Source organism: Rhinolophus ferrumequinum, chromosome 14 (genome assembly GCF_004115265.2).
Source record: "Rhinolophus ferrumequinum isolate MPI-CBG mRhiFer1 chromosome 14, mRhiFer1_v1.p, whole genome shotgun sequence".
Taxonomy (NCBI): Eukaryota; Metazoa; Chordata; class Mammalia; order Chiroptera; family Rhinolophidae; genus Rhinolophus; species Rhinolophus ferrumequinum.
The window spans coordinates 50,379,567-50,523,745 of record NC_046297.1 but is presented as its reverse complement, the minus strand read 5'-3'; the positions used below and the strand labels follow the sequence as shown (position 1 = coordinate 50,523,745).

At 35.0% G+C, this 144,179-nt stretch overlaps 1 pseudogene; it reads right to left on the bottom strand.

Moving 5' to 3' along the window:
- Positions 1–35,163: 35,163 nt before the first annotated feature.
- Positions 35,164–99,883, bottom strand: LOC117033727 (histone-lysine N-methyltransferase SETMAR-like; annotated as a pseudogene).
- Positions 99,884–144,179: the final 44,296 nt, after the last annotated feature.

The following is a 144,179-nucleotide window of genomic DNA, read 5'->3' as shown; positions in this document are numbered from 1 at the left end:
TTGAGATGTTTTTTAAAGTGTGGCTGCAGACCATTCACTTGGAGTTTGGATTAAGATTCTAGGTCCGTCTTAGAAAAGGCAGACTATGAACATGCATTAAAATTAACAAAATCCCAGAGATTCTTATATTCACCAAAGTTTAGGAAACACTGTTCTGAATTAATACAGAACTCTTCGTCTTCCTTTCTTGTGGTACTCATCAATTTCTGCCTTGTATTGTAGCTCTTGTGTGTTCATCATTACATACTAGGTGCTTCACAGTCATGGACCGTGCTTTCATGTTTGTATCCTTAGTAATATATGGCACCTTACTCTGTATTAGATAGGCACTCAATAAATATCTATTTTATTTTCATGATTTCTGGGAAGAAATGAATTGTTTTATTTCAGAAATAGTTGCATTGTTCTTAATCAACAATTTATAATGACTTTTTTATTAATAGATTTATAGATATGCGGTTACAGAATTAGACAGATCATAGATATGTAAATATGCTATATTTTGTGTATTTGGGAATTCTTACTTGCTTACTAGCATTAAGAACATTGGTCTTGAAAGTTACTATTAAGATATTTCTACAATGGGATTCAACAAACTCAAGAGAGTAGTAAAATGTAAAGATAAAAGATTTAAGGAGAGTTCAAGATATCCCTTGAGCTAAACAGAGAGCCTGCCTCAGTGACAAAAAAAGCTCCAAGGAATATGCCTCCAATCTTTACCCCAGATCAGTTAGAACCCACTGATTGTCTGCCTCCTTTTGAAATGATATCTGCTTTAGGCAAAGCTAGCCTCAAAGGGACCAATTACAGCGAAAATCGGGTGGTTATTTCCTTTTAAATTCCCCTGGCTCAGTCAAGTTAGTTCTCCTTTCTCAGGCCTTGCAGAGGTCCTTCTAAGACTATCAACCTCGTTGGGCAGAACTGCTGTCTCCATTAATTTCCCATATTACCTCACTCTGGGCTCCCTGTATCACACTTAGACCCTTTAATAAATTGTGCTAATGAAGTTGATGATAAAATAACCATCTCTTTGTATTCCACAGTGTTTATTTGGTGGAAGTTCAGCTTTATAAGAGCAACATATATCAAGAATAGAGGATTTAACTGAATTTTTAGAAAGGTTAATATTGATCTAGTTATCTTGAAAGTTTCACCTGAAGATCAATTAACCTTTTTATTTTTTTTTCTTTCAAACTAGGCTTTCTTGTCTTTGGGGAGGTTGAGTATCTTAAAAGTCAGGCAGAAAGGTTTTTATTAAATAGCTCTACAGTCCAGCAACTTTCATTCTTTGAAAACCTTAGCCAGAGGTATTAATACAAAGAACTTAGGCAATTAAATCAAAGAAACACAGGGCACATGCCCATTATCCAGGTTTCAACAGTTCTCTTTCTGACAGGTACAACTCAGGTAAATCCTTCTTTTGTAATTCTTCTCAAATTTGACGTGGTTCTCTAAAGTGTGTCACAGAGCATTAAAGGGAGAATCCAATCACAAAAATTCACCTGTATCATAACTTTGCAGCTTATTCAGCTAAGACAGGTGAGACTCTTAAATAAGGAAGGAAACAGGGTTTATATAATGCCTTTGCTATCTAATTTTTTTATTAAGTATGAATTTGTGTACATTGTAGAATGACATTTAGACACCTGCAATATCATATTACAGTTTTTGCTATATAATAGTATTGCTATAAGTTCAGTATGTCCAATACTTTACTATAAGTAAAAGAAAATTTCGATTAAATTTAGATACATATATTTTCAAATTATAGCTATTCTCAGGTAACATAAAATTTGATTGGTTCTCATTTCAATTAGTCTAAGTACCTAAGACAATCTGGGACAAGTTCTGTATTAATGAATTACAGCACTTGACCTTTGATTTCTTTGGGGGCTAGAAATACTGACATCTGACAATTAAGTTTGGGAACTTGTTGCAACAATGTTGCTAACCTTTTTTGTTGTTGTTATCATAGGGATTGTTCATTATGAATTAGTACCAACTGGACAAACAATTAACCAAGTTTACTATTTGGAAGTGCTGAAGAGACTGCGTGAAAAAGTTAGACAACCTGCACTTTTCGCCAACAATTCATGGCTCTTGCATCACGACAATACACCAGCTCTCACGGCACTGTCTGTGAGGGAGTTTTTAGCCAGTAAACAAATAACTGTATTGGAACACCCTCCCTACTCACCTGATCTGACCCCCAATGACTTCTTTGTTTACCCGAAGGTAAAGGAAATATTGAAAGGAAGACATTTTGATCACTTTCAGGACATCAAGGGTAATATGACAACAGCTCTGATGGCCGTTCAAGAAAAAGAGTTCCAAAATTGCTTTGAAGTGTGGACTAGGTGCTGGCATCAGTGCACAGCATCTCAAGGGGAGTACTTCGAAGGTGACCACAGTGATATTCAGCAATGAGGTATGTTGCACTTTTTCTAGGATGAGTTCACAAACTTAATTGTCAAACCTCATATACTAAGAAAAAAAGAAAACCTATCCTTTGTTATGTTATCAGTCTTACAAAGTGAATGGAACTAGGGTTGTGCTCCTGAATTCTCCTCTTGGTTCACTGCTGCTGCTCACAAACATAAAACTTTTGGTGATAGGAGAGATGGCAATAAATGGAACGGGGACTATTTTTAGTATGCATTATCTCCCAGAAACTTTATGAATGTTGTCAATTAATATTACTAGTAACCTCTCAATTATTTATCAATCATACAGACATCTGTATATGAGTCAAGTGAGCAAAACCCAGCTGTTCTTTTCCTCATTTTCATCAGCTAAAAATGAGGTGTTTGGACAACTGAGCATTAAAGCATTTATTTTGATCTTCCTTATTTGAATCTTAGACAGTGTCTATGAATCCCCAAATCAGAGGAAAGTAAAAAACTGAAGGGTAAGTAGTCCTGAAATTTCAGTTATTCAGGGGTTATGTGTTAGTCTTGAAAACCAAAGGCTTTGGTTTTAGTTGAGGCTGGTGCAGAGAGGGAAGCTGGGCTACATGGAGAAGTAGAACCAGGATTTCTGTGCAAGCATACAGCTGCACTCTTAGCAAAAGAAAAAATGAGGAGAGGGGAGAGAAAAAGAAAGCCTATTTGAATGACTTAGGCTCTAAGTAGGAAAAAGAGCGACACTCTGGAAACACAAGTCTATCCTCGTGTATGTTTTGTATTGAATTGTCACTATCTGTGTTACCCAGAAACTCCAATGCTGAGAAGTTACCAGAAAATGTCATCCCAAGCTGGAAACAACTTGGCCAAGATACTAACTAAAATATCCTTTGGAAGTACACATCCCCACCCCAAGTATCACAGAGTTCCCACACATAATGCCCTCGTGAACTTGAGCTCATAAGCCCCAATTTAAAAATACACCAGGAAGCTAATCAATATTAGGCTGAGTTTTCAGGAAAAATGAACTGCAGAACTCAACCTACAACCTCAGATATTAAGGCAAGAGGTTAGTGACAGTTTCAACCTTACATAGAACTTCATATTGAACAGGGAGGGAGGAGAAAAATAAAAAAGATTAATGAACATTAATCATTATTAAATAAAGTGTGGTTGTTAATCCTGGGGGACAAAAATGAAAAAAGTCAATTTTTGAACACATTAAAAAAGAAGAAAATAAATACATTAACTAGATATATTAGAATGTATTAAAGAAGTCATATGTCTACAAAGCATAATTTAGGGTGATATAAGTAAAAATCTATCAGTAATAGTAATTAATATAAATTGATTAAAAACTACAGTTAAAGATTAAAATATGATTTAATTGGACTAAATACAACCTATTTGCAATTTAAAATAGCATATATAAGACATAGAACACAGAAAGTCTGAATATGAAGTAACAAAAAAAAAGCTGTATCATAGCTGAAATATGTGTTAAGCAAAAGTATACCCGATTGTAAAAAGTAATGGGCAAATCTACAATCAATAAAATATAATTAATGTAGCTCTTATAGTTGATAGATCAATAAGAAAAAATTAGAAGAAAAAAGATTTGAACAACCTGATTACAATTTAATAATGGACACATTTAACCTCATTGTCAAGAATTAAAATATACACATTGTATTCAAGTATTTGTGAAAAATACAGCAATATTTTCTATTTATTAGACTCAAAAGCAAAACTGAGAATATGATCCAGGATGATTAGGGAAAGATTGTCTGATGGAAATATTTTATCTCTTAAGCTGGATTATGGGTATTTTGCCATTTAGTATACATTTCTCTCTTCTTTCTCTCTTTCTCTCTCTCTCTCTCTCTCTCTGTCTCTCTCTCTCTCTCTCTCGCTCTCGCTCTCGCTCTCTCTTTCTCTCTCTCCCTGTTTGCTTTTTGAAATCATGACAAAAATAAATATGTTAAGATAATTTTTTAATGTATGTGGCTACTCCTGAGTATAACAGGAGAGAAATGTTAAGAAATGGACACAAAATTTGATTTTAGAAGAGAATCAGTTTAAAACAAAAATTACTGAAGCAACAGCATTTTACCTGAATTGACAATATTGGATACACCAAATTTGAGAGTTGAATCTAACCGCAGTGAGTAATTCCTTTGAAGGATCTAATCTGATTCTTACTCAGATACATTTTCTCCTACTCAGGAACATGTAAATAATAACACTATAAAGGTACTTGAAGGCACAAAGAGCATACGCATCAGGCTGGGAATTCATCTGCCTTTCTGATTAATATTAGATGTGAGCAATTTCAGACACTGATTAGATTCATCAATAATTAATGCAATGTTATTATGGATGATTAAGGTTATTTCTTTCAATGGGAATTTCAAATCAGATTTAACACCCGAATATAAATTCTTCATGACATATAGGCCTGCATATCCTTTAGCAAGTGTATCAGACAAGCTTTGTAATAATGATTCAACCAATCTCAAGGCACCACTGAGGGACTCGTTTTTTCAGACTTACCTAATAAATGCTTATAGTAAAACCTTTAGTGGTAGCAAGACTGCTCTCTATACTTATTTTAACAAACTACTTTGACCTCTCTGTGATTTATTTTATTTCATATTCAGGTATGTTTATTCTGTACTTTTACTCACATGGGGAAAAAAAAAAACCCTGAAAATAACAGCTTCAAAGTCAATTTGCTATGTCAATATTACAATACGTCAACTTGGGAGTGAGGTTCTTTTTATATTTCGAGAGCTTGAACACCAATTTCTATAAAAACACAATGTTTATCTTATAAGAAAAACAGACCGTGCCATTGTATCAAGATGTAATTTTTTTTCTTTCAGTATTGTTCCCCAGTGCCTCAGAATAGTTACTTTAAAATAGGAAAATTAATATATTTATATGTAAGGTCTATCCTGGGAATATAAAACCTGAGGAGATAGTGAGACAACTTATTGATAACTCTTGAGCCAAATAAAACTGCTATTGAAGAAAAAGAGTGATACATACAGTTTTAGACAATCTACAAAACATTTGCTCAGGAGCTCTGCGCATAGCACCTATGAGTTATTTTTTTGTTCTTGTTGTTATTGTTTTTATAGAGGTATAATTGACAGATAACATTCTGTAGGTTTAAGGTGTACTGCCTATGATTTCATGCATTTATGTATTGTGATATGGTTATTATTGTAGTTTTAGCTAACACCTCTGTCATGTTATATAATTATTATTTCCTTTTTTGTGGTGAGAACAATTAAAACAGTTTCCAAATATGATTCTGAATAAGTGTAACTCCATCCCCCAAAAAGGTTTAAACTTTTTAAAGCACTTAAAATATATCATATCTTGTTAAAGCTATATGTTCAAATTATTTGGGAAGAAAAATAAAGTATCTATGTACTGATTGAATTAGAAATGTGCAAAACTAATACTAAAAGCTGACACAATTTTCCTTGGGCTACAAAATTTTTCAATAATACAGAAACACAACTTATTGCTGGATAAAAAATTTTAAAATTCATTTAAAAATATTTATTGCCCTTAAATTATTTTCTATACTTTGTGTAAATACCAATGGGATTTTTTTTTTTTAATTCTGAAAACTTTTTGGACACAACAGTAATATTTCTTGCTCAAGATAACCCTATGAGGTAAGTATTTTATAGTTGAGGACATTAAATGTAAGAAAATATAAGTTGTTAGTTTTTGTTTTTCATTTTTCCAATATTACCCAGTAATATTTAGTGCTGGTTTTTAAATTCTGGTTTCTCTGCCTCCAAAATCTTATCTGCCAACAATATACTATACTGCCTTGTAAAGAAAAATTTTTAAAAAAATGATAAAAGAGAAAAAAACAAATGATGCCTGTATTCTGCTAATGAATCGGAAACAGATTGATAAATCAATGGAATACAATAAGAAGCTGAGAAGAAGAGTCATATATATATATATATTAAAATTATGACATAATATTTTAAATAAAATATATTATTATATATAATATAATTATATTTGATTATATACAATAAAGAAAAAAAAAGAAAACACCAAGACCACATCAAGTTAAGAGAATAAATTGTATGACAATTTTGTTTTCTGCTTTGCAGTATATATGTGCCATTTATTATACGTGGCAAAATTTGGTCCCTGAGTCTTTTCATTACAACCTCGTTGTGGGGTATCTAATTCTTTCCTCTATTAACCTGAAATTTAAAAATTTGAAATGAAAGGTGTTGTCACACAGCAGCCTACCCATCTGTCTCCTTGTACCTGCCCCTAAAGAAAGGAGAGTCTGTAAGACTAATGTTTTCAGGGACTTTGCTTCACCTTTGTGCTTACACCTTATGTCTCCCTGTTTGGCCCCAGGGGATGGCTGGTCAGCCAATGACAGGTAAGTTTCCCCACAGGGGGAACAACCTAAGCCAGGCACAGCCACGTGGGAACCAACAGGAGAACCCACGGGGTTGGTAGAGGTGGGCATAGACCCCCACCTTCCCCCAGTTAAGGAGAGCTTCTGCCTTTGTAGCTGCATTCCTTCCCACAACCTGCTTGGGAAGTGATTCAATGATGTGTTAACATCAGTTCTCCATCTATTCATTTCAGTAAGTTACAGCATAAAGGTTTTGTCCCTGGGGAGGTACATCCTGATACTTACGGTTCCGCTGTTTGCAGGCAAGGGTGATTAGTTCAAATCAGTTTCCTGTTATAATGTATGAAATTCACAGACCGTGGAGAAAACAATGCTACTTCCTTGTATGTGCATCAATAAAAGCCACAAGGTGGTCCGATTTGGGGCTCTCAATCCTTTGAGACTGTGAGACCCTAGGCCCCCTGTTTCATAACTTTCTTGATTTTGGTTTCTTTCTTAACCCTTCGCCACCTCTTCTTGTTTGCTCACTGCCTCTGTTGCGCTGGATGCGACAAAAGCCAACAACCATTTATTTGGGATCAAAGAATTGCAATTCAGGGACACAGAATCAGGCAGAAACCCAAACAGTGTACTGATTACAAGGTGACGGCAAGGCGGTTTTATAAGAAAAGGTAAAGAATAATTACATTAAAGAGGAAAGTATTCCTATACATGCTGATAAGCTGAGCATTGTAGGTGACTCCTTCTATCTTCAGAGAGGGAGAGTCCATAATTATCAATCCTTGTGATCAGCATGTCAACTGAGCTGATGTTACAGACAATTCTAAGGCAATATTGGTCGGGAGTCCAAAGGGTCCAAATATTCCAGGAGCAAGATGTGCAAAGCAGTTCCTCTAGAGTAGCTGCCCATACTCTAGTTTAAAATGTCTCCCCTTATGTGAACTTTCATACTTCAAACTACCACTGCTGAACAAGACAAAATCAACACACTAAACAAAATAGCTGTGTATTATCAAATTGGCATAGATCAATTCATATCTTCAATTTCATATCAATGATAAGAAAGTATTGCTGCTCACAGTAAACAATCACAGGTATTCATTTATGTTTAAATGTCATGTCACATCATTCAATTATGTATGCTACATCACCATTTTATTATTGCACACAATTAATTTAGGTAATGGGACACATGGAAATTGGACTGGCAGAATTTCTTGAATCTCAGAAAAAAAAAGTAGCTGGGAAGGAACCATCAGGCAGTTAGCTCATGAAAAGTCTGAGATTCTGCTTAGGTGAATGGGTTCTAATGCTACTTTTAGGTAGTTGAAAAGTTGATGCTACTATTAATTGTCAATTGATTTATTTGACACTTATCAGAGAACACTGTGGGACAGCACAGCAAGCAATACACTTTTACAAGAGTCTTAAATTTGCAACCATCTGTGCAGTTTAGAAACAGATGGTAAATATTCTGGCCTGTTTTTTTTTTTTTTTCTCCTTGTTTTTTGTTGTTGTTGTTGTTGTTTTGTTTTAAACCTGGCTTAATCTCTTATTTCACAAATTGGTAAATTGGTATATGAAGTCGCATTTAACCTACTCTAGTTTCTATAGGTTCTCAAACAACTGCTTTTATAAATCATTACAGTATTTTTAAATAGAATCCCTTAATTTAGTTTGCATTTGCATTGTTTCTTAAACTGGATTTACATCATAAAGAGGAACAATATATTTATATCTTTAAGTACAAAAATAGACTAAAATAAAAACTATTAGCATGATCATTAGATTCTGTTAAAATATCTTCCATTTATCTCTAAATTTGATTTATTTTATTAAATAGTTTCAACACTGACAAGATAAAAAGAGGGGCATTTGGAAGTTTTTGCAGTTACTCTTTGCTTTTTATTTCAAACAAGTTTCCTGATTATCTGCTGCATGTTTGAGGCTAAAAATCCTCAAAGTACAGATGGTAAAGAGATTCTTTCTGTACTGCTTATTGACATTCTTACTTGGCTTGAGAGTGCCTTTGGATTAAGAGAAACCAAAGTGTACTGTAGCAACTTTCTAGAAATGGCTAGAGACTGACACTTTATGATAAAGTTAAATATCAACAAAATATGTTACAGTGGTGGGGATATTATGTGGCAACATTGTAGCTCAAAAGAAATCCAGGACCACATTTTCCCACATTTTTCAGCCTGTGGAAAATGGAAGCCTAGCGAAAGGAGAATGACAGGAAAGGATTTCCCTTTGAAGATAGAATATTGTCCATCTAAGGAACAATGCATTGCAACATTTGATGAATTATATAACAACTATAACTATCTGCCCAAACCCTGTTTATCCACACCCAAACTTCCCGTTTATCTCTATAATTTGAGTGTCCTGAGACCAGAAAGGAAGACAGGGCCAGCCATGTTGGAAATAGAAGACTTAGTCTGGCATGAAAACATGAATCAGCCAGAGCCAGTAGTAGAGTTCGGGCCAGCTGGGTCCAAGGAGGAATTGGCATGAAATAGTGGTGGCACAAGTCCCGAAGCAGAGATAGGACTAACCAGAAGGGAGGAGAACAAGTGGCCACATGGTTGAAAAGAAAGCCAGGTTTTCAGGATTCCTGTATACCCAAATCAGCCCCATTCCCCAGTGATCCAGATATAAGAATTTTTGTTTTATTTCACATAAAAACACAGTATTTGATATGAAGCCCAGAGCCAGTGCAAGGTTTTCGCCAGTAACCGTGGCATAATTCAGTCAAAATTCATAGGAAAAATATTTTTAAGAAAAATATAAACAGTTACCTTCCTGTATTATACTACCAATACCTAAATTTGGAGGTAATACTATCATACTGATAACTTGATGACTATACCAAATTATTCTGTGCAGAAAATTCAAATAAAGTCAACATTAAGTTATTCAAATATAATTCTTACAATTTATAGCAAGGATGACATTAAAAATTCAATAATTTTATTGGTGATGGAAAAATATTATACTCAACTTGCCTCGTATATACCGTGTTTCCCCGAAAATAAGACCTAGCCAGACCATCAGCTCTAATTTGTCTTTTGGAGCAAAAATTAATATAAGACCCAGATATATATATATATATATATATATATATATATATATATATGTATATATATACATATATATACACATATATATATAATATTTATTACATTGTATTTATTACATTGTATTTATTATATTGTATTTATTATATTATATTTATTATATTATATTTATTATATTAAAGACTGGGTCTTATATTATAGTAAAATAAGACCAGGTCTCATATTAATTTTTGCTCCAAATGATGCATTAGAGCTGATGGTCCAGCTAGGTCTTATCTTTGGGGAAACACAGAGGTACTAATAAGGTATGACCCTTTGTTACAATATCACCTGTAATCTGAAACTCATAATCCTCCTGCCATCTGTTTTTTGGAGAAAAATTTCCCTTGCCTACATGCTTCTTTTCACAAACACTTAAACATGGTCAAGTTTCTCTTATATTAAAATAAAACATCTTTCCCAGGCCAATGACCAGGCTTTTATACTTTTACATCTATAATTTGTTGGATGTGGGCCATCCCAGGAAAGTGTGTGACCTTGGACAACGTCTGAACAGTCTGACAGCTGGGAACACTCCCAGCATCTAAAGCAACAAGTCTTTCCTTGAGAGAGTTTGGGTGGTGTGTCACAGGATCCAATGCAGGTCATTGCTTTAGTTTGGATCCACTTTTTCAAACACATTTCTGGAAGCAGTTGTTTCAGGATTCTGGCAAACCTCTCATCTTTTGGAAAATCATCGAAAAAAAGATAAGTGCCCCCCCCCCCCCACAGTTGCAGCTGGTCTTATCATCTCCATCATCTCCTATCTAATCCATATCCTTAGCAAGCGACTCTGTCGTCTTGGTGGCTTACGTAAGGTGGCACGTCCTAGATTCTCATCTCTGAGAGTTCAGAGCCCCTGATCACCACGCATGTGCAGGCCAGGGTTGGGGGATGTGTCCATTTACCATTAAAAGAGACACGTTATTGGATTACCTGGCTGACAAACATATCCTTGCCTTTCTCCTTTCTGTGACAGTAGCACTGTCACTTTCTAATCAAGATCTATTACCCTAGCCTGGATAGTGCCTGTTCTTTTTGTCTTCTGGCCTTTTGGAAGTAGGAGTCTGACATCTTCTGACAACAGTTACAACTTGTAATTCAATGTCTGAGTCCTTGAGGAAAGGATACCCCATTTAAACTAGCAGAGCCTCCACAGTTGCAAGGACTAGAAGTAAAAATTCAGCAAGTGGAGTCAGCTTTTTGTTATATTTTTTCAAAGCATTAGTAGAACTGAACAATGGCTAGTTAATTTGGTTTTCCTAATCATTACTAGTGCCTCATGATTTCTCAAATAGCTAATGCATCATACCAGCATCGCCTTGCACCAGCATACCTTCCCAATTCTCTACTTTGTGGCAGAGTTCACTACTTCACTTATGACAAATGTTTTGCCAACTGAGTAACAAGTGATCCCACTTCATCTTTAGCATCTGCTTTCTCAGCTAGGTTGGGTTTCCCTTGAAGTACATTTTAATGTGGAGTTTTGCGTGTAGGTGATCTATTAAGAAAGGAGAAAAAGGAAGTAGGAGGAAGCAGAGGGAAAAATCAAGCTGTGATACTCCATGAAAAGCTCTGAAGCGAGAATCGTCCTTCAGTTTTTCTCAACTAGACGAAGATGTCCAGAGCTTTATATATCTTCATCAATGAGTCACTGAGTGTGGTTTCTCCAGAGAGGGGCTCGAATGATAGATTTTTCGCAGCTGAGACCTTAGTATACCTGGAAGGGACTGAGACTGAAGCACTCCCAGCACCTGGTGTAATAAGGACCTTCTGTAAAGGAGAATCTAGAAGGTGCATACCTGTGATCACCACAGGTATGGAAGTTATGGAAGTTGCCTTCAGGTCTGCAGTACTCAGAAGTGGGATTGCTGAACATATGCCTTAATTTTGGTAAATACTGTCTGATTACTTTCAGATGGTCTTAAACATTTATATTCCTAGTAAACTCTTTACAGGCTTATCAACACTTAAGTGAGGTTACATAATACCGTGTTTCCCCTAAAATAAGACCAGGTCTTATATTAATTTTTGCTCCAAAACACGCATTAGGGCTTATGTTCAGGGGATGTCATCCTGAAAAATCATGCTAGGGCTTATTTTCCGGTTTGGTCTTATTTTCGGGGAAACACAGTAGCCTGCCTTTCTGATTATAGCCCTTCTATTTTGTAAAGGGAAACTTGTATTAGTTCCCTTACTGGTGAATCGAATATCCCTTTATATACCAGTTAGCCTTTGGAGAGTCCCTCTTCACCTCACGTAGTCACTTCCCTACTGGGTTTTATGAACTTATTTCTTTCTATTTTTAAGGAACTAATCTTTTGTCAGTTTCTCATGTTGCAAATATTTTCTCTCAACTTGTCACCTGTGAAATAATAAGAAATATATATATTGGTATCTGCTCCCAGAGCTCCTAAATCGCTTGGAATTTGCTGAGTGATAGGAACGACTTTTCTAATGAAGTGATTTTCATTGGGTTCCTGGATACAGGATGGTCACCAAGAAGAACAAGCCATGATTAGGAGCTTGGCACTTTCAATTCCATCCCGTATTCTCCAGAGAGGGGAGAGGGACTGGAATTTGAGTTAGTAACTGATCATACCTACAGGATGAAGCCTCCATAACAACCTCAAAGGTATGAGGCTCAGAGAGCTTCCAAGTTGAACACATCTACTTGTCAGGAGGGCGGTGAACCCCAGCTACCTGAGAACAGAAACTCCCATGCTCAGGACCCTTCTTTACATATCTCTTCACCTGATTGTTCATCTGTCCCCTCTATTGCATCCTTTATAATACGTCAGTGAACATCAGTAATTGTTTTCCTGAGTTCTGTGAGCCATTCTCACGAATTATTGAACCCAATAAGGGGATTATGGGAACCCTGATTTATAGCCAGTTGATTAGAAGTACATCTCACAATTTTGGACCTGCAATCTTGGCATTTGCAATAGGGGCAGTCTTCTGGGACAGAGCCCTTAAATTGTAGAACATGATACTAACTACACATAGATAGTGACAGAACTGAAACAAATTGTAGGATACAGCGTATGTCGCAGAATTGATTAGTGTGACACATCTGGTGTCAGAAGTATTCAGCGTGACAGAAAAGGGAAACAGTGCAGTTTTCCTAGATATCACCCATTTCTTAAATTGGTTTATGGTATTTAGAAATGTTTCATTTTTTTAATTTTATTTTTTATATAAGTTTCAGGTGTGCAAAAACAACATAATGATTACACATTTACGCCCCTCATAAAGTGATACCTTCCCAAGTCTACTACCCCTCTGACATCCTATAAAAATGTTACAATACTGTTGACTATATTATCTATGCTGTACTTTACATCCCGTGGAGACACACACACACACACACACACACACACACACACACACACACACACACGAGGTCTGACAATTAAGTACATGAACTTGTTGCAATGATGTTGCTAACCTTTTTTTGATATCGGAGGGATTATTCGTTATGCATTTGTACCAACTGGACAAACCATTAACCAAGTTTACTATTTGGAAGTGCTGAAATGGATGCTTGAAAAAGTTAGACGACCTGGACTTTTCACCAACAATTCATGGATCTTGCATCACGACAATGCACAGCTCACAGGGCACTGTCTGTGAGGGAGCTTTTAACCATTAAACAAATAACTGTATTGGAACACCCTCCCTACTCACCTGATCTGGCCCCCAATGACTTCTTTCTTTACCCAAAGGTAAAGGAAATATTGAAAGAAAGACATTTTGATGACGTTCAGGACATCGAGAGTAATATAACAACAGCTCTGATGGCCATTCCAGAAAAAGAGTTCCAAAATTGCTCTGAAGGGTGGGCTAGGCACTGGCATTGGTGCATAGCTTCCCAAGGGGAGTACTTGGAAGGTGACTGTAGTGATAGTCAGAATGAGATATGTAGCACTTTTTTTTTCAATTAAATTTTATTGGGGTGACAATGGTTAGTAAAGTTACGTAGTTTTGAAGTGTACAATTCTATAATACATCATCTATATCTCACATTGTGTTTTCACCACCCAGAGTCAGTTCTCCTTCCATCACCATATATTTGATCCCTTTTATCCTCATCTATTACCCCCTTCCCTTTCTATCCTCTGGTAACCACTAAACTATTGTCTACATCTACCAGGTTTTGTTTCTTTGTTTATTTGTCTTGTTCCTTTGTTGTTTTCAGTTTCATATCCCATATATCAGTGAAATCATATGGTTCTTGACTTTTTCTGTCTGACTTATTTCACTTAGCAAAATCAACGTACAAATATCCATTACATTCCTATATACTAACAATGAAATCTCAGAAAAAGTAATAAAAATAACAATTCCTTTTGCAATTGCAGCAAAAAGAATAAAATACCTAGGAATAAACTTAACCAAGAATGTGAAAGACCTACACACTGAAAGCTATAAGACATTTTTAAAAGAAATTGAAGAAGACACAAAGAAATGGAAAGACATTCCGTGCTCATGGATTGGAAGAATCAACATAGTTAAAATGGCCATATTACCCAAAGCAATATACAGATTTAATGTAATCCCCATCAAAATCCCAATGGCATTTTTTAAGGATCTAGCGCTTTTTCTAGGATGAATTTGCGAATGTAATTGTCAGAACTTGTGTGTGTGTGTGTGTGTGTGTGTGTGTGTGTGTGTGTGTGTTTTCATATTCAATTATAGTTAGCATTCAATATTATTCTACTTCAGCTTCAGGGGTACAGGGCAGTGGTTAGGCATCTACAAAATTGATGTAGCGTAGTCTATTAATGTCTGACCATAGTACTCCTAGTCTTTCAATCTTTTCTACCTCAGAGTCAATAAAAATGTGCTCCTTTATTTTCTGTTAGTTTTATGTTATTACTTTTTACATTTAGATTTTTCTTTTTGTATTTTTAGAGTCCACTTTTACATACTCTACCAAGTTTAGCAATTTACATAATGCCCCAAATTAATTAATTTCATTTTGATTTTCCAGTGAAGATATATATAATTGTTCATAACATCATTCATTACATTCTAGTCTCTATTTATATGGTAGTTAATAATCTTTTTCATTTAATTTATTTGTACTCTCTGTTTCCTAACTAACTGGATGTGAAGTGCCAGAATTTTATATTTGAGTGAATGAATGGGTATAGATGCTGTTGATATATATGGGTTAAGTTCTACACGTTCTATTTCCTTAACATGGGAATATTGGTACTACCTAGTGCTATTGTAAAGGTAATTAAGATAATACGTAGAACACTTTTAATGTCGCTTGACATATAATAAGAGCATAATATGGGTTAAAAAGTATTATTATTATAATTATGATTCTTTTACCAGTGTTATTATTTAGAAGTGAATTATAAATATAATTTTAAGCTTTCTAACAACCAATTTGGAAAAGATAAATCTAATCAAATTTAGAGTTCACACTCTCCCAATAATAAAGACAAATTTGCTGTGGCTAAGTAATATTTTGAGATATTACCTTTTTTTTTCCTTTCTGCATTTTCTATTCCCAACCTCCCCCAACACACACACACACACACACACACACACACACACACACACACACACCACACTCACTCACTCACACACTTATCTCTTCAGAAAAGTGGCAGGTTTGTCTTTATTGCCTCAAAGTAAAAAAAGTCTGGAGCTTAATGCAAAGTAGCCTGAAAAGCTTCCTAATCTTTGTTTTCAAAAAGGAAATTAAATCTAGAAGGAAGATTTAAGGAAAGAAGCTGCGTGTTTGGAAAACAGAAGTTAACAAGTGTTTTCTGCCAGGCTAAAATGAGATTTCCCTGTTGGAAATCAGGTTGAAAGGAAGTTTATGGGCCTCATAAAAAATGAGACTTGGGTCTTGTCCTTATCAGGGTCCTGGAGTGAGACCAAGACCCTGGAAAGAAGTGGCTGCAGGGAGCATACAGTGAGATGGAACCACAGGTTCCAAAACGCCAATCTCATCTATTATCTGCAGATTAAGATTGGAACTCCCAGAACAGCCTTTAATTTCAAGGAATCACCACTGGCTGAAACACTTGTAATCTGTTTAAACTTCATCCAGTTATTTTCTCTATGTGTCATTTTGATCATTGGTAATACCTACCTTATAGCATTGTTTTCAGTATTAAATGAGGTAACAATGGACAAAAGCTCTTTCTTTGACCAAACTCTAGATAGGCTCTTCTGAGACCAAGTAGGCCCCACCTGTGGGTTCCCAAGAGCTTAGTTTTAACAAAAATCCGGTCAAATCAGTTTAGCCAGAATTCCCCAACCCTTGATATCTGACCACCTTACTCATCACCCACCATCCCCTAAGAGATACCTGATCACCTTAGCTTGACTCCGGCATGAGTCCTATTACATCAGTTTAGCAAGAATTAACCTAATCTCTCAGTACTTTTCCATTCACCTACCCCCTACCCTGCCTCTTAGCTATAAATCCCCACTTTTTCTTGGACTGGGAATTGCGCCCAATCACTCTTCTCTACTGCAAAACCCTATTGCAATCGTCCCTACACCTAGTGTGATAGTCCTGAATAAACTCTGCCTTAACATTGTAACAAGTGTCAGAGTATTTTTTTTTTTCATTGACATAATGCATGTGAAGACTTAGAAATCACCCAGCACAATTCCGTAAATATTGGTTATTTCGCTATTATTATTAAGAGTGTTATATCATTAAAATTATTTCTATCGCTCTCCTTTACCCACTTTGTTAGCACCATGTAAGACTTTCCCAGATTATATTACAACCCTGGGAAAAGAAGGGCCCAGCAATGATTGAGATAGAATTCACCACTATCCAAAAGGAGGGTGAGTTCAGAGGAAAAAAATTTGTTTTAAAGGTTAATAATAAAATTGCTTTGATTATATACCTGAGAAGGTAGACTCAGGTTCAGACACATACATGTAGCTAATGAGCACCTGACTGTCCAGATACTTAGGATACAGAAATATCTTAACAGTATGTTTGTAGAGAAGACAATGACTAACGTAAGAACAAAGTCCTCAGAATATGTTGTTTCTCATCATTCTCCTTCCCAAAGGCTCTACCATATCAATTTGCAATCATTAAATGCAATTTTGTAGGGGTAATAATAATGTAAGATATGACAAGAATAATGTGTCTCAAACTTAGAGAAATTTTTAAAATAAAACTTTATAAGTTCAATCTCAGAGTTATTGAAACTGTATTCCTAAGGCCAGAGCTCAGAAAACTTTTCATTATATGACTGTTGTGAATAACATTTTAGACTAGCTAAAGACGTGATGGAGAAATTAATAATGCAATGTCTCTTGTTCAACTACTTTGTGCAATCATGCTTGCCTTTGTTAACTCCTTCACAGACAAAATATTTATTGATTCTCTCCTCTACCTAGCACTGTGCTAAACATTGAGAATATACTAGATACAATTTATTCCTTGGCATAGCCTACAGTCTGGTTAGTGATACAGAGATATAACAATTTACAAATTTGTATTCCTAATGTTTAGTACAGTGCTAGATAGAGTAGATATTTGGCACGTAAACCAAATTAAGACCCAGGAACATATACATTAGAAAAATCCTTCAATTATGAGACAATGAAGGCCAGACAGTAGAATAAAAACAAATAGTTTAAAGAAATTGGTCAAATTCCTAATTTTTTGTTTAAATAGATCTTCAAAGACTCAAATTAATCTAATTTTATTATATTTTTAATATGCTTATTTTCTAAATATTTTTTTTATTTTTCAAATTTTAACATGCAATATTATATTATTTTCAGGTGTACAATATAGTGAGTAGACAGCTATATAATTTACAAAGTGATCACCTCTCTATAGGACCCATCTGACATCATACATAGTTATTACAATATTATTGACTATATTCCCTATGCTATACTTCACATCCCCATTATTATTTTCTAACTGCCAATTTGTACTTAATCCCTGCCCTCTTTTCACCCATCTCCCTAACCCCTTCCCACCTGTCAACAATCAAACTCTTCTCTGTATCTATGAGTTTGTTTCTGCTTTGTTTGTTCATTTATTTATTTATTTATTTATTTATTTATTTATTTATTTAGATTCTACATATAAGTGAAGTCTTTTGGTATTTGTCATTCTCTGTCTAACTTTAAGACACTTAGCATAATACCCTCAGGGTCCATCCGTGTTGTTGCAGATGGCAAAATTTTATTCTTTTTTATAGTAGAGTAATATTCCATTGCATATATATACCACTTCTTTATCCATTCATCTATTGATGGACACAGGTTGCTTCCATATCTTCGCTATTGTAAGTAGTATTGCATGAACATAGATGCATATGTCTTTTTGAATTAGTGTTTTGGGTTTCTCCGGATAAATACCCAGAAGTGTAATTGCTGGGCCCTTCTTTGTCTGCTGTTATAGCCTTTGTTTTACAGTCTGTTTTGTCTGGTATAAGTACTGTTACCTCAGCTTTTTTTTCTTTTTTCTTTTTCATGTTCATGAAATGTCGCTTTCCATCCTTTTATTTTTTTATTTTTTTTTTTAAATAAAAGTGTTTATTGTACTGCAATGATTAATTTCTGATCATAAATTGAATATTAAAAATGTTCTTCTGAACAAATCAATGTAATCACCATAACAGGCTAAAAAAAAAACAAAAAACTCCACATAACTATGTCAACTGATGCATAAAAATATATATATATATTGGACAGAATTTAACATCTATTCACAATAAAAATACTCGGAACACAAAATATAGAGAGGAACTTCTTTAACTTCACAAAATACATCTACAAAAGAACCTACACTTAATATTATACTTAATGGTGAAAGACTAAATGTTTTTGCCCTGAGATTGGGAAAAAGGTAAGGATGACCATTCTTAACTCTCCTGGCCTGTGCAATGACGCAAGAAGATAAAATAAAAGGTATATAGATCAGAAAGTAAGAAAAGAAATTCTCTCTATTTACAGATGACATGATGGTGTACATAGAACATTCCAAGGAATCTCAAAACAACTCCCAAGGCAGGAGAGTTTAGCAAGGTCACAATATACCAGATCAACATACAAAAATCAATTATATTTTTATACAATAGCAATGAACATGTGGATCCTGAAATTAAAAGTATGATTACACTTAAAATCATTCAAAAATGGCATAATTAGGTAAAAGTCTAAGAAAACATGTACAGGACTTTCATGCTGAAACGTATAAAAACATTGATGAAGTAAATCAATAAAGATTTAAATAAATGGAGAAAATACTGTGCTCATGTATAAAGAGTCAACACAAGAATGTCAATTTACCCTAAATTATATATAAATTGAACAACTCCAATCAAAATCACAGCAAGATTCTTTATAGATATAAACAAGAGTATTCTAATATTCATATGATAAAGGAACTAGAATAGCTAATATAATTATGAAAGAGAAGAATAAAATGGAAAGACTCACTCCACCTGATTTTAAATCATATCACATAGCTAAATTAATCAAAACTGCATGATATGGGCATGGAGATTGACATATAGATCAATGAAACAGAACAGTGAATCCCATGGTAAACCAACACAAATATGGCCAACAGATTTTTGACAAAGGTGCAAAATAAACTCAATGGAAGAAGGACAGCCTTTTCAACAAATGTTGCTGTAGCAATTGGATATTCATGGGCAGAAGAAATAAATAACCTCCATCTAACTTTCACATCTTTACAAAAGTCAAATCAAATGGATTATATACTTAAACATAACACATACAACTATAAAACTTTTAGTAGAAAACACAGAAAAAAAATCATCAGGGCTTAATGAAAAGTTCTTAGGCATGACAGCAAAAGCACAATCCATAAAAGAAAAAAGTGATAATTAGACTGCCAAAATTTTTAAAGTTTGCTTTGTGAAAGACCCTGTTAAAGGATGAAGAGAAAAGATACAGATGGGGAGAAAATATTTACAAACCACATATCTTCCAAGATTCATATCTAGAATACATAAAGTATTTTCAAAACTCAACAGTAAAAATACAAACAGCCCAATTATAAAAGTAGCAAAGGATATGGAGAGATAGTCACTGAAGAGGACATTTTGATACAAACAAACACATAAAAAGATGATCAACATCACTAACCATTAGTGAAAAACAAATTAAGACAATGATGAGGTATCACTACAAACCTGTCAAACCTCTGGTAAAAAAAAAAAAATAGTGATAAGGCCAAATTCAAGCAAGGATGTAGAAAAACAGGATCTCTCATGCATCACTGGTGGAAATGTTAAATTGAACATGCACTCCAGAAAACTGTTTGGCAGTTTCTTTTTTTTTTTTTTCCTCTATAAAATATTATCCCGTAACTTTTATTTTTTTTTTCTTTAGTATGTTTATATTTAATGTTCTTTTTTTTTTATTTTTTTTTTATTTTTTAATTTATTGGGGTGACAATTGTTAGTAGAATTACATAGATTTCAGTTGTGCAATTCTGAATCACATCATCCATAAATCACACTGTGTGTTCACCACCCAGAGTCAGCTCCCCTTCCATCACCGTACATTTGATCCCCCTCACCCTCATCCCCCACCCCCCAACCCCCTTACGCTCTGGTAACCACCAAATTACGTTCCCCAGATTAATTTTCAAACCCCGTGGCCATCCTGTGGTCACCGACTGCCCTCCAATCCCCTCACCCTCCCCCCCACCCCCCACTCCCCCCGCCCATCTAGCAACCCTCAGTTTTTCCTCATTGTCTCCCAAACAGTTTCTGATTAGTTCATTCACTTATTCTTTTCTTTAGAATCCGCAAATAAGTGAGATCATATGGAACTTATCTTTCTCTGTCTGACTTATTTCACTTAACATAATGTTCTCTAGATCCATCCATGTTGTTGCAAATGGTAAGATTTCTTTCTTCCTTATGGCTGCATAATACTCCATTGTATAAATGTACCACAGTTTCTTAATCCAGTCATCTACCGATGGGCATTTTGGTTGTTTCCATGTCTTAGCTATTGTGTATAGTGCTGCAATAAACATAGGAGTGCATAGAGATTTTTGAATTGAAGTTCTGGATTTCTCCGGATAGATACCTAGGAGTGGAATTACTGGATCATAAGGTAGTTCCATTTTCAGAATTTTGAGATACCTCCATACTGTTTTCCATAGCGGCTGCACCAGTCTGCAATCCCACCAACAGTGCACAAGCGTTCCCTTTTCTCCACATCCGCGCCAGCACTTGTTGTTTGTTGATTTATTGATGATAGCCATTCTGACTGGGGTGAGGTGGTATCTCATTGTGGTTTTTATTTGCATTTCTCTGATGGTTAGTGAGGTTGAGCATTTCTTCATATGTCTGTCTGCCATCTGTATGTCCTTTTCAGAAAAATGTCTCTCCAAGTCCTCTGCCCATTCTCCAATTGGATCGTTTGTTTTCTTGGAGTTGGGTTGAGTAAGTTTTCCATAGATTTGTGATATTAATCCCTTATCAGATATATCACTGGCAAATATCTTTTCCCATTCAGTAGGATCCCTTCTTGTTTTATTGATGGTTTCCTTTGCTGTGAAAAAACTTTTAGTTTGATATAATCCCACATGTTTATTCTTTCTCTTAGTTCCCTCGCGCGAGGGTGTATATCAGTAAAAATCTTACTCCGGGTAATGTCTGAGAAGTTTCTTCCTATATTTTCTTCTAGGTATTTTATGGTTTCAGACCTTACATTTAAGTCTTTAAGCCATTTTGAATTTATTTTTGTATATGGTGTAAGGAGGTGGTCCAACTTCATTTTTTTGCATGTGTCTGTCCAGGTTTCCCAGCACCATTTATTGAATAGACTGACATTACTCCATCGTACATTCTTGCTTCCATTGTCGTAGATTAAATGGCCATATAGGCGTGGATTTATTTCTGGACTCTCTATTCTGTTCCATTGATCTATGTGTCTGTTTTTATGCCAGTACCATGCTGTTTTGATTACTGTAGCCTTGTAGTATAATTTGAAGTCAGGTATTGTTATACCTCCCACTTTGTTCTTATTTCTCAAGATTGCCTTTGCTATTCGGGGTCTTTTATGGTCCCATATAAATTTTAGGATTATATGTTCTATTTCTGTGAAAAACGACATTGGCAGTTTGATAGGAATTGCATTGAATATGTATATTGCCTTAGGCAGTATGGACATTTTAACTATATTAATTCTTCCTATCCATGAACATGATATGTGTTTCCATCTATTTATATCTTCCTTCATTCCTTTCATCAGTGTCTTATAATTTTCTGAGTATAGATCTTTTACTTCTTTGGTTAAATTTATTCCCAGGTATTTTATAGTCTTTGGAGCGATTGTAAATGGGATTGTTTTTTTAATTTCTCCTTCTGATGTTTTATTATTGGTATATACAAATGCAACTGATTTCTGAATATTAATTTTGTATCCTGCCACTTTACTAAATTCATCTATCAGCTCTAATAGCTTCTTGGTGGAGTCTTTAGGGTTCTCTATATATAGTATCATATCATCTGCATACAATGATAACTTTACTTCCTCCTTACCAATCTGGATGCCTTTTATTTCTTTTTCTTGTCTGATTGCTGTGGCAAGAACTTCCAGAACTATGTTGAATAGAAGCGGAGATAATGGGCATCCTTGCCTTGTTCCTGATCTTAGGGGGAATGGTTTTAGCTTTTCCCCATTGAGTATGATGTTAGCTGTGGGTTTGTCATATATGGCCTTTATTATGTTGAGATAAGATCCCTCTATTCCCACTTTCTTAAGGGTTTTTATCATAAATGGCTGTTGGATTTTATCAAATGCTTTTTCTGCATCTATTGATATGATCATGTGATTTTTATTTTTCATTTTGTTAATGTGGTGTATCACATTAATAGATTTGCGGATGTTGAACCACCCCTGCATACCAGGAATGAATCCCACTTGATCGTGGTGAATGATCTTTTTAATGTATTGCTGAATTCTGTTTGCTAATATTTTGTTGAGGATTTTTGCATCTATGTTCATTAAAGATATCGGCCTGTAGTTTTCTTTTTTTGTGGTGTCTTTGTCTAATTTTGGGATCAGGGTGATAGTGGCTTCGTAAAAAGTGTTTGGGAGTCTTCCCTCCTTCTGGATTTTTTGGAAGAGCTTGAGGAGAATTGGTGATAATTCTTTTTTGAACGCTTTGTAAAATTCACCTGTAAAGCCATCTGGTCCAGGGCTTTTGTTTGTTGGGAGACTGTTGATTACTGATTCAATTTCCGTGGTGGTAATCAGTCTATTCAGGTTTTCTGTTTCTTCTTGAGTTAGCCTTGGAAGGTTGTACGCCTCTAGAAAATTGTCCATTTCTTCCAAATTGTCAAATTTGTTGGCATATAGTTGCTCATAGTAACTTCTTAAAACTCTTTGTATTTCTGCAGTGTCCGTTGTCACTTCTCCTCTTTCGTTTCTGATTTTATTAATTTGGGTCCTCTCTCTCTTTTTTTTAATGAGTCTGGCTAATGGTTTGTCGATTTTGTTTATCTTCTCTAAGAACCAACTCTTGGATTCATTGATCTTTTGTATTGTTTTTCTGGTTTCTATTTCATTTAATTCTGCTCTGATCTTTATTATCTCCTTCCTTGTGTTCCCTTTGGGCTTATTTTGCTGTTCTTTTTCCAGATCCCTTAAATGTGAAGATAAACTGTTGATTAGTGATGTTTCTTGTTTCTTTAGGTAGGCCTGCAAAGCTATGAATTTCCCTCTTAGGACTGCTTTCGCGGCATCCCAAAGATTTTGGGTCGTCGTGTTTTCATTTTCATTTATCTCGAAATATCTTTTGATTTCTTCCTTGATCTCCTGCTTGACCCATTCATTATTTAGTAATAAGTTATTCAGCCTCCATGAATTGGTGTGTCTTCCCGTTTTTTTCCTGTAGTTCATTTCTAATTTCATAGCATTGTGATCAGAGAAGACAATTGGTATGATTTCAATTTTCTTAAATTTATCAAGACTTGTTTTGTGGCCTAACATATGATCTATCTTGGAAAATGTTCCATGTGCGCTTGAGAAGAAGGTGTATTTTGCAGCATTGGGGTGAAATGTTCTGAAAATATCGATTAAATCCAAGTGGTCCAATGTATCATTTAAGGCTGTTGTTTCCATATTGATTTTCTGTCTGGAAGACCTGTCCCTTGTGGTCAGAGGTGTGTTGAAGTCCCCGACTATAATAGTGTTACTGTTGATCTCTGCCTTTATGTCAGTCAGTACCTGTTTTATATATTTAGGTGCTCCTATGTTGGGTGCATAGATGTTTACTAGGGTTATGTCCTCTTGTCGGATCGATCCCTTTATTATTATATAGTGCCCATCTTTATCTTTTAGTATGTTCTTCATTTTAAAGTCTATTTTGTCAGAAATAAGTATTGCAACTCCAGCTTTTTTCTCGTTTCCATTTGCATGAAATATCTTACTCCAACCCTTCACTTTCAGCCTGTGTGTGTCTTTTGTTCTGAGGTGAGTCTCTTGTATACAGCATATACAAGGGTCTTGCTGTCTTATCCAGTCAGCCACCCTATGTCTTTTGATTGGAGCATTTAATCCATTTATATTTAAAGTGATTATTGATAGGTACATAGATATTGCCATTTTTAAATTTGTAGTTAGGTTGTTTTGATCTTTCTTCTATTTACAGAAGACCTTTTAGTATTTCTTGCAATGCTGGCTTGGTGGTAATAAATTCCTTTAGCTTATTTTTTTCTGGAAAGCTCTTTATCTCTCCATCAACTTTAAATGATAGCCTTGCTGGATAAAGCAATCTAGGTTGTAGGCCTTTGTTTTCCATCACTTTAAGTATCTCCTGCCACTCCCTCCTGGCCTTCAATGTTTCTGTAGAAAAATCATTTGATAGTCTTATGGGAGTTCCCTTGTATGTAACCCTCCGTCTTTCTCTTGCTGCTTTTAGGATTCTCTCTTTGTCTTTAAGCTTTGCCATTTTAACTATAATGTGTCTTGGTGTGGACCTGTTTGGGTTAATCCTGGTTGGAACTCTCTGCACTTCCTGGACTTGTATGTTGGTTTCCTTCATCAGGTTGGGGAAGTTTTCAGACATTATTACTTCAAATATGTTCTCAATCCCTTGCTTGCTCTCTTCACCTTCTGGTATTCCTATGATGCGCATGTTGTTGCGCTTGATGTTATCCCAGAGGTCTCTTAGGCCATCTTCATTGTTTTTTATTCTTTTTTTCTTTTTGTTGTTCCGTTTGGGTGATCTCTGCTACCTTGTCTTCTAAGTCGCTGATTCGATCCTCTGCTTCATCTAGCCTGCTGGTAATTCCTTCAAGTGAGTTCTTAATTTCGGTAATTGTGTTCTTTAGTTCCAACTGGTTTTTCGTTATGATTTCTACATCCTTCTTTATGTTTTCTCTAAGCTCGTTTGTTATGATTTCTACATCCTTCTTTATGTCTTCTCTAAACTCCTTAAACATTCTTATCACCAGTGTTCTGAACTCTGTCTCTGAGAGGTTGGTTACGTCTGCTTCATTTGGTTCCAGTTGTGGAAGCTTCTTCTGTTCTTTTATTTGGGACGTGTATCTTTGTTTCCCCATTCTGGCTGACTGTGTTTATTTTGATATATTAGGTAGATCCCCTAGAGTTCTTAGTTCTTGCTAGGTTATCTTGTGTAGTATGTGTCCTTTATATTTGACTCGCACCACGTCGTCCTCCTCTGTGTGTGCTCCAAAGGTGAGTCTTGTGTTGTGTACACTGTCCCGTTCAAGAAGATCTTTAATTGCTTCCCGCTAATGAGCAGGTGGGGTCAACTCCTGGGCTGACCTGCCGTGAGACTTGGCTCTGCCCCCCGCAGGGCACTCTGCTGCGTAAGGGTTGACCACCCCAATGTGATTTGGCCTCTATGGGCTCCAGAGCCTGCCGAGAACCCCCTCTAGGTATGTGACCTGCAGGTCAACCCCGGCTGCACTCCGATTTGGTCTGGAGTTGGCCCCCAGATATGCCGAGTCCCGTGCCACCCAAGCTGGGCCCCGGCAGGGAAGTCCCAGAACAAGGCAAATCACCAAGCACAGCAGCAACGACAACAGCGAAGAAGAAAAAAAAAAAAAAAAACAAAAAACAAAAAAAAAACAGCCGATAACCCCCGCTCGACACAGGCAAAGATATCAAAGATACAAGATAAAGCAAAACAAAACCAAGCAAAGCAAAACAAAGCAAAACAAAAAGCAGCGACCGTCTCGGCCTGAGCCCATCAAGCAATGACCAGGTTGTCCTCTGCTGTACCAAAGAGCCCCCTGCTTATTGCGCAGGCAGAGCCGGTCACCTGGTGCTCAGAGAGACTTTGGGACTGCAGACTTAAAAGCGTGGGCCTGAGGGGTCTGGATGATAGTCTCCACAAAGTCAGTGCAGCTTCTGCCCTTGTCCGCACGTATGCACACCGAGAGGAGCACCACCAGTCCTTTGTCCAGAGCTCGTGAGTCCTAGGGCACTCCTTCAGTGTGTGTGTATGGGTGCGGGCGGGAGATTTCTGATCTGCTGACCGTGCCTCACAAGCTGGGCCCCGGCAGGGCAGTTTCAGAACAAAGCAAATCACCAAGCACAACAACAACAACAACAACAAAGAAAAATATCAAATACGTTCACATGCAAAAACCACCTGATAACCCCACTCGACAGAGGCAAAGATATCAAAGATATAAAGACAAAGCAAAACAAGACAAAACAAAGCAATACAAAAAGCAGCGACAGTCTCGGCCTAAGCCCACCAAGCAATGTCCAGGTTGTTCTCTGCTGTACCAAGGAGCCCCCTGCTTATTGCGCAGGCAGAGCTGGTCACCTGGTGCCCAGAGAGACTTTGGGACTGCAGACTTAAAAGCGTGGGCCTGAGGGGTCTGGATGATAGTTTTTACAATATCAGTGCAGTTTCTGCCCTTGCCTGCACAAATGCACACTGAGAGTGGCACCACCAGATATGTGACCAAAACTCTTGAGTCTTAAGGCACCTCTTCAGTGTGTGTGTGTGAGTGCGGGCAGGAGATTTCTGATCTGCTGAAAGCCCAGAGCTGCGCCTGCCTCACTGCTGATCTCCGGGTGTGTCTTGGCCGCTGCACCCACCCCACCCTAGGCAAGCCAGGAAGGGTGGGGGCTGGAGATGGAGGGGTCTTCACTCTCCCAGCCCAGCCGTGTGTCGCCCTCTTCCCGCAGGCCAGAAAAGGTGGTGGCTGGGGGTGGAGGCGTCTCTTCTCTCCTAGCGCAGCCAAAATCACGCACACTGCCCAGTCTGCCTGGGTCAGGGCTGCCCGTCAGGCTTCCCAAAGCGTGAGCGTTAGATACCACTTCTCGGTTCAGGGGCCGGTTTAAGTCTCTGGAATGGCGGGGTAAGATTGGAAGAGCGGGGCGGGGGAGGGGCCTAGGTATGGAGACTGCGCCCCCCGTCCGCCGCAGGGCACGCCGCCTTCCCGGCTGGAGAAATCAGCCGCGGGACGCAGGGAAAGAGCCGCCTCCGGGTCTCTGCGCTCTCCGCTCTCAGCTCCGCCTGGGCTCCTGTGCGCGCCCGGCACAGCGGGGCTGCACCGCGGTTTCCAGTCCCAGTCTCTGGAAGGGCGGGGTAGGATTGGGAGAGCAGGGCGGGGGGGGAGGGGCCCAGGTATGGAGACTGCGCCCCCCGTCCGCCGCAGGGCGCGCCGCCTTCCCGGCTGGAGAAATCAGCCGTGGGAGCAGGGAAAGAGCCTACCCCCGGTCTCTGCGCTCTCCGCTCCGCCTGGGATCCCGTGCTTGCCCGGCTCCGTGGTTTTCGGTTTTCGCCCCCGCCAGCTGAGGCTCCGCTGGGGGCTGGGCTCTCCCGCCGCTGCCGGCTGAGCGCTCCCACGCCGCTTCTCCTCCTCCTCTCCTTGCTCCGTCCAGTTAGCTTACCCCCAAGAATTTCTTAGCTTCAAGCAATCCACGAATCTCTCCACTATATTGTGTGGTGAGCGAAAATTTCCTCGATGGGTTATAGTTCCCGTTTGCAACAAGATCTGGAGGAGAACTCAGAAAGTGCGCCCTGCTGCCGCCATCCCATCCTTTTACTTTCAGTCTGTGTGGGTATTTCCATCTGAAGTGAGTCTTGTAGGCAGCACTGAAACCCTGGACTGAGGAGCCTGGTGTGGGGCTGGGACCCTTTGCTCCTCAGGGGCGACCTTCACAGCTGAGAGATCCTTTCTGAGTTTTAACTGCCACATGTGGGACCAGCCCATTTTGCATCACTGCCCCTCCTACCAGTCTCGAGGTGGCTTCTTCTATACGTCCTTAGTTATAGGATTTCTGTTCAGCTAGACTTCAGGTGATTCTCAGTGATGCTTGTTCTGTAGTTCAGTTGTAGTTTTGATGTGGTCATGAGAGGAGGCAAACAGAGCATTCACTGGCTCTACCACTATAACCTAATCTCATTTTATTTACTTGTCATAAATTTAAACATTTCTGATGCTGCTGTCAGGAAATGGAATAGGAATTGGATGTATACCTGATATAACTAATTAGATAGCTTACATTCCTTGGATTTCATTATAAATACAAAGTATGTATTCACCAAAATACCATAAAATTTCATTTGGTATTCTTAGCTCTCATGAAATAAATTTTAATGAAGTAAAAAACAATATCCCAACACTTCCTCTAACTGAGCAAATGTTACAACTGAGCCACTGAGACATTAATAGTCCCAGGTGCTAACTCCACACAAAATTCTATCTCAGTCATTGGGTTTCTATAAAAGATGACTTATAGAACTTTAGGAATAGCTCTATATTTGAATTAATGAAAATAACATCATCAATTTCAGAAAAATGAGTACCAAATTAATAAAAAATTAAATAAGAACCTCAACTACTGAGATGACAAAAATCAATCACTTGTTAAATTTTCGTACCCCATACCGATAGTTTAGAAGGAATGAGAGCATGCATGTTCACCCATGCTTCTTTTTAATTAAGTTGTTATTTCTAGTTTAATAACAGATTTCTCTAAATGGCTTGCTAATAGTTATAGTTCTGAACTTTGTCCCTAACAATTTGCTAATCACATTATAGAGTATTAAGGAGCAGATGACACTAGCAATGAGTGTGGAATTCAGGGAACAGAGAAGTGATGCAACTTTTTGATGCATGGTACAACTTTTTTTATGTGCCAATGAATTTGTCACTTACAGCAAGTTACTCTGCTTTTAGTGGTTACTCTGCTCCTCATTTCTACCAAGAAAATTGTCTATGAACTTTATAATTAAATGACTTACAGTAGTGCCCAAACTGTGGCTCATTTTATCCAAGTGAACAAATTCTGAAAATACAAGAGAATCCATGAAATGGATAAGGATAATAAAGGTAATACAATTGTACTTATTATATCTAACATTGATTTATATAATTTGTTATTTATATGCATTATTTATTATTTTCTAATTTATTATATGTAGTTAATATGTAATACTTATTAATAAATAAATATCTAAAGCTTAATTTACTAAACGCATGTGAAAACCAGTCTAATGGGTTTGGATTTTTATGGGAGAACATCTATGCAATTGAAATCTTGATTTGTTTTTCAAATATCTTTTAGATAATTTTGTCAGAGAGTATGGGATAAGAACATAAAGATGAACTTTTTTTTTTCCTGATGATATTTAGACCAGGTTGAAGCTCAGACCAAATTCTGTAGATAAACTCTTGACTCCCAACTTTTCTGCTGGAGATGAAATAGAATGGAAACGGTAAAGTGACCATAAACCAGGCAGATCAAGATGGAAAGGGCAGATCTTATACAGTAGAATATGGAAAGGTAGAGGAGTTCTTTATGTTTTGCTTGAACAAAAGACTTAGGTAATAGGTTGTTGGGGCAACTGGAGCATGGAAAAACGTAGAGCAAAGTCAAGTGTACAATATGTTTGTGTAACTTTGAAATGTACTAGACATCATAACCTGATGTGTTTTCTTCTTCATTAGCATAAGATTGTAATTGGTTTTACAGAGAAAAAGAATTCCGTATAGTAATAAGTTTAGCCAACAGGGTTTTGACATCAATGATTTGCAGTAAAAGAGTAAAAAAAAATTCTCAAGGCTTTTCTTTTGTGATTTCTACATGAATTTTCAAGAAGGAAATAGATGCGATATTTCGAAATTTATTTGAATATGTAATTTATTTATCACAGAGCATGTCGTAGGTCAAAATTTATTTAAGATATGCTGAATTAGAGAAAAAAGGTATGAAATGGCACCATCGAAGTCATAAGGCATATGGACATAATCAATATCTGGCTTGCCTAAGACAGTTCTAGTTTTCGATATTTTCTACCAAAAAATGTAGTATTCAGGACTTAAAGTAAGATCATGAGTAACTGCAGAAAAAATGCTTGCCACTGGTACCCAGGAAATAACCATTGAAAGAATTAAGTTGTTTCTATTTATTTTCAATCATTTAGAAAATAGTTAGCAAATACTACATGTCAGGCACTGTGTGAGATGTTAGGGCTCCAAAGATAAATAAATTCATGACATAAACCCTGAACCCAGGGAGTTTACATTCTAGTTGGATAGGCAGGTGGGAGGAAGAGAGATGTTTAAATCGATAATTACAATCTAACATTGTAGATTTTATAAAAGAAGTACATAACTGAAAGCCATGAACTATTTATAAAAAGTCACTAAGATAAGCTTTACATACATAAATAATTTTCAACACCATATACTTCTAAGGTATTTTAAAAGGATGATAGAAAGTGTAACAATCCTGAGTTACATGTATTCTCCTGAATAAATTGGTTATTGTATGAAAACTAGACTTCCTTTGTGCACAGTGCCAGTAATCTATTTTACACTTGCATTAAAATCCTGTAAATCAAAATCAAGCTTCCTAACATACCTTGAAAGAGACAGAATTACAAATAATGTACGGAGGCTACCAGCTGTTGCACCAGATTACCCTTACTAAAAAATGTGATAATGCAAATACTTTTCTTTCCTGACAGTCGTTTAATAAGATAAAGTTCCCCCAAGTGAGAAGCTCCTGCCAACAAAGCATGAAAAAAAGGTGTTATGTACTCCAATACCTTTTTTGCTGTGTCAGGATCCATAAGGGAACATTCTAAAAATGACTTCCATAAATCCCTTTCTTTTGTTCATGTTTTTGCAAACGTTCTTGTTCTGTGTGATTTTTTCTTTTTCTTTTTTTTTTTTTTTTTTTTTTTTTGCCTTGGTTCAGTAAAGTTATTTGATAGGTCTGCAATTTGTTCTTGAAGGATTATCTAAAGGTGTCATCTATGTACTCTTGTCAGAATGTCCCACAATCTGTCACCTAAAATAGATTAACAGCAGTTGGCCTCCATGGTTATGGAGCTCGCACTGTATTCCATCTGAAGAAAAGTTGAAGTAGAAAGCATGAAATTTTGTCATTCTTGGAAAATGAATATAAACTAGTTGTTGTGTGGAGGAGAGTTTGCAGCAATGAATGCGCTCCATAAATACCAATAACTGAGTTCAGAATGAGACATAAAATTAACTAATAAGGTTGCTGTTAAGCAATACAAGAAAGAGAATATTTGGTTTATTGTTCACAACACATAATTCAAATATATAGTTCTCAATATATTATCAAGGAAAAATCCAGGAAATGAAAATCCAGTCTTTGGTATTCCAAATGTTTAGAAGTCTTAAACCATGAGTTGACTTTTTGTTTTTCATCTATTACTCAAAATTTTATCTTGTTGAAAGAAACAAAGAATAAACAAACTTAAGTACACTGGAAATCAATTGATTCAAGTAAAAATCCAGAGCTAAAAAACTTTAGGTATTGCTGGACTTAAGTAATTTAAATACTCAAGTTTTCTAATGTAAAGTGTCTTTTTCTCTCCATATCTCTGACTGATTCTCTTTTCACAGCAATCACAAAGGCCCAAGATTAATTCTATTAACTAAACAACCTACTGGAAAGAGAGTGACATTTTCTTCTAAATTATTCACAAAAATTTCTAAATGGACACTAATTATCCTTGCTCAGTTGCTCCTGGTATCACTCGCTGTTCACAGAGGGGTGGAGTATTCTGATTGGCTGGCCCAGATCATACTATACATCTATCATAAAGAAAAGACAATTAACAAACCCACCATGGAGGCGGGTAAGGGCTACCAGGAAGGAAAATAAAACTGGGGCATATCTTCTACATCTTACATTCAAAATATGCCTCATAAAGAAATATAATTATATAGTAAAATATCTAAGAAAAAATAAATAAAATTGCACATCTGTCTCCCGCCGTAATGTAACTGTTACCATTTTTATCCATTTCCTTTCCAAACACTGTTTCATCTCTGGAACAATTATGTTATACATACAATTGTATTTCTTTAACTTAAAAAAAAGTTTTTGTGGTAAAGACTTAACATTAAATCTACTTTCTTAATAAATTTTTAAGTGTATAATACAGTGTAGGTAGCTATCAGCATAATGCACGGCAGATCTCTTGAACTTACCCATATCGCATGACTGAAATGTTATGCCTGTTGAACAACAGTGGGTCCCTTCAGTCCCTGGTAACCACCATTCTACTGTTTCTATGAATTTGGCTGTTTTAGATACCTCAAACGAGTGGAATCATGCATGTTTGTCCTTCTGTGACTGGCTTATTTTACTTAGCATAATGTCTTCCAGGTTCCTTTCACCTTGATCTCAGTTTTTCTAGAGGAACAATTGTATTTATTGTGCCTGAGAGTCAGTGCTCAGTCAGGTAATGGAGTTCTTTAATCCCTCCTGTACTTAGGTTTTAATAACAAATCCCGTACATTTATTATTATTATTATTATTATTATTATTATTATTAGTTTCAGGTGTACAAAACCTAGTACTTTGATTTCAGTAGATCTGGAGCTTTATTTTCCATTCCAACTCCAGCGAGAAACACTTTATGTAAATGCAAGAGTGGTTTAACTCTAATTCCAATTATTTATTCATTCCGCCAATCTTATCAGAGCAGGTAAATGAAAGATAAATTTTCCACTTATTTGTGCTTAAACAAATAGCTAAGATAAACAAAGCCCCTAAGGAAATCTTTAACCAAGAGGTTTGCATGTTTCTTTAGTACCTTGCCATGACCTACAGTATGAAATAGAATAGAAAATATAAATGGCTCCTTCTTAAGGACTATAATATTCTCCTTCTCTTGTGTAATCCATGCCCAAATCTTCTCCCCTCCACACAAATGCTCCGTTAAAAATTCTGAGGCCTCCCTGACTAATTTTTTGGCATCAATTGGCACAATTTTCCCATCTTGCTGCCTGCCTCTTTGATTATTAACTAAACCTGATGTTGTGTGTCCCTTACATTTTGGGTTAGCTCAGCCCTGTGCTTTACCAAGTGGGGCAGCATGTCTGGAATTCTTGCCTTCTAGTTAGAAAATGATTTAATTTCTCCAGAAAGGAAAAATGAAACTTGTTTTCCTTTTTTTTTCAAAACAAAAAGAAAAAAAAGCAGGTTGCAGATGTTATTTGTGGATTTCAAATTTAAAAAGTGAGTAAGTCAAAGCAGAAAACAAGAAAGAAATTTTGTTATAAACAGAAAAAGAAGTTTTAAACAGATGGAATGTTTAATGAGTAGGATGATAGAATCTAATCAAGTTTTGCTAAACAAGATTGAATGGCTAAAAAACCAAACTTGATTGTGTATTGCTAGACTCCAGGATTGGTGAATTCTGAAGGAGGAGATGATTTGATTGCATTTATGGAAATATGGATTCCTAAGTTACTGGGGACTGATACTGAACATGATCAAATTAGAGTAAAAGAGCATTTTAGATGCCATGGAGAACTTTAATAATGGAAGAAAACAAGCGGTTCCAGCATTTAAAATCTCTGATAACAAAAGGAATACATAGGCATTTTCAAAAAGGAAGACAGATGAATCCACTTTTTAAAATTACTATTCATTCTTCTAATCTTATCAGAGCAGGTAAATGAAAGATAAATCTTCCACTTATTTGTGCTTCAAAGAAAGTAGCTATGATAAGCAAAGCCCCAAAGGAAATCCTTTTCCAAGAGGGTTTGCATGTGTTTCTTTTGTACGTTGCCACGACCTACAGCAGTAAAATTCAACAGCAGTGGAAAGTATAAAAAGTAACACTAGTCTATTTGGTCATCTATTCAGAATATTAATAACTATCTCCGAACAAAAACAGAAACATAAACGCATAGACACAGACCAGTTTCGTGGTTGCCAGAAGGTAAGGGGGCAAGGTGGTGGGAGATGAGGGTAAATAGGATCAAATATATGGTGATGGAGGGAGAACTGACTCTGGGTGGTGAGCACATAATGTGATATATAGATGATGTGATACAGAGTTGTACACCTGAAACCTATGTAACTTTACTAACCATTGTTACCCCCAATAAACTTTAATTTAAAAAAAAAAAAAATATATATATATATATATATATATATATATATATATATATCTCATATAGATCACACAGTATGTGCCAGTACTTTGGATTTTGTTTTGGGTCCTTTGTATGTTTGGATGGTTGGTTTCTGTTTGTTTTCACATGTATCAATTCATTTTAATTCTCACCACAAATTTCTGAGGTGGGTATTATTATTAATTCCATTTTATAAATGAGAAAACTGTGTTACAGAAATGTTAAATATCTTGTCTAAATAAGTTAGATGGTATTAAGTTATGGATCTTAGCTTCAAACCCAGGAAGTCTGGCTCCACAGTCTACACTCTTAACCACCTTATTTTACTGTCTATATTTTGCCACAGGGCAAGGGGATCATGAGATAAAGCAAGGCATGTGACTGGTAAGATAAAATGCAAACTTCCATTACTCAATTAACTGACTTTAAAGCACAGCTTTGCTCTCTCACATACAGCCTCAGTCTGTCTTCTCAGTTAACTCTGTTATTCAAGCTTTGTGGAATCACAAAGAAACACTCTTTCACTAGTAGTCAATCTTTACTTCTGTCCAAGTCAAAACCTGACATTATTTCTGTTAACCCATCTGGTTATTTTAAGAAGCTAAGGCCTTTTTCACTCAACCAAAGATTTATTTTCCCAAAAGTATATTGGCATAACTAACAGAATTTGAGCAGTTATGCTCCTATAATTGCAAAAATAACCCTCCTCAGCAATTTCCACATCAAACTTGAAGAGATACATTTCTATTAGGTTGGTGCAAATGTAACTGCGGTTCGGGCCATGAATTTTAAATCATTATAACTAGGCTCAAACACATTTACTAATCAAAATGGAAACCATTACAATCAACACATTTTTGCCAACGAGAAATAAGTTTGTTTATCCGTGTAGCGTAAAAATCTGTGCTTCGGATTCAAGGAACTCTTGGAAAGCATTTTCTGCATCCTGCTGGTTGTGAAAGCGTTTTTCCTGCAAAGAGTTGTTGAGATGCTTGAAGGAGTGGTAGTCAGTTGGTGAGAGGTCGGGTGAATATGGCTGATGAGGCAAAACCTCATAGCCCAATTCGTTCAACTTTTGAAGTGTTGGTTGTACCATGTGTGGTCAGGCGTTGTCGCGGAGAAGAATTGGGCCCTTTCTGTTGACCAATGCCGGCTATAGGCATTGCAGTTTTCGGTGCATCTCATCGATTTGCTGAGCATACTTCTCAGATGTAATGGTTTCGCCAGGATTTAGAAAGCTGTAGGGGCTCAGTCCAGCAGCAGACCACCAAACAGTAACTGTGACATTTTTTTGGTGCAAGTTTGGCTGTGGGAAGTGATTTGGAGCTTCTTCTCGGTCCAACCACAGACTGAGCTGGTCATCGCCAGTTGTCGTATAAAACCCACTTTTCGTCACACGTCATAATCCGATCAAGAAATGGTTCGTTATCGTCACATAGAACAAGAGAAGATGACACGTCAGGACGATATGCAAAAATTTTTAGCAAAAATTGTTTTTGATTTGCAGTCAGCACATGAGGCACCCACTTATCGAGCTTTTTCATCTTTCCAATATGCTTCAAATGCCGACGGACTGTAGAATGGTCAATGTTGCATTCTTCAGCAACTTCTAATGTAGTTGTAAGAGGATCAGCTTCAATGATTTCTCTCAATTGGTGGCTGCCAACTTCCAATAGCCGGTCATGCTCCTCATCTTCAAGGCTTTTGTCTCCTTCGCAAAACTTCTTGAACCACCACTGCACTGTTTGTTAGCAGTTCCTGGGCCAAATGTGTTGTTGATGTTGTGAGTTGTCTCTCCTGTTTTACAACCCATTTTGAACTCAACTAAGAAAATCGCTTGAATTTGTTTTTTTGTCTAACATCGTTTCCATAGTCTAAAATAAATATACAATAAACAGCAAGTAATAAGTCACTAGCAAAAATTAAAAATAAAGCGACAAATGTACATTAAAATGATGTATAACATAACCACATTTATTTAAGAGTGTATTTCAATATCAAACAGCAAATTTCAACAATGCAAATACCGCAATTACGTTTGCACCAACCTAATAGCTAATTGGGACTTGTGGCGATTTAAATCCTATTTCACACTTAAACTCATCTGCTGGTCTATGTTCTCAGCTTCAATGTAACATAGAATTCATTTGTTCACTCTCTCAAAAAACAAATCTTCAAATTCTTATGGTAAGCCTTTTCTTTTTTGTCAACTTCCTGCTTTTCATCTTCGTCACATTTACTCTGGCAAAATATGTGGTAATTTGTCAATGCTTCCATTAATATAAGGTTCAGAGAAGTGAGTAGCCCTACACTGCTTCAAAAATGTATACTATCACAAGGAGAAATCAGATGTGGATATGTCCTGTCTTCAGTGTTGAAATAGTGCCTAACATACAATGGATGCTCAATAAAAGTTTATTAAACACACAAATGAACGAAGAAACTGAAATGTATATTCTAGATGTGCTATATTTACATCAGAATATAATGGAGTAATTATCACTGTGCCTGGACACTATGTTTTTATTTACAAAGCCAAATATTGAATTAGTTTTTTAAATAGCCTTATTATAGAGTTGTTTACTGAAGTCTTCAGGTTTTAGCTAGGCTGGATTTATTTTATTATGAATTACTTTTAATTGTACTTTCATTCACTGTGTACTCAAGCAATTTTTTTTTAAATGTGAGTGCAGTTTCTATAGTTTTTCTGTTATATTTCATTTTCTTAGATGTAGCCCATCTGATAATTTTAAATCTTCCTGAATCATAATGCTGTAATGCATCACGTTAGGGATTCTTTCCCAGCTTTCTGTATCCAGCTGTTTGATTTAAATGACTTCTTGGTCATATAGTAAAGAGAATTGCTGTTTATTGTATCTACATTCCAAACACTGTGTTAAAAAATTTACACAGAGTTTTTAGTAACACATTAATTCCCTCCACCATCTTCCCAGAGGGCCCTCCCTTGCTTCTGATGAGCTGCCATCTATGTCTTTATATAATTAAAACAGGATGATTCAGCATAATTCCATAAGAAACATCATCCCAATCATTGATTCAGACATTCATTGATTCAATAAATATTTAATGAACACCTACTGTGTGCCAAAGGTAATTACATTTAAAAAGTTTTCATTCCTGTCGAGGAGACAAATAAATATATCATAAATTGGCACATAATATTAAGTTCTACACACAAAAATAAACTGCTAGTATGAATTGAGCGTGAAGGCATCTATTTTAAAGGACTTGTGAGGGGAGTCCTTCCTAAGGTAACATTTGAGCAGAAACCTAAATGAAGCGTATGAAAGCCATGAAAAATCTAGGTGAGAAGGTACAGCAAGTGTCTGCAGTCAGATTATGCTTGGCCTGTGCAAAAAGCAGCAAGAGAGCCAGTGTAGCTGATTCAATGATGCCCAGAATGAATAGATTTATTAATTTCTAATGTTGCAAGGTAGAGTAATGCACAGACCTCCTAAGTCCACCTGCCTCCTAGATCAACCTGAACATGGGGCTTATCCAATCAATTATGATTTCTATATCATTCTACAACCCCTTACTTCTGTGTTACGCTAAAATTATATGCTAGCTAAACTCCTCATTAACCCTTGATGGTGTTTGAATATTTCTAAATGATTTACTATAATGTTACCAATAACAGCTATTCTATAAATCTTCTCTACTGCTTAAGCTTCCATGACAATATCCCGGTTGAGGTCATCCAAAAGGGGATTGTCTCCTCAACATGGCTTTTCTCGCCAATGAGCTTTTCTACTGCTTGCTCATTATTACTTCTTCTCCAGCTTCCTCAGATTTGCCCTCCACTCCCCTCACATACTGATAAATTTAATTGTCTACAATTAACTATAATTTTAAAGTAGTATAAGGCTACTAGATGTAGACTTAGAAGAAGTTTCATCATTGACTTTTATTATCTCTTGGAAATTGAATACAAATGTCTCTATATGTCAATTTCTTTATCTGTAAATTGGAGATAATAGTTTCTTGCATGCATACTTGCATGGACCTTAGAACACATCTTTGTCATGCTCAATAGCCTTCCTCTTTTAATCTAAATGACTCTTGCATCCCAATAAACACTGTCTCATATAACACCGTAACTCTAATATGTACTTTTGCACATATTACAATATGCTTAGAATACTTTCCTCTCAGTTTATCTCCTTTCCTTCTTTGTAAACACCTATGTGTTTTCCATACACAGTTTACATGTTCACTCTTCTGCCACACCTTATTTAAGTTTCCTAGGCAGCCATATTCACCCTAGTTAGCATTTTCGTAGGACTTTGTACATGTCTCTACTATTATATCTTATTTGTTTTTCATATCGCACTGAGATATACAGGAGGCCTGGAACTACTAATTATCTATATTTGTATCACCTTAAAACAACCCTAGAACAAAATGGGATATAAATGATGTAGATTACACATATAGAATTTACAAGCATACTTATGTACTATCTTTCAAGAGTGAGATCATTTGCCAATATATTGAAGATCCTAAGCTTTAGAGCAAGATTTGCTGGGTTGATGTTCTATCTCCAGCACCTCAGAGCTGTGTTACCTAGGAAAAGTCACTTAGTATCTCTGAGCCTCAGTTCCCCACTCTTTAACATTGGTTTATAATTATTCCTACATTGCAGCATTATGGTGATAATAGAATGTACCTACAGAGCCGTTGGTTACCTAACATCTTGTTTATCTCGTTTGAAGATATTATCAAACTTCCTCTTCATATATATTTTCTTTTGCTGTCTAGAACTGTGTCTTGCCCATATTAGGGGATGGCAGGCATCCACTAGTGTATATAGCAGTGTCTGCCACATAGTAGACCTTTAATAAATATTAGTGGATGATGAATGAACAGATGAGAGGTAGCAACCTCTCTAAAGTGAATTTCATGAAAGTTTACCTAAGGGGAAACTAAAAATCCCTGGTATAAGATAACTTGTCTGAGACTACAAAGCCAACAAGTACACATTAAAACTCAACTTTTTAAAAATTCTAATTTTACAAAGTTCTTGTTATCACACTGCATTTTCATAGTCAATGCATGTGTTGTATAAATAAATAAACGTAAATAAAAGGACAGAAAGGAGAAAGATTAGGGGAAGGAAGAAAATATATTCAGTTTAATTACAGTTTATTAACCAATTGGGGGCAACATTATAAATTTTGCTGACTCTCAACCAAATTCCTATTTGTGATTTGAGATTTATGATGATCTCCTTTACTCCTGCCACTCTGCACTGCCCTCACTTTTTTTTTTACTATATTCAACCACAGACTCTGTGCTTCTTCCAAAGAAAACCCACCTGCCATTATTTCCAATCATTTGTTCTGCCTAAATGTGGATTCTTTAATTCAAAGAGAATTATCTACATGAAATACAGTTTAATTAATATTTATTTAGAGTCCCTAAGGTACATTCATTTACTAACTGAAGAATGATTTGTTTTTATTTAATAACAACATGACATAATTTATCTGGAATATAGTTGGAAGCTTCTATAAGTGGTAATTCAAGAAGAATGTATGTATTAATGACGATGCAGACCTTTGCTAATAGGAGGGAAGGATCTGGATGGCACACACAACCAAAAATGAAACAAAAGGTGGGTTTATTTTCCCTTTACAGTCTAAATCCAAGCTTAATGCCTTGAACACACTAATATAAGTTAATGAGAATTTCACAGGAGAAATTCTGTATAGTGTACGAAGCTGACAATGAAAGCACTGTGAACTGACAAAGAAATAGGAGTGTAGTGAAAATTTTTAGTAACTTGAATAAAGAAACCCTTTACAGAGTCAAAGATTTTCATCATAAGGAATGAAACGGAACCTGTACTGACTTTTACTCCCTGAACAGATCATTGACAAAAGACGGACCACTGGCAAAAGACATTTAGGAAAACCAGAATGTCTTTCAGGAGGCGTACAAAGAATAATTCTACCAACCAAGTGAAAGTCTCCTTGGCAGTTATGTTGTCCCATCTTTTCTATAGCTGTGGTGTGTGAATTACTGAAGATGACACCTTCAGTGAAACAAGTGACCAACAAAAGAAATTTGTGGAACAAAGCCAGCAGGGAAGATATGTTGGTTATGGCAGGATAAAGGGCTGTATGATACCACAGCATCTGCAAGAACCCACATTATACTAAGGATTCCACAAGCACAGTGGATCTTGCAAGGACAGACTGAGGGAGTTCACCGCTGAGCCAACCATCTCCGAGCAAATCATGACATTTCTAAAGTTAGTTCTCAGTAGCTTTTCAATTCCTTCCTTTCGTGGTTCATATCTCTCTCCATCTGGACACCCTCTGTTCAGGTGCTAAAATCCAGGCTTTTCATGTCCCTTAACTGCCAAGCCTTCTCCTTCCATGGCGGAAATTTTCTCCGTTCATTATCTAAACTCATCTCTACTGTCTCTCTTCCCCACCAGATCCTTCTTGCTTTCTTCGCTAGAACTGGCATGCTGCAAAACAGTGGGTCTCACACCCTAGCAGCAGAATCACCCAGAGGGCTAGTTAAAACACACATAGCTTGTGACTTAGGAGTGCATTTCGAAAAATTGCCCAACTGATGATAATGCTGCTGATCTGGGGACCATCTTTGGAACCATTTTTATACAGCATTATCAAGCTCATTGATATTTAGCCATTAAAAGCTAATGGTACCTGGGGCGGCCGGATGGCTCTGTTGGTTAAAGTGTGAGCTCTGAACAACAGGGTTGCCGGTTCGATTCCCACATGGGATGGTGGGCTGTGCCCCCCACAACTGAAGATTGAAAACGGTGACAGGACTTGGAGCTGAGCTGCACCCTCCACAACTAGATTGAAGGACAATGGCTTGGAGCTGATGGGCCCTGGAGAAACACAGTGTTCCCCAATATTCCCCACTTAAAAAAAAGTTAAAAATAAAAGAAAGGTAATGGTACCAACTCATAATTCCTCCAAAGGTATTTTTTTTGTAACAGTAGATCATACAATTAATACAAATGACTATATTTTCTAGCACATGGAAGAGTACCTAGTACATAATAGGTGTTTAATACTATTTAATGAATCTGAATGCAAAAGAACAGCCTACTAGATAATATTTTTATTTCTGGACTAGTAATTGCAAGTTTGGGCAGTAACCTGAGAGGGAAGGGCCTTCCCAATAGACAGTCACCTGCCCTGTCGAAAATAAATCCAGCCTAAATTGGGGGAAAGCGTAAGAGTTTACAATGGTAGTAACAATGATGGCAGTAATACATCACATTTCCATAATGAGAAATTTGAAGATTACAAGACGTTTTCACAGTCTGTGCATACTGGGCTCAAAATAGTTAAACAACACATCTCAGACTGCAGGATACTAGAGAAGTCTTCCAGTGTGTGCAGCACAGTAAGTGTCCTAAAGTCAATGACTTTTACACAGCAGGGAAAGCTTTCTCAGGTGGTGACTAACCTGAAAGCATGCACTTACAGCCAACATCCAAAACAACCCAGATGACCCTTCCCCCACTGCAGAAGGATGTCACCCCTAGCTTATAGATAGGCATTTTGTACAATACCTATTAAAAGAGAATAAACATTCCAAAAATTGCAACCTCCCCCAAATCTACTTAGGGCCAAATTAAAAACAGTGAGAGCCAGAGCAATAGAAATCCATAAATGTGGAAGTTGCAGTTTAAGAAAATGCAGATAGACAAAGAAAAGCTCCCTAAAAGTAACTTAAGCCCTGGAACAAAGATGAGTTTATTTCGATTCACCAGATATGATACAGGAACAGTATGGGGCACAGAAGAGCAGCAGGGTAGCAAAAGAAAAAGAGTTCTGGAAAAGATTAGGGCAGCAACAATTCCAGTTGTCATAAATGGCCAATGTTTAGTGTTGAGGTAAAGGACATACAACATTACATGTAATTTGAAACATACATGCTTAAATTAACTCTATTGAAATTTCAATTTTTAGGAATTATTAAAGAAATTATTCTAGAACACTGAGTGAGCAAAAAGACCTTATTGCTTAACAATCGGTATTATAACAGGACGTATTTCTCCCTGGGAAGGACAGCACTGCTTTTTGGATTTTCAACGCTGAGCCCTGTGAACTCAACCATGTATGTCTATGTTACAGATAAAAAGGAAATACAGACTCAAAACTGGCACTTGAACTCATATTATTTGAGGCAAAGTCAGTATATGTTTCACATCCATAGCTGTCTTCTTTCGGTATCTTGTAACTAAAGTCCTGACAATTCTTTAACATAACGCTATAGCATAAGCTAAGAGGAGCATGCCAAAAATTATCCATTGCAAGTAAACAGGTTTATTATTCAGACAAAATTACACTCTATATGATTTTGCAGCACGTATTTTATCAAATAACACTTCCTCTTTTGTCATATCCACACTCATGGGATAACATTAACTTTAGTAGCAACATTTTGAATACAAAAAGGAAAATAGTTTCTCAATAGGGTTCCAAGAAAAATTGTATACACTGTATTATAATCTACATAAATGCAGGTGAATATTTTAAGATTAATAAGCTCACCATTCTGCATAGCCTATGCATTGCCATATCTCTTATTTTAATTTTATACCAGTATTTGACTAGGAAAATCTAATGATACTAAAAACAATTAAAAGATTGCTGTAGAGGCATTTTTACTGTTAGGTCACTGCCATCCATGAAAACAGCCTATGTCACATGAATCTCAGCATCTTGGGGTCTGAAGGGGTCTTATGAGCATTTACTCCAACCACCCATTAAAATGCAGTGGAAATGCAAAATTTGACATTGAGTAGACTCACATTTGAATTCCAATTCCAGCACATCTCAGCTGTCAAACATTAACCTCTCTGAAACTTGGTATATTTATCTGTAATAGGATTGTAAAGATAGGTTTTCCTGACTACCTTTTCTAACATGACATCAGTTATTCCCTCCTTGTGCAATCTATTTCATATTTTGCATTTATTTTTTATTACGTATAGTGACTTCATTACCTGTCTTCTCCACTAAAATGAAAGCTCCATGATGTTAGAAACATGTGTATCTGGTTCACCACTGCATGCCCCATGTTGAGTATAATTCTGGTACACAGTTGATGATCAATAATTTTTAATGTCAGTCTTCTAATTTGGGTTGCATTTTGTCCAAACAGAGCTGAAACCAAACCAAAATGTTCATCAACTTGTACACCAAAAATGTTAGCTTCTGAAGCTTTTATCAAATAATTATTAAAAACAATTCTTGGCAATAGTAAAACTTTAACATTTATATTTATCAGCACATGGGAGTAACTGAGAAAATTAAATAATAGAGTTCAACTAGTATACAAGACTTAATTCTGATATTTATAATTGTGCTTTGAAATATCCATTGTCGTGGCTCCTATATTCTATTGGTTAAATTTACACTCTGCTTTGGAATGAAATGACATTGTAAAAAATCTATACCCTGTTGAGATTGTAAATTTCTAGACTCATTGAAAGAATCATACAGACAGATTAATTTAAGAGTTTTGTGTTAACAAAAGTATTTATCATATAAAGGCATTTTTAATGGAGGCAAAAAGTAACTCTGAAAACATTTGGTGTAAACTATTTATATGTTTAACTATGAATTTATGAATTCTGAAAGAGTGTTTTTTCAACAAGATACAACTTTAGTAAAAGAGAACAGAACAGTGACTGCCAGGAGTTAGCAGTGGGGGAGGATATGATTACCAAGGGCAAGTCGAAGGAGCTTTTTGGAGTGATAGAACTAATCTGACTTTGATTGTATTGGTGGTCACTTAGATCTATAAATATGTTAAATTCTTAGACCTTCATACCAAAAAAAAAAAAAGTAAATTTAAGTATATGTTTTATATATATATATATACATATATATATATGTGTGTGTGTGTGTGTGTGTGTGTGTGTGTATACATATATATATTAATTTTAAACTACATTATTATTTACAAAGAAGAATCAATTAAAATTATAACAATTTCAAATGCATTCACTATAAGATGTGATCAATTAGAACTGCAGGCTATTTTATAAAATAATAACATTCTGAAAATACTCTAGTAAAAATATTTTCTAGATACTAGAAACAACCAAAACACTCTTTTAAGTTCTAAATATGCACCAAAAGTAATTATCCTCCTAATGAGTTCAGTGCACAGATGATAAATATTGAAAAGAGAATCTTAAAATGTTCTTTATATCTATTGCTTAATTTTAGAAAAATTACTTTTGAAAGTATATTTTATTAGAAATATTGTATATCTCTATCAACATATTAAACTAAATTTGTAGGTCAATCATCATATCAACAAGTAATGCAATTTTAATTGTTAGTGGCCTCTTTTACTCCAAAATGCACTTTTACTCCAAAATGCATAATTTGGATGACAAATTATATGGTCCTCCTACACACCCACACTTCTTGTTTATATTTTCAGGTCTGAACATTAGCAATATCCTCTGTGTACACTACCTTTACCCTTTGTTCATCTGACAAACCTATGCATTCTTTAAGGTCCAGTCAAACTCTAGTAATTGAGGAAGAATTAATTTTGCAATCAACTGAGTTCCAATAACACCCTTAGTCAGTGTTATTGCATGTCAGTATTTATTGCTATCAACAAACACATAGAAGGGAGTAGGGTTTAGAAGAATATGTGAAAATTAATCACTGTTATATAAAATAACACTGTATATCTTTTTTTAAAAAATCAGATTATACGAGGTCTGACCATTTTTGATTAAGTGAGTAGTATGTTCTTTAACTGTGTGGGAACATAAGCAACTAGCAACTCAATTCTCCATCCAGTTAATAAATTCATTTTCTCTCTGAACTAAAAGTCTGACAGCAGCAGTGGTCCCTGGGGATTTGCAGTGGCTCTCACCATCTGAGATAAAAACTGCGCTTGATTTCTGTTTTTGTTTTCACTTGCTTTAGAGGTGGGTCTTATGTCTGAAAGGGTGTGCAGATTTTCTTGATTGCCATTATGAGTCTAAATAGGAATATAAACAGTCTCATAGTTTTGATCCCTAGAGCAGAATTCACCAGAAATCTGTCAAAAATAACCATAATCTGAACATTTAAAGCAGGACTTGAACATTTCTGGAAAACACATTCTCCTAGGACTCTGCTCTTCCTAGTCAAGGCAAAGCTTTTGAGTTTATCAAAATTTGTTCAGCTTTTCTGCCCACAATTATGGTCAGTGACTTCCATTTAAGAATAAATAAAAGCATTGTACATCTTTTAGACGAGCTATCGCATGAGAATTATCTGGGCAGGCAAATGCAAGTGATGACCATACTGACAAAATTCAAGGTACATTTTTTATGTAAACATTACAAAATTTGCCACATGTCTTGTAACTTTAGCAAATTCTTTAAATGTAAGTATCCAAGATTAGACCATCAGATGTTCCTCAAAAATCAGTATTTCCATTTTTCCATTTTGTATTACAGCTCACTTGTGGTTTTTGTGTTTATCTCACAAAAATTTTTTAGCAATGGAAGAGATCAAACATGTAGTATATATGGCACTTACCGATTTGGAAATCTATTCAATTGCAATGTAATGTCTTGACATTTTACAAAGTTTGCAGCAAACCCGTGAGGACACACCAAAAAAGAAACTTCCCATTTTCAGATCTTAGAAAATCACACTTAAAAGTGACTTCCTTTCATGAAATAAAATACTGTCTTCAACTCCCTTGGTTCTTATGACACTGAATTTATTTTTGATTGAGGTAGTGACAGAACTACTGTCGAAACTAGAATGTTTTGTGTTTTTATTCTGTGTGAAACGAGAACATAAGCCACAAGGGAGAACATTTATTGTTCACAATTCTAATTTCATTTTTTGATGAGGATGGTGTTCTGGGAGCCGCTGACGGCAGTTCCATTGATTCAGGTTGTGTGAATTCATCTGGGAACACAGGTTGTCTGTAAATAATCAGTTGGGCTGCATGAACATTTTCTTCTCCAAATGACACTTCGTAAGTAGATATATAAAGAGTGAAAGGGCCTCAGCTCCCCTCCATTTTTGAATGCCAATGCTTTACTTACATTATTACTCACAAGTCAGTGTGAAGTGTGTGCTATTGTTATCCCCCTTTGGTGAGAAAGCTGTTCTCCATAGATTTACCCAAGGCCCCAACTGAAGAGAGACTTTGAAACAATACAGTCCAAGCCCACTCCATCTCACCACCTTCTCTACATTTCATCCAAGGCAAACCAGTTTGTTACCATATTTTACAGAGGCCCTTTTAATTTCAGTCTCAAATATATATATGAGAGGACTCTGGGAAGTTAGCCGAGTTGGAAGCAATAGGAATCTCTCTCTCCATCTAGACAGCAATTACACTGGCAAAATCTGTCACACATGAGTTATTTTGGAACTCTGGAGTCTATTGAAGGCTTGCAACTTCCAAGGCAAGGCCTGGACAGTAAATTGTGACTACTTTCAGTCAATTTCAGTTCTTAACACAGTACTAGTTGCCCATTTCTCACTCCCCAGCCTCATGGCAGGCATCAGTGCATGCATTCCAGGGGCGGCCTGCATGTAGCCTGTGGAAGCAAGGTGGGGGGAAAAAAGGATGTGTTCTGTAAATACTGGGGATCTGTGCTCTGACTGCTGATAGCCGCTTCTATCTGAGAGGTGCAAAGAGGCAGGAAATCGTTGCAAGCCCCTCCCCTCTGGCAAAAATAAATTCCAGGGGATTTAAAAGTTGGAGATTCTACACTTCCTGATTTCAAAACTAACTACAAAGCTACAGTAATCAAAAGAGTGTGGTACTGGAATGAAGAGACACATATAAACTAATGGTATGGAATGGAATAGAATAGCATAGGATAGAATAGGAGAGCCCTGAAATAAAGCCACATGTGATTTTTGACAAGGGTGCCAAGACTATTCAATGGAGAAGAGATAGTCTTTTCAACAATTGGTGCTGGAAAAATTAGATATCTACATGCAAAAGAATGAAATCGGACCATTAACATCATATATAAAAATTAGCTCAAAATATATCAATGACCTAAATGTAAGAGTTAAAAACTATAAAACTCTTAAAACAAAACATGTAGCAAAACTCCATGGCATTGGATTCCACAGTGACTTCTTAGAAATGACACCCGAGACACAGGCAACAACAACAACAAAAGACAAATTGGACTTCATGAAAATTGTAAATTTTTGTGCATCAAAAGATACTGTCAACAAAGTAAAAATGCCACCCACAGGATGGGAGAAAATATTTGAAAATAACATATGTCATAAGGGACTCATTTCCAATTTATAGAGAGAATTCCTGAAACTGAATCCAACAAAAAACAAAACCTAATTCAAAAATTGGAAAAAGAGTTGAACAGACGTTTCTCCAAAGATATACAAATGGCCAATAAGCACATGAAAACATGATCATCATCACTTATCATTAGGGAAATGCAAATAAAAATTACACTGTGATACTACCTCATAACCAATTAGGATGATTACTATTTAAAAAAATAATAAAAGAACAAAGAGAAAATAAGTGTTGGCAAGGATTTGGAGACATTCAAACTTTTTGCACAGTTGCTGGGAATGTAAAATGGTACAGCTTGTGGCAAACAGTATGGAGTTTCCTCAAAAACATAAACATAGAATTAATAAATGATCTAGAAATTCCACTGCTGGGTATTTGTTCAAAAGAATACGGTATTCACAACAGCTAAAGTGTGGAAACAACTCAGGTGTCAATCGATGGATGAATGGATAAACAAAATGTGGTCTACAAATAGAATAGAATATTATTCAACCTTAAAAAGAAAAAGAAATTCTGACATATACTAAACATGGATGAAACTTGTAGACATTATGCTAAGTGAAATAAGCCAAGCAGAACAAAGACAAATAGTACATGATTCCACTTATACAAATTATTTAGATAGTCAAAATCATAGAGACAGAAATTAGAATGGTGGTTTTCAAGGGGCTAAGGGCAGGGGGAAATGGGGAGTTATTGTTTAACCTGTATAGAGTTTCAGTTATGCAAGATCTGTTTTCTGCATCCATCTGGAGGTGGATGGTGGTTATGGTAGCTTAACATTACAAATGTATTTAATACCTCTGAACTGTACATTTTAAGATGATCAAGATGGTAAATTTTATGTTATGTGTATTTTACCACAATAAAGCAATTTGAAAAAAGAGATATATTTGTGGAAGAAGGGATGTAGAAGTGATGTGAGAATTCTAGGGAATGAGTACTGGAACTCAAGTGAAAAAAAAATTTCTCTGAGAAGGTCTGTACCAAAAGCAAGCTCCATATTTATAGCATATTAAGTACTCCTAAGATATCATGTTTACAAGTATATATTCCATGTGCACATGAACAAAAAACATTGTGGAAGTGCACTGCTGTTTGCAACAGTAAGGCAAACGGACTTTGTTAAAAGAAAAAAAGTCTAGCAAGTAATTTAAAAATATCATTGTAATATCACCACTCCATAAAATCAGTCCCTTCTCTTCTCTCAGAATAATCATGGGGTTAGAGCTAAAAAGAACAGAAAAGAAAATACAGTATGAAGTGTTAACTATTGCTAAGCTTTACTGAACAGACTCTGGCTTTGTAATTATTCTTTTTTTTTCTTTTTTTCCCTCAAAGACCTTTGAAATAAGCTTCATTTGGAATAAAGCCTAAAACTCAGCTGGGCTGGAAAATATCCACAATGTCCTTGTGATTCTTAATCTCTTTTCTAAGCCAATAGCCAATCATGTCACATAAAACACTGTTAAGAGCCACCCAGAGGCAAAATTCTTACACCACTGCTGAAATATTCAGTGATTGCTTAGAAAATCAAATACCTGTATATTTTTAAAGTATTACATTAGTGACTAAAGGGCAACACTCTCTCAAACCTTTATTTCTCCCCTTAGAATATTTAAGGAACTGCAGATTGGTTACAATCACATTTGTAAAATGCCTTGCTATGCAGTAATCCAATCCCCTCAATTTAGCCCATTAAAAAGATTCAAAGCTCATTAAAATATCTTTGGAAATTTTTATTTTCTATAATTTGACTTGTCACTGGGTCCCTAAAAGCGTGTTGTGTGACCTACAGCAAATTTTACAATTGTCGAAGTTTATTTCGCTGTTTACAACTTTAGCTACATGTACTTTTTGTAAATTTTTTAGAGCATTTCCTTTTGAGATTTTTCCTTTTGCAGTATTCTACTCATAGTCACCTGCTACTGGGTATTATTTTACTAATTTCATAACTTTTATTTATTACTTCACTCAAATGTTAATATAAAATAATAATGATAATAATAATAAAAATGACAATAAAATATTCTCTTATGTTTGATTGTACCTATTCTTTATGTACCCAACACACACACACACACACACACACGCACGCACGCATTTTTTTCTCTATATTATATTAGAAGTTATTGAAGTCAGTAAAATGTTTTTTTTTATTATACTTCTTAGAGGCATTCAATAAATATAGGTAAGAGACTCTTTGAATTAAGCAGAGTTCTGTCATTAATGGGGCTAATCCTAATAAATGGGCAGATAAAATGATGTAAAGTCAGCGGTCTCTTGGAAATGAAGTCACGTACTCAACTTGTACTATATAGATAGATATAGTGCCTCTTCCCTGCACCTCAAAGTAAGAGGATAGGAATTCATCACATTAGAAAAGATTGGTTCCTTAACTCCTGATTTAGAGCTAATGTAGATACACTGTACAGCCAGGATTAGTAGGATTCATAGCTGCCATTATTAATGCACCCTATGCTTTAATGAGGGTCAACTTTCTATAGATAGGCTCTTTTATGTAATTTAATAAGATCAATAAAAGACAAATTGTAAACTTGAGTCATGTCTAAATACATAATTAATGATACTTGGTTTTGACTAAGGAATTAATCTATCCTTAGATGGGATTGGCAAAAAGAACTTTAAAAGTCATGTATATGTCAGTGGTGCTATTATGAAATGTGAAATGGAAAGCTAAACTGGAAATTGACTTATGTGAATCCTTTATGCTGAGCAGGTCCACTAATCAGATCCACGGAGCATTTATCACATTAATACGTTTTGAATTAAGAAACTTTCTAAAAATGGCTTTTCCCCCCTCAGATATCAGCCCATCTTTTTTAGTTCATCAACATTTTTCTTGACATCGTAACCAATGCTTCATGATGCTATATAATGCCACATAAATTTTGGATTATGTAATGCAGGTAGAAATACGTTTTGAAGCATGTTTACAAAGATAAGAAACTTTCAATGACTCTTGCAGTCTAGTGAATAAGAACACTCAGGCCAAAGTTGGGATTAACTCTGTCTTGTCATTTTTTAGATCTTTATAGGTCTCAAAGGATGTTCAATAAATTATTACAAAGTAAGTAACATTAAATTCCAAGCACATTCCAAATACTACAGAGTTTTTTATTGTTATGTTTAATGAATCCTCTGTTTTAATACAATGAAATGAATTTAAATGAACAACAGGTTAAATATTTGGTTGTATCGAAATCATAAGCATTTTATTTTTTATTACAAATGGGAAGTAGACTTCTATTAATTCAATTAAATACATGCATTACTGAATTTTATTGACATGAAACAATTGAATGAAATTTTTGTTTTTGTTGGGACAGATGCTATTGTTTTTTGTGTACATTTCTGTGAGGTATTTTTTGTTGTTACTATTATTGTTTTGTGTTGTTGTTTTGCCTAACAATCATTTTCCTTTTTTAATAAGTGCCTGTTGTTTTTAATTTGGAGATCTACCTGGCTCCCAATCTACGTCCATGTTATTTAAATAGGGATGACCTTAAATCTATCTCCAAGAATGTCATATGGCTCAAGACTAATTAATATAAGCATTCATAGCTCTGGCAGAATAATTTGTTACAAGTATAGATGCATGACCTACGTTGGTCTAATAAAATGCACGCTGACCATTTGTTTGAGCTAATGAGAAAAACAAACTCTTACCCTGGGATTTATAAGCTGGTAGAAGGCTTTTTAGCCTGGCGAAGCTAATAACCATCTTGCCACCATTTGGGAACTGAAAATGAAGCAGACACTCAGGAAAGCAGAGATAAGAAAGAGTGATAGATTCCCAATGACTTGGACCCAGCATACCTGAAGCAAGGTGTGGTGGACATTTTTAGATACTTTCCAATTGTTTATTTCACCTCTCTCCTTTGTGTAACAGCCATATCATTTTGGTAGACTTGACTCCAAACCCAATTTGAAGAATGGGTCTTCATTGTGCCATGCCACTAAACTTAATCATACTCTGCAAGTCATAATGCATGGTTCACAGATGGATATTCAACCCAGAATTAAGTCAGTCAGTAGCCAGCAGTCCCTCTGCCAGCAGTGATTGGTTCAGTATGAGGAAAATGATATAACTTGGACCAAGAAGGTTAGAGCTTAGGACTTTGGATAAAGGTTGAGGGAAAAGAAGTTCTCTCTTCCTCTTGGCCATTCATTACATCAGTATGAAGATTGGATATGCTTCAGGCATTTGATCACCATGAAGAACCATAACTTCAGGATGAAGCTGACATACAGGGGGAGTGAAGAAAGAAAATCACAGAGAAAGGAAGCCAGAGCTTCCTAATCAACCTGTACCTTAAGCCAGCCTACTGATTTTTAAATTTAATGAAATAATAAGTTTGTTTAAAAGTTTTCAGTTGAATTTTCTCCTAAATATACCCCAAAAGTATTCAAATTGATACACTTTTCTATTCATGGTCTTTTAGGTTACATAAGCCATGTAATCAATCCCCTTTATTTGCTTAAGCCAACATAGGCTGGCTTTTGTCACTTGCAAATGAGAAAATACCAAGTAAATCAAATAATATTTTTGCCTCCAGGCATAGCCATAAATGTCCCAACTAGGTCAGAGATAGATAGATAGATAGATAGATAGATAGATAGATAGATACATAGATACATAGATAGATACATAGATACATAGATACATAGATACATAGATAGATATAGATAATACATAAATAGTTAGCTAGTTAATTAGTTTTAAGTATGCTGGCATATTGACTGTATTCTCTCTTTCCTATTCTAAGAGGAAAGGGCTATTCTCAAGTAATATGAGATCATTCTTTGAGAGAACTAGAATTTCTGAAAATATTTTTCATATGTTATTAAAAGCATCTATATATTTTTATTTTTATTTAAATGAGCTGGTAATTTGAACCTCTGAGAACTAATTTAATTAATTCACATAAAATAATAAAATATAATTTTAATATTGACCTTTAGAGATAAAAGTAAATCCCTCATATCAAAATTATCATATGCGAAGTACATGAGTTTCTCTTACTCTCCAAATCTATGCCAGTCATCTGAATTCTGGTTCCAATTCCCTTCTTCCTTCTGAGAAAATTGCTTCCAGTTGGCTCCCTTTCCATTTTATCTTCAATACAGCAGTATTGTTTCTAAAACACAAACCAGATCAGGCAATGCCCTACTCAAAATGTTTTAATGCCTTCTCATTACTTAAAGAGTGTACTCTTAGACATGACATGCAAGATCTTCCATGAGCTGGCCCTGACAATCTAATGAGGCACATCTGCCACCATCTACATCCCATTATCTATATCTCATGTGGGTTTTCTGGAACTTTATGTTCCAGAGACGTTGGACCACAAATACTTCCCAAAACATGGAAAATGCTCTCCAGCCTCCATGCTTTCCATACGTTGTTCTCATCCCTTCTTTCTGTAATGCTAAGAGAAGGCCTTACACCTCCTTCCAAGGATGGATGCCTCAGAGATTATCTTTTTTCAATGTAACTTTTCCATGACACCACCACACTTTGTATATGCCTCCAATATAGCACATACATTGTTTTGCAATGATTTGTTAAACAGAAGCTGTTAAATGTGACTGAGGGACTAACAAGTTCATAGATTTGTTTGGTCCAAACCACATTTCCTCCTATCTAAAATTTTAAATGTTTGTATCAAAGTCTGGATTTCTGGCTTCTCTTGAAATGAAAAAAAACTGTTACTACACAGAAACAGCTACAGATAAGTAATACCTAATATTCCGTACTTAGAGCACGGGCACTTTTTCAGTTCACCAGTCTTGTGAATACTCTTAATGATTTCTCATGTACTTGATTTGCTTCACTCATGTTACTACTTGATCCCTTAGATATTTTTTCTTTTACATTTGTGTCTTCACACTATAATTTCTTTTAGGACAGGGACTTAATTTTATTTTATTTTTTTTAGTTTTAAAGGACATTAGTCAAATCCCAAAATCCAAAATTCACGTGAAAACAATTTGTCATATGAAATATCTATAAAGTATGGGAATTTTTCTAAAATAATCAAAAGAGATTACTAAAAACTGAATAGATCAAGAGAGTTAGTATATCTGACTAAATATTATCATAATGATAAATAAGTATGGCTATCTTAATTTTCTTGAATCTCATTGATTATATGCATATTTAAATGTAAACTCCTTACATAAAAGATCTATCAAGAGAGTAAGAAGATAGGCCACAGACTGAGAGAAAAAATTTGCAAAACACATACCTAATGAAGAACTGTTATCCAAAATATACAAAGAATTCTTAAAACTTAACCACAAGAAAATGAAAAACCTGATGTAAACAATCTGAACAGACATTTCGTCACATATTCAGATGGCAAATAAACATATGAAAAGATGCTCTACATTATATGTCATCAGGGAATTGCAAATTAAAACACCGAGATATCACTGCACACATATCACAATGGTTAAAATTCAAGACATGGACAATAAAAAAATTCTAGCATGGATGTACAATAATAGAAACTCTGATTTATTGTCGATGGGAATGCAAAATTGTACAGGTAATTTGGAAGGTAGTTTGGCAGTTTCTTACAAAACTAAATATACTCTTACCATACAACTGAAAAATTTCACTCCTTGGCATTTACCCAAAAAAGTTGAAAACTTATATCCACAGAAAAACCCATATATAAATAACAATTTTCTTCCTAAATGCAAAACTTTGTAAGCAATCAAAATGTTCTTCATTCGGTGAGTGGATAAACTGTGGTCCATCCAGACAGTGGAATATTATTCAGCATTAAAATGCAATGAGCTATCAAGACATGGAGAAACTTAAAACATATATTATGAAGTGAAAGAAGCCATCTTAAAAGGCTACATGCTATATGACTACAACTATATGACATTCTGCAAAAAGCAAAACTACGAAAATGGTAAAAAAAAAAAAAAAAAAAAAATAGTGGTTACCAGGGGTTTGTGGGGAGAGGGATCGATAATAGGTGGAACAGAGAGGAATTTTAGGGCAGTGAAACTATTCTGTATCATACTACAATGATGGATACATGTCTTTATACAATTTGTCCAAGCCCATAGAATGTGCAACACCAAAAGTGATGTTAATGGACTTTGGGTAATAATGATGTGTCTATGTAGCTTCATCCATTGTAACAAATGTTCCCCTCTGGTATGAGATGTTGATAGTGAGAGAGACTGTGCGTGTGCATGCTGGGGCATATGGGAAATCTCTGTACCTTCTGCTCGTTTTTGCTGTGAATCTAAAACTACTCTCAAAAAATAAAGTCTATTAAAAAAAAATCCAAATAGACTTTCTGGTGAAATCCATCAGTTCTAGTACATATAGAAGATAAAATTAAGCCTAACGACTACTTCAAGAGAACTACAATACTGAAATTTTTTTTTCAGATGAAAAATCATTGCAGAACTAATCCAAACAGAATGTGTGTGACACTCATTAGTCCTGGTATGTCAATACGTATCATAAAACCAGGCTTACATTTCTAGAGACTTGCCTATGTAATTTACACTGAAACAACTGTATTTAGTAAAAGTGACTACTATGATATTTTTGGGATGTCTCAGTTGTCAGCTACACTAGGCTGTAATTAGTCTGTTGTCAAGAACTGTAAAGGGTCCAAGATTTTACCCTACTTGCAAGCCAATGAGTGAGACTGCCTCAATTTTATGGCTGACGGAAGACAAGACTCCTGGGTCAGAAATGAAGGATGGGTTATTACACAGGGCAATGGCAGTAGCTAGAGTATCAGCATTTCTTGGGTGTTTTCCTAAGCCACAATTCCCACATGGCTGTGTGAAGTGGGTCTGATGATAGCTACACAGGCTTGTAGGTTGGATCATGAGATAGGAACTTTGAGTTTAGGGAACCTGAATATTTTGTAATGGCTAATAAGCATGTTTGCCCTTTGTTCTGGAAGAAGGCATTTTCTTTATTCTTCTGGACAGTAGGCATATTTGTCCTACTCCAAGAGGAGATGCTACCTCTATTTTTCAAGACAGTTTTCTATACAAACATTCTAGAAAAGATAGTGTGGAACAAAGAGTAGTCAATGCCTTGCTTAAAAGATGTGCAGAAATGCTGGAGATCAATAGAGAATTGTAACCCAACTTTTAAAAACATCTCAATTTTTGTACACTTTAAGTAATTAAACTATAATGGTGCAAATGAAACTCAATTGCTATAGTTGGCGTTAAAAAAAAGTTTTTTGAATGTGTGTTCTGTTTATTGCTTTCCTCATTAGTTATTTGTTGTTGTTTTTTTTTTAATTTACCAAATATTGTTGACATTTTATTCATCACTGAAGTGTGAGTTTTGTGTATCCCAGGGTTTGGAAACCACTAGAACTCACTTCAGATATCAAACTGCAGAAGCTGAAGGTACTTGGCACTAGTTATAGTTAGAAATTCCCACCAACCACATTCGAATAAATGTTTAAGTACTCACACAGGTGAAAAATGACTGTGATACAAAAGGAATTATATTACCCAGCTGTGAAAACTAGCCTCAAGGTGAACTTTGTGTCTATTTGGAAAAATTAGATTATAATATACCATTGTTTCTCAATGTAACCTCATTGAAATCTGAGAAACATTTTGATTCTCCTCCAAAACTGAGCACATTAGCACTAGAATTTCTTACTAGGTGAACCTGAAAAGGTTATCACTGTGTCCAACTTTGTGTTTTATTTTTAACAACTTCATTCTGTATAACAGAGTTAGCTGAATATCATTGCACCAGAGTTAGAATAGAATTCCAAAAGAAATGGCAAAGAAAGAAACCACCAAAATTGGTTTTATGTACATTTTATACATTTTAGAATATCATCACAGCTAATTGCTTAAACGGTTAAGTGCATGTGCATTTTAGATGGAATATAACACTACATGAAAAATTTTGAGCTATTAACCCTATCAGGCCTAAGTCTTCTTGTCCAAATAAATACATCAATCACCAGTTTGCAAAAACAGAAAAGAAGCTAGCTCTTCTAAGCTCGGGAAGTTCTAACCTCAAAGAGGAGTATCAGAAGAGAAGTAGATACATTGTTTATGAAATAGGGTATCATCTCATTTGTTTCTAGCACTATGGCTTATAGTTGATTAAAGATATTCTAGACAAAAGAAACCAGCTGTCCAAATCAGAAACTGTGACTCTAGAAGGGCAACCATAAATTTTCCTTGGCAGTAGGATAGCATTGATATCGAGATACCCTATGAGTTATTATAGCAAATACCACAATGATGGGATTTTCAATTTCCATCCAAATGTATATAGTTACAAAGGGAAAAATTATGAAACACAGCCATCTAAAGGAATTTATCTTTTATTTTTGAAATCTATGACTATGTATGAGACCTAGAAAACTAACCAAACAATGATGGTTAACACTTTTTTTTCTCCCTTCCTGGAGTTTATACTTTTGTACTTTGGCATTTTGGTATGTATATCTCCATTACCAGACCATAAGCTTTTAGAATGCAAAGACGTCCCCTTTATAAGGGGTCAGGATAGGATCACGGAAAAGTATGAATGTAAGGAGGTAGCAATCATAGGGACTACCTAGAGTCGGCCCATTACAGAAAACCATCTGACAACGTCGGAATCATAGAGATAAGAAGGATGAAGACAGATAGGCATCTCTCATGAAAGCTGAAATCACCTGAACACCTGCATCTCACCATGGAAGAATCAGCCTTACATCTTAACCTTCTCAGTGATGTGAAGAAGCAACAATGACCTTAAAAACCAAATTCAAGTTGAATTTATGTCACTTGCAACTGAAACGGTGTGTTCTAATACATGTAGAAATCACATATGGCAATTACCATTATTTCATGCTTATCAAGTATCAAAAAGTGGGTTATCATCTTTTATATGCTTTATGCATATCTCTCCCCGGGTCCACACTCAGTGATATGCTAGTACATTGAAATTGGCCACGGTAAGAATTTTACACCACAGAATTTGACAAACACTACAAACCAGATCCTTCCCCTTCTTCCTCTGAGTGCCAGTTATGAAACGTATGAGCCCACAACAGGGTATAATGCACAAAGTTAGACTCTCATGGTCACATTATCCAGCATGAAGCCTTTGAAAAAATAACAGTTATTAATAGTGGTAATTTTCTTAATATCTAAAGATATTTTCCATCGTTTTGGCTTTAACTATAAATTGTACCTACTTAAATAAACCTTGAAACCAAATTTGACTTGATGGAGAAATACTCAGAATAATGTATTAAGTCTTACTTTTAAGATATTTCTGAAATATTGGAGTGAATCAGGACTCTAGGGTACCTTAATAAAGACAAAGCAGTTGTTTGGCTTTTGAATACCAAGGAGACTGACAGCTATTTTTATTAATATCACTTATTTCACTCTAATTAGCCTCTTCTTAATCAGTTTTTCCTACAACTATGTATTTGGCTCTGCTTCTGAATTTTTCTTTATATCTTCCATATTTTCCCCTCAAACCCAAATACATTCTTTTTATCTTTTTTGTTTGAATGTTTTCATATCCTTTATTCTCTGTGTCTCTCTATAAATTTTCTAAGCCCTCTATACTTTTGCTTCTCTGTTTCTATATGATTGTCTACTTTTATGAATGGCTTGAGATAATGGTGATTTTTGCTTAACTCTAATGATAACCTAAAATGCCTGAATCTGAATAATAATTGTGATTTCTATTAATGCTTTATGAATACAAAATTGGAAGAATTTCTATCCCAGTACATACAATTATTTCAGTTAAATTAATTTGACCATTAATTTATTTATTCAACATAAATTATGTGTATAAGTACAAATTATGTGCCGGCCTCTGTGGTAAGCACGGGTAAATTGAAAAACAATGCTTGCTATCTTTATAGAATCATATTCCTGATTCATAAATGTGTTATTAAAATACAGTCTGAGAATGTGTTCTGGTGGTATGTACACAGTGTAATGGAAGCACCCCCAAAGAAGCACCAGTAATCAGGACTTGGCAGCAGTTTATAATCAAATGGAGTGTGACCTAGGACACTCACTTTTGTCTATCTTAGTCTTTTGTATGCCACTTACCCATCCACAATCAACTTGATTGCACAAAAAATGATGCTCTCCCCCTTTCTCTATCTCTCTCTCTCTCTCCATCATAACCACTAACCCTTTTTTCTTGCAGCACCTTAATGTCCAATATATAATCTCTCATCATTGCCAAGAGAAGACATGACCAGAGTTATAGTCTAAACTTTAACTGTGTTTCAAATAATCCTGATTTTTTAAATAATTAATTAATATCTATCTGTATATAATTTACCTAAAAATATAAATTCACCTTTATGACATTATGCATTTTATTCAACTGATGTCATTCACTTCATTTATAAGTTTGCATGAAATTTTCTGGGTACCATTGGCTGCCTATTTAAATTTCCCTTTTATGTGGAACTAGGATACCACACACACAACAGGAAGCAATCATGTTTCCACTTATCTGTAGAAGCTAAGAAGACAACTTGATGGTTACTGTAGTGGGTATTTTTGAATTACCTTCCCCAAACAGGTGCATGCACGCATTTCCCAGTGGCTAGGTATGTGGGCTGCTAAGGCTCATAGCAGCCCCTTTCTCCAGAGAATTGCTTATGCCACAACACTTGCTAGCCAGCAACCAATGATTGACTGTCATGGGGTTATAAATGGCAGGGTTTCTTCTCAAGATGGTAGCAACTTGTGCAATTTCTATTCCAGAGCACATCATTGTTTAATTTTCTTCTCCTGTCTTTTCCATCTTCCCCTTCTACTGAGAGTGCTTCTCAATAAATTCTTTCACAAGAGTCTCTTCTCTAACCTCTGCTTCTAGAGAACCTGACCTGAGACAGCCCCGCTGTCTTGGGAGACTGGAGCAAAAGTGTGTGAAAGTTTGGCATGACAGGTTCCTAAATGCTGACCTTGAAAGAGCACCTACACAGTTTGCAGGGCATCAGATGCATCTCTAAATACCTAACAAAAGCACACAATGTTTGAATAATAAGGAGAGTTGTTGTTGTTGTTTTTTTAAATTAACACAAATACAGCTTTTAGTATATCCTGTTCTTGAGATAATGTGTTTCAATGTGACTGTGAGATATGGATCCTTGTGGCATAATCTATTCCTTTCTGCTAGGGTCAGTTAAAATGTGAGCAAATACTTCAGAAGTGTTTTGAAATTCTGCATAAAATCTGACTACATTGAGACAACTATCTTAACTTGCAGCCACCGGTCTGGATGGCTGGGGTTCATGAGCTACCTGAAAACTTTTTTTTTTTAACTGTCTTTTTATAATATCACCCTACCGCTCCCCGCTCCCCGCTCTCCCTTTTAGCCTATTAAGACATCCCAAACCCTGACTCCATGAGATAATCTGTGGATTCAATTTTGTGCTAACAGTCACATGAACTTGGAAATGGACCCTCCCATATAGGAGCTTCAGATGAGACAGGAGCCACTCTCATAATTGCAGCCCTGTGTGACCCCAAAGCAGAGGACACAGTTAGGCCAGGCCCTAACTTCTGACCCACAGAAACTACAATATTAAAAGTTTTATTTTAAGCCAAGTTATCTGTGGTAATATGGTCATACAGCCATAGTTAACTAATACATCTTTCCACATAGAAGAAACAAATCTAGACTTACCATCTCTGCATGCATTTCTGAATAAAGAGAGCACCTCTTTCCAAATCTTCCCAACAAAATTCTCCAGGCTAAATTGGACCAAGTGCCCACTGTTGAACCAATCGTTTTAAACTTTGATTTATAATTTCTGGGTCATACGTCAAAGCCAAGAGCTTTGAGTACTGATAATATTGATGGGTCACTTTCTGAAAGGAAAAGAGGGACTGTGAGATCAGAAGAAATTCTTGCCAACAAAAATGAATGTCCAGCATAACAGTTCTGCGTCACACCACAAATTCTACTCTCTGTTCAAAAGAAATCCAGACTAGCTAGCATGATAATTGGATGTGGCAGGTAGATCTAACTTATATTTTGAAAATAATTAAAGGTAAATATTTTAGGCATTATAATAACAGAAAAACTCAAAGCTTGAAGAGTATTCATTGACATGTGATTATGAAATATAAAAATATAACCAAACATGAGAAATAAAGAAAATTCCAGTTTTAAAAATGTAATACAATTCTCTAAAAAGACTATAATTAGATCTAAGATGATAACATAGTAGCAAAGATATTCACGCCCTAAGTATTTTCTCAGGGTTTAACATTCTACATTGGGTCTAAAGCATTTACCAATAAAACAGAAGTTCCTCATTCCGCCCCACCTCCCTTTTTTTAAAATTTCTTTATTTGTTTTCTTTATTAGTAGTTTTGCAGTGCTCATAGGAAAAGTACAGGCTACCATGACAATCACTCACAAATTATATCCAAAGACTCAAGTTTGTAATGATTTATAAATATGGATAGATATGGTTATTTTAACTTATCCATGTGTTTGAAGGTATTTTTAGGATTATGTTTTAAGCTGTCACGATGTTTTCTCTTGGAATTTAAGAAAAATGTGTCTGTACAGGAAGGACAAGATAAGGAGCTGAATGGACACAGAATGTTCTTTCTAACTCTACTATATCACTCACAGCATACCTGATTCAGAGCCCTTTCAAGCACAAGCAGCCAAGAAGCAAAAACATTATCCAGTATATTTACATTATCATTATTTATGGCCCATAACAAGGAAATATGGCTTAGAATTCCCCCTCATTATAGAAACTGATTCGAAAATTTTTTTAAATAAAATACTTCAGTGGCAAATTGTGTCCCTTCATTAAGGAACTACTGTTCATGTCCGTATGGCTTTATTTATTATTTTATAAAATGTTACCCTGCCATTGAATATAGTAGCGAAAAGTGAGTTGCAGACTCTCAACAAGGTATAACCCCCAGATTTTGAAGACAAGTTTAGAAAATAGCATCACTGAAAGGAAAGCTAGTAAGTAAATTAAATAAGCCAAATTATCTAATTCTAAGAAATAGAGTGGGATTAAGAAATCTCTTAAATGTCATCAAGCTACTTGATATGAAATGAATCCCATGACACCAGCGAAAAAACAAATAGTTACTAAGGGGAGAGATGATCTAGTTCACAGACATAAGAATAGGGTAGCATTTCATATAAAGGTTTAAAGGAAGGAGCCATGAATTAGGATTCATTCAGCACAAGCTAGGATATAAGTTCTATAACTGGTCAATCTGTATAAGAGAAGGCTGGAAAAGTAGAAATATGTAAAAGGAAGCACAATAGAGAAAACAATCAAATTTACCCATACTCATATGATTGTAACAGAAGCTAATGAAACTAGAGTTGCAGAAAAGTAACAATTTTTAAATTAACATTAAAATTGAGACAATCCTCATCATAACTTTAATAAAAATTGTGCTAGTGAGTTCCCTAGGTAAGAACGCTTATGAGAAGTGTGCTCGTATCTAGAAAACAATGTCTAATCATAGCACAGAAGTTAGGTTCATCTACCTCTTCCTTAGTTAGGCCATGAGATAAATAGAAAAGGGAAGGGAAGGGAAAGGAAGTGAAGGGAAAGGAAGGGAAGGGAAGAGAAAGGAAAGGAAGTGAAAGGAAAGGAAGAGAAAGGAAGGGAAAAGAAAGGAAGGCAGGGAAGGGAAGGGAAGGGAAGGGAAGGGAAGGGAAGGGAAGGGAAGGGAAGGGAAGGGAAGAGAAGGGAAGGGAAGGGAAGGTAAAGGAAGTGAAGGGAAGGAGAAAAAACTATATCCACGTATTTCTTATTTATTTGATGATTCATTTTCTAATCCAACTTCCAAGCTCCAGATATCAGGATACTCTTTTTCCAACACAGATGGGGAGTTCTCATGTCTTTCTAAACCAAAGAAACATGCATAGAATTAGGTGAGAAGATTGGTTGGGGAGAAGCCAGAAGAAGTAATTGGCCTACCTGATAATACCCATAGTCAAAGAAAGTTGGAATTAAACCAACAAAACCTAAGGGCAAGGAGTCGATAAGTGTACAAGTTCACAAATGCAAGTTCGGCCTGTGGTACAGGCAGAGGGGTACATGGAAACAGCCACCTCTGTCACGTACCATGAAGGACCCAGAAGACAGGCGTCTACAGCAAGTTACTAATATTTTTCTTAATATAAGTTTCTTCACTTGTTAAGTAAAAGTACAAGTGATAGCTACCTCATAAAAACTAATGCTGCAAAAATTCACTTGAATAATAAATATAAAATATTTAGTCGTATAGTACATAACTTGCCAGTAAAGGAGGGTTATGAATAAAACGATTACCTATTTTAACTACTGCCTACCAGGAAATGTAACATCTATGTGATTTCAGTTAACATCTGTTAAGGGATCAATTGACTTTCAGTTAAGAACCAGAAAACCTTCGGCAGCAGCTGGAGTGGGAAACTAGTGTGTAAAGATCAGAGTGAGAGGGTTCTGGACAGGAACCAAAAACAAATTAGAGGCACTGTCTAGGGCAGGCCCTTGTTGACACTGAATACGGTAGGTTAGCTAATAATTCTCAAGAGCCTAAATATGTGAGCTTGATTCTGCCATTGTTCTGTAGTAATGTCAACATCTACGATAGGAGGAATTTTAAAACTTGACCTGGCCTTCTGTATCTCTGTAGGAATGCACAAGGAGAAATACTCATTGGATATAATGAGGAATTTCTATAGGCTTTTCAATTTCATTTCCTAACTCTACTGCTTAATTTATTCCTGGGAGATGCATTTATTTCCTATACTGATGGATCATTAAAGAAAATATCATTCAGGTATGCACATGCACATAAAATACAGAAGAGCATTACAGAATTTCCGAGAAAGTTGAGGTCTGTAGAAAGGCCTTTGTCTCACTTGTGTCTTTATAGATTTTTCTTTTTAGGATTAATTCTACAATTTAATAGGTAAAAAGTCCTCTAGTGTTCAGATATTGTTACAAAAATATGAACATGAAATCCATTCATTTTCATCACTTAATAAACATTTATTGAGTATGTGCTACATATAACACTACTGGGACCTATAGAGAATTATAGTGTAGCTATAATTTTTCTAGGAACACAGAGTACTTTTCCTATTAATGCAGCTCCTTAGTTATTTCTTCAAGCCACAATCAAGCTGGTGGTCTTCTCTTTTCCCTATTCACCATTTGTTAATTTACTTTATATAGGTGATTTAAAAAATAGAAAATATCAAATTAAGTAGAACTTAAAACTATGAAAATAATTTAAATAAGGTACTACAAGAACAAAAGAATAGTAACAGTTTGTCTCATTTGGATCACAGCTTTTCAATAAAGTAGATGAAAACTGAAAAATATGATTCTATTCCAAGAAACTAAATCTAGCTTCATAGACAGTAAACCCCCACTTCTTACTAGTATATCTCAACCAAGCTTACGGTTAACCTTTGACATGTTGAGCAGAGAAAACCACAGATTGTAACCTTCTTTTATGCGTATTCATAGCACTAATCATGAATATAACATGTATATGAAAAATGCAATTTAATCTTCAGAAAGTAATGTAAGTTAAGATAGATTTGTTTCCCAGTATTTGACAGTCTTGAAATATCCCTGGTTTCCAGTCCCTGTAAATATTTACAAAGCTTTTAACCTAATGCTCATTATAATTTATTTGAACTACTGGGATATTAAAAAGGGATCATCAAATATTTGATTAGCTAAATGAAATTTATCCCAAAGGCAATTATATCTTATTGACATTCTAATATGTGTAATAATTAGAACATTGGAAAATAATTTTTGTAGAATCTGTCAACCAATTTTACACATGAAAATAATATGTTTTAGGGAACATTTTAGCTCCTCAAACAATGATGTATACATGTCTTTAGATTTATTTGTCTCTCTCCATTTCTTTTTTTTTTTTAAGTAGAACTAAATGTGAAAAAAATTATATGATCAAAGTCCATTTCTCAGTCACCTGAGGGCCCACATCACAATGCTATTGATTTGTAACCTCATAAAATTTCAGTAAGTACCATTTTGACAAATGCAAATACTCTATGCTTGGGGGCAAATGCTTTTTTACATTTAGGTTGTGAGAACAACAGCCTACTGCTCTTTTTCGGGAAGTACAGGTTCTCCAAAGTCATAAGTAATGTAGGTAGACACAGCAAACTGCCTAAAGAATAGCTAAGGATTGTATCCAGTTTGATAGCACATATAGAAATTATGGCATATCTTTCAGTATTTTGAATGCCTTTTTACTTTCCTAAAGAAAACCATGCTTATCAGGAGGGTGCTAGATAAAGCAAATGAGACCAACCTTATACACTCAAATTGCTCAGAGCTTTGGCACTACACTGTTCCGGAGGTGTAGAGTGATTAAAAGATTTCCATATTAAAAGGTTCCCACGTGTGTGGGAGATTTCTGGAGAGTGGGTAAAGAAAGAAGGAGAGGGAGGAGATAAATCAGCAGACAATCTAGCAGTCATAAATTGTCCTTGTCTGCATGTTTCGTTCTAATGACAAAGTTGATTTTCATGCTGTCCTAGAACAGTGGAATTATATTTCAACTTCTCCCAACTAGAATGCAAGAATCATGAGGGCAGGGAATTATGACTATTTGGTTTACGTGTATAGCCACAGTTCTAAGAACAGTGTGTGGCACATAGAAGATGCTCAAAAACATTTGTTGAATGGACAACTACATTTTTCAACATATTGTCCATAGTTGACATTTTTTTTTCCTGGTATAACAGTAAGTGTGCGACAAACATTTTAATGTGAGTGCAATATTATGATACAATTATGTGCATCATGCAGACTACGCCTCTAAACCCAGCTAGATTTTCAAAAAATGCATAACTTTAGTCACAAAGAAAAGCAGGTTACAAATGTGACATAATCAATATAAATACACGATCATTCTAAAAGAAAGTTTTCTGAACCGACATTGGGGCTATAGTACCACTGTAGTTTTAGTTGTATCGAACTAGAGAAGTCTCGACATTTCTGAATATCAGAACTTGAGATATCGTAAATATATTTATCAATCTTGACTGATGTTTATTTTCCTTATTTTGGATATTATAAACTATATCTCCCTGAAGCATCTATGGTAGACTGAAGTAATGGCTCCCCAAAGATATCCATGTCCGAATTTCTGGAACCTGCAAATGTTGCCTTAAAAAGAGATTTTGCAGATATGACTAAATTAAGGATCTTAAAACATGGAGATTATGGTGGATTATCCAGGTGGGCTGAAATATAATCAAAGTGTCCTTATAAGGGGAAACAGTGAGAGATATTTGCTATAGAAGGAAAAAGGTAACAAGATGACCTCAACAGAGAGAGAGATTTGAAGACTTAATGCTGCTGGCTTTGAAGATGGAGGAAGGGGCCACAAGCCAAGGAATGTAAGAAATACAGCTGCAGAAGTTGGAAAAGGCCAAGTAAAGGATTCTTCTTGTCTCCAGAGCTTCCAGAAGGACCACGGCCCTGCTGACACCTTGATTTAGACACCTTGATTTAGTGAAACTAATTTTGGACTTCTGTCCTCCAATACTCTAAGAAAATAGATGTGTGTTGTTTTAAGTCACCAACATTGAGGTAATTTGTTACAGCAGCTCTAGTAAACAAGTACAGTACCTGCCAAGATGATAGTTCAGGCAATCCTCGTAGGGTAAGTCTATGAAGAAAGGATTAAAGGAGGTCAAAGATTTACCAAAAAAAAAAAAAAAAAAAAAAATGCAGGTAGTGAATTCTTCAAATCAAAGGGTAAAAAAATGTTGTATTTAGTGAACTGTGTTTCTCAAGGTAATATTGATGGATTTAAATCAAGTGATAGGTTCAGCATTAAATGAATCAGAAATAAAATTGTATCTCAAAATCAATAAGATAATTCTAACTGTCCTTTAATTCAACTGGTTAAAAATATCTCTCAAGGTTGAATGTATATGTATGGAAAGTCTTGATTATTCAAGAATCCTAGCATAAATATCTAATAAGTATAATAAAGTTTAAAATCTTAAAATACAAATATTGAATCAGTATAATATACAGTTAAAATGCATTATAAATTTAACTCAAAAATAATATTTTACTACTGTCAATATTAAACTTTGGGCAGAAATAGAGAATTTTAGAGCCAGAAAGGACATTAGTAAATGTATTCCGAGTATCTAGAGAGGTTTCAGCACATGTGCCAACTCTGACATTATGGCTGCCAAGAGTATTGTACCGAGGAAGATTGCGACGCTACTTGTTCTGGCTTTGGAGAGAAATAATGCCATCATAAACTAGTGAAGTGTTTCATGGCCAGCTGTGGATAAGACTGATGCCATATCCTCTATGTATGTGTTGACCTTGGTCCAAATTAACCATTTGTGTGTGTTTTTTCCAAGTATGACTAAGATGTAGCATAAGATCCTGAGGTATAGACAAAGTCATCAAGTGAATTCACAAGGTAAGTGAGCAGCAGTGAAGGGATTTGAACTTTTGCCTCCTAAAAATAAATGACTTTCTCAGACTTGAAAATAACTTTAGTTGGAAAATTTAGATAACTGATACTTTTATAAGAACTGTCCTATGAGATCTGAATTCATATATATATATATATATATGAATATATATACACACATATACTGCCTCATGGTAATGTTCCCTATATCCAGTAGAGGCACTCTTCCTCATTCCTAATACATGACATTCAAAACAAGCACACTCACCTCTATGGATCACTAAATGGCATCCTTATACTTCTGAAAGACTCCAAATAAGTGGGTAAAAGTGTAAAAGTATTAAATAACACCAACACATGACATCAAACAACCAAAGATGATAAACATGTATTTTTTTCCTGTTAAGATTTCAAATGTTTTACAACAAATGGGGGGGGAAAGAAAACCATGTCCATGCATAAGAAACATGTTAAGGAATTTTATAAGCGCCATGTTGTATTTTTAAATGATCTTTATGTTACTATCTCTACTTTTAAGATAGATCATTTCCTTAATATGCAAACATTATATGCATAAGAAGGCATACATATCTCTTGAAACTAAACCTTGTTATCTAATTGCACTTACTAATCGTCTTCTTGTTTATTCAAACTTAATTAATAGCAGAAGTTGGTTTGGAAATTAAAGGTTGCCTTTGTGTCCTAGTCACCAGCTTTTGAAAGATTTGGGAATCAATGTACTTTATTACTTATTAGTGTTTTTGCTTTTCAATTATGCAGATGATAAAAATGGGCATATGTGCCTCACATACCATTAGATAAATAAGTAATACCTGAAACAATGAATTCTGTCCTCACATTCAAATCTGGGCTATGAGAGAATTTGCACTATTGATCAGGGATATAGATGTCCTAGTTGGCCCTACGTAATGGCTAATCAATGATGGAAAAAATGCTCTGAATATCTGTCTTCTGTTGTTCACTGCATCCATGCTGAAGAGAGTAAAGCTAGAAAAAGAGTATAATCTGAAAAAAAAAAAAAAAAGGCAGAAAACAATAGGTTTTGAAAACCCAGAATGGCAAAATAGATTCACTCTCTGCCAAAGTTAATTAAGCGTGGAATACCCTAGACTGACTGAAAGATTTGTACATCAATGCATTTTATTAATTATTATTGCCTCTTTTTTTCAATTTATCAGCTAATAAATATATCACAAAAAATACTTTACCCCCCCCTTTTCTGCTCTACATTCTTCATAGCACTTGTGTACTGGGGGGCCTGAAGAGCCTCAATTATTTATGCAATCAGATTTTCCACTTTCATTTCATGAACTGATTGAACCCCAGGTTAATTCCTCAATAAAATTAGAATCGGTATACATCTAAGATAGAATTTCCCTGACTATTAACTCCACCTTACAGTCTCATTAGAATATTGAGAAAAGTTGAAAATGGGGTGAAATTTTCTGGGAAATCTTCAATGGGGTGGGAGAAGTGTTAGACTTCAGGGTCCATAGAAGAGAGGCATGTCAGAAAGAGGAAATCACAGGAGGAAAAGGAATGGAGTTGGTGCTGAGAGGAGTATGCCAGAGATGCTCAAACAAAGTACCCAGACTGGCGGCAGGTGGACCAGATTCCAAGCAAATTTACACTAACAGTGAATTCCTGTCCTTCCCATGCTTGAATTATGATCTTTCCATAAGACTTTCTTTTTGTCTCTCTTTGTGACCTAATCTATCCCAATAACTTCAACTATCCCCCTTTTACAGTAGTTCTGAGTTACACAGAGATGGTCTGAATCTTGGCGTGTTAACTTACTAAAATGGACCTGCTGCACGTTAATAAAACTCTCTTACCTGTAAAATGGGTATAATATTGGCCTTAATTAAGTTTATTGTGAGCATTAACTAGGACAGTGTATTTAAAATGTTTAACCAAGTGTGAGCCACAGTAAGTACTCAGTGAATATTGCAAATTGTAATAATTGTGCCTATGCAAATTTGCTCTTATATTTCCATTAGAATCAACACACTGATTCATCCCTTTATTACTTTAAGTCTAAGTGTCTATAATTGCTTTTTCTTTTTATTAGTGTCTTTTTTTAAATCTTTCTTCACAGTCATTATTTTAACAATGGAAAATTAGGAAGGAAAAAGAAGAAGACATTATTAATCTCACTATACCATTGTCTATGAACATCTCACATAGTTCAGTTTTTATTATATTATGTAATCTGTAATATCACCTAGCAATTTAATTATAGTATTTCACTCTATATTAAATAACTGTATAAGCATAGCTTTAATGGTTTCATAGTATTATTTTATGTGAACATACTAGAATTTATTTAACCAATTATACTGTTTTTATTACTTAATGAGCACTGTAATAATTGTGTGTAAGAAGTTTTCTGTATCTGGGGCTTCTATGAGGCTTTTTAGTCCCCTTAATATAAATTCCTTGAATTGTTATTTCTTAGACAAATAGAATGAGATTGTACATGATACATTTTTTTTTTTTTTAGTAAATTACTTTCTAAAAAGTTTGCAGCAATATCCATTCTGAGCAGGCATATACATTTTACTTTACTCTCACATATATGGAGTGACACTTTTTAAAAACCTTTGATAATTTGATAATGATGACACTGCTTTGTATTCCATATTCCTCACTTCAGTTTTCTCTTTCAACCTATGCAGCTTACCACCACTAAATTAGTATTCATTAATCACTGCTTTTATAAGATAATTCCTACACACAAAATTCAATAACGCCCCATCATCTTCCAACTGAAGTTCCAGCTCTTTATCTTAGAATGGAATACTTTCACAGTGTGATCATAACTATTTTCATGGCTTTCTACTTATAAACCCACCTAAAATTAGAGGTCTTTTGGGACTGACCTTCAATGTTTAGTTCATATAATCTGAAAAACACCTCATTTATAGGAACTTTCTTCAGATTTCCAGTTCTTATACTTAGCTGACTTCTTAACGTCTCTACTTGGGTGTTTCAAAGGCACCATAACCCTAACACATTCAAAGTAGAACTAATTAAAACATATCTTCCCACATTCTTTCCTATTTCTAAATGTGGCAACACTCCCACACAGTTCATTGCTGAGGTCAGAAACCCTCTTCATCAAATTCACCATCTAAATTACACCAAGCTTGTTGTCTCTAGCTGCATAATGTATTTCAAGTTCTAGCATGTGTCTCTGTGCCCACTGCAGCCGCCTAGTCCAAGCTACCTGCGTCCCTGTCTGGATAATGCCGCAGCCCGTTAGCACATCACCCTAATTCCACGCTTAACCTTCTCCCTCCTATTTTTCTCATATCAGCCAGACTAATAGAAAAGTTTAAAGAAAAGACAAGTTTAATCTCACCAAGTCATTTTTCTATGCATGTTTTTACTTAGTTCAGTTTACGCTATAAATAAAAGTTTTATAGTCTGCCTGTTTAAAATTGATCATTAAAAGATGACTATAATGTCATTAGATTATGTCATTCCCTTATGCAAAATCTTCAATGGCTTTCTATTGCTCATGAGATAAAATGTAAACTCTTAATCATTTCTTATTAGGCCTTAAACTATCTGGCTTTGGCAACCTCTCCAGCTTTATCGTGGGCTACCCTCTACCTCATGCACTAGACTCCAGGTATATTAGCCACCTCTCAGACCCTCAAAAGTGCCAAGATCTTTCTTGAGGCAGGACTGTGGAGCATGCTGTTTCTACATGAGAAACTCCAAAGAGCCTGTCTTTTGGTTTTGAATTGTATCTTTGTTTTTACAATGAAAATATGGCTGTATGCACCCCCCTATCCAATAAAGGGTACTACAGGGAATTCAAGGGGTCTGGGCTTATCCAGAAAAATATATAACCATGTAGGTGCAGTAGCACTCACAATCTTTATTTGGGTGACACTCTGATAGGTTTGCATGCAGGGCAGGTCTCTCATAGCATGAGGCCAGAGATCATAATCTTGAGGAAGAGGATACCATCCAGAGAAGGAGAGCAAGGAAACTCTTAGGGGAGAAAGGTATCAGGTAGGGACTTTAATGTGTCTTGATGGACATTGCTCAGCAACCTGGTGTGGAGTCTCTGGGTTAGAGAGCTCAGAAGGGCAGCAGTAGTCTTGGTCTTTATAACTGAGGTTTTCATCTAATCTATGGTTAGTAGATGTTGGGCATAGTTTCTCCAGGTATGCAAATCAGGCAGTCTATAATGGCTAAAAGTCTGCTCATTTGGGCTCTGTTTAAAACAATTGTATGTATAGAATTTTGAGTTTGGCAGAAGCGGGCTTTTGAGCTAACAGATCTCATCTTGCTATGAAGAAGCAACAGTATACAAACACCATGTTTGATTCAGTTATATAGCAGGTACTTCTTTGGAAAAGCTTATAGCATAGGGAATTACAATGAATTATTCCATTAACATTTTCCTACATGTATGTTTACGCAAACTTGTGGGTTCAAAATAACATGTAAAGTCTACGTTTTCCCTAAATATATTCTAAAAATCTTATTTGAAACTATGCCATATTGAACTCCTCAGTTTTTCGTAAGTCATTTTTTACTTTACAACTAGAGTCATGGGACTGAGAGAATGTGAGAATTGTGATTACTTATCAGCTACTTGATCTTAAAGTTTCTTCTAAAATTACTGCCCCCAAATCTTTACTTTTTTAGCATATTTCTTATCTGTCCTAACCTCAGTTTACTAAATGTAAATAGCATTCCCTTACTCAGAATATTGTAGCCATCCATTACAAAGTTAAACATATGCTAGATTTTATTACATTTCTTCATGTCTGACAAAATTTTAGTTAGACTGACAGGGAGTATGAAAGAATACTATGAACACTTGTATGCCCCCAAAAGACCACCTAAATGAGATGGAAAAATTCCTATAAACACATATTACCTAAACTGACTTTAGGATAAATATAAAATCTCAATAGATCTATAACAAGAGATTGAACACGTAATTACAAATCTCTCAACAACAACAAAAAGTTTAGGACCAAAAAAAGTCTAGGACCAGACAGCTTCACTGGTGAATTCTACCAAACATTTAAGAAATAATACCAATCCTTCTCAAACTCTTCCAAAAAAGTAGAAAATGAAGGAAGACATTCTAACTCATTCTATGACACCAGCATTACGCTGATACTGATACCAAAGCCAAATAAAGGTGTCACAAGGAAAGAAAAATATAGAACAAAATCTCTTATAAAAACAGATGTAAAAAATCTTCAGCAAAATGTTACTAAACCAAATCCAACAGCATATTAAAAATATATATATACAACATAACCAAGTGGGATTTATTCAAGGCAGGCAGGGCGATTCAACATAAGCAGATCGATCAGCATAATTTATCACATTCATACAAAGGGAAGCAACCACATGGTCATCCCAGTAGACACAGAAGAGACATGTGACGGATTCCCACACTCTTCTTTCATGATCACAGACACTCAGAAAACTAGGAATAGAAAGAAACTTCTTCTACATGATTGAAAGACAGTTATTTTAAAAAAGGAATAAGGGTAACATTGTACTCAATGGTGGAGGACTGAAAACTTTGTCCCTAAAAACAGATTAAAAAGGGGAGAGAGAAATGGGAAGTTATTGTTTAATAGATAGAGAGTTTCTGCCCGGGTTAATGGAAGAGTTTTTGGAAATAGGTGGGTATAATTAATGCTACTGAATTGTACACTTAAAAATGGTTACAGTGGCATATTTCATTTATAAATATTTTATCACAATACTATTAAAATTCATTACTGAAAATTAACAAAACCAAATATGTATAAAAGAAATTTAAATAGTAAAATTTAAAATGATTTTTTGATTGAGCTTGTGGCATTTATCCTTCAGAAGTAATTAAAGCTTAAAACCACAAAGACAAGTGGTTTATATATCTAGTGTATGTAATACATAGAAAAAATATAACTGGTAACTATATAGTATAACTGAGTGATGTTGTTTCTTGCTGAAATATAGTGATTTAAAATAAACTTTTAAAATCATCGTACAGCTTGTATGGAGATATGTATGACAAAAAAAGAAAGTTTTTAGGCAACACTAAGTTTTCTTGTATAGAAGTCATAATAGCCTTATAAGGCAAAAAAGAAATTATAACCTCTACTAAGCACATGAGGAGAAACAACAGGTAAGAAACTGAAATGTATATTACTGTATCCTTGGCACATAGAAAAACTGCCAGGACAGATTAAGTACTCAATGAATATTTTTGAATCAAAACACGATGATCCAATATCAAACAGATCCATATATATATGTGTTTCCCCGAAAATAAGATCTAACCGGAAAATAAGCACTAGCATGATTTTTTCAGGATGACATCCCTGAACATAAGCCTTGATGCGTCTTTTGGAGCAAAAATTAATATAAGACCCGGTTTTATATCCGGGGAAACACGAATATATATATATATATATATATATATATATATATATATATATATATATATATATATAAAATGAAGAATAAATCACTAAGATTGAAGATAGTCGGCAGCTAATTTGAGAAAGCAACTTTCCAGCTGCTATCCCTTTAACTAAAATCATAGCTTATTGGCAGCAATCTATTCTCTCATGGCTATCAACTCTTCATGTGGTCAGATGAAATCTTAAGTATTAAAGACACTCTATTATGAGTCAGCCACATCTAGTCACCAGCAGCTTTTGTATAATTATAAAAGGTATTTCCATCCCACTGCCTCTGAAAAGCTTTCCATAATGACCTCAACTTTCATTGATCATGTCTTATTGAATGAGCCTATCACACTGATTTGGCTCACTTTTATTATTATTTATCTGAATTATAGGCCGTGCTAAAGCAGGAACTATAATATTTTTGTTTGCTTTAATCCTCAGCAACTAGAATTTTGTCCATCAGACGGTTGTTTCAAATTTTTGAGAAATGGAGAGTTGGGGTTAAAAGGAATTCAATGGAGAAAAATGTGAGTTCAAAAAACACTTTTTCTTCTCGAAATAGGGGGCAATAAACACATAGAGGAAGAAACAAAATTAGAAGTCACACTGTGCTTTTAGAAGGATGGTATTTCTGGCAAAAGTCTTACAGAAGACACTGGAATCTGGTAAATGACTAAATAAGCCCCTCCACAAAAGCAGTCTTCCTGAAAGACAGATAAAAAAGAGGGGGGAAATTCCATGTATTTACTGTACAAGAGGATTTTATTTAATAATAGTTAATAGATTCATAATATGAAATTAATTTTTTACTAAAGATTGTTGGATTAAAAACAAAAGCCAAGGAAGGAATATTAGGACTAAGTTGCTTCTCCTTGGCTTTTGTTTCCATAGACAGCCGTATGGCCTCTGAAAGGCAAAAGTAGAAATGGAATGAGCTGTAACCATAGAAACTGCATGTGGCAGTTAGGGAAAATGCACTTAAGAGGTAAAAATACCAACTGAATATCTAGTGCATAACAAAAACACACTTGTAGTTGTCAAACTGAAGTACAAGTGTGAATATTGTTCACAATAGTCTTTGACAGTCATCCTGGTTCTTAAGGAGAGAAATGCTAAAAACATAAACTTTAGTGGATAGCTCCAAAAATCAAAGAGGGTAGAAAATCTGTTTTCTGATCATTGTAATCTTTGAGTATGCTAATAAGTGATTCATGGAAGGCGTATAGAACTTAAGTTAAATTTTACTTAAAAATCTATTACAGTCTTTAATGCAATAGCCAAAGAGTACTTATTGATTATATTACAGTTTCAAAGAAAAACTAGAGTCGTACTTTATTTTCTAGAGGAAATGAACGAGACTATTTTATCCCTCAAAACCAACAGAGTCCAGAACCTTATGAACAAGACTAGTGATAAAAGCAAGGAGGGTATAAAACGATGAAGCGTAGAGAATTGTTTCTTTAATAGAATAAACAATACATCGAAATTGTATAAAACTTATAACTTTGAAAGCCATTAGTATAAGCATACACTGCCCTTTTCCATTGTAGATTTTATCAGAATAATATGTAAACTTAAAGAAAAGGCGGAATAGTCTTCTGTTTACTGTCTTACTCCCCAACCGGACAGTGAACTCCGTGGGACTAGGAATCACACCTGTTCATCATTATTTCCTCAGTGCCTGTCACTGTGCTTTGCATGGAATAGGTGCCTCAGATATTTGCTGAATGTCTAAAAGAAAAAAGAAAAAAAAGAAAAGACTTTAGAAAAATCAGTCAAAGTGGTTAGGACGAGATACAGAGAGATGGTAAACTAGGAGAAAAGAAGACAAGAAATGAAACTAAAGATGCTAGGAGGTCATTAGAGGTTTGTAGTCAAGGAAGAACCGCACACCCTTCCAAAGGGTGATGTCAGCTTTTCTCCACCTCCACTGGTTTTTACAAAAACTTTGAAGGATTTTTGAAGTAGCTCTTAAGCACATGCTATGGTTAAGAACAATTTTGCATATATGAAACCATCTGGAAATGTATGTAAGAGAAGCCTAGAAACTTTTTGTATTTGTATTGCCAAAGGAACCACCAGCCTGTGACTGCTCAAAAACAATCAGAAGTCGTAAAGCTGCACCGACAGACAGCACAGCAAAAGACCTACAGCCTACGAGTAGTGAATTCTCTCCAATGGATATGTGCAAGAAACAAATAACAACCTCTTAGAGTGTAAATCAAGTCCAGGAGGGACAACAGACAATATACAAGGGAGCCCCACTTTTACCTCTGGAACACAGAACCAGGGAACACCAGATCTGGAAATCAAGGCTGTTATTCCATTTCTGGGGCAGACAGGGCATACGAGGTTGGACAATTAAGTTTGTGAACTCATCCTAGAAAAAGTGCTGCATACCTCATTGCTGAATATCATTATGGTCACCTTCGAAGTACTCCCCTTGGGATGCTGTGCACTGATACCAGCACCTAGCCCACCCTTCAAAGTACTTTTGGAACTCTTCTTCTGGAAAGGCCATCAGAGCTGTTCTCATATTTCCCTTGATGTCCTGAAAGTCATCAAAATGTCTTTCTTTCAATATTTCCTGTAACTTTGGGTAAAGAAAGAAGTCACTGGGGGCCAGATCAGGTGAATAGGGAGGGTGTTCTAATACAGTTATTTGTTTCCTGGCTAAAAACTCCCTCACAGACAGTGCCGTGTGAGCTGGTGCATTGTCGTGATGCAAGAGCCATGAATTGTTGGCGAAAAGTTCAGGTCATCTAACTTTTTCATGCAGCCTTTTCAGCACTTCCAAATAGTAAACTTAGTTAACTGTTTGTCCAGTTGGTAATAATTCATAATGAATAATCCCTCTGATATCAAAACAGTTTAGCAACATTGTTGCAACAAGTTCGCAAACTTAATTGTCAGACCTCATATAATTTTTGTAGTTTCTGCTCAATGAGATTTGTTAATTTCTACGGACCAGTGATCAATGTCTGTTTTCATTCTTTCCACTTCTCAATAGTGGTTTTATGGAAACTGTTCTGTTCTTACTCTGTTACACTTGGTATATGCTAGTTACGGATGGGGATCAGCTGATAACTTATCTCTCATTTTTATGATGGATTAGACCATGAGTATCAATATCCAGACACAATGAAAAGAATGACAACTCATTCCTGTACTTTGAACTAGATACAATAACGACAGTATTTGGGATTATTACTTGGAGAAGGGGTGAATAATTTCTGTGTGTGGGGGGGAAGGGTACATATACATTTGACCCATCATAGTAATGTGTTTTAGAAGACATGGTTGTGGCTGTGTACCTCTAATATCTGTTCTCCACTTCTTCAAAAATCGTTTTGGCTAAGAACATAGCCAACCAGCTAAAGAGTATGTTTTTAGCCTCCCTTGCAACTAAGCATGGCCATGTTTCTGTGTTCTGGACAACAGAGTGTGAGTGAACATAATGGAAGCAAATGCTGGGTCAAGTTCTTAAAGGGAAAGGGGAATTTTTGCATCTCCTTCCTCCTTTTGTCCCATTGATTAGATTCAGACACAATGCTGGGTACTAAAGCTGCCCTCTTCAGTTACAGGATGTGTGTGTAAAGAAAAGACAAAAGCAGCAGAGACCCAGGTACTGTGAGGACTACTGTATTACCAGCCTTAAACTTCTGTTATTCTAGTTATTGTTACAGAAGTTGAATCAGCATTTTCTTTATTAATAAACAATTGACATACTATCTCTGGCTTTCAGCCTTTTCATATCTGAAGTGGATATGATCACAGCTGCTTCTTAGGGTTGTGAGTGTAAGAGACTGTTAGCATGAGAACTGCTATCTTTAGATCAGGGTTAACAGCCCCTAGCCTGAAACAACATAATTATAAAATTCCAGGATGTGGGCAGTTGCAGCATGGAGACTAGAAGTCCTGTAGCTTATCTTATACTCCTGGTCTCCTTGTCCTGTAGTAAATCTTATACTCTTTGAAGCTATGCAAGTCCTGTAGCTTATCTTATACTCCTGGTCTCCTTGTCCTGTAGTAAATCTTATATTCTTTGAAGCTATGTAAGTCCTGTAAGTTTATCTAGTACTCTCAGAAGCTATGGAAAGCCTTGAAAATGCTATATAACCCCTTGGCTTTAAGTGTTTGGGGTCCTTGTTAAAACCCGCTGCGTCGGGCAGAGACTCGGACCCCAGCTGGCTGGAAATAAACCTCGCTGTGTGACTTGCATTATTGTGCGGGTTCTCTGTCTGTCTGAGGGGGACAATTCCGGACCTTAACATGAGGATGACACAAGACCATGTTTTGAAAGTATTTAGTATAGCCTGTGCTACATGGTAAGGGTTCGATACATGATAACTATTATAACAAGCTTAGCTCCACTTTAAATTAAAATCCTTCATATTTTGGGTGACAGCAATTAACAGTGACCTCTGCGTCCTCTATACGAGTCCCTCCTCACTCACTAAGCTATACTTTAGTACTTGAAAGCTGACTTGTTTGAGGTAAAATTAATAAAAATTTATCTTGAATCTTAATTACCAATCATGTTTATCATTCCACATACATCACTCCACACTCAGTAAGTTCTGATAAGTAAATGACACCAGTGAAAATCTTACACAGCTAAGTTAGCCATTGGTCCCACACTCAGATTATACATAAAGTGAGGCATTTCCCCCCATTTATTGGCCAATGTTATTTACAAAAATATCTTGTAATTTATGTTTTGAGTAACTATCCAGGAATAAATTATTTTCCTATGTAAACCAATAGTAAGCATCTCACTTATTGTCTAGAATTTGTCCTTTTGGGACTGTCTTATTTCATCAAGCATAATGTGAATTTTTTTAAAAAAAGAAAAGAAAATGTCAATGGAGATTTAAGTTGTTTCTACATCTTAGCTATTATACACTTTAAAATCTGTGAAGAAGGTAGAGCTCATGTTACATGTTCTTACCACAATACAATTTTTAAAAAGTTGCCGATTTAGCTAGCCATAATTTTTTTGATATTGTAATTTGCATTTATTTAGCTTAGCTCACCACATCTCCACACTGGAAATTACTTTCCTTCCTGTCACAGTCAACATTTATTTTTGAACTTTTGAATCTACTGATTCCAAGAGACTCTAATGTCATTATATATTTTAACAGAACATTTCACTAATGTGTAATAAAAACAGAGCAACAAGAATTAATTTGAAAGAAAGTCTCACTAATGCTTTTTGATAGTAAATATCATTTAATACTTTTATTGAAGGAGTTGTAACCCATTATAAATCTCAACACATAAACTTTGAGAAATCAACTGTAGTAAATAATATTGCTGAAGATTTAACATATTGATCACTGCTACCTGTCAATAGATACCCAGTCTTGTCATTGACAAGACTGGACATCTAGGTTGCAGGATATCGGATTTATGAAAAGCAAGGGTTGGTGTGTATTCTGAGATTCTGTATTTAGCTATACATATTTGTTTCCTTGAAAAGATGGGATAAAATTGAAATGTTTATGTTGGTTCTTCTATCCGGCTATATATTTCTCAGTAAGTGAACTATTAAATATCTCATTTCGTTTACTTGTAAAAGGGAAACAGTAATAGTTTTAACTCAGATTGATGTATGTGGTAAAAATTAAAAATGATAATGCATATGTGATACTCATTGCATGCCTGGAAAATAATAAGTCCCTGCATGTTCTACCTATTGTCATATTTTTTAACTTTTTATTTTAAAATAAGTATGACCTAGGGGAAGTTGCAAAGAAATCTGTTCTCTATCTTTAAATTTTTATTTTGTATGTTAATGTAATGTGAATAATAGAATAAGATATGCCACATCTCATTGTCTCTTTAAGCAACAATTGTGTTTTCTAAAATATTACATAAGTTATTTATGTTGCAGTATAGCTGAAGTGTTTCCACTATCCTCTTCATACTCCTCTTCGTTTCATGAAAAGCTATTTTCCATAACTACCCAAAACGAAATATGAATGAATAAAAAGTGCGAGTATTAGGTGATCACATATTTCAAGGTTTTATTTTTAGTTCTCACTAATTACAAGATACTATGCTAAGTCCAGGACTTCGGAGTCCAAAGCTTACAAAAGGATTTCCTTTTAAGAGCCACAGCTAAAGGCTCTTAGTTAAGGTCCAATGCTGGAAAAGTGTCTTAAGTTAACATCTTTCATTCCAATGCTGCTTGTTTATATGACAAAGAAAAGGGGCTAACATGCATTGAGTTCCAACAATGTCCTACGTACCGTGTTAAGGAGCATTTTATGCATATTTTTTATTTACTCTTTGTAATCCCTCTAAAAGAGAAATATTAACATCCCAATTTTAAAGACCAGGAATCTAAGTCTTAAGAAAATTAAATACTTGTATGATAAGTAAAGAGAGGCTCTTTCGAAAACCAGATAATCTGGGCTCAAATTGTGGCTCCATCATTCACTATAATATGACCTTTGGGAGGTCAGTCCATCTTTCTGACTCTTCTTTTTTTCCATAGGTAAATCAAGGGTGATAATAATACCCACTTTATAGGTATCCTATGTTAAGTGAATTGATCATCTAAAAAGTATCGTATGTGTACTGGCCCATACTAAGCACGATTAAGTTGAAAATATAATTATTACAGAGATAAACGTGTACCAGACACTCTATTAATCCCCAAAGTCTTAACGATGAATAAAATATGATCCTTACTGCAAAGAACTCACTGTTTAGTAGGTATTAATTTCTAAAACTTGAAGTTTATACAAGGTATAGTGGTTAACATAGCATAGTGGCCGACTATATCTCAGGAATTAACAATGGGTCTCCTGAAGAGGTGTCAATTGATTTGAGCTAGAAAGAATAAATAGGAGATTAACAAGACAAGATAATGAGTCAAGGTATTCTGGGAAGTAAAAACAATATGTGTAAAGGCAAAGAGACAAGTCATGTTCAGAGAAAATGTAGTGTAATTCTACTCAATAATCAAATATAAGAGGGACATGATGAGAACTGGGGTTAGACAGAAAATTAGGACCCAGGTAATATGTTCTATATTAAGGAGTATGAATATTTTTATTAGAAAATTGGAGGAAATTGGAATTTAAAGGGGTTTTGCGTGTGTGTGTGAGAGAGAGATATGATCCCTTGAGGATCAATGAAAAATTAAGTACAGGAAAGCTTAATAAGAGAATTAAGGAAAATTGATCTCATGAAAATAAACAATCACAATAATTGAGCTAGAACTAATGTTTCTGAAATTTATATTTGCATCTTATTTTCAATGGAAAAAACTGATCTACAGATTGTGACTTCTAGGAAAGTTATTAAAACAAAATGTAAATATAATGAACAAGCTGAATTAGCAAAACAGGTGGTACGGAGGAGTGATTTAGACATGTCTCAACCACCAAATGCGAATTAATATATTTATATTGTATCATTGTCATCATTAAACAGAAAAAAGGGACAGGATGTTAAGGGTGAATTTTATAGATATGAAAGATGTATATAAACATTCTAGAAAACTGCAAAGCCATGAAAGATATAGACTGGGTTTGATAAGATTTTGAGGGGGAATTCTAAGAGAAAAGAAAATAAACTGAAAAGTTCAAATAAAAATTGGTTTTAAATAAAAAATATTTGGTGAGTTGCTGAAAAGATAATAAAAGTGCTGTCATTGACATCTTTAAAATGACAGGATTCATTTTCACAGATAGAATAAAATATTCCAAAGCATTTTACCTGATTCTATCTACCAGCTAAATAGTTTATTATTCGAGTAAAACAGCTTGGTTTCCTATAAAGTATATTAAACTAGATTTTTTATATTCTATCAGACATTCTATGACTGACTCATAAGCATTTCCACTGCTTTAAGGAACTCTCTTATAGAAATATTAACCAAATAGTTTATGCTCTTAATACACACATAACAAAATTCTCATGTTCATTATTATGTCTTTTTAAAAAAAAACAACAGATAAATCATTTTGAAATATCAAAGATGCCAATACCTTTTAAGACTATATATGCAAAATTCCTTCCATGGGCATTTATTAAAGAATTTTCTAAAAACTAATACATCAATAATAAATTGCCTGAAAATATGCATGGCAGGTTCATTTACCAGTTAATTTTTACTTATACAAAGTGTTTGTTTATTTTACTGTCCTATCAGAAATGAAAGCAAAGATATTTTCCTAGGGCTGGTCAAAAGTTTATAAAATTTAGAGGACTTTGTTGTTGAAAATGGAAAGTCTGGAAAGAGAATATGGATAAAATAATGTTTTGTCTGTATGAGACCAAGAGGGCTCGTCCTAGCCAGTACATCTCAGTATCAGGGAAGTTGCATAGTTTAAATGGTCACGAGCCTTCCGCCAGGGTTTGACACTAACGCAGGTGCTAACTTGTATACTACCACTTCAGGTTGTATGGTCTGGGGCAAATTAATTGACATATCTGCTCTCACAGGTTATTATCTAAAAAAAATGGAAATAAAAATAGTAGCTAAGCCATAAGGTTGTTATGAGAACCAAGTAAGTTCAGATTTTAAAGTTTTTAGAAAACATCAAGAATACAGTCAGCACTATATAACTGTTAGCTATTATTATTTATGAAAAATAACCTTTTTGCTTCATATTGTCATCTCTCCCACCTCTATACACATGCATACACACACACACACACACACACACACATACACACCACATACACACACATTTCAAGGTATCCCAGCAAGCAGGAATAACAAGAGAGATAAGGGACAGTTTTAAGGAGGAAGTGGAATTTAACGATATACACAAAACAAGAGTTCGATTTCAGCACCTGGAAATGTAATTTACTGCATCTTTCCATGTTTTCAGTGGAATATCATGTTCTGTTTCTTTTCTTCAGCAACATAAAACTATATATGCTATAATTATGCAATTTCCATTAGAAGTTTGGTTAGGATTGTTAATATAGTTCAGGTTGTCTTGCTCAAAATTCTCTTTAAAAGCCACCTGCACATTAAATTAATAATACGATTGAAACGTCTAACTTCCCGACATCAGAAGCCTATGCCACATGTGGCCTTAGCTGACGGGGATCCCTGATCTTTCTTGGGCAGGGACAACAAAGTCGACCATCACATTAAATATTTACCCACGTATTTTGAAAAATTTAAGACTAAATTACTTGATGCAATTCAAAAAATTGAAACAACGCGTCAGATACATAGATTTGTGTTGATAATAATTCTACTCTTATTAAAATTGCACATAATGATGCATGAAGTAAAAATGCCACTCACAAATAGAAATGAAAAGCAAGTATTTATCAAAAAACTCTTCAGTCTGACTTGAATGCTATACAGTTTTCAGCATAAAAGATGCTAACTAGCAGATAAGGTCATTTTCTGGGCCACACATACATTATTCAAGAGGATAGCACTAGCAGACCATGGTGACCTCAAGATAGCTTAAAAGTGCAGCCTTGCATATTGCATTCCAAATGCAGGAGCAGTGAAAAAGTAACCCTGATGCTCAATTCTAGAGAGATGTATTTTCCTTAACCTTTGGTGCTCTGCTCCATATTAAGGGTTCCATTCTCTAGCAAACTTATTCCCCCCAACTTCTCTTGCTCGGAATTGCTTCAGATAAGATATACGTAAAAGATTTTAATAGCAGTATAGGACAATCGTGACACTGAAACTCAGCAGGGGTTTGGGGTAATGCAACATGATATAGTAGGAAAAACAAGATTTTTAAGGAAAGGACTGGGTTTCATCATAGCTCTGCCATTTATGGTTGCATGACTTATGCAGGTTACTTGATCTCACTGAGCATCACCATTAAAGTGACTGGTAATGCCCTCTCTTGAGTTTTAGGGAAGGTTAAATGTGGTAAGATATTTGGAGTACCTAGCTTACCATTTTGAGTACCCTAGACACTAAGGAACGTGAGTTGTTGTACTTTCTATATAAATACAGATGTAGAAATCAGAAGTGTGGAAGTAAATTTTTAATATAAATGATGATCTAATTACCAAACTTTATTTCCCCTTTTTACATTTCATCTTGTTTCAGTGAAAATTGTTGATCCTCCATTTCTTTCTATAAAATGTCGTCTTCCTTTAAGTACGGTGGTACTTAAAGGAAGAACTTCTTTAAGTACTGAGGGTTCCATCTTTGGTTCTCCTTCTCTATTTTATTGAATGACTTCCTTTATTCATATGGATTAACTTCAACTTTTATGGCAATAACTTCAAAATCTGAGCTCCTGTGATTCATATATTATGTGTCGATATCTCAGTTGTCTCCATGTTAGCATAACAAAGCAAACTCAGTCTCTTTCCTGCCAAATGTAATCCTCTATGAGTATAGCAGTCAACCAAAGTGAAACCTCAGCTATTTGATTTTTTCCACTTCTTTACCCACAATATTCAATCTATTACCATGTTCTGTTAATTCCATTTTTAAAAAATATCTCTTGAATTGGTTCACCTCTCACCATTCTTACTGTTCCCACTCTAATTTTTAACCCTCATCAGTCATCCATTTTAGTAAAAATTGTTCCTTAATTCATCTCCAAGTCTTTAATCATTTTTCCTTCATTATCCAGTATGATATCCACTATCCACAATGAGACTTGAAATTTCATGACTGTAAGTATAAAATACACGTAACAGATTTTGAAGACATAATATGGGAAAGAGAATGTAAAATATCACATCAATAATGTTTATATTGATTACATACCAAAATCATAACATGTGGATATATTGGGTTAAATAAAATATTAAAATTAATTTCACCTGTTTATTTCTACTTTGAAAAATACAGTACATATGTGACTTGCTTTCTATGTTTATTAGACAAAACTGTCTAACCCACTTATCCATTTTCTTGCCAGAGTCATCTAAGATACAAATTGGAATGCGTTTTTCCTTGTTTTAATCCTCTCAAATAGGTTCTCAATATCTTTGAAGCCGAATGCCTCATTGTGCAATTCTAGAATATAATAAGAATGTGCTACTTTTGATTGTAAAACTCTACTTGTAAAAAAGCTTAAATTCTTTCTTATGCCTTAAGAGTCCTCTCAACTTGATTCACCATCTTTATTCCCCATCACATCCTGCCCCAAAATTGAACCCTGACCACTTTAGTCACACTTGACGAGTTCCATTTCCAAACAATCTATTCACTTTTATGGCCTCATGCCATTTAATATGCTGCTTTAAAGAATTGGAAATGTGCTTGTCTAAGCATGCGCTTACTACTTTTCAAGTTGCAACTGAGACTTGAACTCTCTGAAAAGGTTTTTTCTCCAAACCTTCTCCCAGCAAGAACAGATTATTTTGTCCTTAGTAACACTTAGCACGTGTCTGTATTTTGTTCTTATTACTTGTAAGGATTGGTTTATATAAATGTCTCATTTTCGTATACCAAAGGTTTCAGATGAGAGACTATGATTTATATACTAAGCCTACATTTTTTTCTACTGACATTTTACTCTGTAGTACTCTAATTCCTCTCCTTTAACAGAAAGATAAAGAATTAACTGACTCAGAGAATACACTGGAATTTTGGCTTTAGTTGGAAAACTATAAATTCTTTGGAAGATGGAAAAATACTGTTAGTTTTCATCTAATATTAATAGTAAATGATGGTTCCCACCTTTCATAAAATTATAATCTCATTAATAGAAAATAAGACACTAATTGGAAATACTATGAATAAATTATAAAATTATGTTTAATCTACAGGGGCATAATATTTTTAAACTACTGGCTTTCAGAATATCCTAAACTAGATATTATGTTGAGAGAGTCCCTTTCTCCCAGGGAAAGTGGGAGACATCAATCAGAACTTCTCAACCTTGTTTCTGGCATACTGAGACATATCTAAAGAGAAGATGTAATAGTGAGCAAAAGAGGAACCCAAACTTATCTTTAAAGGGTTTCCAATTGACCACATAGTTTACAAGGAAGCACTTAATCCATCATATTTCAGACTAGGAAGATGGAGATAAATGCTATTTCAGCAGAGTGGCTGACTAAGTGAGAATAGTTCAATCAGGACATGCAGCTGCCAGTTAAATTGTTAAAGATAAATTGTATTTGTTCACATTCCTACAAGCTTTTAGGCCCATATATTTCTGGTCCAGTGCCAATTTTTTAAGGATTTATTAGATAATGGAAAAAGCACTGAGAGACTAAATCAAATTAGACTTTTTGGACTAAGTACATATTCCTTTAACTGGGGTTAAAAATAATGTTTTAAGTTTCTATCATGTGAAAATATATGTTTTGCTGAACACAAGAAAATTCTGATTGTCATGTCTATTATGCTATTGGCTATAAAAATCAATAACACACATTTAATAAGTACTTTTTATATGCCAGGACTTACACAAAGAATTTTATGTGTATTATTTCATTTGATTATTCATACAACTCCATGAAATACACAAGTATCGATTGAGTTCTTGGACATAAAGCAATAAAATCCACATTTGCCTAATTAAGCCAAAACAATTTAATAAAATACTTTTGGATCCTTTCTGATTTAACTGAAGCTGAAGGACCACCAAGATTGGAAATAGAAAGAAACCAACAACAACCGCCTGGGATCTGAGAAGTCAGAAGACATCATCTTTACATTTTCAGAGCGGTCTGCTAAGGACATCACTCTGTCACTACTACTGCCAGTGTATAAACCTCCAATAAGTTTCTCTTCTATTCATCACTCATATATGGCCTGAAGTTGATGTAGGTGATGTTGGATCTGCCGGCAGTTTCTGGGTGTGGGCTGGGATCGTGTCTCGTGAAGCCGAAGAATGGAAACACGGACCAGGGAGAGGCAAAAAGTTTTAAAAACAGGATAGTTTATTACAGGCAGGAGAAGAAGTTGCAGCTCCCGAACGGGAGGGGGTCCCAAATGGGGGGTGCCCCATGACTGAGGCAAAAGCTCTTACTTTTATACCTTCCCTTGCCTGCTCGGGGAGGGGAGAGGTTTGGAGAAGGGAATTGTTTGAAGAAGGGAACTGGTGCCTTCTAATGAAATTGGTCTACCAGGTTTGTTCTGCTTGCCCATCCTAAAGGAATTAGCAAAGTAACCCACTCTTATCTATCTGATCTGCTCCATTTGTCAGGCCAAAAGGAATTTTATGATTAATCTCAAGGCCTTGTTACATTATGTCCTGAAGCGAAGGAGTGATTTCAAAACCTGAAGGTTTAGGATATGACAGTCTTTGTTTATTCCACGGGGGACCTCCCTGTCTACCTAGGGACATGCTAACTCTCCTGCCTCAAAGTCCCAGGAGAGAGTATCTGATTCCTCTCTCATAGGTCATGAAGTGTCTCCATGGCAATAGTGGAGTAATAGAGGGTGGGTCTGACTTTTTTATCTTCCTACATTTAATACAGGAAATACCTTTGCACCAAAGCTATACATTATTGGGGGATGGAGAAGGATGGGGACGGGTGTGTGGGGGGGGTAATTTCCCCAAACAGAAATTGAAGTGTTATTACAAAGTACATATAAATGTTAAGTCAGAAATTAAAAACATTCACTACCATCTACCCACTTTGCTGTCTAGCATCCACATTTACATCTCATGCTGCCAAAAGTGCTCCCACCTGACAAAGTGAAATTACCCCCTATAAAACTGAAAATGAACTCATCCTCCTCCTCTCAACATTGACTTTGATTTTGCAGCATCTTTGTACCAGGACTCAAAGATAACAGAAATTCTTTAAATACAATCAGTAAAAGTACTTGATTTTCAATCTGTGTGTACTGCATTAATTTAGGAATTTGATTTTATCACTTCTTTCCGTTAGTCCATTCAGAATCATCAAAGGTAGCTACATTACTCTACAGCTCCTGAATTTTCCATGGCCTTCATAACATTATCTGTGGAAGCTATGTGTTATCAGAGCATCTTACCTTCCAAATACATTTAACTGTAGGTGCTAATGTACTTTTTTCCCCCACCACAGAGATCAAAGCTGCCAAATTCTTTTTTTTTTTTTAAAGATTTTATTGGGGAAGGGGAACAGGACTTTATTGGGGAACAGTGCGTACTTCCAGGCCTTTTTTCCAAGTCAAATTGTTGTCCTTTCAATCTTAGTTGTGGAGGGTGCCATTCATCTTCAAGTTGTTGCCCTTTCAGACTTAGCTGTGCGCCAGCTCCAGGTCCAGTTGCCCTTGCTAGTTGCAGGGGGTGCAGCCCACCATCCCTTGCAGGAATCGAACTGGCAACCTTGTGGTTGAGAGCCCACTGGCCCATGTGGGAATCGAACCGAAAACCTTCGGAGTTAGGAGCATAGAGCTCCAACCACCTAAGCCACCGGGCCAGCCCCAAAGCTGCCACATTCTTATCCCAAAATACAAATGGTACTTTCATTATCTTACATTTCATTTGGGTTACATAAAGAATTAAAATTTTCCCAATTTCCCTAATAGTCTTTGGCCCAACATGCATGCTCTGTTATCACTTTATTTTTCAGTGGCTTTTCTGGTTCCACACAAAAAATAATAACAACAACAAAATTATAGCTGAGTTTTAAAAAGATGGAGAACATTATTCAAAGGTTATTAGAGGACCACAGAATTCATGGAAATTGAAATCATTGACTTGAGAAAGGATAGGAGCTAAGATGTCTCCACATTTTTAGCAAGCAGGGGACTTTATCCTGCCTTGCTTGCAATGCCTTAGCACAGCTATACAGGGTGACTTCAGAGCTCTTCAGAGACCTCAATTAAAAATCCGGAGCATTTATTTACTTTGTTAACGTAGAACCTCTGTCTCTTCGACACCTCACGACTGTTGAAATTTCTGCTTAATTCTTTAGTGGCTCAACAACTGCTTCCCACTTTGATTTCTGGGTCTTGTCCTTACATGAGTAGCTAAAAAGTTGGTCTTGAAGAGAAATTGCAAGAGAAGTGTCTGGTTCACACTTCTCTACTCTCTGAGTTATTGACACTTGGAATGCTGGCTTCTTTGCCCAGTTAAACTACAGCAAGTTTCAGAATTTAAGGCTTCTTGCTTCTTTCGTCTGCATCAAAAATAGATAAATGTCTCAGGGGAAAAATGGAGGCAAATATGAGTCTGACCTCAAAATTCTATCTTTTATTCTGAGATCTTAGCCCTTTAGTTCTGGATGACTTGGTTGTTCTACAATACTTTAATCTGTTGATTTTATATTTTGTTCAGATTTTGTTTGTTTGAAGATATTGTTTTCAGGAGGATTAGTCTGTTAGAAGCTATTCCATTATAGCCAGAAGGTGAAGACCCTCCTTTAGCTGTATTTTGTTTCAAAGTCTTTGAGAAGTTAATTAATCAAATCAAGCATTCTAATTTGGTTACCTTATGGATGACAGAATCATTCACAAAGATAGCAGACATAGGAAAAAGAAAAAGTTTGGAAAGGATGCATGGAGTGGGTGCTAACTAATAATTGCAGTTTAATAGATGATGAAATAATATTAGAGAGAGAAAAGATAGATCAAATATGCAATGCTTCATATATTTCATGCATAATAAACTTATTATCAGACACATATTATTAAGTCACTTGATTATAAACCAATGTGCCATGTTCACATAGCTGTTCTTTTGGTTCCAGTCTCTGGCAGCAAAGTTCGATACACATGTAGAACACACGTGCACATATACACACACACTTACAAACACCATTAGAAGCAAACATAACAATATACTTTATGTGGACATTTCTAATGGTGCTCTGGTAAATACGAGGGTTTTTCCACCACAAATCACTTAATTTCAAGCATTGTCAAGACATCTCCGCAAGAGTTCCAAAACGTTGTTCTGAAATATTCTACTCAACCAAACATGACGTTTCACATAATTCTGCGTAACATAAAATATGTATCTTCATAGTTCTTCTAGGATGAATCTTGATGTGCATTGGTTCAAAATATTTGAATAGGTCATATTCCGAGAGAGAAAAAAAGGTGAATGGCATCTCTGATAGCTTATCTATATCATTTGTTCTTAGCCATCTAAGTTTGGTAAAATAGATTTGGCAGGACAGGAATTCCAAAGCTCATGGAGCCTGGAAACAAAGATTTTGAGCCTCTTCACTATTGCCTGATCCATGATCTTGTTTTTATTTTGTTCATTAGATAATAAATTTTAAAATATATTGATATCATTGAAACTCAGGTTATTTTCTCATGGTATCTGTAGTCTTCCGAAACTGGGTACTATATTTTTGGCAACAACTTTAATAAAAATAAGTGAGTCTGGAAAGATTTTAAATATTAAATTTGTCATATACTGAAGAGAGTTCACAGAGGTCTAGGGGGCAAAAACTTTTCAAATGGATAACTGTTCCAAAGGTCGTAAGGTAGACCCAGAGCCTTTAAACTAATTAGATTGAAAAGCTTGATTCAGCAAATGCAGTTTACTTACTACAAATCACATTTGACCTCCCCTAAATTTAGAAATGATTTCCATTACTTGTGACATTAGTATCATGCCTCTATAGCTTTTCATCAATGTAAGAGGGCAAACCTTCAACCCTGGAGATGCTCTATTGTACATCTCTTTACAATCATTAGCAAATACATACAATTCCTGAGTGCTGTATAGTAGAAGGTACTTTACCTTTGAACTTGCTTTTGTAAATGGGACTATTTCCCGTCCTTAATATCTAATGAGTGTACTTTCCAACCTTGGTGGCAGACAACAGCATTGAGAAAATCAAGCAAAGAGTATAAATTTGTTTTCTTAATTTAATTTACTTTGTAACTTTAAACAAGTCACACAGTGTATAATCTCATATGGAAACTGGAAATTTAGTTAATTTGATTGTTAACCATAAAAACTAATGATTTTTGTCAATATTACGTGGATCTAATTTATCTTAAATATGTGACTAGAAGCAGATTTAAAAACCTAAGCAAGGGAAATTAAGGAGAGGTAAGTAAATGGAGAAGCAATTTGTCTTAATGTGTATGTGGTTTAACTAAGCTATTTTATTTCAGTTAATATTCCAACACATTGCATAAACCACAAAAATGTGCATTATATATATTGGGAGACTGCAAGACAGGTAAGGTAGATGCCTAGGTCACAGTGATTTCCTATTGTCTAAGAACATCCTGATAATTCAAAGATGCCATCACCTTTACCCTAGTGTCCATAGAGACTTGTTGATCCACGGTTCCATGGGAATTTAAACTTCAACGGAGAAGCAAATTAACCTGGTAGTCAGTGGAGCTAAATCAACTACTCTCAAAGTAGAAAAAAGGGCCCCTTAAATCTTACTATTATAGTCTAAAAAGAGGGCTAAGACTCAATTTTTAGCTGTTTCCTCAATTCTCTTAGCTACTCCAATATATTTCCAATAAATTATTTCATTTTTCCAAAGCTTATATGTAACCAATCAGAATTCAACTATGAAACTGGTAGAAGTATATCAAGATGTTATCTTTGTTGCCCCATCTCATACGTGCATCACACATTCAGAGAGGCAGGATAGTATCGTGATGACGGGTAGAGATTTCCATGATCTCGTTTCAGCTCCAAAACTTATTTAACTATGTGCCTTAGAAAAGACATAATTTTTCTATGTCACAGTTTTCTCATTTGTAAAATGGGACAATAATTCCATATTCCTAATATAATCAAATGAGCTAACATAACTAAAGTGTTAGATTTAGAGCTGGCACACAGAAAACAACATATGAGCATTATTTATAACTATTTCATAGCCACTGAGTCATAGGTAATAGCAGTCATGAGAAAAAAAGAGGATTCAGAGCTGGGGGCAAATCCAAAAGCAAAAGACAGTAGAAAAAGACTAAATGTTAGGGTTCTGGGGCAGGTAATGCAATGAAATTTCCACAGAGGATTGCTTTTCATCACTGAGCTTCTTTTGAAAAGCTGTATACTTGTTTTCAAAAGTAGTCCCTGTTTTTAAAGAAGATGGAGTCTAAAAACCTCATTCTTTTTTCATGAAGTAACGTTGGAAGAGAAAATAACATTTTATTCTGAATAGAAATTAAATGGCATTAAACCTGTGAATTACTAAAAATCAAGTGATACCATGTGCCTGCTGGCTATTTAAGTTCCATCATTTTCTTAAAGAAAAGAAAATAGAGATAGATATGTTTGGAAGAATTTATACATTAGGATTGTGGTATGATGAAATTATGTCAAATAACAGAAAGAATTTCTTAACCAAAATACTGAAAAAATGAAAAATAGCCAATGGTCCAGGAAGCATAAAGCTGTAGATTGATACCTAGCAACATGAATGCTTTATGATAAAACTTAATTTTTTTTCATTTAACAAAATAGAGATTCATAAAATAACAGATTTGTTGTTTCACTTTATGCTCTGTGGTTAGACTTAATATAAAATACCTCATAGGCATTATTAACAAAACATACCATTTGATGCATTAAAAAAGCATTATGTAGGCAGTGTTGAATAAACTTTCCAAAGTTAATGAAAATTAATCTTTTTTGATATAAGATTAAAATACTGAAAATGTATGTAAAAGTATAATCTTTATTTTCATACGATTTAAACCTTTTAGAGACAGATGTATACAAATGGACAATCACAACACACACTAATCAGAGTTACAATGGAAGTAAGTAGAAGATGAAGTAGAAAGAGCGCATTAACCTAAAAATAAAGGCCAAAGGAAGAGGCAGAAAGATGCAAAGGAAGATGAAACAAGTGTTTATTTGAGATCCAAAGAAATAGCTATTTGGGAACACTTTATTAGGAAAAAAGGGTGTAGCTATTAGGAGGTGAAGGCAAAAGGTATTTATAAGAAAAGGAAGGAGAATAACTGCATGAATAGAAGGAAGGAATTTCTGTGGGTGTTAATAGGCTAAGGAAGGAATTTCTATAAGTACCAATAAGCTAACATAGTGATGCTAATTCTAAAAAATGTCTTTAATTTTCAGCTTCTGAGTCATAATGTCTACTTTCTCCTTAGCTTTGCAAACAGTTGTTTGGAATACAATGCTGCTTTCGGCCCAGTCCAAAGGTTATTTTTCTCAGTTTATACATTCCGAACGTTTGAGGAGTAAGATGTGCAAGGCAGTTTCTCTGGAATGGCAGCTCTGACACCGTTTTGAAGTGGCTCTATTTATATTATTTTTCACAGGAGAAAAAAGTTCTTGAGTCCTTCTATGGGAGTCAGGGAAAACCACAGAGAGAATGACACTGGAGTTGGTGTTAACTGAAGAGCACTACATGAAAACATGAGAGAACATTTCACTTTAAGGAACTCAAAATAGTATAATATTTCTGAAACTTAAAACATCAAAGAGGATGCCTAAGGAAAAAACTGGACAAGTAGGCAGGAATTGAATCATGAAGGAAGTATGCTATGCCCAGGAGTCAATAGTACATCTTACAGTGAAGATATATAAATTGAAAAATTTTGCAGTTTTATGATGCTTAGAAAATACATTTTTATTTGTAAGAATCAGAGATAAGTCATTACCATTACAGCAGCCATAAAATTTAGGATGTCATATTCTGATTTATGTTATTAGCACTAACATTTTTATTAAGACCATAAAATGTCTGTATTTAAAGGTTGTAATTTGTATTTTAGTATCTAGACCATCTGTTTCCATGTATTTGTCACTTAATTTGAATGATCGTAACAGAAAAGTAAATTCCATTTTCTGGATCTCCTGGCTAAAGGACAACTTAAAACCATTTCCATAGTAAATTATATATATTCATATATAATTGTTCCTGTTTTCACTTTAGGAAAGGAATAATTGAAGATTGAGGAATGAGATAAAGAAGTTAGCTCATCACCAAAAGCACAATGTCTTTAGCTTAAAAGCTATAAATTATGATATAGATTTGACTACCTTAGCAGAGATGTAAAAGAACAGTGGCTTCAAAGATAGAATTTTGTTTATTTGAGTATAAGATGTCCATCACTAGTATGGTGATTCCATGGTGCCAAGAATCCAATATTTTCCATTGTTTTACTCCACCATGGAATTTTGTCCTCATTTGCATAGTTTGAGATGACTCACAACTACCATGTAAATATTCAGTCAATGAGAATAGGGAAAGCACGAGGAGGTATGTATGCTTCTGCTCATACCTTCTTGGACATCACTTAATCACACAGCCATTCTTTGTTTCAAGAGTGACTGGTGAATCTAGTTTTTATTATGAGTAACCATGTGCCCAGTCAAAAACTGGAGATTCTGTTCCTAAGAGAAGAACATACATCAGGAGCAACCCTCTATCAGCCACATCCATGATAAGAATTCCAAGGAAAGAAAGGTGATAAAGTTGCCACTAAGACATTAATGATGTGACATGGAAAAGTCTTTCAACTCTTTGCAGTGAACATTTATCTTTGAATCCTCTAAGAATTTTTTCCCCCTCACAGACATTTAGTAGAGAGGGGCAAAATAATTTTTATTAAGTGTAGTGTACTTAAATCTATATAGACATTATTATTTGAACATGAGTTTTTAAATAATTATCACTTTTAATTATTTTACCTTTTAAAACTCAATCTTATTTTATTTCTTCCATATCCTGCTGATTACTAGGAAAATCTCTCCACTGGGACAGAAAATAAAGAAATTAATCCAGAGAACCATTAAAAAATATAATTTTGAGTGTTTTCTATATGAAAAGTACACCAGTGTGGACCCCTGTATCGGATAACAAGTTCTCCCTCTCCACCCATAATATTCTCCCCCAAGGGTCATTACCAGGCAGAACATTAATGGACTTCAAGTTTATTATACTTCCTCTACTTTTTTTTTTCTTCTTTACTTTTTTGCACTTTCCTATATATTTTTCTACCGTCTCTCACTATGCAAAATTCACTTTTCTGTATTAATAATCTCAGTGCTTCTTTTCAGGAGAAATATTGTCTAATAAATGAATCCATTCTAAACTGTTAGTAAATCATAATATTACTCTTTGCTGAAGATTTTATTTCATATGACAACTGACAAGGAAGAATAATATGTGGCCAAAACAAATTAATCTGGAGCCGTGATTTCTGAGGAACTGAGGCACAGGGTGGAAAAGATCATTTTTAAGCATTTGGCCTTCTCAGTGCTCCTCAATTCGCACTTACTAGCGGACATCTATTCTCTTACATGAAAGATTTATTCTAGCTCAACACAACAGACATATAAATCTTACAGTTGAATACAATGTAGTTTTTAATAAAAGCTGAAATTGTTTTTTAATAACGGCTTATCTAACAACATAATCAAAACATATTAAATTATCTTTGTCAATTTGTTATTTTTATGTCACGTAGTATGGCTATAGACCTTACTGAATTCTTCATAAAAGGAACAATTAAAAATAACACATCATATACTTAAAAATACTCTGAATCTGTATTTTTAAAGTACATTAAAGTATGACCTACAATTATTATATGAAGTGCAACCTGCATATTTTTCTACTGATTGAGACTGAGAATTTTAGCAGAATTGTATCTTTCAAAAGTAAGGCAGATACCCTCAGGGCAATCCAGTCATCATTCTCTACATAGCATCCTGGGCTAAATACTATATGAAAGGTGATAAATTATGCCATGCATAAAATGGGTCATTAGACTTTCTTTGTATAAATACATGATGAATAAGATGTCTAAATTTTTGAAAAATAAACTTTAAGGTGTCAAGCAAGACACATTAAGAGAGTGTTATGCATTGTGCAATTTCATGTATAAGAGCTTTGAATAAATTTAGGTAGTAAAGAGTGTGTATATACAATGTGAAGAAGAAAACTACTTTGAAATTCAAACCAATCTAAATTGTTTGACCCACCTATCTGTATTTTAGGTGAAAAACAAACAAACAAAAATATCACCCTAAGTTGTTTGATAATTTCTTAAGGCCTTGTATATGACGTGTACCAAAAATAAACCTAAATAGTGAATTTTGACCATTTACCATTCTGCCCAAAATAATTCCATAACAGTTTGACATATTAAAGCAATTGGATTCATCATATGAGTCTGCAAAATTTGTCAACCTGAGCAAGAAAACATAATTTTTACAAAAGAAGAATCATATAGTGGTTGAGAATGCAGATCCTAAAGCTCTACTTACTGGCTTCAAATTCTGTCTGTTTCTGTTGTCTGTGTAACCTGGGTTGATTTACTTAACCTCTCTGGGCTTCTGTTTCCCTGTTTCTAAAATTAGGATAATAGCGTCTCAAGAGTTTTTGTGGAGGTAAAATTCTAAGTGTTATCTACTATTATCATTTTATCTATTATAACCGGAGTTCTCAAACTTCTGGAGCATAAGTGTATCCAGAATCAGGCAAAATTCAAGTAAAATCCCTTCCTATACTTGGTCTTTTCCTAGGAATTCCCAAGGAAATATGTATATTTAGGATAAAACAAAGTCTGGTTCGAATTGTTTTCTGTGTTTTTTTTTTTTTTTTAAAGAAATCCTGCTGTTAATTCATTTACAAAGCATCCAAGTAATACATCTTCTGAATGTATTGTAATTTTCATGTAGTCTGCTTTAAAGGAATATGTTTAAAAAAAAAAAGGAATATGTTAAAATCTGAATTTACAAAAATGTAGATTTGTGAAAGACTAAGTCTCTTTAAGAAAATGTTTTTGGCTTTTCCACCCACTCCCCCTGCCCCCACCATGGAGCACCGCTCAGGGGGTCTCCTGCTCACTCCTAACTCCTGGCTCCTACTAGGCCACCTAGGCCATCGTCTCCTTCCAGTCACCATCATGACCTTCTCCTGGGACCTCATCAGCCATGATGAGATGTTCCCCCACATGTAAAAGATCCGGGACACTGCCAATAGGCTGAGCCTGGAGATGGAGGGGAAGATGGTCAGTAAGACAGAGGGTAACATTTATGACTCTCTCATTGGTGGAAATGCCTCTGCTGAAGGCACCCAGAGCAAAGGTATCCATAGCACTGTAGTCACTGGTGTTGCTAGTGTCATGAACTATCATTTGCAGGAAACCAGCTTCACAAAAGGAGCCTATAAGAAGTCCATCAAAGATTGCATGAAATCAATCAAAGGGAAACTTGAAGAACCAAGACCAACAAATCAGGGGCTACAGAACAAATCAAACACATCTTTGCTAATTAAAAAACGAAACTAAAACAGTTTTTCTTGGTGAAAACATGAATCCAGATAGCATGTTTGCTCTGCTGGACCACCATAAGTATGGTATGTCCCTCATTTCTGGTTTTATTTAAGGATGGTCCAGAAATGGAAAAAGTGTTAACAAATTTGGCAATTTGGGTCAATTATCTGTTATTATCCTAACTGGCTGCTGCTTCTCATCTACACACCAGGACTAGGGCAAATGGGATTGATGTTATCTTGAGCGCTTCATTTATTCTGACCTTAATCTATTTGGAGCAGAAGCACTGATTTTATGAAAACCATGTCCCATAGGTTGTCTAAAAATGATATTCATTTAAACGCATTTGAGAGACTGTCTCTTAGTTTAGTACATATTTAAATCCATCCTGTGTAATGTTCCTGGAGAAGCTAGAGCCTGGTTGCAGACCACTACTATAAAGCACGAGGCTGTGTTCAGATAACTTCTACAGTGAAAACTACTTCTGGGACTGGAATGTAAAAAACAAGGATCAAAAGTTTGAATTCTGAGTTGAAGTAAAGAAAAAGACAGCAGAGCCAATATTTGAAGTGGATTCCTTAGACATTTCATCCCCTGCAAGTAGAGTACTTAACTCTAGAAGAGATTACCAAAAGAATAAAAAGAGAGGAATACAGTTGGAAGCAAAGTATTGTCTGAGTTTCTTTTCACATATCAAGTTAGGTCTATATTTTAGAGAAACCTAGACCTCTCCTGGAATTGTGTAATAATCTTTTGTCAAATTCCATGAAATGGGGTTGGCAAACTGGGTCATCTTGCCACCTTTTTTGTATGATTTTTGAGGTGTTGTTCACATTTTTTAAATGGGGAAAAATCAAAATAGCTTATGGAATATGAAACGTGAAATCTAACTTTGTGTCCAGTTTTATTGGGACACTGCCATGTTCATTTATTTATGGATTGACTGACTCTGGCACTGCAAGAGTAGAGATGAGTGTGACAGACCTTTAGGGTCTGCAAATCTTAAAATAAATGTGTGGACATTTAAAAGAAAAGAAAAAAGTTGTTTCTGATTAATAGGATTTCAAGTAACCATATAAGGGAGAGTATTTTGATCAGTTGTATATACATGGGGAATGGTACTTGTCTTAATTTGAAGGAGCAGACAAAAGTAAGCCAAAATACTGTACTTCTTGATCCCAGTTTAGCCAGAAGAATTTTTTCAGGATATTTATGATAAACATTATAAGAACTCTTTGATAGATCATTTATTTTCAGCCCATGGGAGGAAAAGGTCCTTTAATTCTTTAACCAATGAAAGATGAGTGGGCCCTAATTATCTTCATCTATCTTTTTAGTTATTGCCATTGGGCAGTTGTTGCTGGTGTAGATAATTAATGGAAAACTTTCCCAAAGACATGGTTTGCCGCTGATTTTTCATCTCTATTCTCAACAAGTCATTAACTTGAGTTTATCAAAATATGTAATAAAAGTGGTAGGAATTATATTTCATGTAATAGACATTTAAAAATTAGGCTTATTAATTTTAATGTTATTTATATTACTACCTTGCTCTATATTAGATTGATCAATTATTTTTAAATGCTTTATTCTTAGACTATTTTTCATTATGAAAGCAACATAATCTAATTATTTTAACAATTATAAAACAGACACAAAAAATGAAAATCCGTATGCTCTAATATAATCACTTTTAGTATTTTTATTTCCATGTATTATTTTTATTTGTATATATTACTTAGCCATAATCACTGTGCAGGTAAAATTTTATATCCTAATTATTTTAAATTGGTAACATAAATTTATTATTAGTATGTAGTTTTCATAAACATTATTTTTAATAGCTGCATAATATTTCTGTTAGAAGTCATCACAGTTAACCATGTCACAACCTCTTCCTCATATAATCTTTAACTTAATGACATCCTTAATATTTAAACCAGAAACCAGGAGCTTGCCTGACTCCTTTCTCACCTACCTCTACCCTTCCCAAATTAAATCAATGATAAAACTCTCAATATTCTGTTTTCTCAACATAAGGTGAATATATCCACCTCTTTTCATCCCCGCTGCTGCTAATATTTCAATTAAAGCTACTGTTTTCTCTAGTATGAATTATTATAACAGTCTTTTGACTAAGTTTTCTGCTTTCTGTCTAGCCCGTCTCAAATCCAATACCTACCCTGCATCCAGGGTAATTCGTTTAAATGACAAATCTGAGCAGGACGTTTCATGCTTAAAATGCTTAACCATCTCCCCAGTACTCTTGGGGTAAAGTTCTAGCTCGTTCGTATGTCACACAAGACCTCCCCTGATCTGTACCCTGATACTGCTTTAATCTCATTCCATCATTCTATTCTTCTACTGTGGGCTGTGGTCATAATAAAATGTTATTCAATCATCAAAATGAGTCCTTGTGACCCTGGGCATGTTATTTAGTCTATTTGAATTACTTCCTTGTTCTCCTGTCCACCTTTATTTCTAGCAACTGATTATTCTTTAAGATTAATTTGAAATATCATTTCAAGCCTTTGCTCACATGCAAGGATGAATGAGAATCTCCTTCTTTGGGCTTTTTAAAAGCCTGTACTTATCTCATTGCTAGCCCTTACCATACACTATTATCCTTACCTATTGATAAATGTGTCTTCCATAAACAACAATGAACTAATCAGGGTCTGAGATGCCATTTTGTCCATCTTTGTTTGTTTTTATTCTTGCATTAAGATATAATTGATATATAACCTTGAGTACTTGTCAGGTGTGCAGTGTGTTGCTTTGATACACTTCGATATTGCAAAATGATTACCACAGGGACTTTCCAACACCTCCATCAACTGACATCATTATCATTTGTGGTAATAACATGTAAGATCTAGTCTCTTAGCAACTTTCAAGTATATAATACAGTATTATTAACTATAATCATGCTACTGTACATTAAATCCGCAGAACTTTTTCAAATCTTGGAACTGGAAGTTTGCCCTCATCCCCATCCTCAGCCCCTTGCAACAACCATTCCACTCTCTGTTTCTATGAATCTCTAGAGAAGAATCTGTTTCATACCTTTCTCTTAGCTTCTGGTATTGCTAGCAATCTTTGATATTCCTTGCCTTGTAGATTCGTTGCTTCAATCAATGCCTCCATGATCCCATGGCATTCTCCCTGTGTCTCTGTGGCTCTTTTCTTCTTTCATATGAAGATATCAGTCGTATTAGATTAAGGGTCCACCCTTCTCCAATATCATTTTATCTTAACTTAATCTCATCTTAATTACATATACTAGGGCCTATTTCCATAAATGGTTACATTCTGAGGTTCCAGTTAGAAGTTTTGGGGAAACATTATTCAATCCAGTAAAGTTTATTAGTTATCATTGTTGTTACTAATTGCGGATTGCTATGAATGAAGAAGAGAAGAAATAATTATGAATGAAACATTTTAAATGTAGTTGTAAGGAAGAATATTTAACATATTCACACAGTTATTATCCTGAACTAATCATTTATCCTTAAAAAAAAATTAAGGAACACCACATTTTTGAACAAAATTGTCTAACATTCCAAATTGGTGTACTCCAAATTAATGAGGTTTAACTGGATTTATTTTCAAAGCTCATTTAATCTTAATGTCCTTTAGTAATTAACCTTATTCATTTTTAATAGCTTTATTGAGTTATAATTGATGTACAAATAACCTCACATATTTAATGTGTATAGTTTGATAAATGTGGGCTTACGCAAACGCCTGTTATACCATCATTGCAATCAAGAAAATAGACATATTCAACATGTTCCAACACTTTCTTGTTTCCCTTGTTGTTGTTTTGAGGTGCTTTTTGTTTTTGTTTTTTTGTATGGTAAGAACATTTAACATGAAATCTACCTTTCTAATAAATTTTGAAGTGCACAATACCATATTTTTACCTAACTCCTACAACTCAACAACAACAAAACAAATAATCCAACTGAAAATGGGTAAACAGCTTGAACAGATATTTCTCCACAGACATACTAATCGCCAACAGCTATTCGAAAAAGTGCTCAAAATTACTAATCCTCAAGAAAATGTAAATCAAAATCAGAATGAGATACCACCTCAGACCAGTTAAAATAGCCATTACCAAGAAAAAAAAAGGTAAAAATTGTTGGTGAGGATGTTTAGAAATTGCAACCTTATACAAGATTGGTGAGAATGTAAAATGATGCAGCAACTATTGAAAACAGTATGGAGGTTCCCTACAAAATTAAAAATAGGACTACCATATAACCCAGCTATCCCACTTCTGGGTATGCATCCAAAAGAATTAAAATTAGGATCTTGAAGAAATATCTGTACTCCAATGTTGATTGTAGCATTATTAACAATAGCCAAGATATAAAAGGAACACAAATGTGTATTGACGAATGGATAAAGGAAATGGGGTATATACATACAGTAGAATATAATTCAGCAATGAGAAAGAAGGAAATCCTTGCATTTGGACAACATGGATGAACTTGGAGGACATTATGCTAAGTGAAATAAGCTAGTTACAGGACAAATATTGCATGACTCTACTTATATAAGACATCTAAAATAGTCAAACTCATAGAAGCAAAGAATACAATAGGCTGCCAGAGGCTGGGGCAGGGGAAATGGGGAGTTGTTCAAAAGTTACAAAGTTTCATTTATGCAAGATGAATAAGCAATAGTGAACCTTATTCTTTATTTCCATGTAATTGAAGGAATAGAGGTTGACAATTGTATGAGATTTGATTTAACTGGGGGAAAATGGAGGACAAATTTATGGTTTCCAGCAAATACTTTTTCTCTGATTCATGGGGGGGAAAAAAAAAAGCTTCCAGAGTCATTTCTTTTTCCACTAACTTTGAAGAAAAAAAATGTGCCTTTGGGACCATCATTTCCAAACTTTTTCACATGCAAGAATATTAATAAATAAACTAATGTTTACCATTAAAGAAAACTCAAGAGAAATGGAAGGGAGAAAGGAAGGAAGGAAAAGGAAGAAGGAAGGGAGCAAGTAAAGGAAATAAGGGGGAAAAAAAGAAAAACAAAATAAATAGTAACTTTGGAACTTGCCTAATCATACCACGTTTGTTGACTCCCAGATGCATATAATTGTTCTTTGATCTCTAACACTGTAGTGACTCTCAAAAGAGCCACCAAATAAAATATTTACTTATTTCCAGTTACTGTTATTAATAATTATTTGCCAAGTGCTCTTTTTAAATTTGATTCAGATTTATTTTTTTTAAGAAAGATGATTCTACCCAACCCCAGATTTTTCCATTAAAAATGAGTGTGTATGTTTATGTGTGATATTTTTTAAAAATGTAACTATGCTGGATTAAAAAAACAACAACAAAGAAATGGCAGTATCTATCACAAGAATAATTATATGTGTATGTATTTATTTGTTAAATAATATTTTATTTATTTATTTATTTAAGGAATATTTTAAAGAAACAGTATTTTACAGGAATCATCAAAGAAGAGTTTTAGGGAATTTTAGAATACTTCCAAAATTTAGTGGTATCAAATAATCATCAGGCCAGCACTATTTCAATCAATGACAACTTTGAAAATTATGAATCTTTAGGAACTCATAAAATATAATTATGAAAAATGTTATATAAATTACATGAATGTACTCTTTTAAAAGATTTGGGGAAATAATCAACTGTTAGGCACAAGGAAAAATATCTAATGGTTTCTGAACAGTTGAAAATTGATTATACTTGTATCATCCCCACAAAATAATCCTAAATGTTTCCATGCATATAGCTCTGGGGTTGGCATAAAATAAAGTCATTTATATAATAAAAGTTTACAACATAATACAAAACAAATTGTTGCGACCATAAGTAAAGTATAACCAAGTATATACAAATATGAAAAAGATAGAAATCGAAACTCCACTATAAATTAAAAGTTAGTATTAATCGGTCAAATAGGTAACATCTATGTCATACTTACCTCTTTTCTACTAGCTCTGGAGTCCTCAGTTCCCCAGAAAGTCACTTTCTTTGACTTAGTTCTTCCTGGTTCTCTTACCATTGATAATCAGAGAGAGTGAGTAACCAAAAATAATCATCTCCACATATACGTATGTAACATTCAGCAACATGATGCCTAAGTGTCCCTCTGAGTCCCTGAAATAGTATTTCAGTTCTCTGTTCTATTCAGCTGACAGGAAAATCAGTGTGTGCCGTGTGTTGACCATTGGTCATACAAAGTATTGCCAGGGTAGAGTTTTTCCTGCTTATGCTGAATCCCTTGACTAAGGCATCCTCTGTAGATGGGTTTCTGCTTGATATCTACTGCCTGTATTTTATTTAGGTATACTGACTGGTTCCCGTTCTCATCCCAGGGCCAGTAAATTACTTTTATTTGGCAAATACAATGCCCAGGGTATCATGTCCCTAATCCAAGCAGTGATGCCATGAAATGGCGTGTTGTGGCTCTTGCCAGCTTGTCTCCCTGAATTCTTTCCTGCTTAACATAATTGGAGAAGAGAAAGAACCTGACTGAAAATGACAGTGATGGACCAAATAAAAAAACATGAGGCCTGGAAACTTTCAGTGAAAAAAGAACAGTCTAAGCCACCAATTGAAGTTTATTCTAATCTGGGCTAGCTTCACCATCCACGAGATCAGATGGAAGTTAAACATCCAGTCATATAGGCAGAAGCAATCATTTAGGAGTGCAATTCCTGTAGCAAAAAGATCCAACTGGGGCTTATTGGATCTGTGTCCAACCCTGGGAAATGAGATTGGTAAGTGGCCTGATCCCTCAGAAAATTAGAATAAACAGTCAAAGTTAGGAACTAGTCCCAGCCAGAGATTTCTTCAGAAGGAATCAAGAACATGAGACTTGGACTTAAGGTTATCCAACCTAATTTACATTAACAAAGAGAATCTGAGTTTAAATATTTCACATGCACTAGAATGGAAACAACAGTGTACAGATCTCACTAACGAAAATGATTCTTCTAGTATAGCTCAGACAAGTCTCTCCCAACTCATTTTGAGTCTTTGGTCTAGTATCTCCACAATCTGATATTTCCAAGACTTAAAAGCATACAGGTACCAAATGAATGTTAAAGATAGCAAGTAATGTATGGAGTACAGTTGAATGGTACTGCTGCCTAAAAAGTTTGTACTCAAGATGTTATTTGAAGGATAAATCTGAAAAGTGAGGTAGAACGATCAGGGTACTCTATGCAGAAGGCAGATGATAACCCACGGCCCAGAGACAGGAGAAATTGTCCTCTCATTTTTGGGAGACAAGAAGCCAACTGCTCACTATTAGGTCTACATATGCTTGTGTGTTTAGATGATACAGTCCTGATGAACAAGCATTCATTAGTATATAATCTGGGAAATTCTCTGGAAAGAGGTGGATTTATAAAAGATCAACTAATTTTTTTTTGTATTTAACTATAGCCTGTCTACTATACACAATCAAAATGCAATGAAGGACAGATTTTTTTTTAAATATGTAGATAAGAGGCAGAATGCATTTGTTTTGCTTGAATTATAAAGCTTAAAATTCAATTTTCCACTTGACGTTTTTATGATACTGTTGAACAGTGGGAAAAGGCAATGTTTAGTAAATTCAAGTGGGAAAATTGAAAAAGAAAAATTCTATTCACGTGCTAATTCCTAGGGCATATAAAATTGCATTAATGACATAGTTAGTCCCACTTTCTTATCCTAAACTAAAAATGAAGTCATCATTTCTTATTTTCCCAAAAAATAGAAATTGTTCATAAGTACCTATAATTTCAAAGTCAAACTCTTCTCACGTAATAATGTAGTCAAACACCTTGAAGACATGAATGACACATAACTCTTATAACTTATAAAGTATATAAATTATATTGCTCTCATAAAGTGTCGCCATGCAGCAGCCTACCTGTCTGTCTCCTTGTACCTGCCACGAAAGAAAGGAGGGTCTGTGAGACCGATCCTTTCAGGGATTTTACTTCACCTTTGTATTTACACCTTATGTCTCCCTGTTTGGCCCCAAAAATATGGCTGGTAATGACGCGTAAGATTCCCCACGGGCAGGGGGCGGTTGGGGAACAACTCAAGCCAGGCGCAGTCCAGTGGGGACCAACAGGAGAACCCAAGGGGTTCATAGAGGTGGGCACAGCCCCCCACCTTCTCCAGGCTAAGGAAAACCTCTGCCTCTGTGGCTGCATTCCTTCCCATAACTTGCAAGGGAAGTGATTCAATGATGTGCTCTCCATCTATTCATATGCATAAAGGTTTTGTCCCTTGGGGAAGTACAGACATTCTGAGACTTATGGTTCAGCTGCCTGCAGGCAAGGGCGATTGGCTTAAATCAGTTTCCTATTATAATGTATAGGATTCACAGATCTTGAGATTGACAAGCTTTATCTCCTTTACCTCGCCACCTAACTAATGAAAGCTAATGCGTTGGCCCTATTAGGTGGTTAGGCATGCTCAGTCCTTGAGGCTGCTTGTCCCTTGGCCCCACTTCACTCTATTCATGGCTACTGTCTTTTCTTAACCCTGCGCTGCCCTCTTCACTCCCCACAACCCTCGTCGCAGGGGACACAACAATAAAGATAAAGGCTAGTTAGGCTGTTGCCTTTATAATGTGCTCAAATATTACTATAGCAACTCTTTTATTCACATCAACAAAGATGTTCCCTCACAATTCTCAGATAGTTGAAATAAGGGAGAAAATGAAGCAAGTGGAAGATCATTTAGAACTCTTTAGTAGTCAGTATTATTCCTTTGCCAGATAGTCAATAAATATCCTTAACATAATAATTTATTCATCCACAGTCATGTGTTATAGCTACTGGAATTATTTTTGCTCTAATGATGTGAATTATATAGCAGCTGTACTAAATTAATCTCAGAAATTTATTTTTTCCACTCATCCAGTTCCCATAGAGAAAAGAGATCTGACCAAACAATACAACATTAAAAATTGAATGATAAATGACAAATTCTAGAGTAGTAAAAAGAACATAGTTTCTACAACCAGACGTACCTGGGTCTTAATCATGCATCCACAAATTGCTACATCAGTTATTCTGTACATGTCATTCAAGTTATCTAGACCTCAGTTTTCTACAACTTTAGAATGTCAATAAAATTATCTATTTAGTAAAATGATTGTGAGGATTTCATATAGTTTATGTGACAACCAGCATACTGGTTGGAATGTAGTAGAAGTACAACAAATTTTAGTTAATACTATTATTATCATAGATTTTCAAGGAGAATATGTATCTAGAAGAATAATTGCTTTAAATAAAGAATGGTAAAGTTAGACACTATCTTATTCTGGAGATTATAATTTGATTAAGAGTAAAATATTACCTAAGCCTAGTTGAAATCATCACATGTTGGTAATTCCACACTGCAGCCCTTGCTAACACTGAATTCCCCTAAAAATTGTGTGTCTACCTGAAAATATATTACATTAGGTTGGTGCAAAAGTAATTGTGGTTTAAAAGTAATTAAAAAGAATTGCAAAAACTGCAATTACTTTTGCACCAACCTAATATACAATAAGTGTGTGTATATGTATGTACACTCATTTATCTGTGTGCAGATACATACCTACATTATGTATAAAAATATGCATATATTTGTGTGCAAGCATTTATACATGCATGACACATGTTTATGGTTGTGTGTGTATTATATAAATGTATATATGTCACATATGTGTATTTGTGTGCTATGTACACACACACACACACACACACACACCAGGTGATGTTACAATTCTTTAAAAGAGCTCTCCGAAGCTTTGACCACAGAGTAACTCTAGTGGAAGGTCATCCAGCACTAGCACTGTTCCACAGAGAAATTTCACTGCCAGCACATCTCTTCCCATAGACATAATACCAAGACTTCAGAGAAACAAACTGCATGCCTCTGGAAGAGTTGTCCAATGTCTTGTAACAAGTGAACACAAAAATGTTCCTATCACAATAGCCACAGATGAACTAGTAGTCATATTAAAGAAGAATTCAGTTTTGAGCTCAGGATGATAAGCTGTTGAATCTATTGTGGGAGTAGTAGATTAATTCAAGTAGTAGATTAATTAATTCTGTTAATTCAAGAAACCATTGGACCCCATTCAATAAGAAAGAGAAATGTCTTTCTTTTTTTCAGGTTTACTTTTCTTTCGTGATTAAATCAAATATGTTTATTCACTGAATCCATAAGAGTGAGCTCATCCTTACATATACCATCAGGTGAAAATGAGTCTAAATGAAGTCCATCACAAGAAGTGAATCCAGAAATCAATGGAAAAAAATAGTCGATATCCTCCTAGTCTAGAATAGCAATTTAATTCAAACACCTTCATAGATCAGACATTACAATAGAAAACACTGTTGTGAATGAAAATACAAGTTCCAAAGGTATGAAAGATAGACCTCTCCCTTGTATATCTTTCAGTTTAAAACATGCTTTTAGAGTGTCCAGCACATGGCAAGACCTTAGCAATATATGTGACTCAGCGGCACTAGTATTTGGATACTAGTTACCTGTTATTTTCCTACTGCTTCATGTATTTCCTCTACGTGATTGAACTTTAGGGAAAGATAAGTAAATCTTAACTGAAATTTATATTCGTTTTCTTTTCCCTGACTTTTAATTTTATCCTTACAAGAAATATTATTTCTAAATAGTTCTAGTGTGTTTTTAAGAGTTTCTAATTCTGTATTTGAAGGTGTCCAAAACCATTTGAATGTCAATTTAAACGAGACACGCTGGAGAAAGGCCAAAGGATGTCTGTACATCGCAAGTAGATAATGGAAGCTTTGAGAGTTTCTTTGAAATGAGCATCATATGCTTATTCTCCATTTTCTAAAAATGTAATCTGCAATGAAAACCTTTAAGAAAGGCTTTAAAACAGTACTATGAATGGGTAGTTGGTCTGGGTTAACTATTCAGTACAGTCCCTAAAATGCATTTTTCTTGACACAGCGGAACGGCACTTATTTTGTGAGAGAATCCAAGAGGTCAAATTCATTACTGCAAAATGGAATCTAAAATAGAAGCTCTATTATCAGTCACTGCTCTAGTGATTCATGGCATGGTTCAGACTGCTACCAGCGCTCCCAAATGAAGCAGAAGTTAGACAGTCACCTCTATAACATGATGAGTAAAATATATCCCACAGTATTTCAGAGTTACCAAGCAGCAGCTGACAAGGTCCACAGGAATACTAACGTAGAACCATTTGTAAAGATTTTCAAAAGGATCCTCCATTAACTCATGGGGATTTTTCTATCTAGGAAAAGCATTCTGGACGACATGATAAATGTTACTTAGATGTAGTTTCAATAGACAAGAAATGTCATGAAAGGCTCCATCTTGCAGCAATAGTATGAGGTTACACCATCATGTACTCTCCCAAAAAAAGTCTGATCGTTTTCAAAAGGAGCTGCTTCTGGAGGCCTAAGCACAAGATGCACCCTGCTACATCTATGAGTACAGAATCCCCAAGGACAGGAGAGGCCCAGGCCTTCACAGTCTCCTGATTATATGAGCATGTAAAGGCCTTAAGACCCATGCTCATGGGTGATCTATTACAAAAGTTCTAAAAGCACACTTATTCCTGTGTTCAATATGGTAACCTGTGATAATTACTTTGGAACACTTCAACAAATAATCGAAAAGTTCTAAACACTGAAAGAAAAATAATAGTACCAATAGTCATTGTTTTCAGAGTGGCTGTTACCTGTCAGGCAGTTTACATACATTCTTTCAAAAATGAGTGTATGTTTCTCACATGTTACAGATGAAAAAATATAAAGCAATTTGTTTAAGCTTCCTCTGAAACATGATTTGAAGCCAGGTCTCTTGTGCCATGAGCCTTTCCACTACATAATACAGTTGCCAGGAATATTTGGCCTTTACAAGAGAAATATATATATATATATACATATATATATATATATGGAAAGAAGGGAGGGAGGGAGCGAGGGGGGCAGAGAGAGAGAGACAGAGAGACAGAGAGACAGAGACAGAGAGAGAGAGACAGAGAGGGAGAGAGAGAGAGAGAGAGACAGAGAGAGAGAGAGAGAGAATTGGAGGAAAGAAAGAAGGAAGATAAGGAAATAACAAAATTAAAAAAAAAGAAACTGCATTTGTGTTTGAAGTCAATACAAAAACAACTTAGATGTATATCATAAGATTTAGCTTCTAATGTGGAAAAAAAAATAGTGTAACCCAGAAAACTAGACAGACATTTAGGTAATACTAAGTATATAGATATAATAACGATAAAAATAACATTTATTGAGTCCTGTGTGCTACATCCCTGGGGGAGGGACTTTATTAAAACTATACATTATTCCATTTTACTTATAAATCAACCCTATGAGCTAAGTACTATATATTGGAACATTCATTTTACAGATGAAGCAACTGAGGCAGAGGGATCTGAAAAAACTTTGTGAAAGTTACATCGCTAGTTAGTGGCAGATCCAGGATTTGAAACAACCCAGGCAGTTTGACACAGTGTTCTCAAAATACTAGTCTGGCAGTCCACATCATTTGTTCTATCACTGTAATATTTCCATTTACTCAAGATTAAAAAGATGTCATTAGATTTAAGGAGGTAAATAACATTTAAACAATGACTCTGACTCTTTCCCGCCCGCCCCACAATAATTATTATCTTGCTTTTCACTCTATCAACAGAGATTATCCGTGCTTTATTATCTAGCTATCTAATGAGCAAGATTTAAATAAAACTTGGTGGGGTCGGGGGGCTGGCAAATGCTTTCTCCCTCTTATTCTCTTACTTCAATTGAAAGCTAGTTTACCATATCCACATAGGAACCTTAACACAAAAAGTTCATTTTAATTCAACAGGTTAGTAAGTAGTACAGTGCAACACAAACCATATTTCCACAATGTTCTCTGAAGTGGAGCCATTCACAGATTGCCTGTGTGATTCAAAGCATGACAGTGTTGACCATTCTTATCCATTTACGTAGATCGGTGTTTAACACTCAACGCAAGAGCTACAGTGTAGAGGTTGGATATCCCTAATTTCCAATTTGTTTGTTTTTGTTTATTTCAGCAAATTTAGGGCAAAGTATGAGGGAGAACTATTTGCAGCTAGGCAATACCTTCCATTTTGCTACACAATTTTGAACATGATAGAGTAAGTGGGACTTTGAAGGTGTCCTCCTCATGGGAGAAAAGCAGCAGAGACCCAGCTCCTTCACTGAGACCAGTGGCCTGGCAACTTCAGACTCTACTTTGGAAGTAGATAAGACTTTGTGAAGATTCCAGAACTCTCCTATGCTTTTCCTCCTATCTACACTTCTTGTGAAGAGAGAAAAGACTCTAGTATTGAAAAGTGCTTTGAAAGTATATTTATAGCATATCACTGAACGACTTCAAAGGGAAAGTAACTCCATTTATATTTTAAAAGCAGAAACTTCTTCAACACAGTCAATTCAATGAATACAGAAAAAAGTTGTCCTCTTCTCTTTAGTGAAACTTGGAACATAAGATATATGTTTATCTTTAATGCATACATACTTTGTCATAGTAGTCAGCCTTTGCCATAACCTATAAACCCCATTTATAGTCTAGAAACTCTTTTCACTTTTTTGTTTCTGTGTTTCTTTTTATTTTTTTTGGTTTGCCTTATTCTCAGAATTATAATTGTATCATATTTCACTATCATTAAGGGATCAAGAAGGTTGCAATGTATTTAATTAATAATTATTTTCTTCAAAAATAATTTAACATGGTAGTGCATTTTTATAATGCTAGTCCCCAAAGGAGAGATTTCATATAATAATACTTTATGCAATTACCCTAACTTGATCCGACCATAAGAACCAACATCCCATCACAGATGGCCATTATGAAAAGAAGCAAGTGTTTGGGAGTACATGTCTATATGTCATTCATGTCCCCTTCCAAAGTTTGCAAGCCCTGCCCCACTGCCCCACACACGTCTGAAGCTGCCATGCATATAGTTAGTAAGCAAGTGACATAAGCCCACCAATCAAGTGTTATCACCCAAACTTTGAAGCAAGAGAGAGTGAAACAAAGGGGTGGTGGAATACCTGGAGGTAGTGATATTATCCGGGTTCCGGAGCTAGTGGTGTTGATGGCACAAGCTTCCTTGACTAATACGCAGTCATGGCCCCAGGGTGACTACCCCATGCAATTTCTGGGGCATATTTTTTTCTAGCTGCATAGTACTCAATCTAGGTCTCCATCCTTCCTATTGATCCTATACCACTATTCTCTTAATAAAATTTTTTTGTTAAGTCATCCAGAGGGTTTGTTTGTTTGCTTTTGTTTGTTTGTTTTATTAAACAACTCAAAACTCTGCTTGTCACACAGAAAAACTGTTTTTGGCTCTATTGAGGAACCGTGTCTGTGTTCCTCAATCCATTTTGTGAGCTTTTGATTTCTCAGGTTTTAAAACACTTACAAATTAGACAGAAAATGTAAATTGCCACTTTGTAGGACACTTCAAGTACATCTCATCTTGAGCATTTAAGAATAGAAAATAAAACAAGACCTAAAATTACTGATATCAGATATCATATGTAAGAAAGAGATAAAAAGGGAAGTCATTATCTTAGAAAATACTCTTTAAACGGTCTTAATCAAAAGTTAAATACAAAATGTCTTATGAGAATTTTCCTCACATGAAGAAAAAGCAGCTTTGACTCTATAGCTCATCTCCTGTCTGATTGAATACCCCATATAGGAGAATATTTCAACCCATATATGTTTTAAAAATCGTAACAAAGTGAAAGTGGAAAAATAAATGAAAAAAGATCCATCACTGTAATTTTATCTGGATATATAATGCTTACATCATACCAAAAAAGGCATGTTTTTAGATCTGAGTATACAATCCACCTACTTAAACAAATTTCTTAGCTTCATTTATGTCTAATACCATGATGCTGAAATTTTCGTCAAAACCACATTACTTTTTCATGAAATGGCCTTCAATATTCTTCAGATTTGCATTTTACGGCTAAAAAATTTGAAATCTTAGGCATCTTCAAAAATTTGAGGATATACAAATTAGTGTACTGATAATTGCCCTTTGAAAATAAAAATAAATCCACAGTATGACAACGGTATTTGGTGGAAGGCACAACTAGAAATTAATGATCAGTGATGTCCAAATAAAAAAGTATGATATTTCTTTTTCCATAAAAAAGTGGTCTAAGTTACGTAAGGATTTTTATTTTCTACTTTTCTTCCAGGTGATTTTATATGAAGGTGAAGCCTAATTTACTCTATGCTATGTAAAATGTTTTCAGCAGATGTTCTTAATCAACTTCTTTCAGGCTATATCTACCCAGGATGAGACATCTGTATTATTATTATTTTCTTAATTAACCCTCTAGGCACTTCCAGGTTAACAAGTATGTAGGATTCTGCTAATAAAATATTTGAGGAAAATTAGTCTCGAAGGAACTTAAAGCTCACTGCCTGGTACTATGTATTTATTTAAATGGACAAGGGAAACCAGAAAACAGGGGGCTTCAGCAGTGATCATTCCAAATTAGCAGAGAGCTTAATCTATTCTAACTGCCCTAGATAATGTTTCTTTATTAGCAATGGTGTATGCCAGAGAATTCTCAGTAACACTCTTCTCTCTCATGCTCCTGGATAGATACAGAGGGGGAAAGGTTTGGACTCTCACCTCCTCAATCGATGTATCAATAAATATCAATGGCTATTTTAAATATATGTACATTAAAAAGAAAAAAAAGAACAATTTTGTGGCCATGAAGGCTGGAAATCTAGGGTGGAGAAAGAAGTGAGGAGAAAGAGGGGAACATAGGTTGAGAGGAAAAGGAAAGATGGATTTGTAACCTCAAGCTACTCTCCCGGCCATCTCCTGATTATGTGGCTGTGAAGCTTCTAATCATGAAAGATAAATTTAGATTTAACTTCAGAGAGTGATAAATAAAAACAGTTTGTACTCTCCCAATTAACTTCTATCTAAAATTTTTGATATGATAAACAGTAAACCCCTGCTTGCATTGCCATCTGCAAATTAAATGAATTAGAAATACTACAGTTTTCTTAAATGATTGATGCAAATAATTCTCAAGATAACTTTCCTTGTTCATGGATCGTATGAGAAATGACCAAAGCTCTGTGAAAAGTCCTCATAAGCAGTAATCACATCTTTGCTAAAACCCCCTGATTCCTACAAAGGAAAAACAAAATAGTTTGAAATGTAATATCATGATGTTACTTGACTGAGAAGCATACATACACATCCACAGGGACTGTTCATAGGTTGTTTGGAGTACTTGTGTTTACTAAATATTTGTGTTAAGTGTTACTGGTTTGAGCTTAGTTGAGATAAGTTCCTAAATGAAACATTTAAATGACAAAACATGATGTAAATGACTTCTCTTTCTCATAGGAATACATCTTGCATATTACTGAGGATTTTCAGTCATATCTTTGCACTAGAAAGATTAATATACGTGCATCTTTGATAACTGATTTCCAGACAAGCCCACTGACAGCTTATAAAATCCTGTACAGATACATCCATTTTTTTCTATGAAACGGATGTGTTTCTTTTTTACATCTATTACTCAATAATAAGGGCTATACAATTTGCCATATCAGACTTCTTCTGCATCACAAAGACTCTAGTTACTTCCTTAAAACAAAATGTTTCATAGATGAACAGTGCTCTCCTGTGATCAAAGAAAGGAACTGCTTGCATAGTAAAACGTAATTACTGTCTTTTTTCTGCCAGTGTTTCAACTCCTATAGTTATTAGCAGGATTATCTTCTATGTGTATTATGTCCATTATCTCTCTGAGGAATGCCTTTTTTCCTTTCCAAAGAGAATATGTTACTATACTAGTTATCGTCTTCACATATTTACAACTGAAGTTCTTCTAGCTCATTTTTACCCTTGTTTGAGTCATAGTAGAAAAGCCAGCTTGTGAAAAGAATAAATCTTCCTAGAATTAATCACATAAGTGTTGGCCAATTGAAAAGTGTGCTGCTTGCAAAATTGTTCCATATAAGCCAACATGCTTGTGTTAAATTAGAAACTTGAATTCCTCAGTTTCGTCAGCCCTTGTCTTTTATCACAAAGTAAGAAATATTTCTGCCATATCTTTAGGAAAAAAGCTTCTGAGAATGTTTGCCCTTTTCAATGCCTACAATTTACAAAGCATCAAATAGTAGTTATTGACAAATGATTCCTGTTTCTATTAAGAAATAGAGGTTTGGGCTTCCACCAATCTTATTTTATATTCATGAGAATTTCCTGAGGTTTCTGCTAAACCACCATAATTTCCACTGACGCATTTATCTAACAGTTGATGTCATTTTGGTGAGAAAAGGAGGGCAGCTGGGAAACGTGTTCCCTGTGAACACTGATCCAGACCATACCGCGAAGAGGTCAGTCAGAGCAGCTTCTTTGGGGAGAGGAAGCCCAGTTGCTACAAAATTAGACTCTGCCACCTAGATCAATGTCTTACAGAAAAGATAAAAATATGTGTCCCTCCTAAAATGGTAGACATGTAGCTGTCACAGAAAACATAGTGCAGAATTTCTAAGACACTCTTCTATTATACTGAAATTGATACAAAGCTAATTATTATATTTCTGGATTATGTATAGATGATACACATATACATAAAAATGTATAAATAATATAAATATTCGTTGTGGTGAATTTGGTATATACCAGCTATGGATGCATTTGGGTCCTGCTTACCGCAGCTGGTGACAATCAGAACTGGCAGCCACTAGAGCGACCACCTGCCACACACCTGCCAGAGCCACTGCTGATAGTGCTAAGAGCAGTGAAACAAGGGATCAATTTCTCCGGAGAGAATAAATAAGACTCTAGGGAAAGAAACAATCTCAGGGAGGCACACAAGAATTTGACTTGTGTACTCGAGTGTAGATCATGTTACTTGAGCAAAGAGAACACCAATATCTAGGGAAAGAGCTTACCAAATGCATAAACGTTCAACAATTAAATCAACAGCCCATTGAAACAATGTGCTACCTAAGATTTTTAGGAAGACAAAGAGGATGAATCATCCACTTTACTTGTCATGAAACTGCAAGGTAGCAAAGTCTCAGGTAGCTTCGGGGATGGTGAAATTAGGGTGAGGGTTCCATGGGAGTGGAACAGTGCGGCACAGAAAATAATACGTCGTTTTCTCACGATAAATTTTTTTCAAGTAGTGAAAACAAAACAAATCAAAACAAAACCTAGAAAATGTTTTCCAGAAAAGAGAAATGCATCTAACCAATCCTGTATATAGTGGAAAACTGCACATCTTACTCCTCTCCACACTTTTGGGAATTAAAAACCCATCCCAATATATACCTACTTCAAGTTGCCTTATATTAATCTACTACTTTTCTGCTGGATTGACTTCCCCTTCAATTATATTTGTACATTGCTACTTTGATCAAATTCAAGGTTTCCTGACCAAGTGTTATAAATAAAGAAACAATAAAAGTCTCTTACACTTCTCTTCTTCCTCAGCTGAGAAGATATGCAGGGATATTTTCTTTCAGATAGCTACTAAATTTATATTTATGTCCTTCCTCTATGTTGTCTCTTGGTTACTGAAAAGCACTGTTCATATGTTTCAGCATTCTCTGGGTAGAATCTGATGTAATTTCTGGCAGATGCTTTCACAGGGTTCCAGGCTGTTGGATTCTGGCACTAGGGGCTTGGGAGGAAGTCAAGCAGATCTGTCATAATCAGGAATTGTTGAAAGATTCTTTATACACTTCACAATAGCTATGAAGCTATTCTGTGGCACATCCTTCTTAGCTTTGGTGTCTCAACAGTCTCTTATCTGCAACTGAGTGTCCTACTGGCCCTTTCTAATCCCAAGAGCATGCTAAAATCCTAGTAACCCAGTAATTATTGGCAGCTTGACAGCTATTCAAGCATGGCTGCCACTGAGTCACATAATTGTGCATCAAAAACGCAGACGAGTTTTGAAAAGAATGCTAACATCTCTCTCAAGATATTTTTCCAACGTTTTACATGTCCAATGCTTTTTAATGTGTGTTATACAGTATTTTTTCCTCGCTTTAATTTTTATTTGATATGCAATTGGATGATTTCTTTCCATCACTTTTGTTTTCTAGCCACTGAAATGTTTTGTTCTCCAGAGATTCTCTCCATGAAACTTAGTTTGAAAATATGATATATAAAGCAATCACAGTTTTCCTGGGTTTAGGAAAAGTCACTTGGAAAGTTCATCATGGTTATTCAACTTCATAAGTAATTAACAAGTTGATATCTGGTACAGACTACAGAGTTTTAAAATAACATTATGCAGAACCAAAATGTTCCTGTTGTCACTTACTGTACTAAAAACAAAAGATAGCAGGCTGTATTGTTCCTAAAGGTTGTCAGAATTTTTCAATTGATCTTAAACATGTTTTTTTTTTTCAGTAAATTTTCTGGAGTGACAAATTGTCCCAAATCTCCTTTTAATAAGAATGACCTTGTTCATTAGCTTGAGGCTGAGTTTTATGTGAATGAGAACAATGTATTATTGTCCTTGGGTTCCCTCCTAAGGGATCACTTTAGATTGTATTGTAAAGCTACTTGTCTTATAAATAACTAAAGTTTTTTTTTAAATTCTCAAGTACTTTAAAGAAAGAGAGAATAGAAATCAGCTAACTGAAATAATGTTATACAAATTCAGATTTAAGTCTAGGCCTCTAGAGAAAACTGAAATGTCTTGTTTTTTCCTTCTTTAATTGACAACATTCATCAGTAAGTTGAAGCCATTTGACCAGAACTCTGAAGCAACCAATCTTCTCTCTTATATAGTATTAGGTTACTCTTTAGCAAATCAGAATAACTATACAGATGCTCCTTGACTTATGATGGGATCATATCCTGATAATCCCATAGTAAATTGAAAATATTGTAAATCGAAAATGCATTTATTTAAAGGAACAAAAACTTATAGACACAGACAATAGCTTAGTGGTTACCAGAGGGTAAGGGAGGAGGGAGGTGGTAGATGAGGGTAAAAGGGATCAAATATATAGTGATGGAAGGAGAACTGACACTGGGGGGTAGGCACACAATGTGATATACATATAGATGTATTATAGAATTGTACACTTGAAACATATGTAACTTTGCTAACAATTGTCATCCCAATAAGTTTTAATTTAAAAAAAAGTAACAAGAAAAAAATGCATTTATTACACCTAACCTACAGAGCACCATAGCCTTGCCTACCTTATACATGTTCAGAACACTTACATTACACTACAGTTTGGCAATTATCTAGAGTTTCATTTCAAGAGTAACTGTCTTCCTCTTCTTCTTCTTACCAGAAGCAAGAGACACAGATGGGCATTTAGCAGACATGCTAGGATGCAAAAACAATATCCAAAAAACGCTGGCAACATAGCACACTGTAGACTATTGGTTGTTTGCCCGCGTGACCACGTGGTTGCCTGGGAGCTTGCACTTGCTGCAGCTGTGCAGCATCACAAGAGAGTATCCTACTGCATATTGCTGGCCTGGGAAAAGATCAACATTCACAGTTCAAAGTATGGATTCTACTGAATGTATATCGCTTTCACCATCGTAAAATTCAAAAATCATAAGATGAACTGTTGTAAGTGGGGCATCATTTGTATATTATAAAACTTGACCAAACTGACTGGATTCTAATAGGTATGGAAATCTAGCCTAATGATCCTAACCACCAGCCAGAGAGCAAATTCATGCAGCTCAAGATGGAGTTCTTCACATTTTTTAACAGTTCTATTGAGGTGTATTTTATGCATCATAAAATTCATCTATTTCAAATTTACAAATCAATGGCATTTAATAACATCACTAAATGGGGCAACCATCATCATGAGTCAGTTTTAGAATATTGTCACCTCTCCCTGTGAAGATCCCTCATGCCCACTTAGAGTGAAGCCTCATTCTACCTCCAGTCCCAGGAAACCACTGATCTACTTTCTGATTCTTACAAATTTGCCTTTTGAAACATTGCATATAAATAGAATCATACAAATATGGTCTCGTGTCTGGATTATTTCACTTAGCATAGCGCTTTTGAGGTTCACCCATGATATAGCATGTGTCACAATTTCATTCCTTTTCATTGATGAATTGTATTCTGTTATATGGAGACCATATTTTGCCTATTTATTCAGCAGTGGATTGTCATTTAGGTTGAGTCCAGTTTTTGACTATTATGAGTAATGTTGCTATGAACATTTATGTGCAAGTCTTTGTGTGCACATGTGTCTTCATTTCCATTGAGTAAGTACTTTCTAAAGTGGCTGCACCATTTTACATTCCCACCAGCATTGTATTAGGTTGGTGCAAAAGTTATTGCAGTTTAAAAGGTTAGAAACAATTGCAAACGCCGCAATTACTTTTGCACCAACCTAATATAATAATTCCCATTTCTCCACATCTTTGCCAACATGTTTTATTGCCTGTCATTAACTATGGACATTCTATTGGGTTTTAAATGGTATTTCTTGTGGTTTTAATTAGCAATTCCTTAATGACTAATGATGTTGAATATTTCCCATTTGGTTACTAGCCATTCATATATTACCTTTGTTGGAATGTCTGTTCATATCATACAAGTCCTTTATCAAATATGTATTAGCAAGTATTTCCTCCTTGTTTAGTGCTTGTATTTTATTTTTTACTGTTGTCTTTTGAAGGGCAAAAATTTTAATTTTGATGGGATCTAATTTATCACTTATTCTTTTATGGGCTTGCTTTTGGTGTAGTATCAAAAAAATAATAATAATGTTTGCTTATTCCAAACCTGTTATGCCATATTAGGCCAGGAGCAGAAACCTTATCTTAAAAGCCATCTTGTCTTACTTAATCTCCTACAGGCCTGTGATCAGCTGGCCTAGGAGGGCCTGGGGATCCAGACAGCGACCTGGGGCCAGGGTGTGGAACTGGAGGGCTTGGTCATGCCCTGAAACCTTTTGTCAATGAAAAACACCCTGAAGCATTCAAAGGGGAACAGCCTCGTTTACTCCCTCCTATAAAAGTCCATACCCCTTTTGCTCAGGGAGGTTATGATCTTTTCCCTCTGCTCTAGCCTGACCTCCCGCAGCTCAAACACACCAAATAAATGCTAATAGACCAATCTTGTTCTCCCGGGACTCATTCCTCCGGCTGTGCCTAACAGAAGCCTCAAAGACTTTCTTCTATGATTTCTTCTAAATGTTTTATTGTTTTAGACCCTAAACTAAGTCTATGACTAATTTTGAGTTAATTTTTGTAACTGGTGTAAGTTGAGGGTATAAATTCCTCTTTTTGCATATGGATATCCATTAATTTGTACAATATTTGTTGAACAGGCTAAACTATCCCCACGGAATTTCTTTGGCAACTTTATTAAAAATCAATTGACTATAAGGATTTATTTCTGTACTCTCAATTCTATTCTACATATATATATATATATATATATATACCTATATATATGTATATATATAGGTATATATATATATATGTCTAACTTATGCCAGTACCGCACTGTTTTAATCACTCTAATTTTAATAATGTTTTGAAAGTGAAAAATGAAAGTCTTTCAACTCTATTCTTCTTTTTATAAGTTGCTTTAACTCTTCTAGGTGTTTGCATTTCCACATAGGATTTAGAATATGCTTGTCAATGCCTGAAAAAAAAAAGTCTGCTTGGATTTCAATAGGGATTTGTTCAATTTATAGACAATTTTTTGTTGTTGTTGGTTTTTTTTTACAGATTTTATTGGGGAAGGGAAACAGGATTTTTATTGGGGAACAGTGTGTACTTCCAGGACTTTTTTCCAAGTCAAGTTGTTGTCCTTTCGATCTTAGTTGTGGAGGGTACCATTCAGCTTCAAGTTGTTGTCCTTTCAGTCTTAGTTGTAGAGGGCGGAGCTCAGCTCCAGGTCCAGTTGCTGTTGCTAGTTGCAGCGGTCAGAGCCCACCATCCCTTGTGGGACTCGAGGAATTGAACTGGCAACCTTGTGGTTGAGAGCCCACTGGCCCATGTGGGAATCGAACCGGCAGCCTTCGGAGTTAGGAGCATGAAGCTCTAACCGTCTGAGCCACCGGGCCGGGCCTATAGATAGTTTTGAGAAGAGTTTTCATCTTACAATATTGAGTCTTCTACTACATATGAATATGAATGTCTCTCCATTATTTAGATCTTCATTTGTAATTTTTAGTATATGAGTCGTACTTTTTTTTTTTTTTTATTTATTGGGGTGACAATTCCCAGTAAAATTACATAGATCTCAGGTGTGCAACTCTGCATCACATCATCCACAAATTACATTATGTGTTCACCATCCAGAGTCAGTTCTCCTTCCATCAGAGTCATACATTTATAATTTTTTTATTCCCTTCATTAGTTTTTATTGTTGTTAATATTTATTTTTATTTATGTTTTTATTAATAGTTTAATAATATGCAACTATGGGACACCTGTCATATAGTAGGCAAAGAGTAAAAAGGTTATGGAGAGGAAACAGAGCTAGTGAGAACACTGGACATAGCAGGCAGAAGTCGTGGTCCTGGGGAAGGGCCAGATAATCACAAACATAGGTGAAGTACAAATAGGCAGTGATTAAAATGTTCAGTCCTAGACATAATATACATTAGTGATCAAAAATCAAATGTTGGAGCCAGACTTCTGGAGTTCAAACTATGGTTCTAAAACAGACTGGATTCTGGCATTGGGAAACTTATTTAACAACTCTATCTGTGTCGTCATCTGTAAAATCTATAATGTAATATTATCTGTGTATAACTCCAACTTTAGGAAATTATAAAAATCAAATGAGCTAGTTGATAGACGTTTATAGAAGTTTTAGAATGGGGCTAGGAACACACAAAAACTCAATAAACAGTTACACATGAGCACCCTAGGGGATTTCAATCAAGTAATACAATAGAATATGACTTTAGAAAGGACAATGTGAGTTTATAGCAAAGCGGGTCACATTACCCAAAGGACAACTGATTGACAACAAGACTGGGGACCCAGGACAATATGTAAGCAGTTAAATTCTTTTTCTGGGCTCCTCGTTTTTTGAAATGGATGGACTGACCCAATGTAATACTCTTAGCTTCTCTTTTCATCCCTATGTAATTATTCTTCCATCCACATGGGAGAAGAAAGGTCTTATTGATTGATTAGTGATAAAAAAATATTCTAGACATGCTCCATTCACTTTCTTTCTTTATTATGGAGCCATCCTCCCAGTAAGAACTATGCATGGTCTTTTCCTCCATCACACAGTTAGACACCCCTCCCCCCCGGGGGGGCTGCTGCTTTTCACTCTGCTACTGAGTAAGTAGTTCATATAGTCTGATTCAATATTTTAAAAGCCCATTTGGCTACATATCTAAACTTATTTTCTACTGCAAGCTTTTATCAATAATTTAGATAGCATTCTTGATCTCCAAATGTCTACTCCCAATTGATTCCGATCTGAGGATAAGCTCTCCAACACCATCACAATACACAGAGTTTAAAGCATTAGGTTGATAGGACTCATGTGAGAAAGCTGACTATAGTCATGGAAAATGAAACCACCATTGTCAATGCCCTGGGGTCAGGTGATGTGGAAAAAAAATCTACCAAAACAAAAACAGAGAAAAAACCCAGCTAGACGTGGGGGAGTGCGCCTGGGAACAGAAATACAGTTAACCCTTTAACAACATGGACGTTAGCAGTCCCAACTCATATGCAGTCAAAAATCCATGAATAATATTTGAACCCCCAGAAACTTAATAGCCTACTGTTGACCAGATGCTTTACTGATAACATAAACAGTTCATTAACTCATATTTTGTATGTTATATGTATTATATGAAAATGATATAAAATACATATATGTATTTATATGTATTATAAAAGAAAACGGTGTTAAAAATCATAAGGAAGAGGAAATACATTTACAGTACTTATTGAAAAAAATCCACGTATAAGTAGACCACACAGTTCCTACCCATGTGGTTCAAGAGTCATCCGTACTTGTCCCATTGTTGGAGCATATATTCTAAAACTTTTGGGATTTCCAAGCACAAAGCAGCCAAAACAATATGTAAATCCCACCAATCAGTGAGGGAAAATTTTTTCTTGTTCTACTAGTCAACCTGATTTTAATTCCAGAGGGAGGGCAGGGCATCAATCAAATGAGTATGGTACGTAGCATTATTAGTTCTCAGACTTCAAGGTATATAAGTAACTTTAGTGTTTATTAAAAGTGAAAATTTCCTTGAATTAACTAAAGAAATTCTGATATCATATGTCCAGGTAGAATTCAGGAATGAGCATTTTTAAAACCACTGATTTAAGTGGTCCACACTGATAATCATTCAGCAAACTTGTGAACTGCCAGCTGTTTCGTGTGGAAAGGAGAAAATTTGCTTCTGTTCTTTTTTGCCAAATGACCAGAATCCAACTTGAGGTAGTTCTGTAGCACAGTTGTCATGTATGTGCATAAAACATTCAGTTTCTCAAAATTAAATGAGAAAATTGAACAAGGTCTCAATATTTTCTTCTGAAAAAGTGTTACTTTTCTTATCAGCCCTTAAAAAAAGTTACACTCTGTAGGCCCTTTATCTACAGACAGTAACATCTATTTAACTAACTTAATCCTTTTGGCAAAGACTATCTTGCTAGCCCCAATTTCGCATCTGGAGAGGGAAGTATCAAAACCGGTTTCCTGATGGATTGCCCAAGTTCATGTAAACATTCCTTAAGCGACAAAAGTTGGCATAAATTCAGTGTTGTAATGATGAGTTCCTCTTATTGGAAAATATCTAAATTAAAATTAAAAGATTAATTAACCTTTGCATGAGAATTGAAATCAATAAATATAAAATAGCAAATTTGCCTTACACATTTTAAATATGACTCAGATTTTTATTGACCTTTCAATTCTAATTATACCTCTAGCACCAGGAAGTTTCCACCTATTACCATATATATACAAGTTGCAGCTGACAGTGACTAAAGGAGAAACAGTGAATTAGATAAGCCTTTGTCCAAATATTCAGACACTTCAACTTCTCAAAGCTCATTTAGAGTTGCTACTATACTATAAACAGATTTTAATCAAATACACAGAACACTTTATTTTTTGCATGTGTATTTATATAAATCTCTCTTCACTAGACTATATACTTGTTGATGACAGGGCTGCTATGCTGTTTTTCTTTTTCTCTAGAGAACCTAGAAGTATAGTATTGTACTTAAGCCTCTGACTTGCACACTTAGGAAGCCCTGATTTCAAATTCTGAATATGCCACTTACTAGCTGTGTGATAAGGCATATTGCTTAATATTTTAAGCCTCTATATTCTCTGTAAGGAGACAATAAGACTGTCTTCATACAGTTGTATGAAGCCTTAAGCAAAATAACATGTATAAAGCTGTACCTTGCACATGAGAAATCTGTGTAAATATAATAGGCAGTTGCAATAGCAGCTGCAGCAGCACCGCTACTAGTAGTAGTATATTACCTGATATAGAGTTTCCACACAATAAAAAGTTGCTGAATAAATTGAATAAAGAACTGTCTCTTCCCTTCCCATCAATAGCCATGCAAAATGCTGTAAACAAAGAATATTAATCAACAGATTGCCAGATACTGGAAAATTGCCTCTATAATATGGATGACATTGACTAAAGTCATATCTATGGCCCTTGCGTAATAGACCTTAAAACAAATAGCCAAGAATAGAGAAAAAATAGGAGGAATTGAAAAGCATTTTACTTTACATTTCTATCAAAAATCAAGGCAAAAAAATCTAATAAATTGAAGCAGTGACTCCTTGACTACAGGGAAGAAGGACATTTTCTAAGATTGCCAGGACCTGAATGGAGATAGCTTCATTTAAAGATGAAAATGCTCCTATCATTAAAACAAAAAATGAACATTAAAAAAAGAATAATAGGAAACGTCTATCTCCGGAAAAACAATCAATCAGTCTTAAAAACTTAGAATCACATTGTAGTCTCAACAAATTATAGTTTTGAAAATCAATTGATAAAATATAGAAGAAAAGTGAGGTGAATATAAATGTAATCTTAATTCAGGAATGAATTTATAAGCTTAAAAACAATGGAAGACCTTTCAAGGGAAATAAGATGAAAATATTTATAACAAATATCAGATAAAAGATTAATAATTTCAATATATAATAAGCTGGTGTAAATTGATAAGAAAAATACTAAAATCACCTAAAAAATAAAAACTACATGGAAACAAACACACAGCACACTCACAGGGGAATGCAAACAGCTAATGAACACAAACAAATACTTAAATCAATAAATTCATTGGTAATTTAAAATAACTATAAAATGTCACACGGTGCCAATCAGTGTTAGGAAAGTTTGCCAGGGAGTCAGGCACTTCATTTTTATAAACTACAAGTATCCTAAATAAATGCACACCCTTTGACTAAATAATTCTACTTTAAGAATATGTAACCTAAAATGCAAACAAAATGTTTCCATAAATGTTCATTATGGTACTGAAAAACTTAAAAGCAAATTAACTATACAATATTGATAAAGAGTGAAATAAATTATTCTATATGACTATAATAGCATTTATAATCATTAAAACCGATGTTTGCGAAGTACTGAAATAAGATAGGGAAATGCTTCTGGTACATTAACAGAAAGAAGCACTAAGTCTAAATACACATTTTAAGTTTAACTATGCAAAAAAAATATAAATGTTTAGAGGGGAATTATCAAAAATACTCTATATAGTAGATTTGTTTATATTATCAGTTAAGGTACTTTTCATTTATTTCTGTATGTTGCAAATATTCTAATGGTCAATAGTTAATTGCATTTGTGTATTACTTATATTTTATTTTTCATTTGTTTTGAAATGGAAATATTCACAAGGCATCCCATTCAAAAGGGTGATGGTCTCCTTTCCAAAGCTTGACCTCCAGGTATCAGATGGAGCCTGGGTTTGCACTTTCTTGTATATCCTTTCAGAGATCTTCTATGTTTATAACAAACATCCCTTTTATTTAACCCACCTGATAGCATACTATACACACTGATATGATGTGTATATAGCAATTGCCTTTATTCACTTAATATATTTTGGATCTCTCTCTCTCTCTCTCTCTCTCTCTCTCTCTCTCTCTCTCGCTCTCTCTCTCTCTCTCTCTATATATATATATACACACACACGTGTGTGTGTATATATGTATATATACATATATGTGTATGTATATATGTACATATATGTATATATACATATATGTATATATGTGTGTATACATGTGTATGTATGTATATATACATATATGTATATGTGCACATGTGTATACATACATATATGTATATATATGCATACATATATATGTGTGTGTATATATATATACACAAATATGTATATGTATATGTGTATGTATATATACATAGAGGGTGCCAAAAAATGTATACACATTTTAAGAAAGGAAAAAACTATTAAAATTTTAACACTCAATATATACTGACAGCATTTGACTTTTGCAATTATGAGAGGTGCTCAGCGTGATTACCATCAGCATCCAGACACTTCTGATTATGGCAAACTACTGCTTGAGCAACACTGACCATCTCTTAAAATGTGTATACATTTTTTGGCACTCCCAGTGTGTATATATATATATATGTTTGCTTTCTAGATTTCTTTAACCAATGCATGTTATCACTTTATAGATTATTTCTAATCTTTTCTCAGTGTAGTAAGTACGTAGTAAAATATATTTCATACATATGAATATATCTACAGGATATATAAAGTAATGGAATAATTAGATCGAAGTGTACATTCACTGGTAATTTTAATAATAATCATCACACTCTCTTTTAGACATTGAACCAATTTAAATAACTAACATTAATGTATGAGAATTCTTTTTTTAAAAAAACCAGTTTGGCCAATAATGTTTTCTATAAAACTTTCATATCCTTTCCAATTAAAAGAAAAATATCTTGGATTTAATTTTCATTTCTTGCTATTGCTATAATAAGAAATAAAAACATTTAAATAAACTTGACCATCACTTCTGTAAATGATTTCCTAAGAAATGATCATTATTGTTCTAAACTGCAAAGCTTTTCCTTGTGTTTTGACTGTCCCATATTTCAACTTGTAGATGAGCCTACTGCTCGCATATCCAAATAAATGTTTAAAGAGCTTCCCTTTAAGCTTAATTTTCTTACCAAATCTACTCTTCAAGTGCATAATGCCAAAACACAGAATTTTTAAAGAAGGTAGATGCTCCTATAGTCCTGCTTCTCACATTTGACAGGTTCCTGTTTTACGTTAAAGATTTATGTAGCTCCAACCTAAAACTGCACATCTTCTCTGGTAGAATGGTGTTAGAACAAGGGAAATAGCCTCCCTTTCTCCTCCTTCACACTGATTTTCCCCCCTATTTTTATTAAATTTATACGGGTAACGTTGGTTAATAAAATTATATAAGTTTCAAGTGTACAATTCTATATCATCTATATACTGCATTGTGTATTCACTAGCCAAAGTCAAGTCTCCTACTGTCACCATATACCTATTTGACCCTCTTTACCCTCTTCTACCTCTTTCCCTCCCCCCTTAACCCCTAACCTCTAAACTGTTATCTGTGTCTATGAGTTTTTCTTGTTTGTTTCTCTCATTTGTTTGTTGCTTTAAGTTTTATGCCCACAGAAATTATGCCTAAGGAGGAAAGTTGGGGGATTTTGCCAAATACAAGCTGGAACATTTCCTTAATTCTATTACTGACCCTAAGCTAAGCTGAATATTATGAGGATTGGTGTCGTGATTAGCTTGGGTACCACGTGAATGAATTTCAAGGGCAATCACTATATCTGGAAAGCCTGCTCACTTGGACCAACCAACCTAAGGAGAGGCAGAGAATTTGTCTCATTGCTTCCTGTATTCCATGAATGCTTTTCCTGCTATTACATTATCACCTAAGCAACAAAATGTGATGAACTTTTCAAAATAGTTGGTATTTCCTCAAGGGAAATGCCAAATTAAAATAACGCCATGTGTTTGTTTTTAACTGTTTCCTGAAGTCAAGTGCCATGTGATGCTATGGGGCCTGGGATTCTTTCTGATCTGTATCATGAATTGAAAGAAAACCCATTAATGGGAAGGAGCTAAATTTGTGCATAACGAACCAAAGAAGAGAGTCTAAATTAAAACCAAAAAAATCACTATGATTTCACTATAAAGGTCAAAAAATTTAGCATGACTTTACATTAGAGTAGTTTATATAAAGATAAGTGCTTTCTTTAATCAGGCTTTTCAAGAGAGAGCTAAGTGTTTTATTTCAATGTGCATCTGCCACGGAAAAGAAGCAGAAGAGGTGCAAATGAAAGCTTCTTTACCAAAGTGTTTTGTTTTTGTTTTACAAAAACATATGGTTGATGTTTCTTATTTCATTCCATTTTCAGGAAATCAAGTCATGCCTATATCCTAGTTCTTTCTTTATTTTTCAAATCATAGCATTAGAGACACTGAAGAGTGTAATTTTCCCTGCTATAACCTTGCTAATTTAAAAACAAAAAAATCACTTATCAAGAGTAAGGTGTTTCAAAGTCTTCTGCATTCTTAAGAGTTTGAGAAGATATTAGAAAAGCTTATAGGCCCGTTCTGCCAGCTCTGAATTGTCCCCCAAAGTGAAAGAAAGCCTTGTGCCTGCCCTAATTTTTGGAAACATTCTGTACCTTGTAAACTTAATTTCCCTTGTATCAATTTCAACTTTACTGTCTGATCTTAGGTCAGTGCTGCCAAAATGCTCACCACATCCTTGCTTGAGCACGTTGCAATCAGCTCATTCCCTTCTACAATTCTGACATCCCATCCATCATTCCATTCGCCCTTAAAAGGTTACCCTCACATGCTGAAGCTTGCAAAAAAAAAATCCATCCTCACACTATGATTTTTCTTTTTAGACTTAGTTGGAAGGAACCTTAGAAATTATATGCTTTACTCCCCCTACCGACCCCCCAATTTTGCAGATGAGAAAATTTAGGCTCTAGTAAAGGTAAAGAAAGCAGTGATCATTCAATAGCCATTATCTGCCAGTTAGTGACTAAACTGGGAAAGAATTTAGACTCATTTGTGCTTGTTCTGAGCTTATTACATTACACTGTGTCCTACCCATTAGAAATCACTCTCCATCCCTCAATAAACTACCCCCAAATATTTTCAACTCTCTTTAAAAATGTGTAATGTATTCAGGTCACACTGGAGAGTACAAATGAGTCAGTTGCAATCGTTGCCAGAAAAGATTTTCATTCCAAAATTAAGATAAGTGATTTACAGAAGCAATTATTACGAGAATTCAAAATAATAAGCAACAAGATCCAGTTAGAAAGAATCAGGAAAAACTGCTTACCATATGTAGATTGTTCTCAATTCTTTACGGCCAGACATAATCTCATAATCTCTCTTCCTAGTTCCACACACAGTTATTCATTTACCAGTGATAGATTTCTACTGGAGTATAACATCATCTTCATAAAAGTAATATCAATCATGTAGTATTTCTATGTGTTAGTTAACTGTCACCACAATTCTGAGAGATCGATACTGTTATTATATCTATCTTACAAATGTACCACTGTCATTCTAAGTAAACCAATTCAGAGCCAGACTTGTCTCAGTAATAGCATAAACAATCACATAGTCCCTTCATGCCAAAACCTGTCTGGTCATATCCACATAGTCATACTTAATAACTTATATCCATATTTTCTGTCTCCATAAACATTATCTTAATCCAGGCCCTCTTCATGTTTTGCCTGAAATATTCTACTTATCTTTTTCTCCATAGTTACACTCATTCAATCCATTTTTCATTCTTAGACTAATCTTTTTTAAAATGCATCACTTTACGTATATTATTACCTATAGCGGTAGTTTTAAATTTTTAACCGACACAATTCCCATTAAAAAAATAATTTTCCTACTGCAAAAAATAAGTTTTAAGACTACTGTCCATAAGAATAAGGTAGAAATGCCTTAATATGACATTTAAGGCCCTCATAATCTGACATATACCTCTGCCTTTAGCTCTATTTCTTCTCTAAATTCTCACATCCCATTTTTCTGCATGCTGAGTTATTCATGCTTCTCCAAATATCATATCTATGTTTTGATCCCATTACTGTTCTCCCTGGAATACCCTTTTCTTCATAATTCCCACCTCCTTTACAATTAGCCAACATGTTTCATCTTTTGAGGTTAATTTCCTCTTTGAAGAATTTCTGACCCATGTGATAGAATTGAATCCACCTCATTTGACTCAACCTCTAAGATTTCAAGCATATACTTGTGATACACTGCAATTAATTTCCAAGTTTGACTTCCTTACTAGACTATAACCTCTTTAGGGCAGGAACTGTAATGTATTTATCTCGGTATATCCAGTGGCTATACGGTATCTGGCACTGAGTTATTGCTAGTATAATAAAACAAATGAATGATTAAAAAAATGCATTTACTTTGGGTCCAAAGAATAGTTCACTTTTAATTTAAAAAGGAGAGACTTAAAGTTAAGAAATTTTAGCTGACCATAAAAGGGAGACAACTTTTTTTTCCCCAACAGTGTTCCTCCAAAAAAGCCAAACACAAAATGAAGTGACCCTGGAAAGAGGGGAAATATATTTGTTCGGAAGAGTTTCCAGAACCACATAGTTGGAAAGGAAAGCAAGCACAGAGCTGGATTTAATCTGCAGGTGAGGCTCCAGGACCCTCTGACACAGATGCCAACCAAAGCAAAGGTATCACCTAAGAGGAAGGCACACTGATGTAGAACTTCGAAAATCCCAAGACCAATTGCAGGGGGACAAAGACAAATCTTCATTAGTATTTTATATTTCTGTGGTTCTGGTTCTCTGAGCAAAGGCATTTACTGCTAATTTAGGAATATGTTTATAAGTAAACATTCCAGGATAATAAATCTTAGGGACATCTCCTTCTCCAGAGATGGTCCAGGTTAGTAAAGGTAAATACTTCTTTGTTCCCTTCCCAGAGTAGCTTTGCTTATATTCTAGAGTAAAGATAAGGTTTTTCTCTCTCTCTGGAGAGGATGGGTAGGTCATGAAAATCCAAATAAGATCAGAATTATGTTTTTTTGTTGTTTTGTTTTGTTTACTTTTAATTTCTAGGTTCTTATCTAATGTACTTTATTTCATGTGCAGGTACCATCTGTCTCTCACGAAATAACTATGTCTAGATCGGAGCTCAGGGAAACATTACAAAACAATACAAAACAAGGTTCATTACTATGAATAATAGTAATGAAATGTCTTATTTTTCTCTGGCCCAAAGGCCTTGCGACATATATGTACATGTGTGCATGCTTCTAACTTCTTATCTTCTAAGTAGGGTTAAATCTCAGAACCTTCATGGTTTCTGACCTAACACCAACCTATATTTTATTTTCTGTTTGTTAGTGGAGTGGCCTTATTCATCCTTAAGCAGGAATTGAGGGCATAACTACTGAATTAACAAGTAAGCATTGATAACCTTTATTTCCTTGGTTATAGATGTGATGACATACTGTCATTCCCTAAAATTAATAAAAGATATTTCAGTGTGGTTTTTCAAGGAAAGGAAATTTATGATTTTTCATATGAAACAGTGGGAACTTTTAAAATGGCAGATGCTTTTGCTGATGTAGAGAAAAGATAGAAAACCAAATTAAGCAAATACTAGTTGTGTCTAAAATGCTAAATGTTTGAGTTCCATCCAGTGGTAGTTCTGGAGTTTCTGCAAAAAGTTTTTTGAAAATGCAAGAAACTATAGAAATCCTTTCCATGTGACTTCCAGTGGTACTATGGCATACTCGTTTGAAGAGTTAAGGATGTAGAGAGATATCATCAGAACATATTTTTTAAATTATGTGATTGTAAGGTTTAGTAAAAATTTTACAAAATAATAGACAATTAAAAGAAACAAAAAATTAGATTTTTTAATTTGTAGAATAATTTTTATGCTGAAGAGGTAGAATTATGAAGTATAGATAACATTAAAATAAGAAAAAAATGAGTTAAAAAATTCCAATTTTTCTAGTATTTAACTATTGAGTAGAAGAAAGCGCATTTTTTACCTCTATAAGCATATTTTCTCATCCACAAAAGTAGTAGAGTTATTATACTATTTTCCTAAGGTCCCTCCCACCTTCAGACACAGACTATCATGGGGTTATTAATTTCATATTGAAACATCAAACTTGTTTAAATTAATTTTGGGTAGCGTAATTTTTAAAAAGAGTTCATATTTATTTATTTGGTTGAGGTAAATCTATTATATTAAACTTGGTTAATATCTATCAAATATAAGAATAAGGGAGGTCCAGGTTAATAGCATACACTTATGATGATCAAATTTTAGATTTTTAAACAACTGGTAAAATACTAAATATAATTTGGTATTAGAGGTGATAGAGGACATTTTTAAATTGAGATCCATTTAAAGTAATTAATTTTCATTGATTAATACACAACCATGTTGAAAGGCTTCTTTCATTTGTCTCCTTTGATATGTTTTCAACTTGACGTTCCATGAGGGCAGTTTTTTAGATACTCCACATTTGCTTACAGTTGCTTTCATTTCATCTAATGAAAAACCTTAATGGATACCTCAGTGATAGGCTTTGATTTCCCAATGCAGAGTTTTGTGCAACATTGAATTTTCAGCTCTTGATTATCTGTGTACCATCTTTTTCATGTGTTTCTTCTATATGAGCAAATTATTCAAAATATATATGGCATAGACTATGATCAAGTTATACTCTATAAATGTGATGGTCAAAAATATAACAAACTGAAATTAAGAGCAACACCTGGCTCTCACAGCTTCAAAAGTCACAGCACTATTTCTTTGCTCCTGTCAGCCTCATAACAGGTAAGTAATAGGACTTTAAATAAGGACAGATAACAGTGGTGAGCTGAAGAGTCCTCTCTTCTAAGAAACCTCTAACTTTACTTTAATTATACCTGTCGAGTGTCAAAGGACTTGAAACACAGAGAAGCCAAGAATGGAAAGAAGTATCAGGTAATCTTCAGAGTGGTTTTAAAACCACCATATACAGAAAGCACTAGAAAAATAATCATTTGGATGATGTAAAAGTAAACTTATTAAAACATTCAAAAACATGCCTAGGTAATAATCCCACACCAACTGGTGAATTGATAAAATGCCCTAATGGGTATTTTTCTCATCAACTTTTTAAATTATGCAAAATTGTGTGCCAAGCTTCTATAGAATTTGTACCATGAGAAACAAATTCTGCCTTTCATTATGCATATTTCCCTTTAATTCTGATAGATGCTATACATTTGAATAACTTGTCCTTTTTAACTTGTTCTTAATGGATGTACTCATGTTAAGTAGCAAAGCCTCAGTAACTTTTTCCCATCCCCCTCACTTTGCACCCACTTGAGTTGTATCTGTAAGAGTCACAGCTACAAAACTATCTGAAAGGCAGGCAAGACTTTAAATCCACTGGAGCTTATCTTTTCTGATATTTCTAAACCTGGTCAATTTACTGGGTAACGATCTGGTGCTAATGACTCCAATAATATTGGCTTCTTCACTTTATGGGCCAAATTAACTAGTTTGTGATGTGGACTGGCTCTTGGTTCTATTGAGTACTAGTAAGTAAGAAAACTTGAATGCAAACATAGACTATGTGACCATCCTAGTAAAATAACTCACACAAATTGTTTTATTGACAATACAGTAATATCACTACACACACACACACACACACACACAAACACACACACACACACAGGTATTTCTTTTCATAATGTGCAGTAACATATTGCTCACACAAATTTTAAAGCATAGCTACATCAAAACTTATCTATTGAGGGAAAAGGTGAACAGATAACCAGACATGAGGATCAGTCATATAGATCTATCATAAATTATTATAGGATTCTGAGCAAGCACTTAATTTCTTTTTCTGTAAAAAGATGCCAAATTATTTCTAAATTTCCTCTCTAATTCTAAGTTATTGGCTACAGATTTAGTTATATGATATTACTTTCCGCCTCTCATCTGATGAGATGAACTGACAAGAATCATCAAATAACACCCACCCTTGCCAAAGATCTTTTTTTTTTTTTCATTCATAGAAAAACCTTTGGGAATTTTTTTTTTTTTATGATAGCTAAGATAATAAGTTTCTTAGAGAAACCTGTTTCTTTTATAGGGTTGAAATATCTTTAGATGGTTTCATTTTTTTGGCTACTTAAAATTAAGTGAATATTAGCTGTGATGAAGAAAGTGATTCCATTTTTAAAATGATTATAGCTTGAAAATATTTTTTAAATAAATATTATAAATTTATTGGGGTGACATTGGTTAATGAAATTGTACATTTAAAGAAGAAAATTATTTCACACACTTCTAATTTATAATAGCAGCAGCAAAACTTGGCAAGAGGTTTGAATCCCATATTATTATGGCACTGCAGACATAGAATTATTCACACTCATTTATCTCAACATTTGGTTTTATTATTTTCTCTGGAAAAATACTTTAAAAACATGAAGAATATTTATTTTCTATTTGGATCAGTAATAGGTGAATATATATCTTTATTATAGAATCAGAATTAATGAGCTATAAAATAATTAATGCTATTATATTTGAAAAATGGAAAAATGGGACAAATTTTACTAATTGTTTTATGATATTTTTCCAACATCTAAAATTATCTTGTTCTCATTTGCAGAGTTTAAATTTAAACATGCATTTTTCTTCTGTCATTAGTTACACTTGATCTGCCATGAGATATTTATCAAATGACAATAAGAATAGTAAATTCAGACTAAAATAATTTCCAAATACTAATTTTGGAGTTTCAACATGGCAACCAGTAGACAGGCAAGGAAATACCGATTTTTTAAGGATCCTTGATTCTATAATAGCTACAACAGTTAAAAATTAAAATAAGTTAACTAGTGTATAGGAGATATTTGGTTGTGTAGCCAATTAAGGTAGACTTCAATGACTTTAATTCTTTCAGAGAAGAGAAAATTTCAGGCACAAGTTGTAATCAGTTATTTCATTTCAGTCAATTTACCGGCCTTGCAGGATAATGGTGACTTGTATTTTAACATGTCATTTAAAATACATGTTATATCATTGCATAAATGAAATTTTAAATATTACCTCCCATTAGAATTTATAATCTCTTATTTCATGGTCTCCATGACTACTCACATATAATCTTAGATTGGACTTTGAACTTCAAGAATAGGAAATGCAAAACAGGGAAATTAGAGAGCAAATACATTAACATGAGCTCAGTACTAAAATAGGAAGCGTCGTTCCCTCCCAGGGGTTTATACTCTTGGTTGTATGTTAAACTCACCAAGAGAATTTTTTTAAACATACCAAGGCTCAACCACAGACCAAATAGTCAAGAACCATATGATTTCACTGATATGTGGAATTAACACTAAAAACAACAAAGGAACAAGAAAAACAAACAAAGAAACAAAAACTCATAGATGTGGATAATAGTTTAGTGGTTACCAGAAGGTAAGGGAGGTTTTTGGGTGGTAGATGAGGGTAAAAGGGATCAAATATATGGTGATGGAAGGAGAACTGACTCTGGGTGGTGAACACACAATGTGATACATAGAAGATAGAAGATGTATTACAGAATGGTACACCTGAAACCTATGTAACTTTACTAACCATTGTCACCCCAATAAACTTTAATATTTAAAAAAAAATGTCCAGGAATGAAACCAAAGTGTTTTTTTTTAATTAACTGAGATTTCACAAAAGATCTTAACTAAGTTATGAATTCACTTCGTTATCACATTGACAATAGGGTAAACTCTAGTGTCAGACTACCTGGGTTTGAATCCTAGATCAACCTCAGTATGTGCATGACCTTGAGCAAGTTACTTACTCTTGCTCAATTTTCTCATCTGTAAAATAGGTATAATAATACCTGCTTCACAGAGTAGCTGCAAGTGAATATTTGGAAGGAACTTAGGACAACACCAAGGCATATACTGTGGGCTCAATAGATAATAATCTTGTGATTTTATATTCTCATCCAAGTAGGCTTTTCAATTCTTTAGCAGTATCCTAAACACAATAGTACTTTATTTATTAGAAGCAGGAATATACCCACATGTGCAAAATTAAACGTCTACCACCAAAGGAAATAGTTTGGTATAGACTCATCCAGTGACTGGCTCTGCTATTGTTAGATAATTCACCCTTAACAGTGAAACATGAACTACTTGCTTGCAGGGTTTTAATTTTGACATTTGTAAAATGAAAAAAAAAAAAGTAGAAATAATTTTAAAGTCTCTTCTGGTTCTAATTCCATGAGTTTATTTTTCTTTTAATGACAAAAGCAAAGAAAAATTTGGGGTACTCAGTTTCATTAGAAGCAATGTGCATATTTCTAAAACTACCCTGAACTCAAACATTTATAAAGCCAGTGTTTATATTGCAGATGTAATGGTAGATACGTTAATTAGCTATACAATGTGTATTTATGTAAAACATAAGTTGTACACCTTAAGTATATACAATGTTTTTCAATTATACCTTAATAAAGAGAAAAAAGAAGAAAAGATAACATTATATGTGCTTGATTGGTCAAATTAATTAAAAATCATAGCATTATAATTTGAACAGAACATTCAGTTTTAATTCCATTTTTTGTTCTAAACAAGATTCAATAAACCAAGTGGGGTAGGGGACCAAAAATATGATGAGACATAATTAAAATAGTCTGTATTTAAACCTTACTTTTATTAATTAAAATCATTCTATATAATATTTGATGAATACAAATAATAATACAATCACCAATTCATAATGGAAAGGAATGGAATTTCTTTTTTTCCCTACAAAACTGAATGAAAGGAACATTTAAATTTTAAAATAACCTGAACACAGTGAAGGATTAACATTTTGAAAAGCCCAGATAGTTCACAATAGTGGAAGAAAAACCAAATCAAAGGCCTCATGTTAGAAATAGACAACTATCTCCCAGTAAGGTTTTAACTTTGTAAAGTTGTAGAAAACTACTGTTCATCTGTTCTGAATAATGTCTAACACAATGCTATGTATATTTTGATGGACTTGATAATTACATTTTAAAATACCTTCTACTAGTTCTCCACAAGGTAGCTTTGAAAAGTTTTGTTTGAACCACAGAAATTAATTTAGTTGATCCCTGGAAATATTCCATAAAAAAACTGGTAAAATGAAAAGGGCAGAATAGATCAAGCAGTTTCCCCTGCTAGGATATAACAGTGAAATCCCACTGATTGGTTATCCAAAGGAACACAGCAGTTTTGCAGCGGGGTAGCTGAGAGATTGAACAAGGGTTCTAGTACGTGCCTATCGTTTCCACTGGAATGAGAAGTTATGCTGATATAAGGAGCCAATCAACAACAGCGTGTAGCAAACTGAAATCACTTCAATTTGGCCAAACTTCCTGAAAAACGATGTTTGAGTCTTGTAAATGAGAAGGAGGAGGTGGTTACCCAGAGAGGAACTAAATGGGAATAACGTTTTTGAAAATTTGCCGCCAGCGATTTCAAATATGCAAGATATTTAAGGAATGTGATTGCAGAAAATATCTCAATGCTCAGAAAATAAAGCTACCACCACAGGAAGAAATGCAGTTAAGAGTTCTTATCACCTCTAGGGTGCTTTAGTTTCAGGAAGAGGAATTTCAACAGAAATTGCGTCTCTCTCACGAACTCCCTCACTAACTCCTACGATGATTTCTCTGCTAACCAACAGAAGAAAGAATCCATTTTATTCGTGTGGCAATAAGGTAGAATGAGCAACCCACTGGTGTTCGCTCACATTCTCCCAGGAGCAGTATTGGTGCAAAGACACGCGGAGCACTGTCCAAGTCTGTTCTCCGCCAACAAGCAGGTCCTTTCCTCTATGTGTAAGCTGTGGTTTCCACCACAGACCCATTCCAGCTCTAAGGACAGAATGAAATAGAGACTTATGTGTTTCCCCAACATAAGACCTAATTGGAAAATAAGCCCTAGCATGATTTTTTAGGAGGACATCCCCTGAACATAAGCCCTACGGCGTCTTTTGGAGCAAACCTTAATATAAGACCAGGTCTTATTTTCAGGGTGACACGGTAGTAATTGCACTGCAGTGGTGGACTTCCTGAGTCTGGCTGTCCACACCATGGATCAAGTCCCCAAAATCAACCTGGGTAGGTTCTCTAACATTTTTAAAAAGCAGTAATTCGCTTCAATATCTGAAAATGAGAATCTAAATGGTGTTTATTAATTCCTGGGAAATGTCAGATATTGAGTGTAGGAAACAAAATAGAGACATTGTCTTCAAAGATATTTCAGTCACATTAACACCCATGTAAGTAGAGTGATGAAAACCAACAACAGACTTTTTAAATCATTAAGGTTGTTTTTATCCCCTGTGTATTTATCACAAACACTAAAAATCTCTCATAGTTTGGGTTAAGACACTGAGCCTCCTTTTAAAAGGTACCTAATTTTTGAATAAGAAACAGATATTTCCCACTATTAACTCTGTAACATGTTAATATGTTGCATGACCCAATCAGCAAGTAAGGCTGTGAGATAAAAGTACTGATTAACAGATAAATTTGGTTATGTAAAGAAGCTCAAGTATGGCCTGGATACTTCAGCACTGCCAGAAAGGGCAGGGCTCTCTGTGGGGCTCTGGAAAGCTGGGAGTGACCTGAGAGCACTGGATATGGGGATACAAGCACCGAAGAGGAGCGGGAAAATGAGGCTCCAGGATGTAAATATCTCCAAACTCATTGTTACACCTAAATCCAACAGTCATACAAGAGTTAGGACTCCATCCATGTACATGATTAACTCACCTTAAATTAGCTTATGAAGAAAGATGGGAAATGTCCACTGTATCTAACTAAATAACCGGTGAGTAAATCCAGTTTCAGGTGCAATTTCACTATTTGATGCAGCAGCACAAAAGACAGCATCAGGACCTTCAAGACCCTTTTCTATTCCTCTCCCCTATGTGTTGATTCAAGGTACAAGATTTGTATAAGCAGTTCCAGACCAGCAGTTCCAGGAAAAGAAAAGAAAAATAGTTTGCTATCTCTTTCAACAGTAAAACAAAAGTTCTGGATGTGCTATTTTTTCCCCCTAAATTTTGTCATGTTGTTACCAGAAGAATAGACTTATAAACTAGGTATAGTGTCAATCTTTCTCCAACCATGAGGAGATGGGTAGGGAAGAAGTGTTATCTCACTAAAAATGAGGGTTTGTTATCAGACAAAGCAGAGTAGATGCTGAAAAGGCAGGAAACACGTATCTACGATATCGTTGGTTTATTTTAGGGAAAAGGTTATTATTCCAGAAGACTGCCTATCAACCCATCACCTCCAGCTGGGTGCCTGGATAGACTTCACAGCTTTCCCTTCGTACCACAGAAGGATATACAAGTAAGATGTCTGACAATTAAGTTTGCGAACTTGTTTCAACCATGTTGCTAGCCTTTTTTGACATCAGTGAAATTATTCATTATGAATTTGTACCAACTGGACAAACAGTTAACCAACTTTACTATTTGGAAGTGCTGAAAAGGCTGCGTGAAAAAGTTAGATGACCTGAACTTTTTGCCAATAATTCATGGCACTTGCATCACGACAATGTACCAGCTCACGTGGCACTGCCTGTGAAGGAGTTTTTATCCAAGAAACAAATAACTGTATCGGAACACCCTCCTTTCTCACCTGATCTGGCCCCCAATGACTTCTTTCTTTACTTGAAAATAAAGGAAATATTTAAAGGAAGACATTTGGATGAAATTCAGGACTTCAGCTCTGATGGCCATTCCAGAAAAAGAGTTCCAAAATTGCTTTGAAGTGTGGACTAGGCATTGGTGTTGGTGCATAGCTTCCCAAGGGGAGTATTTTGAAGGTGACAATAGTGATATTCAGCAATGAGATATGTAGCACTTTTTCTAGGTTGAATTCTCGAACTTAAATGTTCGACCTTGTATCTCCTGCTTTTCGAAAGTTCGCTTTACACCACTGTGCTTTTAAAAAAGACTTATATTAGTACCTGTTTTCGCTAAAAGAAAGAAATCCAAAGAGGATTTTCACTTTTAGGAAAAAGGCAAAAAGCAAAAACAGTGTTCAGCATTTGTTTTGCAGTGAGCTATTAATAGAGCATGCTGCCTGGGCAGCGAGAGTGGCACCTGGCACCACCAAGCTCCTTCTTCCCCAGGAACCACACTCAGCATCACAGCATCAAGCTCTCAGAGCTTAGAATCGTTTCTGTGAGTGTCTGTGCTTTATCTCGATTTATTTTGTGCATTCGTTCGCAAGATGGGTCTTAAGGTAATTGTTTCTTCACTTTACGTCATTTTGGCTTATGAAAGGTTTTGTAGGAACACTCTACTTAAGTTCGTGGGGGAAACCTGTGTATACCTATCATGTCTAGAAGTTTTCCTCTGTTGACTACACCACAAATATGGATTATTTCCCCAACTTGAAGATATTTTCTGCTTTCTTTTCATATTTCTTCTTTTAAAGACCTCAAGAACTTTGAAATACAAATACAAAATATACCTGTTTATTTTTCGAAAAAATAATAAATGTAGCCACGCGATAAAAAAAATGTAAGGCTGACATAGCCAAGTTTCTATCTTCTTTACCATAACAAAGCAAAACTGATGTCTAGATCCAGATGAGAGCAGGCCATGAGGAAAACAGAGATCTGCCAAAGGAGCAGGCGGAACTGGAAACTGAGATCCTGGCAAGATTGAGCTAGCATTTCAGGGCAGAGCCTGCAAGTGTCCCCTGAAGGAAAAATACTGTGGTGACCAGAGCTGATTATGGAAGACCAGCAACTGGGTCAATGGTGGGGAATGACTCTGCTCAAAATAAAAGAAGAAAATTAAGTGAGAATGAAATTAAGGCCAGTCTTTCTCAGTCTTACTGAAAACCAGGTGAAAAGCTCTTTCCGGAAAAATGCATAAAAGCACACACATTGTATGCCATGACAAGGACATCCCAGAGGCCCTGAAGTGCAACAGCATAGACCTCCCCACACATATATGCCCAGGTTAAGAGACCCTATTATGGACTCAAAATACGAAATTACTCAAGCACTTGATCCCTTGTGATGATAGTGTTTCAAAATAAGGTGGCTTAAAATAAAAATAAAAACATGTATAGATTACAATAAAGAAACCAGCTCTTTTGCAAGAACATATAATACTCATATATGGGAAGCCCTGAAATGATTGAACATATTATCAAAGAACATAGCTATCTGCTTGGCATAAGATGACTACCTTGTTCTAGTAAATGTAACAGCAAGTACTAGGAGATAGATATTAACAAAAAAGTTAAGGATTACACTATAAACACAAAACTGACAACATGTTAGGGAAAATATTCCCACCCCGTGGTGTAAGCACTTCATAGACATTGATTAGACTGCTGGTAAGAAACTAAGAGATTTTTCATTAAGTATTTTAAAAGCATTCCTAAGTTTTCTCTTTTGTTGAATCTCGTTTCATACAGTTCATCCCCTCCCAAATAACCTCAGCAAGAACAATGACCTGGGAAACAAAATCCATCTACCATCTCCATAAACTTAGAGCCAGCCCTTCTAGGACTGTCATTGAACACATCACAGTCAGTGAGCTTTGGGACAGCCTGGGTGATGGGTTCTTGTGAAACCCGCTCTCCCCCCCGCCCCCTCCCCCCCCACTATGTTCTAGGGGCTTCGACAGCTTCAGGAAGTTAAGTTAAATCACACAAATATTAAATCATTGCTAGAAAAGCAACCGGCATTTAAGGGAGATAGATTTTTAAATCTTAGATGGCAGGAAAAGTTTCACACTAGTCTCACGTCATTGTACATTTAACATTCTCTTATCACTTCAAATTAAAGTTGAAATTTTAAACCGAATTTACCAAAAAATGTAAATTAATCTCATGAGCTTCAAAAATACTTAACTCTAGCTAATATGAAGTTCCTTTTGAAATTCTAAAAATAAAAAAAAATGAAATGTATAGTTTATAAATGTTGAACCCGCACAAAAAAGACAAACAGGGTAGGAAAGAACATAGAAATGTTCTAACTCTGATACTCTATTTTCTTGGCTAGAATAACTTAACTGATGATTGTGTTATTGAAATTCCTGCCTGAGAAAACTTTGTGTAAGATAAAAATCCCGCTGTGATTTAGCACCTTGATTAAATCAAAGCTCATCTGAGTCCATCCCATTCTGTGCTATTCTGTGTACTACACTAGCGGTACACAGCATAGATCCAAATAACTTAATTTCAGTAGGCTTCAAATTCTAGAGAATTGTGGAATACTCTCTTACAATAGTTCAACCGAGATGTTTTGTGATATAAAACACATGGCATTTTCCTTGTAGCAATAGCTTGGAGGATCAAAATGAACAGTACTAGAGCAAGTTTAACAAAACATAATTATATCTGGTCCTTAATAAATGATACGGGTTATGAAGAGGACTACTATATTTCTTCACAAGACAGGTGGCAAATAAGTGAAACTTCTTATCCCAGGAGAATTATCTCATAAGCCCCAGTTGAAATTATACGTGGCTCAAGAAAGTTTATTATAGGAAACAATGGTTGAGCAAATTAAAAGGTGTAAAGTAAAATCCAAGCCACCATCAGCTTTGAAATTAGATTGGCCTAGTTCTGGCTGTGCCACTCACTAAAGAGTCTTAGAAAACCTGCTAAGTAATTATACAGTTCTCTCATCCGCAAAATAGATACTATAATATCATATAGATTTCATGTGAAGATTAAACGGAATAATTTTCAGAAAGGGCCAAGCAATTCCTGGTACATAATAGGTATTCAATAAAAGATAGTAGTAAAAATGATGATGAAAGCAGTAATATTAAGTATAGCAGCCAATATACCAGTCAGGCCTTGATTTGCACAATTCCAATATGTATGAATTTCAGTTATCACTATTTAGCGAAATATAAATTACAAAGTTATCCTAATGACATGGTGTATATTTTAGTTACTGTGGGATACTCCATGGTATGCTAACTGTAGTTGCGTAAAGTACAAATTTGCAGCAAGGTCTCTGGTATATAAATCACTACCTAAGTAACAGATGCACATCATAATTATGGACCAATCACATCAGTTCTTTCAGAGTCTGTTTGTGATTGGTCACGGCACACCTGTTGTTTAGTTCATGCACAAACCCCAAAGCATGTAGTTGCATTATCTCCTCGTTTCTCAGTGATAAACTTGCATACTTACATGACATTATGCAAAAATGAATAATCAAAAGAGGGAATTGGTGAACAGACACAAAAATGAAGCAAAGAAACAAAAATTTACCAGAACTAAAATATGAATCAAAAGTAAATGGAGTTAGAGTTAATTTTGGAAATGTTGACATTATTGCCATGCGAAAGAGGACAGATACGAAGCCAGAGAAACTCAGTAAAGGCAAACTTAACATAAATGAAGAAAATGGTTTGACAAAAAGAATAAAGAAGTCTCAGAGGAAATGCCACTGGCCAAAAAAAAGAAGAAAAAAAAAAGAAGAAACTTTGCAATAAAGAAATTCATGGTATTTCACAGTATTAAAAGCAGAAAATATAAAATATTGAAGCTAATTCAAGAACTGTTCAACACTCTATATGATTTTAACAAATACTTTGTCAATGCTTCTAATGTTTCCAAATACATGTACTAAATATTAGTTTCACTATTTTTTATTTCTCTCCAAATTTATAACAGATTGCAAGAGAATTTTTAATGTGAGCAAAAAAACTTTAATGATCACAGAAAAACCATAATTTTTCCCATTGATTATTAAAATTGCTTTGCATGTTTCAACAGACAACATATCTGTGGTTCTGGACCAGCATGCAAAGCAAGAACTCTGTATCCACTGTGAAGAGAGGGTACTGTGCGTGTCTGCCCTTCTCTGTACCTTTCACCCAAATTCCCTTTGTAAGTAGAACCTTACTTCCTGAGTTTGAAGGTGTCCATTTCACTTTAGCCTGTATTTGGATGGATTGGGGAAGAGGGCAAAGAGCAAAGGACATAAAGTCAAGAACTAAGAATTGCTAAGGAACCTGTTTTGGAAACAAGTAGTCTGTTCTCAAGGCATGTATCCCATATTCTCCTCTCTCTCATTCCCATAAGTATACAGCTCCTAATAACTAAAAATCATGTAATTTGAGAAAAGAACAGGCACACTATAATTTACACAACTGTCCTTTAAAATTTAGGAGCAATTATAGACCAAAAAAAAAAAAAAAAAAGATGTATTGCATCTAAATAAATCTCCCTGCCTGTACAAAATTCTCCTTTTCAGTGTACCTTGTACTACTTCATCCAGCCTGGTTTTAAATGTCCCCAGGGATTGTATTAGAATTATTGCATAGAATAACTCAATTCTCTAAGCTTGCTAACCATTATGAGTTGTAATAAGAGTGGAGTGGCAGCCAGAATAATATTTCCATTAATTTTTGTCAATTTAAGTAAATCATATAGTAATATTTTCTTTTGTGTAGATATTTTAATCATTTTTATTTACTGGTATTGCATATTTTACAGAAAATTGAGGAAAAAATTAATCTATTTTCTGGTTCTAAATGGCACTACCTGGATATGTAATTATTATAAATAACATTCATACTGAATTACAGGCTGGTAAAAGTTTTGTTGAACATTCAGAAAAATAAATGGACCAAGAAAAGGCTATATAAAAAAGCTACCGTCTTCAATCAGTCTATCGTAGAATAGTTTCATTTCAAGAGATATACTGAATTTTTTTAAAAAAGAGAAAACACCTGAGGGAAGACACAGACCAATGTTATTCTCTTCTCACATGTTAAATGTAAGGGAGATTTCAGCTCATACTTTTCTTTGAATTGATTGAGGACTGAAGTGTTTTTTTAAAGCCACTTTTAATTTCAATTCATTTCTGAGACTTAACTGTAAATCAGAGAGAATACTAGATATTTTTATGGTTATTTTATTATCATTAAAGGAGAAAATGGATAGGAACATCCTAATGCAACATCTAGAAAGGAGCATTGAGTCGGACTGTCCTTGGAGTTAGACTTACCATTTAAATCCAGTTCTTCAATTTAGCTATTAGATATTAACCCAGGTGTTAATATCCAATAACTGCTAGTATCTCCTAGCAGTTAGCCAACATTCATTAGCTGTGAGATTTGAACAAGATATTTAACATCTCTGTGACTTGGTTTCTCCTTAGGTAAAATGTACATAACAATATTACTGAACAAATTTTTGGTGAGAACTAAATGAGATAATTATGTAAAACACTTAGAGCAATGCTTGGCATGAAAT